The sequence below is a fragment of the Perna viridis genome, chromosome 2, assembly GCF_037379345.1.
Source record: "Perna viridis isolate PV_CMFRI_1.1 ecotype Kerala chromosome 2, ASM3737934v1, whole genome shotgun sequence".
Classification (NCBI taxonomy): Eukaryota; Metazoa; Mollusca; class Bivalvia; order Mytilida; family Mytilidae; genus Perna; species Perna viridis.
The window spans coordinates 50,158,037-50,279,932 of record NC_142446.1 but is presented as its reverse complement, the minus strand read 5'-3'; the positions used below and the strand labels follow the sequence as shown (position 1 = coordinate 50,279,932).

At 31.8% G+C, this 121,896-nt stretch overlaps 7 protein-coding genes across 7 annotated transcripts; 1 reads left to right on the top strand and 6 right to left on the bottom strand.

Annotated features, from left to right (window-relative positions):
* Positions 1 to 445: 445 nt before the first annotated feature.
* On the bottom strand, positions 446 to 35,971 carry LOC148625622 (uncharacterized). The gene is made up of 49 exons (XM_088569257.1): positions 35,861 to 35,971; positions 35,322 to 35,435; positions 34,472 to 34,585; positions 34,168 to 34,281; positions 33,549 to 33,662; positions 32,771 to 32,884; positions 32,221 to 32,334; positions 31,834 to 31,947; positions 31,084 to 31,197; positions 30,601 to 30,714; positions 30,093 to 30,206; positions 29,248 to 29,361; positions 28,882 to 28,995; positions 28,543 to 28,656; positions 28,066 to 28,179; positions 27,604 to 27,714; positions 27,225 to 27,338; positions 26,363 to 26,476; positions 26,064 to 26,177; positions 25,229 to 25,342; positions 24,885 to 24,998; positions 24,390 to 24,503; positions 23,226 to 23,339; positions 22,545 to 22,658; positions 21,862 to 21,975; positions 21,208 to 21,318; positions 20,800 to 20,913; positions 20,388 to 20,501; positions 19,997 to 20,110; positions 19,511 to 19,624; positions 18,902 to 19,012; positions 18,351 to 18,464; positions 17,732 to 17,845; positions 17,250 to 17,363; positions 15,571 to 15,684; positions 14,797 to 14,910; positions 14,472 to 14,581; positions 13,414 to 13,531; positions 12,820 to 12,933; positions 12,413 to 12,526; positions 12,022 to 12,135; positions 11,560 to 11,673; positions 11,192 to 11,305; positions 10,631 to 10,747; positions 4,403 to 4,516; positions 3,707 to 3,820; positions 3,214 to 3,327; positions 2,392 to 2,522; positions 446 to 871 (listed from the first exon to the last, which is right to left on the bottom strand). The coding sequence occupies exons 8-49, from the start codon at positions 31,865 to 31,867 to the stop codon at positions 506 to 508; spliced, it is 4,971 nt and encodes a 1,656-aa protein (XP_088425383.1). The 5' UTR covers positions 31,868 to 31,947; positions 32,221 to 32,334; positions 32,771 to 32,884; positions 33,549 to 33,662; positions 34,168 to 34,281; positions 34,472 to 34,585; positions 35,322 to 35,435; positions 35,861 to 35,971; the 3' UTR covers positions 446 to 505.
* On the top strand, positions 5,433 to 7,187 carry LOC148625624 (uncharacterized). The gene has a single exon (XM_088569253.1). The coding sequence runs from the start codon at positions 5,515 to 5,517 to the stop codon at positions 7,075 to 7,077; it is 1,563 nt and encodes a 520-aa protein (XP_088425379.1). The 5' UTR covers positions 5,433 to 5,514; the 3' UTR covers positions 7,078 to 7,187.
* On the bottom strand, positions 7,647 to 9,695 carry LOC148625623 (uncharacterized). Its single transcript, XM_088569254.1, has one exon. The coding sequence runs from the start codon at positions 9,583 to 9,585 to the stop codon at positions 8,038 to 8,040; it is 1,548 nt and encodes a 515-aa protein (XP_088425380.1). The 5' UTR covers positions 9,586 to 9,695; the 3' UTR covers positions 7,647 to 8,037.
* A 2,543-nt stretch (positions 35,972 to 38,514) lies between the features above and the next one.
* Positions 38,515 to 70,314, bottom strand: LOC148625621 (uncharacterized). The gene is made up of 34 exons (XM_088571063.1): positions 70,168 to 70,314; positions 69,474 to 69,727; positions 68,739 to 68,888; positions 68,081 to 68,216; positions 65,866 to 66,024; positions 65,247 to 65,401; positions 64,706 to 64,867; positions 64,304 to 64,344; positions 63,907 to 64,020; positions 62,393 to 62,506; positions 61,593 to 61,703; positions 60,871 to 61,299; positions 59,231 to 59,263; positions 58,525 to 58,659; positions 57,774 to 57,868; positions 52,345 to 52,583; positions 51,937 to 52,086; positions 51,525 to 51,660; positions 50,971 to 51,129; positions 50,674 to 50,828; positions 48,599 to 48,760; positions 48,133 to 48,266; positions 47,674 to 47,787; positions 47,296 to 47,409; positions 46,770 to 46,883; positions 45,794 to 45,907; positions 42,018 to 42,131; positions 41,322 to 41,435; positions 40,904 to 41,017; positions 40,429 to 40,542; positions 40,043 to 40,156; positions 39,573 to 39,686; positions 39,151 to 39,264; positions 38,515 to 38,645 (listed from the first exon to the last, which is right to left on the bottom strand). Exons 1-34 carry the CDS (start codon positions 70,279 to 70,281, stop codon positions 38,515 to 38,517), a joined length of 4,722 nt encoding a protein of 1,573 aa, XP_088427189.1. The 5' UTR covers positions 70,282 to 70,314.
* A 17,860-nt stretch (positions 70,315 to 88,174) lies between these two features.
* Positions 88,175 to 90,436, bottom strand: LOC148625620 (protein crumbs homolog 1-like). Its single transcript, XM_088569256.1, has 3 exons — positions 90,327 to 90,436; positions 89,554 to 89,664; positions 88,175 to 88,363 (listed from the first exon to the last, which is right to left on the bottom strand). Exons 1-3 carry the CDS (start codon positions 90,370 to 90,372, stop codon positions 88,251 to 88,253), a joined length of 270 nt encoding a protein of 89 aa, XP_088425382.1. The 5' UTR covers positions 90,373 to 90,436; the 3' UTR covers positions 88,175 to 88,250.
* A 237-nt stretch (positions 90,437 to 90,673) lies between these two features.
* On the bottom strand, positions 90,674 to 92,651 carry LOC148625619 (protein crumbs homolog 1-like). Its single transcript, XM_088571062.1, has 4 exons — positions 92,610 to 92,651; positions 92,221 to 92,338; positions 90,971 to 91,084; positions 90,674 to 90,801 (listed from the first exon to the last, which is right to left on the bottom strand). The coding sequence occupies exons 2-4, from the start codon at positions 92,303 to 92,305 to the stop codon at positions 90,674 to 90,676; spliced, it is 327 nt and encodes a 108-aa protein (XP_088427188.1). The 5' UTR covers positions 92,306 to 92,338; positions 92,610 to 92,651.
* A 20,524-nt stretch (positions 92,652 to 113,175) lies between these two features.
* On the bottom strand, positions 113,176 to 121,336 carry LOC148625618 (uncharacterized). The gene is made up of 11 exons (XM_088569255.1): positions 120,699 to 121,336; positions 119,599 to 119,852; positions 119,162 to 119,311; positions 118,562 to 118,697; positions 117,864 to 118,022; positions 117,437 to 117,591; positions 117,035 to 117,196; positions 116,598 to 116,638; positions 116,102 to 116,221; positions 113,696 to 113,809; positions 113,176 to 113,431 (listed from the first exon to the last, which is right to left on the bottom strand). Exons 1-9 carry the CDS (start codon positions 120,813 to 120,815, stop codon positions 116,118 to 116,120), a joined length of 1,278 nt encoding a protein of 425 aa, XP_088425381.1. The 5' UTR covers positions 120,816 to 121,336; the 3' UTR covers positions 113,176 to 113,431; positions 113,696 to 113,809; positions 116,102 to 116,117.
* Between the last annotated feature and the right edge of the window lie 560 nt (positions 121,337 to 121,896).

The window sequence follows — 121,896 nt, the reverse complement described above, 5'->3', positions numbered from 1 at the left end:
ATCAACGTTAAATAGCCTAACTACAATTGAAAGGTAATGAAAGAGTTGTAAATATTCTATCGATTACTAATCAATGCACGGTGATCAGGAGATTTGAATATTTATAAATTGCCTTTTTGAATTGGTATTTTAAACAAATACTTACAAAGAATTATTAGCCATCAAACAGGAACAAAACCTACTTTTGTGACATGCAATATCTGAGATTCTCTTTAGGCAGGAACTAAACCTACTTTTTTAAGTGCAATGTTTGAGATTCTCTTTAGAACGATAAAAATGAAAGTATTCTCCTGTCATTATATGGTGTTAGATCTTTGAAAGTTGTGTAATTTTTATTTTATGTCAAAAATGTATTTAACATTGTTGTAGAAAACAACCACGTACGGTGTAACGTTACATCTGACAACTATAAATTCCAGACATTATTCTAAAACAGCGACTCATCTATAATTGCTAAACTTTTATTTAGAGATGAACTACAGCACAATAAAGATAATCCAACGAACTACCAATCTCCTCTATTATGATAATCGTGCTTCTTGAACTGGAAACTTTCATTTGATGTCCTGTATATGTTGGTTGCTCCTGGACCAGATGCCATGTTACCTTCATACGGACGCGGCCATCTTGTCTGGTATTCAGATGGAATAATACGTTTCGGCCATTTGGATGGTGTCCACGATGAGGTAATGCCTGAACAATATTTCAAGAACATGTAGTACCCTCCTAGAGTTGAGAGCAGTCCAATTAATGTGCCAACTGTAGACGAAAGAATGCTTCTCTTGTTTATAATATTGGTCACAAACATTTTTCTGTTTGGGTCTCTTGACAACATACATGTGCAATCCGCATAGTCAGTCTCGAAACAGTTCTGGAAAAATAAATCACAGATAAAGTTCTTGCAAGTGCCTTTACTGGATGATGCTAAAAAGTGTAAAGAGTAGAACAATGCCTGTGCTAACCAAAACTGCATATATTTCCGGAACAAAATCTTCAAGCCGAAATAACGTTCAACTAGATAGTTAAGAATACAATGAAACATTTTTATTCCGAACCCTAAATATATAAAATAAATAATAAAAAAAACCTGTCTAAACCACGCTTTTATAAACCTTTTATATCAGTTCAATTTTTTTTCGAACATTTTTTTTAAACCGAACCAATTTTAAAGTCCAAAAATGTTCGGTTTAGACATGTTTCACTGTAGAATTAACGTACTCGTGGATTTGAATTTAATTTGTCTTACTACCATAGATAATGACGCCGATGGAAGTTTGATATATCCTGAACAGAAACATCGTAGTTTATCTACATACATCAGACAGAACCTTTTTTGCATGATTTAATACTGTTCATATCGGTTTGGTAAGCCACGAAGATTACCTACGAAAAAGAATTTGTTTTTCATTCATTGTCGAATCCACGAATTCAAGACCCTGAACTGACGTTTCTTACTTTAATCACGAAAATTGGTAAACACGAATATAATTACTTCTGCAATATAATTATTATATTTATTTATTCTAAGTCACAGGTCATGATCTTTAATGAGCTACTCAAATCAGGAACAGCAATCACCCGGAGAATGTGAGTTTATTTCTGATAATTATACGCAGGAAAATTGCAACATATGTTTTTCATGTGTTAAGGACCGCCAAGACAAACAAATGAAAAACAAATGTTCAGGACTAACAAATTAATTCATGAAAAACTGGTAAATAAAAAATCGTATGGTAATTATATGTCTTCCATATGACCGTGTATGAAAAAGGTATGGTTTTCATATAATTTAAGAAATCTGTTGTTTCCATGTGATTTTATTGGCACAATAATTCTATATTTCCATAGTGGTCCTCAACATATGTTTCCATATGTTTTAAAACATGAAAAAAAACACGTGTTGTACCTTAAAAGCAGTTTACGCTTCATAAACAATTGTAAACGGCCCCGAAGTTGGTTATGTAAGCACATATTTAGGCAAATTTGAATTGCGGACTGAGTGACCTTAATGACGTCACAATTTTTATTGTTTCAGAATAATTAGGTTGATGTTTTTTAAAATTCTTTTGGTGGTTGACTTTTAATAATTGTGTTAATTTGGTTCGATAAAAATTCGCTTTTGAGAGATATTTCATTTGCTTGAAGATTTACTGTAATGCATTTTGCGGAAATAAAAAAAATTGCTGACGGTTCAGTTTTGACGACATTTGATTTGTATTGGATAATCAATGCATTTGTTACGTATGACTCGATTTTCGTCTCTTCGTTTTAACCTAGGGTTTTTTCTTAATGTTTCATTTAATTTGACATTTTCTTATTTTGAATATGTTTGATTTACGGAGCGCAAAAACTCAAGTATTTGAAATGCTCTTGTACTTGGGATATACTGACCTCATCCTTTATGATTTTTGTCTCACACTTTGGACCAGTCCAATTATTCTGACACGAACACCTGTAACTATTCCCTACAGGTGTACAATGCCCATTGTTCTTACACGGCTGTAGAGTACAGAGATTTATGCCTGAAATGTACCATTCAATATGACATTTGACTCAAGTATACAACAAAGTGACAATATATCAAATATCTATTTGTATAAACATCTGTGTAATGTAAACAAAAACCCAAAAGAAAATAACTTTACGTACCATTTTGTGTAAGAATCAGACAATGAGTGGCACAATATTTTTCTCAGTTTGGTCTTTTTGTCTCAAACATATTCATATACAACTAGAAAACAAATGTTAAGCTATTTATTTTTATCCTGAAGCATTGGTGACATAGATATTTTTGGACTGCTTTTATAGTGCATTTTAACTAAATTTGACCTATCAATATCTTAAAAAGGCAAACTTTACAAACACTTTGACAGTAATTTCTTGAGTATAAATACTTGGATAATGCAATATTTTTTCTTCATAAACACATTTTGCCTGATTCTTAGACAGAGAAGTTCTTAAAACATTAAAGTCCTTTAACTGAAATCAGGAGGGTAAATTTGTAGACGGGATTTTATGTACTTAAAAATATTTTGGTATTAAATCATGTTTATAGCGTTACATACAGACCAAGGAGTAAAGACAGAGATAGAACAAGAAAATCAAATTTCAAAGAAAACGTAAAATAGAAGTATATGAGGAAGATAGACCACTCTTAAAATTGTGAGAAGGAACCAGGTGCACCGGTAGAGAAAACTTTACTGATCACAATACCTTTCTCACACATAACACCGCTGTAGCCCTGCTGACAATGACACGTGTAATTTTTTAACTGGTCAATACAGGTTCCACCGTGTTTACATGGCTGGTTCACACAGTCATCTATATCTGTGACGAATGAGAACGTTTGTTTCAAAATAACATAATAGCTAAATTGAACAGAATACTGAGACAATTATTTTTTCCCATGACTAGCATCGGAAAATGCATAACATTAAAAAAATCTTTTAATTTCTGTTGTATATTTTGTAATGCGAGTCTGAAATCATAGTTTTACAAATGACATTGAACCATAGAGAAGTAATTAACAATATGCACCCCTTTTCATGCCAGCAATATTTCAACAGTTTACAATACCAAGTTATATGTATAACTTGGTTTATAACACAACAATTATTTGGCATAACATATTTTACATCTGTGGATTTTCAGGTTTCTAGAAATTTATTCATTATCTATTGCTCTAATGTTTTTCTTTGATGCTTACCTTGGTCACATACATGCCCAGTCCATCCTGGAGGGCAGTGACATAAATAATGATTAACGCCATTTATACATGTACCTCCGTTTCTGCAAGGTTGACTCTGACACTCGTTGATATCTATCACACAAGAAAATACCAAATAAGAACATAAATTACCATCAATACTTTTCTCTCTTTTTAAGATGTCTATTTAGAGTTATACTACAGGAAAGCTCTATTTTTGTCCCGATTTATTAAGCAGTTTATGACAAGGTTTTATTTAAATTACGAGTTGGAGTTCTATACAATCGTTGGTACTATTTATTTAGATGCAACTAAAAGTAGCGTTTTTTTTCGTATTTAAAAAAGGCATGTTTGATAAATTTTGTTGTTTATATCAAAATAATAACAAAAACAAAAAAACAAGCATCTTTCGGAAGTGAAAAATTTTGATTATTTAACTTTTTTATATTGTTTTTAAATTAGACTTTTTAAGAACTGGTCTACCTATTTATTGTCATATAGTAAAAATATTCATAAAGGAAGCAAGAATATTTACGAAGTAAATGAAGTTATGGTTGATTTAATATTCTGAATTTACAAATAAAGGCGTGTCCAAAGAACGGCGAAATAACTCAACTAAGTTATATTTAATCAATTAGTGGTATGCATGTAGAGGTACAATGATATTGATATATTTCTAAATTTAAATATTGATACCTGTATCACATAACTTTCCTTTAAAACCTGGTCGACAATGACATTCAAAGTCATTCACTTTAGTGCTGCAGAACGTAGCATTCCTACACGGGGAAGACATACAGTTGTCAATCACTGAAATAACCAACCATTATCAGTATTTATCGGAGACTTAAAGGTAAAAACCTTCGTCTTATCGGTATACATAGGACAAGAATGTAAAAAGGAAGTGTGTGAAAAATGACTATAATATTCAGATCAAAACTGTACAATTCTGACTCAGGATCGATTTTACCATGTCACGCTGTCAAGCATGAGAAATTATCATGAACAGATCAGAAACTGTAAATTTAAAAAGAAGTCGGGGATGTTTGTCAAATTACTACAATTTGCAAAGTAAAATAAGGAATGCGTCTAAAAGGCATCTTTCAACCTAATATATTACGTAAAGTTAATAGACACATCACGGTTTCGATTTTGTTAAATTTATATATAATAAAGATAAACTATCTATTTTTTGTATACTAATGGGATTGAAGAGGAGATAAACCAAAGAGAGGATTTCATTAATTTGAAAAACTATTATCGAATCCATTTCATTTTTTAATGAATAACACAATATTTTGAAACTGAGAAGATTGAATTTACATTTATTGTATTTTTCAGTATCCATATAATGTGTGTACTAACATACAAATTTAAATATATGGCGTAATATCGTTTACAAATGTGAATTACTTCGACATACACCAATGATTCGATGTAAAAGTTGCACGCTGTTTTGCAGAAAGTGTCGAAACAGTAACAAAAGGTTTCTTCAAGTTGCGATACTTGACACTCATTATCGAAATAGTCACTATTTCGCGTTCTTTACATTGTGACAGTGGTGTGTTTGGTGTAAGTAGGAGTCAGAAGTATTGAACATTTTGGTAAGAAAGCTCATTTCAATAGTGTAACAACAAAACAAAAGAGATTGGTCAAACCCCATTTAAAATCAGTTGAATAGCTTTTATTCATCTGAAATAATATATCGCTTTAAATTCAATATAAATAAAGAAATAGTGTATTGATTACAACGTGCTTTCCTCTTCATTAAATCTTATTGTTTTAAACACAGCAAAAGAAATGTAAATATGATATTGTACGTATACAAGGTATGCTTAAATCAGTATGACTTTATACCTTATTCATGTTGGCAAATGGCGTCGACTCACGTAATTTGCAAAAATCATACCAATGATGATGTAATATTGTATTGTGATGATTGCGAAGTTCTTGTTTGCAGAGAGTGCGTGCGAAAAGAACATAAGTATCATAATTTCCTGAAGTTTAAAGAAAAGGTAGCTGAGTCTAGAGAATGTTTATCCAACAATTTAAATACCCTTGAAACCACAAGGTTGCCTAAACTGCGAGAAAACCTACAGGATGTGATATCACTAAAAGAAACAAAGGAACAAGACACAAAAGATATGCTTTCTGACATCATTCAAAGAGCAGACGTTATTATAGAAAAAGTATCAGCTATTAGAGAAACTTTGATTAATACATCTGAATTGCTACACCAGAAAAATCTGGACGTAATTGAAAAGAAAATATCTCAAATTGACACCAGGATCGACATGCTCGAACGCAGTGAAGCATTTGGAAAAGGTGCATTGGAGCACGGAGTTGACGCAGAGATAATACACGAGGATTTAGAACTAAGAATGCTACTGCATCATCTTCAACCGATTAATGTGTTCGAGGATATAGATCGACCCACCTACCTCGATGGTGATTTAAACGAAATAGAACTGAAGAAAATGTACGGCACCGTCGGGTCAGAAATTCGAGATTTGTCTATAAATGATGAAAAACGACCTTCACTTAAGGTCAAGCAAATTGGAAAGTTTGTTTGTGGAATAGATGATATTGTCTGCATAAATCCAATGAATACTGAAGTAGCATGGTTACATCCAAAGAAAGGAACCAGAAATAATTTTGTGAATATAAATGGTCATCAAATGTCTTCTTTTGACTTTGGCTTTGTTATGACAGCAATGGCGTCATCGAAAACTGGCAAACTTTTGATGAGTGACTATTCGTTGAATCGAATCATATCGATGAATTCCAAGAAAAAGTTCAATACTGAAATTACGTTGTCCCTTCACCCCATTGGAATCACAATTTGCAAGAACGGCGATATTTTGTTATGTCTTACGGATGAATGGATATATAGTACTACAACGAAAAGCCAGAGGAAGGTAATACGAATGACTCAAGATTTCAAGGAAGTTCAGTCTTTCGAACTCGATGACCAAGATGAAAATTTATTCAAATTGCCAATAGCTGTAGCTGAAAATAACAACGGGGACATATGTGTAATTGATAAAAGAGCCAGTGACCGTGGACGGCTATGCGTATTGCACGACAGTGGCAAACTTCGCTTCAATTATAACCACAGGGGTGATACAAAGCCGTTTGACCCTGCCGCAGTTTGTTGTTCCAGACATTCAGACATCATCGTTGCTGATCCTGGAAATAATGTCGTTGAAATTCTCAGCAGCGGAGGAGAGTTTCTGCACTTTTTGATTACAGAAAAAGCTGGTTGTATACACCCACTAGCTCTTGCGAAAGATTCTGACGACAAAATGTGGATTGGTTGCGGAGGAGGAAAGTGCATAGTTCTTAAATACGAGTATGGATTACCAAAATGACAATTTTCGTTATTCACTATGAATTATGAATACGAGTTTGGTTTACCCAAATGACAATATTAGCCATTAAATGTGAATTGTGTATATTATACTATAATAAATTATATATACAAGGACAATCTCCATTTTATAATATATTCTATACTGAAAAATTCACATGAAATTTACCAGAACTTGATTTTGTAATGTTAAAATCTTTCTATATTTCAGTTTATATTAGCAAGATTCTCGGAACTTACCATATTCTCTTGTAGAGGTGTTGCCGATTTTGTACATCTACACATTTAACTACATATGAGCAGATCAGTTTTGTTGTACATCTACACATTTAATTACATATGATCAGATCAGTTTTGTTGTACATCTACACATTTAACTACATATGAGCTGATCAGTTTTGTAGTACATCTACACATTTAACTACATATGAGCAGATCAGTTTTGTTCTATACTCTCTAGTACTTTGACTTGTTTGGACGATTAAATATAAGCAAGCTTTGAGTATGCATACACGCATAAATAAATAACATAAGTTTTATTGAATAATCATTTATTCATGTCTTTGATTATACTTAGAGGAACAAGCTCGAATAAAATAAATAATGATTATGAGAAAAGGAACGGGTGTGGTGAATCGCAATAAATACATCGGCGTATACAATAGTCACCATAAGGTCTTCAAATAGTGAAAACTCCTATTTTTGAGAAGAAACTAGTTGACTCTAAGATACACAATAAGCAAAGACGATATTGTTTGAATTGATATACTGATATCAAATATAATGTGAAATTTCTTATAATTTCTATTGAATACAATAAAATAAGATAGTTTTTGCAAAGATTTTTAAATCAAACAGGCGAAAACAATATGTAACTGTTATTGATTTTATATATTAATGAAAAAATTAACAAAAATCTTGTTTACATCTTTTAATGAAAGAGTAAAAGCTTATTACACGCTTAAGATTGAGCTTTTCGGTACATGATGACAAATGCTTTTCCGTTTAAACAACCAACCCATAATTTATTTTCTTTGTCAATGGCAAGAGCACAAGGTATTGTTGGACTAATCTCCATGGCTGCAAAATTTTGAATAAATTTACCATCAGAATTCAGAATGTAAACTGAATGTGATCCTGCATCTGCTACAATGATATTCGAATCGCTGTCACAGCAAAGCCCAGTTGGGTTAAAGTTAGCGGCCGTTGTTTTGAAATGTGTAAACTTCAACGCACCTACGTCATCAAAAACCATCACAAGCCCGGTCTTCATTTCAGTGCGATTGATAACACAAATATCCCGATTCTTGTTTTCTACAACAATTTGTGGTAAGATAAAGAGTCTTGTTCCGTCTTTGCCCCTGTCTATTTGAAGTTGTCTTTTGAATTTGTCAGATAAACGGAGTACCATGCGTCTACTTTTATCATTTACTTTGTAAGTAGATTCGTCAACCTGGCACATAAGTAAATCTCCATTCATGCATAGAAAAATGCCAACAGGGTATAGACGTGATGTTGCAGTGCTATAAACCATCTTTGGTTTCGCTTTCGGTTTAAGAAGTAGAAGGTTTTGGTTGGTATAGTCAGACAAGTATAGATCTCCGTTCGGACAAAGAGCAAAACTAGTGATGCTGAAACCAAAATCCATGTCCTTCTCTTGAGCTCCGAAGCGATTTATAAGGAAACATTTGTTTGACTTTCGAGGATGAAGCCAGGTTTTCTCGGTACTTATCGGACACAGTCCTTCTATATCAATAGATCCAAAATTGAACGGTATAACTGTGACCTCAAACTTAGAGTCATCTTTTTTGGGTTCCTTTTGCTTATCGGTAAAAACGTTCCCAATCATTTTCTTGATAACGATGTAATCGGAATCTCCAGTAACGTATTTCGGTGTTTCTACTGACTCATTAATATCCAACGGTTCCCTATCCTTAAGAAAATCTCTAACTTTGATTTCTTCATATATTATTTCAGCATCGCATCCTTTCTCTAAAGCTTTACGTCCAGTTACCTGGGATCTTTCAAACATATTGATATGTTCTTCTAAAGTAAATTGCTTATCAGTTAACACCTTATCATTTTCTAGCTGGACGTCATCGCTTTCTTGCAGAAGTTTAGCCCGGATATCGTTTATTTCCTTGATCATAGTGTCTGCTCTTTCATTTATCTGATCCTTTAATGTTTTAGTATTTGCCTGTTTGCTTTCCTTTAATTTCTTTAGCTCAGCAAGATTATCTCGCAAATTCGGAAGCCTGTTGTCTTTGGCATTTTCTAAATACTTCTTCAAAGATATTTTTGAAAGGGCTATTCTTTCACTGAATTTGACGAATTGTGAGTCCCCTCTGCTAGAATCACGACCGTGCTCATGCGTAAATTCTTTGATGCAGTCTCTACATATAAGATTTTCACAGATTTTGCAAAAGAAAATAACTTCCTCAGTTTTGTGTTCGAGACAAAATATTTTCCTCGGTCCCTTCTCATCAAAAGAGTGTCCGATTCCGGCCATGATTTAATTAAATCTGTGCTCTAATTAGATAGCATTTGCCGTAGCATGTAAATTATGATATATCTATACCAAAATCTATTGGTTTGTATACACTCGATGTTGTGCATAAACGTAATTGAAAAGGCGAAAGGTTTTTTTAATTTCAAAAGACGATTTGAGACGGAAATCAAACCTCAATTTAGACTTACGAGACAATAAAACTAACAGGGCAAACATGATTTTGTGTAATTTGATACAGAAAAATGCTGATTAAGTAATTTAAATAATAAACAAAGACAAATAAGTATTATTATTGAATATTGAATTGAGAATAAATAATCAAACGATATTGTTTAAATGCAGAATTTTAAAACACTTTGGCATTATTAAAACATAAAAGCATCACAAATTACTTTAAGGTACATGTAAGATATTGCAGTGATAAAAAGTCGAGTGGTATCCTTATCATAAAATGAACATGGTCAAGACATGTGGAACACATCAGGCATTACCAGACTTATTTTCAATGTTTACCCATGGCTCCTATTCTTAGTTATATTTCAATTCAAATATTACTTTGGTTAACTTTATGTACTTGGTATATTTCGTTGAGTCTTTGAATGAGTATTGAATATTTTCTAACCTAGGTTTCCCATGAGCTAACATTAATTAAGGTCCTTCTGAAGTAGAGATCTAGGACGCAAAACTCATTTATTTCAGTTCGAATGTATTTTCGTGTAAATCAAGATTTTGAGAACTAGGAAAGATATCAACGGAATAGCTACTACGTATACATATTTTGGAAAGAAATTTATCTTGCATGTGTATTTAAACAAAAAAAATCAAAATTAATATTAAATGTTTATGCAAATACAAAATAACATTTTTTACACATCTTTTAGAGAAAGACATGAAAGAAATTTTGAAGTTTGCATACATGAAAACTGTCTAGAATGGTTTAGTATATAATGTACTGAAACAATTAATACATTGAGGTATTTGTGTAGATGAGCGTCCTAGATCTATACTTGGGTAGCACCTTTAGGACTAAAATAGGAGTATATACCTGTATTACAGTACTTTCCTGTATACCCATCCTTACACAAACATGTATATCCGTTAACTTGATTTACACAATATCCACCTCTAGCTGAGCAAGGAGAGCTATAACATTCGTCAATGTCTGAAGAAAAAAGGGATTTGAATAGTGATTGAATGGTCAAGTAGTAGGCCTTAGTAATAATAAACATAAATAATTAATACTATATATAGATTAAAAGATAAAAAATTCTTTATCTTGATCCATTCCAGTATTTATTGTTATTTTTTTCTATTAAAGTTGGCATTTTAAGTCGGATACCGATACATTTTAGAGTACACTTTGGTCGTTGGTTTATGTTTTATTCTTTAAGTGCACTTTTTCATCAATTATGTAACTAAAATTAAAGTTTTATTGACCTTAATAATCTACACACTAAGGAAATGGAAGCTTATCAGCTATTATTGTTACAATGAACGACAATGGCCTAAAAGTTAAAGTTTCGAATACTTTAAATAAAGTTATAACAAGAGGAGTAACTCAGTTCAGTGTTTCTGCTCATAGTAATATTTACAAATTTGTAAATACCTGTTTCGCAATTGGTACCCGTATAGCCTGGTAAGCACTTGCATGAATAACTGTTGATATGATCGTTACATGTTCCATAGTTCTGACATGGGTTGCTGGAACATTCATCAGTGTCTGTAATTAAAGTGGTCTAAATGTAGAATGATATTGAAATTTACCTTACAGAACTTTATAATACTAATGATAATATATGATAATACTGACGATTGAATAATATATAATAGTGAATAAACGCATTAATGTTTAAAATAAATAAAATCCGCCAACTATATAAGGTGATCACCACAGTTTAAGTAAAATAAAATAAGAATTATAAAAAAGAAAAAAACATCGATAATCAACATATGAAAGTGTTAAAAAAAGCTTACCCATTTGACAATTTCTTCCCTGTATACCTGGGGGACATTTACAACTATAATCATTAACCAGATCGTTACATGTACCTCCATTAAAGCATGGCTTACTGAAACATTCGTTGATGTCTGAAAAAAAGAGACATCATTACTGAAGTTTTTATTACAGCAGTTAATTGATTGTGTTATAACAAAACATTATTATTTCCCACACTTTGTGAGATATTTCTTGATCATGGTAACTACTTATCAGAGCCGTTTAACATGGTATTGCACGCGTTTTCGTGCTAGGCAAACAGCAAATCGTTAAAGAAGTTAATATGGGACAACAACTTAAATCAATTCAATTTACTAACTAGTGATGACTGATAGTTTATTTGTCCAGACAATTTATTAACTAGTAATGACTGATAGTTTATTTGTAAAGACAATTTACTAACTAGTAATGACTGATAGTTTATTTGTCCAGAGACTTACCTCGTTCACAATTAAAACCAGTATATCCTGGGACACATGTACAGTTGTACATATTGATCAAGTCATTACAGGTGGCACCATGTTCACACGGCGAGCTAGCACATTCATTAACATCTTAAATACAATTTATAAAACAAACTGAATATCAAGTATAATAATTTAATTTGACGCGTAACAAGCTTTTTGATGGGTTGGTTTGGTTCTCTTTGAGCAAAGTAGGTTATTTTGTATAAACCTTTTTTGGTGCTTTAACCTTATTATAGTGAACAAATTTGGTATATTTAAACTAAATAACAACCTTTTTTTTCAACTACGACATCGCTGATTTGCTGGGCATAACACAAATCATGGAAAACCCAATAAGTTGGGTCGAAAAGTCTTGAAAACTGACCAGTTTGGCAGTTAGTTCCAGTATAGCCAGGTAAACAGTCACAGGTGTAACGATTCAATAGGTTCTGACAATATCCACCGTTCTTGCATGGTTTACTTTGACATTCGTCAATATCTGAAAAATGATACTTGTCATGAAGGTAATAGTAAGCAAAGCACAGCGAACAGAAATCATTAGCTAACACTAAATAGTTAGTCTGACAATGTTTATTCAAGAAATGATTTCTTTTCAAAGTAAGAGAGAAAGGAGAACACCAATGCAATTCAATTTTTATCATTCGGGGTGGTTTATAAATTAATTTAAATATTTTCTTTGCTTTACCAAAATTGCAATCTTAAGATAATTACATTGTATAAAATATCTTTATAAAACTTGATGAACTGTTTGTTATAAAAGCATTCTAGTACCTGTTTGACAATTATAATCTGTATATCCAGAAATACAGGTACAAGTGTAGTTATTCACATAGTCATTGCATGTTGCTCCATGCAAACAAGGCAATCTCGCACATTCATCTATATCTATATAAAGAGATTGATAGCATTTTTTTCTTTATTTTACTTTATTTGTAATCTTAAGTATATTAAAACAAAATCAACAAAAAATATGGCATAATTATATTGACATATTTTTTTTTTATCTAAAATTCAGTAATAGAAAATGATGACTTGGCATTATTTTACCACCTGATATGTGCATTTAATCTCGCCAGATGAAAACACATTTATTCTTAATATTTATTTCTGCCCTGGAGTATTGAGTTGTACCGTTAAAGAAACCCATTACCTACATGACGTATTCGTTTTCTGTCTATCGAACGCCAAAATGTTATTATACTCATGATTCACAGTTTAAGCATTCATACGCATACTTTGAAAAATGTGATGCAGCTTAAGTTTGGTAAATTGGTCTATCCACACACATTTCTATAGTAGAAGTGGAAGAATAGAAAAAGAAAAAGAACAAATATGCATCAAACTTTTACTCTTTATTTAAGTTACCTATTTGACAATTGTCACCTGTGTAACCAGGGAGACAGCTACATGTATATTTGTTTATTTCGTCATTACATGTAGCATTGTTTTTGCAGGGATTACTACTGCACTCATTGATATCTGAAATAAAAAAGTAAAAGTCCTTCTGTTTGAAATGATAAAAAAATTATCAAGAAATCCTAAAAAAAAGTTATACAGAAGACATGTATAAAATGAACCAGTTCAGAAACTGTATTCTTGATAGGTCAATACATATTTTATGTCTACGCTGCGAAGTTATTTAGGAGGACGGAAATTGAATTTCTGAACGGGTCCATTGATTGGTATATCTGTTTTATGCTTGATGTAGAAGTATCTGATAGACTTGTTGAATTTGAATGACCCTCAATCTTATCGTTAAAATAGCTAAATCTTATCGCTAAAATCGCTGCGAATTATTATAACATTATTATATAAACTTAGCACAAGCATTAGAGGCGTTCTATCTGCATTAATTATTCGCGAACATATGAAAATGCTAACCGTGCAAACCAACAAAGATGTCATGCATAAACACACAGAGAAGTATAGCTAGTCAACCGCATAAGCATCACACCACTAAAAGTTCTACTACTTATTACCTGTACCATTTGGAAAGATACAAGAAAATGCAAAACAAATATTTTAGCATCTAATACATACCATATTGCTTTCTGAATGAAGTATTTTAGTCTTAGTCAGTATATAAATATATACATATTTGTTCATTTAACTTATTTATGGTTAATTAAAAACGGAAAGAACACAAAGAAACAAAAAGAAAATCCTGACCATCTTACCATACAGTAAAACCTGTATCATCCGAACTTTATATAATTGGTAAATCAGTCTAAACCAGACACATTTCAAAGACTTTTTAAAGTGAATCAAAAAGTATTTTGAATCGCAGTAAACCGAACACATGTCTTAACTAGAACAATTCTACAGTTCAAAATGGGTTCGGTTTACACCGGTTTCACTGTATTTTATAAGTCATTTTTTAAATTCAAATCGCTTTTTGCTTTGCTACAGTAATACTTCCCTGTTTGACAGTTGTAGTCGGTATACCCATGTGGACATGTACAATTATATACACCAATGTAGTCGTTACACGTTCCTCCATGTTTACATGGGTTACTTGCACATTCATTTATATCTAAAATATATTTTATTGGTGTAAACTGTTGATGCAGTATAAAATTGAAAAAGTATGTCGTTCTAAATAGTTTTTGAAATGCTTATTTCAAAACATGTAAAAGGCAACTATAATATTAAAATAAAAAAAATTATAAAAAGATGCACTTAATCAAACTTAAGTCATAATGCAATAATTCTTCACACTGATTAATTTTACAAATACACTGTCATAACCTTTCTCGCAATTGATCCCTGTATATCCCACTGGACAGCTACAGTTATACGAGTTAATCAAATCTGTACATATGCTGCTGTGTTGACATGCATTAGAGGAACACTCGTCAATATCTATTACAAGAAACATTCATTTTAATGTCCATTTTATCATATTCATTTGGGTAGTGATGGTCAGGTTGATAATCTTACACAGTTATTTGAAAAGAAACATAACTGAGGTTTATATAATCTCTGTGCTGGACAAACCGACCCCAATGTATATATATATATATTGAACAAAATGAAACTTTAAAGACATTGTATAAATTTTCATTTTGTCCATTTAATGATTTAATGTTGTCTCTTTGCTTTGGCTAATATTTGTTAATAAATGTTGCATCGTTGGTTTATCATTTGTAGAAAATTAATTCAGGAATGACAAAAATCTCTTACAAGCCTATTTGGCTCATTAATGAGTTATTTTCATAAATTTCTTTCGAGAACATAATCTTAAGCAGCGTCAGACACAAATATTATGCGAAGACATTTCTATCTTTCAAATTAAAAAATATTTTGTATTCTTATAGCAGATTATCAAATTTTACCCGGATTTGAAGTGGGGTTCGTGTTCTTTGCATTGCATTGTTTCTTTTTGCCCCTTTTTGTAATACGTTTTACCCTCCAATTTGCCTTTTTTAAAATTGTTATTTTTATAAATCAGTACGAAGTATAAGGAGAACAACATAAAGCGATATGAATAAAGTATATCAACGCTACTATGAAATGTTTTACCTGTTGAACAATTTTTATCTTTATAACCTGGTAGACAGATACATTCATAATCATTTATATGATCTATACATCTTAACTTATTTACACATGGATCAGCAGAACACTCATTGATATCTGAAATTAAACATTATTTGTTTGTTCAATCTCTCTTGAGAAGTCTATATAGTAGTATTAAAATTCTAGACATACGAAAATGACATTTTCTGTTGGCGTGGTTTGGTCTTTTATACATCAGCCACAGGATAGAACTTAATACTATATTGTAAAATAGATGTAATATTATAAAATTGTTCAAAGGCATGTAATTGTATTAGCTTGTGTGTAAATAAAGGTTGAAATGGAAGAGTAACCAAGGAACCAAAATACTAGTGGAAATCAAAAGAATGTAATCCAGGGACAAAGACCAGACGGAAAACTATGGTATAACCCAATACACAAGTGCTGAAGTGATGTTGCCACCAATGACAGGAAAGTTTACAATACAGAATGAAAAGTCATCGCGTTTGTCGTATAGTTTGGTCAATAGTTTTCCTTTACCATCGATCTCTAAGATATGAGGCTGACTTCACAGTGTCTGTAGTATTCTTTATCTCAAGATCTCTGAGGTAGATGCGATGTATAAAATTCTAGAAATTAGGGTTGTTCAAGGAGATTAGGTCATGTATATAGCGGAACCTAATATTAAAGGAACAAGCTAAACGATGTTCCTTCTTTCGGAACGGATCAGCTATAAAGTCAGCCTCATAAGAGTGAAGGAATAGGTCAGCAATTTTTGCAAAGTACAATACACGTTTTTAGACTATATGTAATATGTAGCTATATTTGATCAATATCAAGAATATTAAGTACCAATCAATATAAAATTCAGGTACATATTGTACAGATGATTCATGTTGTAAAAAGACACCGAGCAAACAATAATTTTTAGGTATACATATGCTATAGTTTAATATAACATAACATCGTTTGTTTTCTTTTTAGGAAAACCACACATTTATGTTCCACGCAAATCAACCCAAATCTCCTGCCTTGTACCAATTTTACACCTTCTATATATTTTCTTATCGCAAAAGAGCAACAACCTATTGACAAAGTAAAACCGGTAAAGAAGTCGGTAAGTGTAAGTTTTTGGTAAGAATCAGGCAAATGGAAAATAATCAGAAACATGTATGTCGAAAACCAACCGATTTGACAATATAATTTCGAAAACCAACCGATCTGACAGTATAACTTCAGTCAATGATGCCTTCCTTATATCAAAAGACCATTATTTGATCTCTACATTACAAGATTTGCTAGGAAATTTGTCAATCTAATGTTAAAAAATGAGGTTTTTGATAGATTTATCTGCGCTTGAAAATGTTTATTTTCTGTGCATTTCAATATAGGTATAACTCAGTTTACTTAAATGATATGGAAAATCTTATCTTTATTCCTTGATTCTGATCGTGCAAATAGTCAACTTAATCTTTAAAAATAGTGGTTTATTCATACCAAGTTTCACCCACTGCCTGATTCTTACAGAGACTGAGACGTACCTGTTTCATAATTAGAAATTATAATGACTTTGGTTAGTTTCTTTTACATGCACGTATCATCTACTAATTGATTGTGATAAATACTGCTACATAAAACAGTGAACATGAAAGTTGCCATCAAATGTGTATAGAATTACTAACCTATATCACAAATGAAACCAGTGAATCCCGCATCGCATGTACAGTTGAAAGAATTGATCAAGTCATTACATGTCGCTCCATTCTTACATGGATGGCTTTTACATTCATTTATGTCTGTAATATGTATAGCACTCATAAGTTGTTTTATCATTTTGCTGGAAAAGACTTTTTAATAGTTTAATCAGGAAGACAAACTTAGATATTGTAAAATGTTTGACAAGATATAGACACTGATTTTAATCAAATATCCTTTTTTTCACTTAATTACATTTATTAAATACAGTTATTTGTAATAAAAATTTAAAATTTGTCGAATGAATGGTCTTCAAAGACTGATTCAATTTGTTCCAGTCAATTGTTTTAATATCACGACAAAAACTAAACTACAGATGAGAAGGTATTTTATCAGTAAAATCAAAATCAAAAGCACTTTGAACGAGTAGTGTATTACAGAAGAGTAAATAATGTTAAAATGACGGTACCTGTTTGACAGTAAATTCCCGTATAGCCAGGCATACAAATACATGTATAACCGTTAGTACTATCTACACATGTAGCTCCATTAGTACAGTTGTTAAATGTACATTCGTCTATATCTACAATAATATTCGTTCCATCACTACATTAGACATGCCAAAATAAATTAACATTTGCTATAAAGATATAGAAGAAATGAGTAAGGAAAAAGGAGATGACCACATCATGTCTAATTTAGTACTTAAATTATACGTAATACATAACGTACATTTCATCATCCTGTTTAAGTAAATATGGTATTAAAACCTCAATAAAGATTCAACAGAAATAATTACTGTGAAAGTACATTTACACGAGGTTCCAAATTTTCGTGATTCAGATCGATGAAAGTTATCAGTAAGTAGATTCTTGAATTTGTGTATAAGACAACTCTACCATGCAATAGAATGGGAAGCTTTTTTTAACTGGGAACCAAATTTTGTAGTTTACCAAAACCACGAAAACCACGAAAATTCGTAACCCACCAATAATAATACTTCTACAGCATTTTAAATTGCAGATGCAACAGAAACCACATGGTTTACTGCCCAAAAAAAGAGAAAAGGGAAACAAAGTTAGAAATACCCGTTTGACACTCCTTGTCGGTATATCCTGGGAGACAGGTGCAGCTATAATCGTTGATAAGATCGTTACACGATGCTCCATGTTGACATGGCCTACTGAAACACTCATTGTTGTCTGTAAATTGAATATACAAATCGGTTTATGAAAAATTATGTGTGATGTCCATTCAAGCAATTTCAGTTTCAGTTACGAGTTCACCAAATTTAGCTTTTGCACATCATGTAAGGTGAAATGCAGTTACTTAGAGCTATAAAATATGTTATTATTATTATTATTATTGTTGTTGTTATTAAAGTACCAATTTGTAAGAGGCGGTTATCTTTTTAAAATTTCAGGAAATTTAGCACGAACAAAAGATCAACGAAAATGATACCAATTTCATCCACATTGGAAACTTTTCGACATTTTCATCAATTTTTATTTATTTTACTGTAACGAATTAAAAACAACCGTTTTTACTCTAGGGAATGGTATTTTATTGAGGGTACTTACAGATAAAAATCATTAAGCAAATTGACATTTCAACTGTATTCAAATTCATTAATAATTACCTATATCGCAATTGAACCCGGAAAATCCGGGCAAACATGTACATATATAGTTGTTTACTAAATCCTTACAAGTCCCATTTACACACGGTGAACTGCTACATTCGTCAAAATCTAAAAAAAATACCATAATTCCTTTGTCTATGTTAGTTGTATCAGATATAACAAGCAACAATGTATCAGAATGCACACACATATTTTGTATTTGTTTTGGAACTTTCAAAGTTCTCTAAGAAAATATTTAGTGGGGTTCACACAGTTAAATTTTTCGTGTACTTTTAAATCCTGTTTTGCGACACATTCTGCATCTGTAGTACTCATAAAGTTCCTTAAATTGCTTTGTCCACAGTTTTCATCCCATTTGAATCTCGCGTTTATCTTCTTTTCTTATTTGTCACACAAGAAGTCAATGGTAACAAATATTTTTGGTACCAATTAGCCGGGGAATTAAATGCCAATTTATTATGTTTGAACAACGATGAAAAAGAAATTAATCAAAGGATATTCCCTGGCTTAGTTATTATGTGAAACTCTAACAACAAATAGAAATATTCTTTACTGACATAGGTGATTCATTTTGCAAACAATTTTGAGATTTTGAATTTTTTTCACCAGTTTGACAGTTGTATCCAACATAGCCTGGTCTACAGTCACATGTATAGTTGTTGATATGGTTTTGGCAATATCCACCATTCTGACAAGGTGATGAATGACATTCGTCTATCTCTACAACGTTATTGACTTATTAACATGATATACTTATTAGGGTAGTTACTAACAAGATAAAATACCATTTCATAGAATACAACAAAACAATGAAAAGTGAATTGATTCTTGAAAACCAGCAATTGTATTTACTTTTTTAAGATATGATGCATGATAATATTTAACATAAAGTGTACCTTTGATTCATTGGGAAAGAAACTGTTACTTAAATGTTTCGATATAAATATTCTATAAGTATTTTTTTTTAAATTTTAAAATGACTAATAGTATGCAGATAAAAAGTACAATTTATTTCCTTTATAATATTAAGAAAACAAATGGTAATGACACACAAGCTTCATCAAATTCACTTTTAAGGCAGGGAAACCTTACCATGTTGGCAATTATATCCATCATATCCAGAAACACAGTCACATGTATAGTTGTTGATTAAATCGTTACATGTTGCTCCATGTTCACAAGGATGCCGACTGCATTCATTTACATCTGATTTAAGAAATTGGGATTATACAGAATGATTTACATGTTCAGGTTTTATATAACATTGTTAAGTTAACACTTCTTTTAAAACGTTCGATGATTACATTTAATTAGTACTAATAAAAAAAGAATCAAATCATGTTAATCACTAGTAGATTTAATAATTGAAAGATTGCGTTTAACTTCATGCAAGTACTTGTTATATATATTTGTTATAAGCTTACACTAACATTAACACATAATACAATAATCTGACGTTTCGTTTTACAGTGATATATTTTACCTATTTCACAGAGCAGTCCAGCATAGCCAGAGACACATTCACAGGTATAGCTGTTTATTCTATCATGACATGTACCATTGTTCAGGCAAGGATGACTCGCACATTCGTCAATATCTAATTTTTTTAAGGAAATTTACCTTTGGAATTTTAGTATCTGAAGTTATCTTTTCTAATTGTTCTTCTAAAAAATACTAGTCAACTATATATTGACAAGAAACATTGACAATGTTTCTCGTGATACATATTAAGAGTGAGAGAGTTTTGTTTTGCTAGATATAAATAAAATCATTCTCCTCGCAAAGTCCGTCGATTCTACACCAAGCATAAATTTCAATTTTGGTAATACTATGTATTGTATTAAAGAAAGTTGTTGAATGCCAATCAGAATGCCGCATATACAAATAAGGATTACCTATCTGACATTCCATACCGGTATAACCCGGTAAACAGCTACAGTTATAGGCATTGATTAAGTCGTTACATGTAGCTCCGTGCTGGCATGGTCTGCTATAACACTCATTGTTATCTGAAATGTATACCAAATAAAAAATGTGCACTTAGTTGCGATGGTGAATTCTAATTAACACTAATATCGTTATATCTTTTAATATAAGTAAGTTACAATCAAAGCTGAAATTATTGGAATATTTATATTGTCATTTTTAGAATTCTACCAACTTTGTTTCCGTGCTCAAGCTTTCATTGAAGGTAATTAAAATCTTGGAATTGTATCTGTACAGGTTGCCATTTCAATGCATACACCTACTGCTTAGAAATTTAAACCCAAGAATGGAAGAAAAAAGATTATCAAAACGCTCACCAATTTCGCAATTTACACCAGAAAATCCAGGTATGCATGTACAGATATAGTTGTTCACTAAATCCTTGCATGTTCCGTTTACACAAGGGGAACTGTAACATTCGTCAAAATCTGCAATGGGGAAAATTCATAATATTTTTACCATGGCTTCGTTGTCTTCTTTCGCATTACTCGATTGCCAGAAATAGAATACTTTCAATGCGAATAACATAGTAATATATATATATTGATATTCTGATTGTAAGAGGTATTTAATGAAAGTGTACAATATTCACAAGGAACAAATACAGTGTTATCTGAGGAATAAAAAGTTATTTACAAAATTAATCGTAATCACAACTTTAGAACTCAATCATCAACCGTGAACAGTACAATGAAAATGTATCATAAATTTCGATATGCTGTGCACTTGTATCAATGAGTAACCTTTCACCAGCAGCATTTTAATTAAATATGTAGGAAGATATAAATCCCCAAATCAATTGTATACAAGAAGTACTCATAACCAAAACTATCGAAATAGGATATCCACATCAGAGAGGTTCAACCATATGAAATATAAGGAATGAAGCCTCATTGTTTTATGTATTTTGATATTTTTAATACTGGAAATTTGGATAAATATGTTAAAGAAAAACACAAAGTTCATTTTACCTTTCTCACAGTTATATCCAACATAACCTGGTCTACAGTCACATGTATAATTGTTTACATGATCCTGGCAATATCCACCATTTTGACAAGGCATAGACTGACATTCGTTAATTTCTGCAAAGGTAAGCACAGAACCTCAACTTTCATATGCATAAACGTAATGAAATTGAATTCTTAAGTAACGGTCCATATAACATTCAGACAGTACCAATATTAAAGTAATTCATGGTGAAGAAAAACACGTGGAACAAATTATGCTTTTTCAATCTACATATACTATATTTTTACGAAGCAATTGTTCGTCCCAAATTCAGATCTGTACTTTTCAGAAAATCAAACATTTATCTCACTAAAATCAACCAAATCAAACGATAACTCATGCAAAGTTATGTACAATCTGTATCTCAAAATCGCAACGTCCAAATGAAAAAACTAAGACTGGTTATGTGATCAGAAACTGTTTCTGAACAAGAAATAAAACTGAATTCTGTGAGTTTTGACATGCATGAATCACCTTCTGTCTGGTTTTTTAAAACACTGCTACTTAATACAAAAACAATGAAACCTGTTTAAATCAAACATTGAACACTGTGAAAGAATCATTTTTTGTACATCAGTACAGCAGTATACAGGTAGGCATGATTATAAAAAATACAAATTATTGTTGGAAGATGTTTATTTACCATGTTGACAGTTATATCCATCATATCCAGGAACACAGTCACATGTGTAGTTGTTAACTAAATCCTTACATGTGGCCCCATGTTCACAGGGATGCCGACTGCATTCATTTATATCTAAAAATAACTTTTTTGTAAAAATATTAATACACTACATCCAAAATATTGTTACAATATAAAGATAAAAAAATGTAAATTAAAATTTTATTTAAACCTTTTTGTGATATTTGACACTTTTTAATTGTGCGATTTAATGGTGAATGTTATTTTTAAACAACCGTTTGGTTACGTTACTGACCAATATAACTTTGATGTAGAAACGTTTTTGTACAACAAATATTTGATCTGTCAAATTATAGGACCTACAACCACGATTCGAACGAAGCGATATGAGGACTTAAACATTGTTCACTACCACACTCCAAAAAAGATCGGAAGCTTATTCATATAATTGCCTTCTTATCTAATTCAAATATTCAAACATTACAAGTAAATCATTAATGACGTTGCCGTCATGTGAAAAAGAAGATTTATGTAACGATAGATTAACATTTTCTTTCAGAAAGCACGTAATTTCATACTTCAATTTAAACAAATAAATAAATAAGCAAATAAGTTCCACCTTATTTTCCAGTCTGATAATTACTACTATTTACATACATTCTAATAAAACTGTAACGCTACCTATTTCACAGAAAACTCCAGTGTATCCAGGGAAACATTCACACGTGTAACCGTTAATCCCGTCATGGCAGGTTCCATTGTTCTGACAAGGAGAACTCACACATTCGTCTATATCTACACACATATTACCGTAAAAAGTACAGTTTTGAAAATGACCGTTTTCAGTTTTTGCAAAACCAAACAACAATTTAAAAAAACAGGAAGTGAAAATAGTTTATGTAGCTATTAAGCTTTAACTGGTCAAGGAATTGATACTATATTACTCGGAAACAAATCTTTCAGATTAAACTTTCCATAAAAATTTAAGAAGGAATGAAAGACAAACAATGTTTGTTTACAGTCATTCTGATTTTAAAAGTAAAACTGAAATAAAAGCAACATAAGTAACAAGAATTGGGTCTATTTAAAGAATGGTCTTCTGTCCAGCAGAATAAGTAAGTTGTTAATAGAATATATCTATTTTGATTACACAAATTGTCTTTTATGAAGAGAAATGCAGTACCATCTGTCTCATATTACAAAAGAAAAATCGTGGAATTCGCCAGAAGAAATTCATTTTATTTCCAAACACAATTATATAAAACATTTTAAATTCATAGAAAAGTCGAAAAAAGAAAATGTTGCGCACAAACGAACTAGATATTCGTTTTTATTAAGCTTTTCAATACCCAACAAACAGGGTTAAATGTTATGAAGTAGTTAGATTTGCTAGATTGAATTATTTTATAAGTTCACGATCATACATTTTTGGAATCTCTGGAACAATTGAAGTTTGGATTTTTTTTGTAACGTCTAAGACCGTCGATATACAGTTATGTCGTTAAATTGTTTTATTTTGTATCCGTTGACATTTTTTGATTTACAACTGACGAGGAAGAATATATAATGCATATTCGTAAATATAATTTTCATTAGATGTAACACAGGATCTGAATGGAGACTTGATAGGACTATATATGTTTATAACATAGTTTAACAACTGTAATATCAGCCTAGGTTTCAATGTTATCTACATCAAGCAAACAACAGATAAATAGGGGTTAACTCAATTGTATTTAATTATTGAAGCCCCTATACGCATTAAGCTTGTTTTTCGCCGTTTATGAAGGCAGCGTAATCAGAAGACAAAGCAGTTACACCAACTGAAAGTGTTATCATACAAACCAACAGTACAGTTATAGTCGGTGTAACCAGGGAGACACGTGCATGTATACATATCTATCAAGTCATTACAAGTAGCACCGTTTCTACATGGACTTCTGGCACATTCATTTACATCTGAAATAAGGAAAGAAATATAGAATAATTATATATACTAGCATTTTTTTGCCGGTTCATAGTCAGGAATTTCTTACCTATGTATGTCGTTTTCAATTTCAGTTAACTTTTATGTTCGCTGGAGTTTATAAAGACAACATTTTCACTGTTTCTGTGTATAATGTAGATTTTGGGACAGCTGCGTCATGCCCTGTGGTATGGGTGGCCTTAAGCTAACATTTTCTATCCCAGTGGGATTGTTGTTTCTTTGAAATATTCACTGCATCCATTCTCATTACAAAATGGTTTTGAAATACCTTGTATTTTTAATGATATCAGAAGCATACATTCTCACACTATTAGTGCTGTAACTAACACACACATATCTAACTAAAAACCCACCAATTTCACAGTTAATGCCTTTGTACCCTGGATTACACCTGCATATGTAGCCATTCACTTTGTCAACACAAGTAGCATTGTTGATGCAAGGATTACTTCCACATTCGTTAATATCTTCAAAACAAAGATACGATAGAACTGGTTAAATGCAATGCTTTCTTTGAAAGAACGAAATTCAAGATGAAAAATAAAATTATTGATTTTTTATTCCGTTTATATTTATGTTAACAACAATGTTGTATTTCATTTTTTTAGCATGGACTCAAATAATATTTTACCTGACTAAACTTGAATGACATTATTGCTAAATGTTTTACTGTTTATAAGTTATATATGTACTATACCGGTTGAACAATTCTTGTCAGTATATCCAGAGTGACATATACAGTCATAGTCGTTGATTTTATCAATGCACCGGCCGCCGTGTTGACAAGGGCTTGTTGAGCACTCATCAACATCTGTAATACAAGTTTTACATCACAAACTAAGAACTTATCTAATGGAAGACAAACAAAACAAAAACAAACAAAACAAAACAAAAAACAGAAAACAAAAAACAGAAAACAAAAAACAATAAACAAAAAACAATAAACAAACAAAACACAGAACAAAACAAACATACACACACAAAAAATACTCCCCACTTGCACCCCCCATACCTTGATATAGCGAAAGTACAAAATCTAATATTTAGATGTTACCAGAAAATCCAATAAATTTACAAAATTATATTTTCATAATTTCGTTTTATAACACATAGTTAATAATGCTTTAACAATGAGGTGTAGTTTCTTCATATATTTGCAGAGCATCTCAGTAGTTAATTAAATGTTTGTAAACTGAATAAAGTTCTGTTATACACAGGCAATGTTCCACACATAAGAATCATGTGGTTAAGATCATATGACTATCATTTAAATCGAGCACCATATGATAATCATATGTTTCGCTATACATATGATTATCACATATAATTGTCATATGTTTTTAAGCCAAAATTACCAAATGAGAATCACATGATTATCATATGACTATCATATGTTCAATACAATATGATTGTCATATGATTACCATATTATTATCATATGAATCGAGCACCATATGATTATCATATGAATCGAGCAACTTATGATTATCATATTTGGCACATCTGGCTGTTTATATGTCATATATGTTTACCTCCATCACAATTTTTCCCGCTAAAACCAGGTAGACATGCGCAGCTGTAATCGTTGATCAGATCAGAACAAGTACCACCATTCTTACACGGACGGCTTTGGCATTCATTTATATCTATAAAAAATATAGATCAAATGTTTCCGTCAAAGTGTCGTTTGAAGTTTGAAATATTACACAATAAGTTGCGAAATGTATTAAATAATGTATCGCTCAAACAAAGTTGTGCTTGCAACAATAAAATTGAATGTAATTTTTTTGTCATTTGTTTTCTTCACGTATACATTTATAATTGTTTTTACCTTTTTCACAGTGAATTCCAGTGTAGCCAGCCAAACAAGAGCAGATGTATTCATTCACTCTATCTCGGCAAGTGGCATTATTTTGACATGGGTTGCTAGAACACTCGTTGATATCTGTATGAAATGACGATATTCATTATATATTTTCAATACTGTCAACAGTTTATAGCTTCTTGTCTAAATCTGAATATTTGGATATCGGCAAAAATACTGAAGCGCCAAACATGAGAGTGAACTGATTTTAAAAGTTAAAAGAAAATCAAACTCGAGGGACGCCGAATTAGTATGTCTATATTAAAAAAAACATCTACTATCCATCAGATCGAGTACGTTTTGAACTGCAGCTTTAGTCGTGTAAATGAAGGGTATATTGAATATAGAAAGAACGTATCTATGATACTTAGTTTCTTCTAAAACAATGAATATTGATTGTTTTTTGTAAAATATTCTTTGTGCTGATGTGACCGCTGATTTACCGATTATGACCATAGCATACAAATGCTTTTTAATCATCTCTAGTATAGTCATGCCGCAATGGAAGAGGGATGTTCAGCGCCCTGTAAAACCTAGATTTAACCCACCATTTCGTCTGAAGTGCCTGTACCAAGTCCGGACCATTGCGGTACCAGCTGCTCCCGTGGTGTAATATCTGTTTTACCAGATTTATTTTGGACTCGACTTGATTATTAATCGGATTAGTGTTCGGTAATTTTGTTGTTACGCTTAACTGATATATAGTACAAAAAAGCTATTTTCATTAGCACTTCGGTATTTTTGATTTTGATTTTTCATCAACCTAACACGGCATTATTTGTTTTACTTCGGAACCAAATCCTTTCACTTTGTAGTAAACTCTACTAACCTGTTTGGCAATTGTACCCAGTAAACCCTGGCATACAGTCACATGTGTACATATTCACGTGGTCTCTACAAGTGCCACCATTTCTACATGGATTACTTAAACATTCATTCATATCTATAACAAGGAAAAAAATGAATGCTGAAAACTGAAAATAAAGACAGAAAATTGTAATAGAAATGTCATTTTATTTGTTTGAATAAAAAATGTATGCTATGAAAATCATTCACAAAGGTGCGGAAATATACTGCTGTGTCTCCTTATGACAGAATTTTGTCTTTTTAACTTACATTATATTGTGTATTTGTTTATATATATATATATATATATGACATTTACTACTTGATGATATTCCTTATAATTAAGAGACTAAATCCATTACCGATATCACAGTTAGTCCCACTGAATCCAGGATCACAGGAACAGTTGTAACCATTCACTAAGTCAGTGCAGTTTCCATGGAGACACGGTGAACTAGAACACTCGTTTATATCTCAACAGAAAATGAGTGATGTCATTTACAGTACATATACAAGTTGATTTATATTACACGTAAACTATTTTTGAAACTTTGTATGAATTTAAATGTTTTTTATCTTGAAATTTCTAATGATTGATCTTATGAAATACATCAAGCATAAAACAGAACTTGGTTCGTCAATTTAAGGCTTTTCAATAAACATTGATACTCACTTGATATCCGAACATTAATACTATATGTTAATAAAAAATATTTGTTTAAACAAACAAATTATACAAAATAAACAATGCCGTGACACACTGCACGTATAAATCTATAAGCATAGCATGATCAAATACAAGCCAAACACACGCATAAACATACCAATCTGGCAGTTATACCCTTTGTAGCCTGGCATACACAAGCACTTATATTTGTCTATCATATCAAGACAACTTGCACCATTCAAACATGGCCTCGATGTACATTCATCAATATCTAAAGAAAAATTGAGTACACAGCACAGAAACAATTAGAAGGTTAACCTGATCTATATTTTATATATGTTATATATGTATATGTTATAACATTAATTTATCTATGAAATAATTAATCTAAAAAGGAACATTTTTTATCAGAGTAAAGAGTTTGAAAATTGGGATAAAAATATTTATGGTCGTACGATAAGGAAATGTCCAATACAGATATACACTAAATCAGTAAATGCTGTTTTCAAGCGGTACAAAAATACAATGATTCAGTTGCAAAAACGGTAATGCTGCTTTAAGATAGTAATAAGCGTTACCCGTGTGTTCTTGGTTAATTACTCTGAAAATTTCAAACATAAATGAATAAACATACCTATCTCACAGTCATAACCTGCATAACCAGCTTTGCATGTACATGTATAATTGTTGATGAGGTTGGAACAAGAACCCCCATTTTGACACGGGGAGCTGAAACATTCATCGACATCTGAAGAAAGAAAAAAAAAAGATGCTCAATTTTGGATGTCATATAATTAAACAGGAATGCAATTATATTGCTAGTTCGTGAGCTTTATTCCTCTTTCATTAGCTGATTTAACTAAGATATTGTAAAAATATCAGGCAGACTGAAGAAATGAATAGACATACTTTATATCTCATTTTTGAAGCGTGTAAATTCTACTTTATTTAATGAGATAAATAGACTATTCACCAGTAGAACAAGTTTTGTCGGTATATCCAGGCACACAAGCACAGTTGAATCCATTTACTTGATCAGTACAAGTAGCCCCATTTTTACAAGGATTCGGCTGACAATCATCAATATCTGAAGAAAAGATGAATGGAAAAGTGGAGTGCTGTTTATTTTCAATATATACAACTGTATGACAAACAAATTTTGTATACTTTCATATAGCAGTTTCATGTGCATTTTGCACAAATTAGAATTTGTTATACACATTTTAAAAGTAAAAATGTAGTAAGCCGTTATCTCCTAAATTATGATTACTAAGGTTTTTCTATTTAAACTTTAATAAAGCATCAATGATATTGTTCTGCTGATAATTTTTTGACATACCAGTTGAACAGTTGAAGTCCGTGTAACCTGGTTGACACACACATACATATCTGTTTACTTTGTCAAAACAAGTACCTCCATTCTGGCAGGGCGAGTCAAAACATTCATCTACATCTATTGAAAACATTTCAAAAATGAAGTAAGTGGAAGCACTTGTTTTATTTATCATTTCTTCTTGTTGCACGATAAAACTGAATTCTAGATAATCTCATGAAAATTAGAAATTGACAGAAAATGCATTTTTTAAATTATTTGTTGTTCTATTATCTTTTTATACCTTTTTCGTCTTCATTTTAATAACTACATAACCTGACACTACCAGAGAAAGTTAGAAAAAATAACAACGCTGCAATCATGAACACGTGCTTGTAGACATCAATTAGACAGATAGTTAAATATGAGGCAAATACGCGTACTAAGTATTTGAAATTTCGATATGCTGTACACGTGTCTCAAGAAGTAACCGTTCACCAGCTGCATTATACTCTAATATGTAGGAAGACCCAAATCCAAAAGTCATTTATATACAAGAAGAACACAAAACCAATAATTATTGAAAAAGGAAGCCAGAGAGGTTATAACATGTGGAATGCAAGAGATGAAGCCTCGGTGTTTTTGAGTTTTGAGATTTCCAATACTGCAAACTTTGATAGATAAAAATCATTATATCAAAAATCAAAACTATGCAGTTGACTTCCTTGTTGCTTGCATACTTTCTGCAATATATTTAGTTCATTTGTTGAAAGTCTTTCATATTGTGTTTTAAATAACAATATCACTTGTTAAAAGTTTAAACGGAAGGTTACAAGTCGACCTTGTTTCTCCAACAGACTTAAAATGCTTACCTGTATGACAATGACGACCAGTATAACCGGGTGCGCACACACAGGAATAATCATTTACTTGGTCAACACATGTCGCTCCATGTTCACAGGGTCTACGTAAACACTCATTTATATCTAAAATTATGGAATCATATAAATTAAGTCATTTATAATTTATAAGTCAGAAATGAATGTTAATTATTTGGTTTTCTCTTTCTGTTCTCTGAAGCTTTGATCCATGATATCAAAGTTTTGAACAATGAATCATAAAAAAAAGCCTAACGGGTATCCCTTTGTATCGTAAGTATTAAAGACTTGTATATGGTCGATTATAGCCAGTTATACTTGTATAATGTTGCATAATCAAAGTACTGTAATTATTAGTTAAGAAATATAATAAAATTTTCTAAGTTTGTTCAACATAGAATAGAACGATGTTTATTGATGAAATTTATATTAAAGTTCTATATGGGTTTGGTTTAAAATGAAATTTAAACTGAGTTTATCTATATTCATAGTTAACATTTACCAGTTTCACATCTTTTTCCAGTGTAACCAGGTTGACAAGAACATATAAAGTCATTAATGAGATCTGAGCACGTCCCTCCATTTACACAAGGGGAACTACTACACTCATCAACATCTGAAAATAAAAGATTATAAAATAGTGAAAGACTTCGGGTGCTTTTCATTATTTAGTTCTTTACTCTTGTAACACAGGTTCGTAATCCATTTCGTTTATATCCAGTGGGTCTTCCCAGACGACGTAACGGGCCATAAGAAGAATTATTGACAGTTGGTTCATACAGGTTAATGGAAAACAAGCCTAGGGGTGCTAAAATACAACAAGGACATAACTGTAAATTAATCAAAAACTGAGCTTTTAGAAATTAAGGCTTCAGTAAAATTACATTCATATCATAACAACATGAATCAAATATAGACAATTCATTAGAAATATGTTTTAAAAATTGATTAAGATATGTGCCATTATGCTTCCTATATTACCTACCATTGTCGCAGCGTGCTCCTGAATAACCTTTAGGGCAAATACATGTATAACCATTAACTCTGTCTTGACAAATACCACTGTTCTTACATGGGTTTGGTGCACATTCATTTATATCTAAATACAAACAAGAAAAAACTACAAACAATCAAACAAGACACAAACGTATTTTTTTCTCGTATGTTGATGTGTTGTTACTGCCTGAAATAAAACTTTCATTTAAAATTCGATAATTTATTAATGTTTTGAAACATTGTTAGCGTTGTTCGTTTTTTACATTTCTGCATACATTTATTAGCGTTGGTTGTCTTCCGTATAACACGTTCTAGTACCCATTCACCGTATGATTTGAACTACTACTACTACAAATTCTGGTTTATTCTGAAAACGTTCCTATACCAACATGTCCCTGTTGTACGTAAAAAAACATCCAAAAATGTAACTGTCCGCCTCATTACCTCGGCCTTTTTCGCGCTATTAAGTATGGTTTAATACACCTTTCATGCGGGAAATGCCCCGTACGAAGTCAAGGACCAGGATCTTTGATATACGAACTTTCTTTTTGACTATTCCTTTTCACTACTGCCTAGATTATTTCAATTCGGTAATTTTTGTAATAACCAAGGGTTTTACAGACTAAAATGAACAGGTATACAAATATAGCACAGTTACATTCGACGTCTTATATTTGTATATAAGGAAGATGATTGCAGAATTAAACAGTTGTGACTTCGGTTCTTTGCTTTTACTTACTAATTACACAGTCCTTTCCTGTATACCCTGGCATACAGCTGCAAATATAACTGTTAATCTGATCATGGCAAGTACCATTGTGTAAGCAAGGTTGACTGGCACATTCATCTATATCTAAAATTCAGATTTCAATGGTAATAGATATTGTCCTTATTCACAAAACATAAGAGGACTACAGATGTAGTTTAAATAACATTTTCTTCTAATTTATTTTGTGTATTTGGCATTTTTTTGCTTTTTAGTTTGCAACTGAAATATTTCTCTGTATCAGCAGAGTAGTTTAGAAATGTTTCATTACTTTTTAGGCTTATGACAGAATAGCCTGCCCTTGAAATTACAATGAAATCATAACTTATTCGATTCTTACTGAGACTAATACTTAATTACCGATTTCGCAGTTTATTCCCTTGAATCCGGCATCACACTGGCATGTATACTTATTGATTAAATCTGTACAAGACCCGTTGTGTTGACATGGTGTGCTTAAACATTCGTCTGTATCTGAAATATAACTCAAGACTCACTTTTCGTTCTTGCTTCTTCAGTTTTCATCGCTAATAAATTTATTTAAAAATGTCTAAAATATTGTCACAGACTACTTTTTTTCTGCTAAGCCTTATTAAAACATAAGCAAATAATCATAATTAAGAAAGTTCCATAATTTTCGACAAGAACATAGGTCAATGAAAATAAACCGAATAAACACACATTTAATATACTAAAATGAGAGCTTGATATTTTAAAAATAGATAGATAGGAAATGCTTGACAAAAAACAAAAAAAAAGAAAGAAAATAAAAAGTTTACAAAACCAAACTTTTTTGTATGAAAAAAAATATTCCTTTTAGTTTATAAATGTGAATCTATGTTTGAATTTGTTTTTCTGACACTATAAAATATCAACAAATAGGACTTTATAAGTATTTTATATCTTATACCTATTTCGCAGTTAACTCCACTGTATCCAGGTTTACATGAACATGTATAACCGTTTACATGATCAGTACATGTCCCATCATGTTTACATGGTACACTGCTGCATTCGTTGATATCTTATGATAAATGACAATTATTGTTTTGTATAAACGTTTATCGAAATCACTTTAACTCAGATACAGTAATGTATAAAAATAAAATGCATAAGTATGTTGTATTAAAACGTATCTACAAACTGTAAATGTTAAAAAGATCTCTTTAAAACACCAAACCTTTCATGTTACCATTAGTGTAATTAAATTGTTAAATATGTATTTTTTTTAAATCACTGTGACATAAATATAACAATGTAAAACAATGAAATGCCTTTATAGCATTTCAAAGAGTAATCAAGGGAACCAAGGTTATAGCGGTAATCAAAAGAATGTAATCCAGGGACAAAGACCAGACATGGAAAACAGACATACACAACAAAGAACATGAAGTAACTAAAATCATACAAAGTAACAAAAGCAAATGAGCAACTCAGACTCCACTAAAAACTGAGAGCATGGACCAGGTGCACCGGTAGGGTTAGCGTCCTCTGCTTTTCTAGAAACACCCGTCGAGTTGCTCATAAAAAGTCAACGTACCAATAAAATGTGAATGTTCTTTTTTAATACTCTAAGTTATTAATTTTATCATCAGAGTGATCAAATTTATAAAAATTGATAAATTTTTAAGTTATTGTTCAATGATTCTCACAAAAAGCAAATTTTTAAGTCTGCATCTAAATACTACCTTGTTCACATTCGTTGCCTGTATATCCATCAGGACAATGACAAACATAGCCGTATATCTGATCCGTGCAATTACCACCATGCTTACAAGGAGTACTTAAGCATTCATCAATCTCTGAAATAAATGTCAATAAATGTTAAGGCCGCAGGTTACTTAGAATATCGAAACATTTTTTAAATAATAGACTTTTCGAAAATCTTAAACTGAAATTCCCAGTTCTATGATTCTATATGAAATGAAACAATTTTGCTTCTATGCTACGGTTTATGAAGTTTTAGTTCATTTTTGATATTTAAATTTGTACTGACAAAAATTTTTCATTTTAAGATATTCATTGTTAAAACATTCAAATTTGACAAAAAGATGCAAAGGCTGACATATCAAGAGAACCTCATTATGCGAGTATTTCTATCTTCTATATACTGTGAAAATACTTTTGTATGTTGGGTACCAATTTTCCCAATTGGGTAAGGTAAACTTCAAACAAAAAGGATTATTTATTTTAAATTATATGACAGAATTAAAAAAAATTCAAAAATCCACGATTTTGTGCTTTTCTCCTAAATCACCAAAATTGATACCCACGAATAAAGGTACTTTCATAGTAATAAATTCATACCTCTTCCACAATGTGTATTTGTATATCCAGGACTACATGTACAGCTATAACCGTTGATGTGGTCATTACATGTAGCTCCATTTTGACATGGTGAGCTGCCACATTCATCAATATCTACAGAGGAGGATATCAATTTTCAAACAAAAAGTGATTGCATTTAGTGGAATTTCTTTTAATTGTTCTGATAATGTTTTAAAATTGATAGCATTTCAAGCAAATACAAAAAAAGCTTTTGTTTCAAATTTTGCGGAGATTTAAAAGGAAATCCTGTTTTCGGTTATCATAAACTAAAGCATTCACTAACCATGTTGACATTCTGAACCTGAATATCCCGGCGAACAGGAACATACATAGCCATTCACCTGATCGGTACAAGTTGACCCATGCTGACAGGGATTGCTTTTACATTCATCTATGTCTACAAATGAATGGAAATGTAGAAAGGATTAGTTTTGGTAAAGTAATTCCGACGAAAACAAGAAATAATTTAATCAATATTCAGATAAGATTTTATATCAATAACTGTTGTCGAAAACAAATTTTGATGTTGCGTTATCCGAACATCTATTTCAATAGAAGTACAAAAAGAAGGTTTATCCGAAACAAAGTTACAATTTATAAAAAAAAATTGAAGCATTAAACATTACATTTAATAAGCGATCATATTTTTATTACAGATTATACAGCAGCCTAATTTCATGAATGGCAAAGAGCTTAAAAAAGGCCCTGAGTAAAGTTACAAGAAAATTTCAAAATTATAAACACACACATATACACCACGGACAGAAATTAATGCGTTATTGAGTGAATTTTATGACGTGTTTGTTGTTTCAGTTCATCTTTGACCTTACACTTAAGACCTTATAAAACTAGGTAAACCCCACCCAAGATTTCATGCGCCTGTCCACAGTCATTAATGTGTCTTTGTGTCGTTATATTACTTTTTAGCTTGATTTTGAAGAACTTTCATCGTTCAGTTACTGCTGAATGTATTATTTTTGTGGGTGGGGGGGGGGTACTCAAAGAGCTTACTCAAAAATGTGTTTACACTTGTCTGCAGGTATTTACTGTGTTGTGTTCAGGTTATACGCTAATGTATTTTTAACGTTTTACTATATCCACTTTTTCCTACCATTTATAACCCCTGTACTTACTTGTTTGACAATCATTCCCAGTAAAACCAGGTATACACGAACACTGATACTTATTGATTTGATCAGCACATGTTCCTCCATGCTGACAAGGATTCGAAGTACATTCATCAATATCTAAAATATGTATCTTGAATTTAATTGTAACAGCTGAAATGGACTGCATTTACATACATGTATTTATTGTCGTATTTTCCAATAACTCATATGCCTCTATATTTGTAAAATGTTGGTGTGGGAAGCCTTTCCTTAATATGACTAATTATTTGCCAGTATTTGATTCCTTTTTATCTTAAGATTTAGTATTGTTGTGTGAATATGAGTAGATTATTTCCCTTTTGCATTGCTAACCTCAGATATTTTTTCTATATTCATATGTCGTCCTCGTATAAAAGTGAAGCATCAAATTGACTGTGTTACTCCGTTCTACACCGTTCAAATTAAACCAAAACCATGCTAAGTGAGAAAGTGCATATAAATTGCTGGAACGTTTCATTACATTTGATTTTGAATCAGTTTAATATTATGATATTAGTTATTACCAATTTCACAATTATATCCACTGTATCCGGGAACACACGTGCAAGTATAATGGTCTATTAGATTGTGACAGGTTCCACCATGTTTACAGGGTAGTGAAAGACATTCATTTATATCTGCAAAAAATAATATTGCTGATAAAGTGGTTTTAATACTAGTTAGCCACGACCTTCATCCGGGCATTGCATCTATACAAACTGAGCACTAAACTGAAAAAATCAATACTGTGTTACCAATATATGCACTCGTCAGATGTCATTGAGTCCGCTTAATTTTAGAATTCATCAAATGAAGATTTTCTTCTTGCTTGGTTCGTGAACTTTGTTTTTAGATTTGCTATTCAAATCATTTGATAGCACGTTTAAAAATGGTTTTTCCGTTCATTATCTTCTTTTGAACTGATGTATTTACTATCATAAACATGATAAATCGCTAAAAACATTACTCTAATGCAATGGTGAAGAAAGCAATAATATATTTAATGCTTTACTTACCTGAACCACAATCATGATCTGTATACCCCGGCACACATGCACAACTATATCCATTGACAAGATCAGAGCATGTTCCATTATTTTTGCATGGATCAGGGTTACAGTCATCGATATCTAGTAATGTTAGATAGAAATAAAAATAAATTGAAATGTTAAAGTCGTTTGTAATTATTTTTTTTTAGTTTTCAATTAAAAGTTTGTAAGTACCATATTACAAATTTGCAAAAGTAACTATATATCAAGTGGATATTCGCATTTTTGGCCAAAAATAATTTTGTGTTTTTTTTGTTATTCAAACACTAGTACAACTCGAGCTAAGAGTCATGTAAAATATGATACACAGTTAAAAAGAGTAATCAATGTAATCCAGAGATAAAACAGACATTGAAAAATGGCAAAAACAACAGAAAAACTAAAATAACCAAAATAACACGTACAAAGCCACACAAGTAAATGAGCAGCTCGAACTCAACTGAAAACTAGGAGCATGAACCATGTGCACCGGTAGGGGAAGCTTACACAATTTTATTTTTGATATTTTGTTTAAAATACTTTACTAAACAGAAAATTGTGGTTTTTCGTATAACCCTTGTTCATAAGAGATAAAAAGTATAAAGAATGCACTGTAGAAATTAGAAATAAAAGAGATAACTCTGTAAATGACCCTAAAATACAATCGAAACTATTGGATTGTCAATGTGAACAAACTTCTAAGAGCAGACAGATTGGTGTGAATAATTAAACTTTTCATCATATGTAGCCAGTAGGCAACTTTACACCAAAAATAAAAAACAAATGTGTGGGATTTGTTTAGGTGTATCACATTTTACAGACTTTGCATGATTCTTACAAAGACTGCTACCTAAGATCCATAACCTACTATATCAATTACCTATTTGACAGTCGTTTCCAGTAAATCCTACTTTACAGAAGCACGTGTAGTTGTTGACTTTATCAATACACTGACCGCCATTCTGGCACGGGTTCGGGTTACATTCATTTACATCTGCATTGAACAAATAAGTAAAATATTCTAATACAAACTTAACGCTTACATTTGACGAATGAAGTAAATTATTACAATATTGATATTTGTTTCATTTCATTTGTATTCAATCTGAAATTATTTGAAATGTTGCATCTCTTAATAATTTTGAACTGAAATAATTACTGCAATGTTGATGAAAAATATTATTCTAGATTTCGTTCTATGATAATATGAAAAGTTTGCTTATTCAATTAAAACTTTAGAACAAAATTATCTACCATATATAACAACCTACCTGTTTGACAGTTCAGTCCAGTGTATCCTGGAGCACAAACACAAGAGTAACCGTTGACCATGTCTATGCATGTAGCATCGTGTAAACAAGGGCGTCTGAAGCAGTCATCTATGTCTGTTACAATAGTATAAAAGCATCATATAAAGTATACCAAGTTTAATGTCGAAATCAATACAAAATGCAGCAAATCCATTTTAATGTCTCATATTTAGAATGTTCGATTGGTATCAACACACTCAATGCGCACGTAAAGTATTCGGAATAATAAAAAATGTTGGTAATATTTCCCTGATGTAGATAATGACAATTTTGCTGACCATTCTCACGTAAAGATTGCACAATTTGTTTAAAAGTACAATCGTTTAACATTTTATGACATCAACATTAAATAATTAGTATTACATGAATTTTGATCATATTGTATGAGTTTTAACACACATTTAAAGCGACTGGTGTCTCTGTAAGCAGATGACTTTTTACTATAAGAAATCCACACAGTCAAAAAGGAGGAAGAAAAGGGGGAATGTGTTCAGGAAATGAAAGAGGTAAAATCAACACTCAAAACCTAATTCAAAATGATTAATAATTCTTACTGAAAACTGTTTGAAAATGGAAGAAAAATGGAAATTATATCCTATTATCAACATATTGAACAGCACTAATGTCAACAAAATACGATGTGATTATAGTGTTAATTAAATTCATAAACAGTAAGTAATTGATTGTAAAAATATGTTCATTTCAATTTTTATTCTTATAAAGAGTCCTTTTGGTATTTGTCTTAGTTATTACCTTTACTCAACAGTACAATTTACTTGATAAAATAAAACGATACAAGTGGTATAAAAAATAAATGATTTAGATTTGAGTTTTCCTTCCTCATTTATCGGTCTCACCATTTTCACATCGTTTTCCAGTAAAGCCAGGTACACAGGAGCACTTAAAGTCATTAATCTGATCTGTACAAGTTCCATTGTTCTCACAGGGATTACTACTACACTCGTCAACATCTATAGATAATAGCAAATGTAGATTTTACAATACTGCTTGCAATTTTTCATTAACATGATTTACTAATATTAGAAAGAAATAAAATCATTTTATAATATTATAATGTTTACGTGTTATGTTATGTTTTACTTTTGTCATTTAAAACCAGAAATAAAATTTTAAAAAGACCGCTCTGTCTTTCGATACAAATTGCAGGATGCCGACTTGGTCCTCAACAGGTATGGATGTGAATATTAGTCTTGCCGGGTAACATATCTCTTAACGTTTAATTTATGCACTTTAATTCATTTGACAAAGAGCACTACAATTTGTGATGTAGAGGTTTATACACAATAAGAGTTTGCTGCGAATAAGAACATGACCAACTATGTCCAAATGCTCCCTAATGTCAACCTTATCAAATAAAGTATTATGTAAATAAGATAAGACTTTTCTAGTACAATTTACATTTGTGCCGATTTGGAATCAAATGACAGAGGGACACACATTTTTAAAGCTATATACCATTGTCACAAATAGCACCCGAGTAGCCAGCAGGACACACACATTTGAATCCATTTACTCTGTCCTTGCAAACGCCTCCATTTTTACATGGATCGGGATTACATTCGTTTATATCTACATAAATCAGAGAACATGTATCATATACTTTATTCAAAATCCATACTCATTGTAATATCTACTTTTTGTCAGTTTAATTCCAGATGTAATAGTACTGAGGTTATTAATGTAAATAATGAGCACACCCAGAGTTGGCTTAGAAAGCTACTACGTTTGTTTGGTTTTAAACTACCTAGAGTCATAATTAACCCACGAAAGCAAAGATATGGTGTCATGGAATAATAATCAGATTATTCATAGTAAATAGTATATTGTGTTCAGCATAATGTTAGCTTTGATTTTTGCCTTATTTCAACATGTTTTACCAATAATACAAGTAGTCCCAGTATATCCCGGCATACAGCTACACGTATAAGCGTTAATCTCGTCATGACACGTTCCTCCGTTGGCACAAGGGTTACTGGCACATTCATCTATGTCTAAAGTAAGGTATGAAGTTAACATATGCAATTCTATTTTGAGTGATTTATTATATAGTCAGCAATCTATTGTCAAAGTATTTAAAAGCGTAATCAAGGGGACCAAGATTCTAGTGGAAATCAAAAGCATGTAACCGAGGGACAAAGAGCAGACATGGAAAACAGACACACACAACAAAGAACATAAAGTAACAAAAATAATACATACAAAGAAACAAAAGTAAATTAGCAACTCGGACTCCACTAAGAACTGGGAGCATGGACAAGTTCACCGGTAGGGTAAAATTATATTTACTACTGTGATATATATTATATTTTTCAGTTCGCTTATATTCACTTTTAATTAAAACACATACCATGTTCACAGTTGTTTCCCTGAAAACCAGCAACACATGTGCAGGTGTATCTATTAATGTAATTTGCGCATGTACCATTGTTTTGACAAGGAGTACTTGAGCATTCATCAACATCTACAAGTGAAGAAAAAGATAGTTACATTATTTTTCGATTTTTATTACTAAAGTGGCTGTTTATAGTCCCAAACAAGAAACGAAAAGTAATTTGGCAAAATAAGCAAGCTTGTATCATCAGTTTTGTGTATTCCAAGGTGAACCAAATGACATTTGACAAAGTAGACATAATTAATGTGTATACATTCAAAAATTATTCCTTGGTCAATCTTCTCTCATATGAAATAGGTAGAAACTTCTATGAAATTATATTCAATAGAAAAAATATATACCTGTTTCACAATTTACACCAGTATATCCAGGCTTGCACACACATGTGTACCCATTCACAAGATTAGTACAGGTTCCACCATTCTGGCAGGGAACACTTGAACATTCGTTTATGTCTGGATTTTAAAGAAAATACGTCTAATATGAACTTATGTATTGTTTTGTTTCTATAATAAGTATAGTTATGGGCAGTTTATCAGGCAATTTTCTTTCCGTTGACTCAGATACAAGTTTTAAAACAAATGAGCTGTCCGTGTTTAGCCATTTATTTGTGTGTCACAAAACGCCATATAATAAATTTAAGAAACCCGACATGTACAATGTTAATTTAAATTGAAACACACCTTGACAGACAAAAAAATTGCAGGAATGCATTCAATTTATTTGGTTGAAACATGCTTTGAAGAAATGAAAATGTAAAACAGATTTAGACTAAATAATCTCAATACAAGTTTGTTTTACATAATGTTAACCCACCATTTTCACAACTGTATCCTGTATAGCCAGGCTGACATTGGCATGTATAATGATTTACAAGATCTGTACAGGTTCCATTATGTTGACAAGGGGTACTCTGACATTCGTTGATATCTTAAATTATTTCATTCAATATTTTTTAAAAATTATTTTACAACTTTTAAATAGTTATATTTTTGTATTTTGATGACAAAATCTTTTGTATAAAAGCTAAATCTTCAAAAAGTTTTAAAACCTCGAGATATGCTTTAAATATGCAACATATTTCCAACCAAGAAATAAAAGTGTTTAATTATAAAGTTCTTATGAAGATTATGGTGTCTTTCTATTTCGTTATCTTGTATGCTCGTTAAAATAATAAGCTGTTTACTTAAACAAAATAAGGTATAAGAATTGACACAATCTTAATCAGACAAACCTTTCTCACAAAGGACTCCGGTAAACCCAGGAAGACAGTCACAAGTGTATGCATTGACTTGATCTAAACAGGTAGCTCCATTCTGACATGGTGTGCTCTGGCATTCGTTTATATCTAATGACAAAATCTGATCTTTTAATATCTAATCCATGCAGATACATGCATATGTAAACTTTTGATTGAATTAAACACTAATCCATATGAAATTCGAGCACTGTCTAGGTAATTCATCCTGTAGAAAAACTCACCAAACAAGTAATGCCTTTTATGTAATGATAGCTTATTCCGTATTCAGATCTGTATTCTGAGAAAATTTATCCATCTCCCACTAAAACCAACCACACCAAACCAAAAACAACTTTTGCAAATAGTCGATTTTATACACAATCTTGGAAATTTTTATCTCGAAAGTGCAATGATCATGGGGTAATCTAAGACTGGTATTGTGGTTTCTGAATAAGATAATTCGGTGTTTTTTTTATTGACATGCAAGAATCACCCTCGGTCTGATCAATTAAAGACTGCAAATGTAAACATATTAATGTTGTAAAGTAATGAAAAGCGTCAGAACATAATAAAATGTCGGACAAGAATTATTATATTATGTTTCCTCGCATAACTTTGTAAAAACAAGAATGTCTATGATTATAACTTTCAACATTTTTTACAGAGTTAAATATGATAATGGCAGCTTACTATTTTCACAGTTAATCCCTGTAAATCCAATAACACATGTACAGTTGTAACCGTTTACTAGATCTGTACATGTTCCACTATTTTCACAAGGTGTACTTTGACATTCGTCGATATCTGAAACAAAAAATAATGTTACATAATTCCACAGCGTTCAAAAGATATAAAAAAGTAGTTAATGAAACAAATACCATGTATTTCACTGAAGAAGAGCCATGCGCTTATTATTTCATCAGTCATCTGACAAACAGTGAATCCTTAAATGGCAAACAATTGTATAGCTGATTTGTTTTAAATTACACTCACAACTGCATATTAGAATTGTGTAAATAATTAAAAATATAAAATCATATAAAATAAAAAAAAGAAAGCGGCATACTTGCTATTGATTACTTTTATTTATTTACAATTTGTGGTGCTTGTACAATGTGCGAGTAGAGGGAAAGAAATGATACAATAAATCTGGAAATAGTTGCATTTAAATTTGAAACTTGAATTTATTATCCAAAGGAACAAACAAAAAGGGAAGCGTACAACCCAGTCCTTCAATTTCAGTTTCCGTTATATTGATGATGTATTATCTCTTATTATTCCTAGTTGATGTATTATCTCTTATTATTCATAGTATGTTGCATTTGTTCGTTTACTTTTGTTACTTTATATGTATTTTTTAGTTACTTTATTCTTTGTTGTGATTGTATGTTTTCCATGTCTGGTCTTTGTCCCTCGATTACATTCTTTTGATTTCCACTAGAATCTTGTTTCCCTTGATTACTCTTTCAATGATTATATACTTCTTATCAACCCAAGAGCAGTTTCGTCTCGTTCATACCTAGACCTAAGTTTGCAAATAGATAACAGAGCAGGACGATTGAAATCGAAACTTTATGGTGATTTACAGTGAATCCTTAAATGACAAACAATTGTATAGCTGATTTATTTTAAATTACACTCACAACTTCATATTAGAATTGTGTAAATAATTAAAAATATAAAATCATATAAAATAAAAAAAAAGAAAGCGGCATACTTGCTATTGATTACTTTTATTTATTTACAATTTGTGGTGCTTGTACAATGTGCGAGTAGAGGGAAAGAAATGATACAATAAATCTGGAAATAGTTGCATTTAAATTTGAAACTTGAATTTATTATCCAAAGGAACAAACAAAAAGGGAAGCGTACAACCCAGTCCTTCAATTTCAGTTTCCGTTATATTGATGATGTATTATCTCTTATTATTCCTAGTAAGTTGCATTTGTTCGTTTACTTTTGTTACTTTATATGTATTTTTTAGTTACTTTATTCTTTGTTGTGATTGTATGTTTTCCATGTCTGGTCTTTGTCCCTCGATTACATTCTTTTGATTTCCACTAGAATCTTGTTTCCCTTGATTACTCTTTCAATGATTATATACTTCTTATCAACCCAAGAGCAGTTTCGTCTCGTTCATACCTAGACCTAAGTTTGCAAATAGATAACAGAGCAGGACGATTGAAATCGAAACTTTATGGTGATTTACAGTGAATCCTTAAATGACAAACAATTGTATAGCTGATTTATTTTAAATTACACTCACAACTTCATATTAGAATTGTGTAAATAATTAAAAATATAAAATCATATAAAATAAAAAAAAAGAAAGCGGCATACTTGCTATTGATTACTTTTATTTATTTACAATTTGTGGTGCTTGTACAATGTGCGAGTAGAGGGAAAGAAATGATACAATAAATCTGGAAATAGTTGCATTTAAATTTGAAACTTGAATTTATTATCCAAAGGAACAAACAAAAAGGGAAGCGTACAACCCAGTCCTTCAATTTCAGTTTCCGTTATATTGATGATGTATTATCTCTTATTATTCCTAGTTGATGTATTATCTCTTATTATTCATAGTATGTTGCATTTGTTCGTTTACTTTTGTTACTTTATATGTATTTTTTAGTTACTTTATTCTTTGTTGTGATTGTATGTTTTCCATGTCTGGTCTTTGTCCCTCGATTACATTCTTTTGATTTCCACTAGAATCTTGTTTCCCTTGATTACTCTTTCAATGATTATATACTTCTTATCAACCCAAGAGCAGTTTCGTCTCGTTCATACCTAGACCTAAGTTTGCAAATAGATAACAGAGCAGGACGATTGAAATCGAAACTTTATGGTGATTTACAGTGAATCCTTAAATGACAAACAATTGTATAGCTGATTTATTTTAAATTACACTCACAACTTCATATTAGAATTGTGTAAATAATTAAAAATATAAAATCATATAAAATAAAAAAAAAGAAAGCGGCATACTTGCTATTGATTACTTTTATTTATTTACAATTTGTGGTGCTTGTACAATGTGCGAGTAGAGGGAAAGAAATGATACAATAAATCTGGAAATAGTTGCATTTAAATTTGAAACTTGAATTTATTATCCAAAGGAACAAACAAAAAGGGAAGCGTACAACCCAGTCCTTCAATTTCAGTTTCCGTTATATTGATGATGTATTATCTCTTATTATTCCTAGTAAGTTGCATTTGTTCGTTTACTTTTGTTACTTTATATGTATTTTTTAGTTACTTTATTCTTTGTTGTGATTGTATGTTTTCCATGTCTGGTCTTTGTCCCTCGATTACATTCTTTTGATTTCCACTAGAATCTTGTTTCCCTTGATTACTCTTTCAATGATTATATACTTCTTATCAACCCAAGAGCAGTTTCGTCTCTTTCATACCTAGACCTAAGTTAGCAAATAGATAACAGAGCAGGACGATTGAAATCGAAACTTTATGGTGATTTTGACTCCGATTAATAAACTTCCCCCTATTCAGTATTATTTGATAACATCGTCGGCCTTAGGTGTATACATTTCACAAATGATCCGTTACTGTCGAGCCTTTGATCTGTAAACGGACTTTCTCTGTAGAGCATGAATATTGACAAATAAGATTTTTCACAAGGGGTATGATAAGCTTTTGTTTATATCGTCACTACAGAAGTTTCAATGTCTACATCACAATTTGATGCACCGAAGTTTCTATCTCCCAGATAAAACGAGATATCTTAAAATAGATTTCATGCCTTACTGGATTGACAACCTACCGAATTTTATCCGTACTAGCTGCAGTTATGTAGACGACATAATTGTATCTGATCAAGTCTCAGTGATCAAGTCACAGGAGCTAGGTCATATGTTTCAATATAATATTGTGTTAGGGCGTCGAAATTATACAGAGGCATATTTGGTATTCTTTGATTTCTGGCCCGATCTTAATCTTTAACTTTGTTGTGTATGCGTTTACAAAAACATAGTAAGTAATGTGCCACATGGGATGTCTTACATCTTAATCTTATTCGTCTATTTCAGATATCTTGCACCATTTCCGCATTATTTACTTAATTACATCAATATACTTTGTTGAGGTGAAAGATATCGCCCAAGTGTGAATTTTATTTGACGGGACCCCTCTGTAACTCTTGTCGACAAATTGCATTATTGTTGCTAGAATATTACCGGATTATACTCACTTGCTATATGACGGGTGCCGTTGGCGAAGCAGGACATGCTTACCCTTCTGAATTTACTTTTTAATATTATTTATCTCATTCTATTTGTATATCGTTTTGTTTCCAGTTTTTGTGTTTAGCTATGCTTTTTGATATATTAAATTGTCCCAGTGCTGACGCTTCAGTATTTTTTGCGATAAGTCAAACTTTATAGGTAATGTGGTAATAGGGACTTTACAAAAATGTGTAACAACATTTATGTAAACAGTTTACTTACTTGTTTGACAATTTGAACCAGTAAAACCATCTTTACATGAACATGTGTACCCATTCATCTTATCTTTACATGTGCCGCCATGTTGACAAGGGTTACTGGAACATTCATCTATTTCTATAGTACAAAGTCTACACAGTTAACATTCAACAAAAAAGTTATAGTGTAGTATTTGAAATCCGCATAACTTCAATCTTACCTAATTTAACTAATACCCCTTGGAACATTAAAAGTGTCATTTCAGTTTTACAAGAAATGTAAGAAAGGCATTTTTCGCGCTATTTCAGGCGGTAATCCATATTCAATACCTACTACCTTGTACAGTTGCTATCGGATGGGGTAGTTAAAAACTAATTTCCAGAATCCAGGTTACCTGATGAATTGCCAAGTATTTGGTTTACAATTTAAGTTAATGAGTTGTGTTAAAATTTGATATACACATAAAAAACATCAACAATATTTTTTTTATTGTTTTCTATTCAAAAAGTGCCACAGCGTCTACTTTCTTGCTTATGACTTCGTCCTTTTCATAGCTATGTGTACTTTACAAAAATCGCAAACATACAGCAAAAGTGCACACCAAACAACTCCATAAAATATCCAAAACGTCAAGGTTTTCACATACCTCGATCACAGGTTGTTCCACCGTACCCAGCTATACAGTCACAACGATATCCATTCACAAGATCCTTACACTGGCCATAAACGCATGGACTGCTTCCACATTCATTGACATCTAATTTCGCAATAAATTTAATGTAAAAAATTTGACAGGATACTTACACTGAGGTTGTTCTAGATTCCATTTAAAAAGATATAATACAGGTTAATTTTAAAGTAAAGATAATGTGGATTTTTCCTGGCATAATAAAGATATCTACACTCAAATATTTGTGTAAAGCTAAGGTGACATTTTTTGGTCATGGATTGAATAAAAACAACATATCTTTCTATTTCCTTTATTGAAAATTTTACTAACCTATTTTACAATGTACTCCCGAGTATCCTGCCTCACATGTACACACATAACCATTTATCTGATCTGTACAGTTCCCTCCGTTTTGACATGGGGCGCTCGCACACTCGTCAATGTCTTAATACATATATGAATATAAAACAGTGGGACATGGCTTCAAGAAAAGCATTACGAAATTATAATATATTTTTGAAGATCATTTGACATAGTTTGGTAGAAACCATCGGTGGTGGATTTGGCTTCCTATTTCGATATTTTTGGTTTTTAGTATTTCTAGTATATGATTTATTTTTTTTTATATTTGAACTTCCTGAGTACTTGTTTTGTAATGAGACTGATGAGAGTCCAGTCATTGAAACACGTGTTCAGATTTTTTGGAATATATGTATGACAGGTATTTTTGTTTCTTCCCATTGAATACGTTTAAAATTTGAAATATCAATCAACATTCACTTATGATATACCGTTTAAATATTTAGCGATTAATGACTGCATTTCCCCAACAAAATGAAAAAAAAAATATATAAACCTGTTTGACATTCATGACCAGAGTACCCTGGAACACACTGACAGGTATAACTATTGACTCCATCAATACAGGTACCAGCATGTTCACATGGATTATTGCTACACTCATCTATATCTATAAAAGTAAAAAGTAGAAGTCTCACGTAGTCTGTCAGGTACTAAAAGGATGATTTTAAATATTTTTGTTCAATATTTGCAATTAGTTTTTGTCATACCGTCATATGAATGCGAAATCCAACATCAAACAAATACAATGAAATGGAGTTTTATAACTAAAATGTCGTGTACCAAGAGTTAAATTGAAATGTAAGGCATAAACAAATACCAATTCTCGAACGCCATTTTTTCCTAACATCATTTAAATGTGAAAATACAAAACCTATTTGACAGGAGTCTCCAGAATATCCTGGATCACAGGTACATTGGTAACTGTTAACCAAGTCAGTGCAGGTTCCACCATGAAGACAAGGGTTAGATTGACATTCGTCTATTTCTGTGAATAAGGTGTGACTAAGTAGCATTTATTAACAGATTAGACTGACTGTTTTTATAAAGTAAGTCAGATTTTGCAACACTTATCAAATATGTGGTAGTGAGTGTATAATATTCCAAAATAGAATTAGGTCAGAATTTTTATTGAGATAGAACTTTTATATTTGATTGCATCACTTTTGTCGATGTTTTTTCTTGTGTCAGGTGATGCTTGGTTCATATACAAACAAGAAATTGCTAAAATTTTACATTTTTAAGATACTTATCATTGTGTTCCATTGCACTCATGTGTAAAATTTTAAATAGTTGCACTCTCCAATTTATTATCTTATATTCAAATACAAACCAGTATCACAGAGCTTTCCAGTATACCCTGGACAAACGCAATCATAGTTCTGTGTAGACCCTCTTCTGTTACATGTCCCACCATGATGGCAAGGTCCACTGGCACATGGATCATGATCTAAAGTACACTTGTGTCTTAAAAATTTCAATTTCATATACTCGTCAACAACCAAATTAACACTTTTTAGGAACATTAAATGGATCAAAACGTTTAGAATATGAAATACAACAACAGTCTTAGCAAAAAAAGATATATACACCATCGTCTATAGTAACAAAAAGTGACTGAATGGGAAGCTCGTTGAAATTGTACTTACCCCAAGCTATGTATGTGAAGCAATATGTGTCACTCAGCTGGCTGAAATAATAATGCAATTACTACTTTAATCACAATCCTTTGTAAAATAGAAACAATTACATCGAATCACTAAACAGATACACAAAATGTAATTCTTATTTATAACTACCCTGAAGTGTCTTCAGCCATTCCACAAAGAATGTTGTCTCCTTTTTGTGAAACTTTCGGGCTCCATTGAAGTTTCCAATATACAACACCAGGTCTTGACTTGTCTGGAAATGGACCAGTATACGTCATACCAGGCGGACTCGTCAGAGATATTGCAGTAACACTAGACAAAATAAAATCATTCAACTATGTGTAAACAAGATTAAAAAAATCTAGCATTATAGTTAATTTGATTTATCATTTATCACAAAGTAGGGTCTATTATTTTTGCACGGTTTCTTAATATTAAGTCTCCAAACACAAAGTGTCGTTGACATATTTGTTCGTTTGTACGTATTTTTTACCAGAGAATTTGCCCGCGCGTTATCTCAGAAACAAATGGAGGAATTAGGGCAAAACTTCGTCAATAAACTGGCTTTGTCCCTATTAAACAATTTCTGAATGGAGTGGCGTTCAGTCCGTTATGGGGGCTAGGACATGATATTGGACAGTGGGAAATCTAGGTAGCAAGGAACTATTCAAAATAGTTTTACAGGAAAATTGGTTGTATGGTAAAGTTTGGAGAGCTCTATATTATCAAGCAAAACATATGAAACGATATGTACGGTGTTAGTATGGTAACAAAATGTACAAAAGAATAATCAAGGGAACCAAAGTTATAGCGGTAATCAAACGAATGTAATCCAGGGACAAAGACCTGACATGGAAAACAGACGTACACAACAAAGAACATATAGTAACTAAATCATAGATACAAAGTAAGAAAAGCAAATAAGCAACTCGAACTCCACTAGAAATTGGGAGAACGGACCAGGTGTACTGGTAGGATTTTCTAGATACACTCGCCGAGTTGTTCATAAAAGTCAAGTCCGGGTAGATGAAAGAGGAAAGGAAAACTATGACACGTTGAACAAATCAGTTTTCACAGCGCAGATGGATACACCCTAACAATTCACAAGTTCATGATGACGACCTTAAAACTTCTGTAGTGATGACTACAATCTTGTAGTAACGTAACTCTGTTCCAGAAGCCTATTTGTTAGAATTCTAGCGCGATACAAAAGGTCTGCATAGTTTTGGCAAGGTCTGGCATAACGAATGAGTTGTGAAGTGAACACTCCATACGCAGGTGATGAAGGGATGTTGCCACTGATGAAAGGAAAGTTGACGATGCTGAAAGAAAAGTCATTACGTTTGGTGAATAGCTTTCCTTTACCATCGATTTCTAAGTGTAGGCCAAGATATGATACAAAGTAGTAATCAATTTTGTGATTTTTCAGGTGTTTTCACTGAATTTACCAAATCTGAAAGATATAAAGACTACCAAAGAGCAAACTTACGCATGTTTATCGAAGATGACCACTATTTAAAAATGACCACCATTCAAATTATGGTGTCAAGAATGAAACAGTTAAATGAAAAATGCATCGGATCCTTGGTATACAGACTAAAAATCATATGAACTTAACCTTTTGGGTTCAGTGAAAATTGAGGACAAATGTGGGGGACTTATGTGACTGGCTTGCAAGCACACCTTAACACTGTTTACCATGTGTATTGCTTGTTACATTTTAATTTGTATGAGTAATAGAAGTGATAAAATATTGGTAAAGATCGCACTAACTATATATTAAAAAGACATCACAATCATACCAAACGATAAGCAAGCACATTCTTGCCATGGTGAATCATATAATCACATCGTTCTGGGTACGGTAAAATAAGTATTACACGATAGAAGTGATTTACCGAATGTTTCCAGTATAAAAGTATTGGAAAATTCACACTGTGAAATAAATTTGGTAATTTCACTCAAGGAATTTCTCTTGCCAAAACGTCAAAAACGTAGAGGAAATCTGTAAATTAAAAAGGACTTATCAATTAGTTATCGTGAATATCTCACTCGTGCAATTTAATTATAGGTGTTCCTCGGCACTCTTGACTATAGTTTGATTATTCACTCTTTCCAATTAATTATTCTATTGATAAACTTATATGTCATCTGAGAAAGGTATTGTTTAGTGAAAATGCAATATTAATTCCTTTATTATATACATACGTACTGAGGTTACTTACTTAGCATTTTTGTTTCGTACATTAGAAGCATATAGTTTTGTTGTAACGTTAGAGTGAGCAGCAATAGGTATATGACTCCCCTCAGCAGGTGAAGGTGGAACAAACATTGGCCGCCAATCGCAATCTAGAGGCTTCTTAACAATGTGTATCAAAAACTGCAAAAATGAAAAAAATTTTTTACGATACAACACAAGAAAAACATTTTTTTTAAACGTTTTCAACATTGCAGCCTGATAGCGTCTTAATAAAATCCTTAAAACTCCGAAAACGGTAAAACGTTTTGTAATTGTAATGTACCTGGAGCGGAACAGCTGAAATGGGAGTTGTTGTATTATAAGTTGTATTTCCGATGATAATTGGTGTCTGGGGAAAGTCTTCTATTGTCAGTGCAGCCGCGTACCATCCGTCGTCTTTAAAGTTCTTGTTATCAGCGTCAAATGATAGGGTGCAAGTATCCTTAAAAAAAAAGCAAAGAACAAATATCAACTTAACAATTGACATCATATAAATATATTACTGATAGATATCATCCTAAATGCTCCTCATGGTCAGTGGATAAAAGAAATTGTTTTGGTAAAGCAATATTTAGATCTGGTAGTAGTCTTAATATATTCGTATGCATGCCTTAATTTCTCTTTTTTAGATGCCATTCTTATAAAACAATGCATTTAGGATCAAGAATAACATTAATAAAAATCCTAGGGCTCTTAATATGGAAATATTACAAAAAGTTGAATAGAACCGGAACAAACTATGTATATACCATTTAACGCTAATCTCAAAAACGGTTATTTGGGTAAAACATATGGTGATTATATAAATGGATATTCATTAACTATATATTATTATACCTCATCAAGGGTAGCAACAGGAACATTATCACAAATCGCATGGCATTCTTCACCAATTGCCCATCGACACCTGACGTTGTCACCATCGGGGTCAACCATAGGGATTACTACTTTGTGCTGACATTCAAACTGTAATCTATATGAAATCATTTGAAACAAAAATATTACATCGTTGCAGTAAGTACAAAATCAATAATAATTAAGAAAATACAGAAAAAACATTAAAATATAAAGTTTGATGCTAACTAGGCTGCAAAGTTCGTTAATTCTTTTACTTATGCATTATTTGTAGACTCTTTTGTAAAATTATCTAAGATTACACGACTCTAAAATGTGGTTTTTATTGAAGATGAACAAGCATTTTATTATCTGTCTTAACATATGTTAAATTTCATTACTATATCAAACTTACGTATATAGAGGTTTACTAGCCGTAACTGGACTGTTATTTGGAGTACCTGTATCACTACGTTTATTAAGATCAACTATCGTTTGTAGATTCCAACCACCATCGTAATTACTGAAAGCGACTGCAAGTTTCATCCACATGGCACCAGTGTAGCTAGCAGTATGAAAGACGTTATTTGTTCAAAATTACACCTCTAGAAATTTTTTAAAAAAATGTACACTAGGATTATAAATATGCACAATAGTAGAACACGGTTTAGCCTGCATGTGTTTCTAAATTTTACAGCACATTTTACAATATAGGTTGTTTGGTTTTTGGTAAAAAAAATCACATTTACGTTTGCCAAAACATAAGAATATTGATTAACGCAATATTGATCTGAAATAGACATCGTCTTCTTTGTGGATTTACCTGATCGTGTAAGGTCCGTTCCCCTTAAAGGGGAAAATAAAAGTGTTCTCTCCTTGTTCCCAATTTTCAGCTTTATCTGCTGCTGTACATGTGTAGTAGACAGATCCAACAGCTTTCTTAAACCCACACCCATCAACACATTTCCAATCTTTATCACCTATAAAGCTGCCATTTACGTATTGTCCGATCTTTTTTTCATTACATCCAGGACCTGCTCCATATGACCATGCCATTTTGAACTTAAATTCAACCTTTTCAATGTACAAGTAAACCACTATAGTTCAACAAGTTTTCGAAATTATAATAAACAAATTACCAACCATTTTTCGCACTTTTCTGCATTATCTAAATAACACGACAATGGACATTATATACGTTGTTTGACAAGAAACATCGATTATGATATACACATTGCCGTTGCACTGAATCAGAAAATGTTAAAATAAATTATATTTGATTATTTTAAGTCCAAGCTAAGAAAGATTTTAAAAATAAAAAAAAAGAGAGAAGTTTTAGCTAAAGATTCATCTTTCTAACAAAGTCCAGTTCAGGTTTAATTTTTACAAAAATATAGAAAAAACATTGAAAAAAAATCACTTGGATTTATTTAACTATCATACAAGTATTACTGGGAGTTTATTTTAATTAATGTTTATTTTTCTCTATGCTTACATTATGACCACCGATGAATTTCCAGCTGATTGTACCGCCTCTAAAATGCCTGCTGTTAACAACAAGTAATAAACTCCCAAAAGCAATCAGTTTTATAGTAATAAGAATTCCAAAATGCATTTCACTTTTTTTGGCAAGAAAAAAACAAAAACCACATCTTCATTCCGTTACAAAATCTTTGCAAATAATCATGAAATAAATTTAAGATGTCAAAGGCTAATTCAATATGAAAAGATCGAAATGAAATATTTATGTAATCAAAACCAAAAATTTATCTGTTTAACTCTTTATGCTTTGGGCTTTATTCCGCTTTATCGTGGATACATAGATACACTGAAGTTGAACAAATATAATAAGGTTTAAAGATTTCGGCACTATCTTTTATCATATCATGATCACGTGTTTGTCACTTCTCCACATTTTTCCTTTATTGATATTAAATACCCCTGTAAACAACCACTTGCATATAAGCTCCAATTGTGTTTGTTATACTAAGCTTGAACATCAATTGAGGCCTAGAGTGAAGAGCCTGGGTTTTAGATCATAGTTTATCAATTGCAGAAATATAATTACTAGATTTATCCTATCAGAACATGGGTTTACTAGTAACAAAACTTAAGCATTGTAACAATTCGTTGGTTTTGAACACTTTTTTCATCGACAGCATTAGAATCAAATACATAGGAAGATTTGAATTCAAAAAATAATTTTATATGAAAAGTGTTCAAAATCGTATAAAAGTGTTCAAAATCGTATAAAGCATATCAAAATTTGTAATAGTAAATTAAGTACCAATCCATATACAATGCAGACACGGCCCAAGGTAGAAGTGATTTTTGATATACAAACTCATCGAACAAAAGATGCTTTTTCGGTCTACATAAGCCATATTTATGCATGAAGATATTTTTCTGTATATATACATCATATTTTTGAGAAACTATACATTCATCTACCATGCTCACTTCTTACTAAAAATTACATATCATTTTTAAGGTTCGGATTAGTATGTAGTGTATTTCTTATTCTCTTCAAAGCAAATTTTGATATATTTTATCTACAAGTCAAAACATGGGTTATTGCATTTGGATTTCCTTTGTATATATAGTTCTAGGTAGAGATTCCTCATACTTTGTAAGAAATAATTCCAAATCATCTTCCAAATGTACAGATGAAGATGTTTACAAAATGCTGGAATTTTTAATCGACAACATATTTGTCCAATGTAGTGGACGTGTTTTTCAACAAACGGTCGGCATTCCAATGGGAACAAATTGTGCTCCTTTACTTGCTGACCCATTCCTTCACTCTTATGAGGCTGACTTTATAGCTGATCTGATCCAAAACAAAGAATATCGTTTGTCTAGATCTTTTAGTGTCAGTTTCCGCTATATAGATGACGTATTATCTTTAAACAATCCTAATTTCGGGGATTTGATACATCGCATCTATCCGAAAAGAACTTGAGATAAAGGATACTACAGACACTGTGAAGTCAGCCGAATATCTTGACCTACACTTAGAAATCAATGGTAAAGGAAAACTATTTACCAAACTTTACGACAAACGTGATGACTTTTCATTCAGAATTGTCAACTTTCCTTTTATCTGTGGCAACATCCCTTCAGCACCTGCGTATGGAATGTTCATATCACAACTCATACGTTAAGCAAGAGCTTGCCGAAACTATGCAGACTTTTTGTATCGCGCTAAAACTCTAACAAATAGGCTTCTGGAACAGGGTTATGTTGCTACAAGATTGAAGTCATCATCACTACCGAAGTTTTATAGTCGTCAGCATGAACTCGTGGATCGTTATGGTGTATCCAGCTGCACCATGAAAACTGATTTATTCAACGGGTCATAGTTTTCCTTTCCTCGTTTGTCTCCCCCGGACTTGACTTTTTATAAGCAACTCGGCAGGTGTTTCTAGAAAAGCAGAGGACGCTTACCTTACCGGTGCACCTGGTCCATGCTCCCAGGTTTAAGTGGAGTCCGAGTTGCTCATTTGCTTTTGTTATTTTTTGTATGTATGATTTTAGTTACTTTTTGTTCTTTGTTGTGTATGTCTGTTTTCCATGTCTGGTCTTTGTCCCTGGACTACATTCTTTTGATTACCGCTATAACCTTGGTTCCCTTGATTACTCTTTACATACAATTAACATTTCATTTTATACAAAAGCAAACCATATGGATAATTATACCTTTCTATCATCGACAACCTCATAATATTGTACTAAAGCAAATTGAAATAAAGTGTCCCCGCGTTTTGTTGCTCTCTGCTAAATAGCATACATGTTTTATTTTCACTCATAAAACGATGTTTTTTGTTTGCATATATGTTTTGCTAAGAAATAAAAAAAATGAATTTTTAAGGACCTTTATTTCTGGTTTGTCAGTGCATGGTACAGTTTTATACATCCATTAATTCTGATAAAATATTTAGTCCTTATAATTAAATATCATTCATGTATTATTTGTTTTCTTTTTTTATAACTCTTATTATTTATTGAAACTGACACCCAGACTAGACATTGGAAATGGCGGCATGCAAACTAATATGGATAGGTAATGTTACTCTCAGTTCATTTGAGCAAATCTTCTTCTAAAAAAGTTGCAGTGTACTATATTCATTTATTTAATAGAATTGCTGGTTGTTGACATTAAAGGCTTCCTACTAACGATTGAATAATTTTTAACAAACAAGAGATTAAATCGTTATGATAAAAAGATATACAAATAAGTAAAGATATCTTTTTGGCGACTTATTCGCCGAATTTATGTCATATTATGTATAACAAAATAATGATGTAAGGATATGATGTTTTTACTAGCACATTATATATCAAAATTAAAACATAAATGATTTAAAGAAGTCAAACGTCAAAATTTTGTTAGTTTTTTCATGGCGTATCAACACGAATTAAACCAGGCAAAAGCTGCCATTAAACTTCAAAACATGAAAGAATTTGATTTCCTCGATTGAAATTGATTGTCCGTGTCCATTTTTATGAACGTTGGTAATTTTTACTGGAATAATGCATCACTAAATAGACAACAACATCCACAATATTTATTTTATTGAAACAGTTTTACTTGGCTAACATTTTTTTGTTTTTGTTTTTATTTGTCGAATCTTAAACGAAAATATCACTAGGATTGTTATCAGACAGAATAAAATGAACCACTGAATCAGTAATACTGATAACACGCCTCCAGATGAAAAAAAAACATTTGATTATGCCAGTCTGTTCCCTTTTCTCTGTATTACCTGAAATAACACACGTAAGTTAATTAGTCAGGTTTGAATTTGGAACTATACCTGATGTCTGTGTTTGAGTATGCTTGTTTTTGGATTTTGTTTTTTTTCTGCAATTATGTGAACAAATTGAAATAAATGTTTTGAAGATTGCAACTTAAGAAAGTTTTACCAGTGTGATATGTAATCCCTATTTGATAACAACTCTATATCTTTACTTCTCTTAAACAAGATTGAGATGGACAAGACTGCATATTCATCAATATCGATTCTGTTTCATATGCAGGAGTTGAAAATGTTTTTGGGAAGACCCGAGTCCTGGACTTTTTCATCTTTTGTACACTAAGCCCGACAATGTTATGTGATATTCTAATGTATATTTCTATGTTTGCAGGGAAGAAAACACTGTTTCAATTGATTCCGTCTCCCGGTCTGATGCCTTGTCATCAGCATTCTGTTTCTGCTTTTTTTAACCGTGAAATTATAATTGAGCAACGATTTTTTCCTCAAAAGTTTATCAACAAAATTTGAGTAAAAATTTGTAGTATGTCAAGAAATGCGTCTGATCAAGAGCAGGTGTGATTCAGACTTGAGAATGACTAATCAATAGATCTATTTAGTGAATGCCCATTCTAAAAAAAGTTAAAACTATTTATAGGTCAGGGAATAGATCGAGAAACATGGTTTAAATAATGATAACAAAAACTTTCAAAAAAGAGTTTTTAAAATTTTTTTTTTAGATTTGCCATGCCCAACGGACTAATTTCATTGAAAAACGGCAAGTCCGAGGTTCAATTTGTTTAGTCCCGGGCGTCGGGCTTTAGGAATTTTCAACCCTTGATATGGTATGAATGTTACCAAATTTTACTGTTTTGACATCCGTTCCCTGTAAATCCACCAGGACAAAAACATTTAAAATCATACCATCTATACATGTACCTCCAATCAAGCAAGGCTGAGAAACACATTTGTTAATATCTATAAATTCGATGATATCTACATATATTTAATGACATCAAAGTTGCCTGTCATGCAGATGTATATTTTTTAATAAGGACAATCTATTCATAGAACACTTTCCATAAACTTACTGACATGTGGCATTACTAAAATACTTTCTATTAAATTACTGGCATGTTGCAATATTAGAAATCCGTTTATTTGATTACCAGCATCTGGTATTAATTGAACATTCTATGACTGTTTTTAGATGACAGTTTTTCTTCTTTTGTTTGTGTTGTACGATCTGTTCTTTTAATAATAGCCGCATTGTTTTTCAATTAATCCCACTTTGGTACATTTGGTGTTACTACCTTCCTATAATACGAAGTCATTGTGACTTTATATCCATTTTTTATTTTGAATCAGTATAAAGAAGTTCTGGTTCGGTTTCATTTAATCATTAAATGTTTTCAGAAATTCAGCGTAGCATTATTGTAGGAAAATAATAAATATTAAGAAATGACTTTGATATAAAGACAAAGTTGTTATAACTTACTTGTTTGACATACACCTCCGGTAAAACCAGCATTTGATTTTTGTCTTTACAAGTACTTCCAATAAGACATGGGTACGATAAACATTCGTGCATATCTGGATAGAATATTTTAGATATTAACATAAATGTAAGAGTATTTCACTTTTTGTATGTTAAGATTTAAACATATATGAAACACAACATTCAGGTTTGATTTGTAGAAATAAATAATGTATTGGTAATGAATATTTACTCATCTTTTTCAAAGATACCAATATCGCAAATTTCAGTTGTAACCACTTGAACATAAGCAATTACAGTTTTGTGTTAACCTTTTTCTACTACAAGTACGCTTTTATGTTTATACAAGAATCGCTGAAAATAAAAAATGAATTAAAAAAAAATGAAGAAATAATTAGAACGTTTACTTTTTGGAATTAATTCCTGTTTTACGAACAATACTATAATGGTGACAAAGTGCTAAGTTGAAACAAATTGCAAGTTTTGTTTAAGAAAAATCCAACAAAAAATAAGATGTAGACACACATATATATCTTTATTTTGTCATGTTCACTTTCTGGTATTTGCCTTGTTATTGCCATGTTGGACTTTTGCATAGGCCTTATCAGTTCGGTGATTGTGTTAATACTATGAATTGTTTATACCAACTGCTGGTAATGTTGATAAATGATATGTTATGAAAATGTTATTGATGGAAAAATCCATGGAAGAGTAATCAAGGGAACCAAGGTTATAGCGGTAATGTACTTACGAGTAAAGTGGTTTGTTATTGGGCTGTTGTTTGACTGGTTAGTATCACTTCGAGTATTTATATCAATTATAATTGGAAGATTCCACGATCCATCATAAATACTGTAGGGAGCTAAGAGTTGCATCCACATGATTCCTGTGTAAAAAAATACCGTTGTCTTAAACGAAAATAATTTTCTATTGCACCTGTAATTCATGATATTCTGGGGATTCCTGTGGAATAGGTATTGTCTTTTTTACAATCATTCAGTCGTATTTTTTTTTTTGTTTTTAGTTTTTGTGTTGTTTTGTATTTTATTGACTAAATATGAAGTCGTTTCTTAAATTTGATTACCATTTCCGTGCCAAAAATATTACTGAAAAGTGACCAAAAAGTACAGATATTAACAAAATATCAAAATTTTGGTAAGATTCAAGCAATTCGTCAGTCCATTTAATGCAAGGATTTTGAAAGATTTTCTGTTATCTACTGCAGATGTTGTGTGGACACCATTGCCATGCCTGAAATATACATGGAAAGTGACCAAAATGTACAAAATGAGCAGAATATTTGAATTTTGGTAAATTTCAAGCAATTGTTTTGCCTTTTTGATGCAAGGATTTTCAAAGGTCTTATGTTTCATCAGTTTTTTGAGCTGTTAAAAATACAAAGATTCAAAGTCTTAAACGAATAACTTTCAGTTGTATTTTAGTTGCATTTTACCTACCTTCATCTCTCTTGCTTTTTTGAGATGCTAAATCTTTTAAATAAATATAATTAATTTATTTACCTCATTTTATTTGTCAATATAGGAACATGATATCAGCAGGTTTCGTTTATATTTGAAAGTTATGGTGACATGATGACAAAAGAATAATACAAACAAAGGCCAGAAATTCCTGACTTGGGTCAGCCGCAAAAATATAGCGTGCAAGTACTCTAGTGTGATCACAACCCCATCTTAATTCTGTATACCAAAGGTCGAAATTTTGTTATCCCCATCGACTGAAAAATGAATTACTGAAATAACATTTATTGCATATGATTTGCCGTTGGTATTCAATTGACACACATTAACTGTTGCTATTGTACTGAAATTTTTCAAAAAAGTGTATATTCGCGATCTTTAACACTCTATTAATTTACAATGATTGTCATATATATTATCAATCCATTAACGATCATTTCTGATGTGGGGTAATTTAAGGAACAGATTGGAAAAAAAATGCAATTACAATCATAAAAATAATTGAAGAGAAGAAAACAATAGAGCACACACGCAAACACAATTAACTCATGCAATACTTCTGCAAGTGATACCAGGTTTCCAGTCGCGTAGGCATGCACTGCTCCACTAATGAGTACAGTCTAGTATTCGTTAAGTTTGATGGGTTGTCTCTCCGGTCACGTGTAGTGTTAAACTGTAGATATTTTGTCACATTCTAGAGACTGAAACTTCCTATCGGTCAATCAAATTGTGATGACGATCATATATAGGTTGTGGATGAAGCCGACAGTTTCTCTTTCGTTCATTTTGGATAATCAATTGTTTACTGTCATTTAAGTTAAGAACGGGGCCACTCGCTTCTTTTTTCCATGTAGAAATAACGTAAAAACCTAAATTCATACGAATATAGAAACAAATCAGCCAAGAGTGGAGCACAACTTATTTTTATAGGTATTCAAATGATTTGTTGGAAAACATGCCCTCCAAGGCTGACAAAATAATGCGAAATAGAAATCTTTTTAACATCAGACTCAGAGTACTTGTTGGTTTTAAACGAAGCAAGCCTTTTCCATTATAATTCAAATTATACTCTATTCTAAACAGCTGTTGGTCCATTATTTGCAGAGAAACATTGGTGAATAAGATCACACTGAAAAAATTTAGCATGTTATGTTGTACTAAGTTTTGATACTGCAACAAAAGGTAGCGCTACCAATGGAGACGTTTTGTAGGTCTTTTGAAATGTTGAAAAAATGCATATGATTAACGTCAGAAATGCTTTCCATCTTTCTGAGGTAACGCCAGATGGTATTCGGAGGAGAGAAACTATCGTATGATTCAAATCGTGAATATTGTTGGCTCATCTTAGCTTACTGGTCAAATGCATTATGTTGGTTGTAGTAGATTATTTGATTTTATCACTTTAACCTTAACCCATCGGGAACAAACTGCAGGAAATAAAGGTGAGCGTTAATTATATCGGGTAACTATAACACCAATAGATATGCCTGCTTTTATTCTTAAAACATTTATAATAATTATTGGATCAAATAAAACACCAAGTTCAAACTAATTATTAGATAGAATCATGAAAAGTAAATGTCTCGTCTCAACATTTCTTTATGTTTCGTATTTTCAAAACAGAAGAACAGCTGAAAAAGAAGTCCATGGTCCGTCAATAATACCTGCCACCCCACTTCCATCAGTAAACCTAGCATGAACTTTGAACCAAAGTTTGTCACCGACTGACAGGCGGAGAACAGCCATATTTGTACCAGCCCCGTCATACACGTTTCCACTAGAATACGTTCTCAAGACAGGAGCACCGTTTTTAACAAGTTCGCCCTCTATTGGTTTGTGGCTTGCCAAATGCATATTTACGAAAAACATATAATGACCATTTACATTGCAGGTGAATATTCCTGTGGCCGGATTATACGAATTACCGACATTCGTTCGTACGTTTTTGAATTTGACAATTTCATTCTGTTGCAAGTCAATTGGAAATCTGTCTACAAAAGCGTACACAGCTACCCTTGTTCGGGAAACGTTGCTTGCATTAATGTATCCTGCAACGAAGTTATTTCCTTCATGATATTATGATTTTTATATTAAATTATTGTAATTGTCTAATATAGCACATTTCAAATACATAAACTATTACACTGTATAACAATTTATTGCTGAAACAGAAACATCTTTTCGAATTCATTTATAGATTTAAAACAAAAGGCTAATTTGATTATTTTCAATATTGCGTCTTGTTCCTGATACTTTTCGCAGAAATCACAGAAGATATTGTCTACTGTTTTTTTAAGTAAAAATCATTTCAGCAATTCCCTAATAAAAAGTGTCTACAAACCAGTTTGACAGTTCGTCCCACTATATCCAGAAATGCAGTCACATCGGTATCCATTCACCAGATCTTTACATTGTCCATGAATACAAGGGCTACTGGTACATCCGATTTCTTCTGAAATAAAAATGAATATAATTTAAGGTACTAAAATATTAAAAACGTTAATTTTGTATTAAAGCTATTCTTGTTTCACTCCTACCAGTCAGATTTGTTTTGTGTAATCTATATTTTATTCGGTTCGCTGCATTGTATATGTAGCACATGATCACCCAAAAAAAAAAAAAAAAAAAAAAAAAAAAAAAAAAAAAAAAAAACGGGAGAGACATCAAATGCCCAAAAAAGGGTAAAGATGTCTTGCTCATAAGTAAATGATACATGTAAGCACAGAAAATGTCATTATTGGTGATGTAATTGAATCTGATATCAGTTTTTTTTTTCAAAGAAACAATATTTTATATTTTAAACATTAATAGTGATGCGGTGTTCAGGTCATGGAGCAAACTTATCTACTACGACATTGAAAAAGCAGTCAAGGAAACCAAATTCGATCGAAAATTGAACAAAATATATTCCAAAGACTAGATAGGGAAATAGACACACACAACAAAGAAAATGAACAAACCTAAATATTACGTAGCAAGAAACAAAAGTAAACGGGCAACCCGGACTCCACTAAAACTGGGAGCACGTACCAGGTGTACAGGTAGGGTATGTGTCATCTGCTTTTAGAGACATCCACCAAGTTACTCATAAAATCTCAAAGCAATGTTACCTTGCAATGTGTGTTCATATTCATAACTTACTTGTCTGACAATTGATACCAGTAAAACCATCTTGGCATGAACATGTGTAGCCGTTTAACAGATCTTTACATATTCCGCCATGTTGACACGGGGTACTGGTACATTCGTCTATTTCTACAGAGCAAAATAGTCAAAGAGTTATTATTTACAAAAGAAAGAATGCAGTAAAGTAATTAAAATTAACAGAACTAAAAAAAACGATATAGACCTCAGGACGAATCAGGAGAAAAATAGCTAGGCGGAACCACGCGTTTTACCGCGATTATAAGCCACATTCGTATATTGTTTTTTCAAAGTCATTATACTGTTTCTATATAACGGTACTCTTAATGAACTAAAATAACCGAGAGTCTGATATCAGTTTGACAAGGAATGCAAAAATAACTTAATAACTTTACAGTACCTACGAAGGTTATACAAAATAACAACGTTTGTTCATAAATAAATCGGAAATCTTGTTACATTTTCTTATAAATGTTAAACGGATAAGATTATGCATTGCTTCAATGAATTAATGTTAGCTAATTTGAACTATACGTGTTTGCCATATAATATTCAACACCTATTTGACATTCGTATCATGAAGCACATTTACAAGTATAGCCGAGTTGCTCATAAAAAGTCAATTCCAAGGAAGACGAAAGAGGAACCGAAAACTATGACATTTTGAACAAATAAGATCTCATGGTGCATGTGGATACACCGTAAAGATCCACAAGTTCATGATGACGACCATAAAACATTTGTAGTGATGACTTTAATCTTGTAGCAACATAGCGTTGTTCCAGAAGCCTACTTGTAAGAAGTCTAGCGCAGTATACAAAGTCAGTGTAGTTACGGCAAGCTCTGGCATAACGTATGAGTTGTGATATGAACACTCCATGCGCAGATGCTGAAGGGGTGTTGCCACTGATGAAGGGAAAGTTGACAATACGGAATGAAAACTCATTGCGGTTGTCGTATATTTCGGTAAACAGTTTTCATTTAGCATCAATCTCAAAGTGTAGGTCATGATATGAAAACAATAACAAACAAGATAAAATATCGATTAATAAAGTATAAAAAATTTGTCTCAGACACATTTTGGTTCAATACGGACAGATCAAAATAGATATCATGAATTTCATTTTGCGGAAACAAATAGCGAGATTTTCGCATCTTCAGATGTCCAAACATTCTGTTGCCATGACTATCAGTTATTTTAGAGTAATATTTTCCGCTTTTTATGTGCAAGTGCACATGCGATAAGGATGAATCGTGATCTTAAGATGCCCTTCGGTGCCTTGGCCATCGACCATTGGGCGTCGGGCGAGTCACCAGTCTTGATATTGTTATTCTAACTACCTGAAAAATTATTTGCAACATAAGCGTGCGTCATCACACCTCAAACCATTTCTACTGTCTGTTCATTTTTATTTTGGAGTAACCGTGGCATCTTAATTTGGTGTTGTATCCCAGTTTTGTAAAATAGGTATTACCTGATACAGAAAAGAAAGAATATAACAGGCAAATACCTATATGACAGAAATCTCCGGAATATCCTGGGTTACAAGTGCATAGGTAACTATTAACCAAGTCTGTGCAGGTTCCACCATGAAGACAAGGGGTAGACTGACATTCGTCTATATCTATAAAAAAAATTTATAATAAAAAAAACAAAAACAAAAGTTAAAGTTAACAAATAAATATAAAATTAAAAGAAAAAAGCAACAGCACAGTAACAGCTTTATAAAATAAATGTTTGTGTGAACTTTTTTTTTTACGTCATTAACAGATGCCTTGAGAAACAACATGTATGATACAAACCAGTATCACACAGTCTTCCAATATAACCAGGACAGAAACATTCATAATTCTGTGAAGACCCTTTCTCTATAACAAGTTGGAACGAATAGTTCAGAATATGCTCACCCCAGGCAATATACGTGAAACAATGTGTGTCACTCAGCTGTCTGCAAGGAAAAGGTTTGGTTAGTACTGCGCGCAAATGTATAATATTAACTTTCCCTATTGAAACTAATGGTAGGTCTATATGTACCTTTGTATCTTACGTTCAACAAATTATTTTTGTAAAAGACATACTCAGCAGTTATAAGATTAAAGGTGGCTGTTTCACAAAACATGAATCAGTAAAATTTCAGAATAAAAAGACTTATTGGTGCTGTATTAATAAGATTATATTATATTTTATTTTATTTTCACATTATAAAACAAGAGAAAATGGCAAGTCTTCATCAGTTTTGTTTAAATTATTTTTGACAGAGTCGAAAATTGTTTTTTTTAGCAGGCACAGAAAAAATGCAAAATATCTACCCTGAACTGTCTTCTGCCGTTCCACAAAGTATGTTATCTCCCTTTTGAGATGCTTTTGGTGTCCATTGTAGATTCCAGTACACTTCTCCGGGATGGTTTTTGACAGGAAAAGGACCAGTGTGGGTCATACCGGGTGGACTTGTGAGTGATATTGACGTAACACTAAAAGCAATAGTAAACCTTGCATTTTTTAGAAGTTATTTTGAGGTAAAGGTTCGTATAGAAACTTTATTTATAATATTGTTAATTAGTTTTTTCTTCTTAATACGTGTAAATTCCGTGGAGACAAGATAAGGTGAGAACAGTAATATCAAGTTTCTTATATAATATACAACGCGAATGTTAAATATACGTACGGGGTTTGACATTGCATTTTTATTTTCTTTCTACAGTAGTATTAACAATTGTGCATGCTTATACTATGAGTATATGCTTAAAGTACTTTATAGTCAGCATTGACATAACAAAACCGACTTAAAGGCCATGCATTATAAACTCTTGAATTGTCGTTATCATTTTCACATGGATAGCTTTCACTTACTTGGCTTTTCTATTTCGAACATTTGAAGCGTAGAGTTTTGTTATTATACTGCCATTGGCAGCTATAGGAATATAGCTGCCTTCAGCTGGAGAAGGTGGAATGAACATTGGTCTCCAGTTACAATCCATAGGTTTCTTCACAATGTGTATCAAGAACTGAATTGAAGTAATTAATACATGAAACACAAATTAAGTGATTGAAATTTATATGATACACGCTATAAAACAAATAACACTCTTTGAAAAAGGATAATTGACACATCAACACATTGCAAACATACTCTTACAATATTCCTGTACCATTATTATATCAAGGGTAATGATTTTGCTAGCTCAAAGGGCAACAATATGTATCTTGGTGAGTCTTCATTGGTCATGTTAGAAAAACAAAACAAAGAAAACAATTGAAAATACCAAAAAAAAAAAAACAAACAAACCAAACAAACAAACAAAAACAAAACAAAACAAACAAACAAAAACCACACAAGCAAACAAACAAACAAAACAGAAACAAAATGAAATTAAAAATAAAGCAAAACAAAACCAACCAAACAAACATTCAAAATAATCCATCGTAACTAACTTTGTTTGAGAGAAGTAAAAAAGCAGCAGTATGATACCTGAAGTGGAACTGAGGTTATTGGAGTTGTTGTATTGTAGATTGTATTACCGATTACCATAGGTGTTTGAGAAAAGTCTTCAATTGTCAATGCTGCAGCATACCAACCATTGTCTCTAAAATTTGTGTTGTCAGCATCAAATGACAAGGTACACGTATCCTATAATATCAAATCTTTTTTTATTATTAATACAGGAATGTTACCTTAATGCCTACTTTAAGATTACTTTTTCAGAAAGTGGTATTTAGTATATCACTGTCTGTACATAATTCCACCAACATGTCTGACTTACAATCAAATACACTTCTAAGTAACATCTTTGGTACATCAACTGGTTTCATGGAAAGAAATGCCCTTTTTTTCACAGAGCCATTGATTTTAAAAACCCAGAAAAGGACGATATAGCAGAACGTGCTTTTACAAAAGTTATTTTGTTTTTTTATGCTTTTGTATTTTACACATGTGTACAGCATATTGAAATTTGCAATAGATATTATTGGCATTATTGTATATAATAACCACTAGGTCTATGCCACTGCTGGTGGACCAACGGTCCCCGAGGGTATTTACTAACCAAGTAGTCAGACTTGTCTGACCCCGATTTATATCAGGTTTATTTATCATATTTATCAAAAGTTGCAGTTTAAAAACTTCGGATACTTAAAACTTGGAGGCTTCATTTCTTGTATTGTAGATTGTAGAATTGTCAGTGATAATTTCGGTTTTGAGTACTTATTGTGAACAATCAATTAAGAAATAATTCGTGGAGGGGGTAAATTTGACATTGATATTCTTATTTAACACCGAGCGATATCGAATATGCCGTACCCATGTTAAAATGAGTACAAATCTATCCCCTCCACGAATTACTTGTTTCCTAATATGACAAATACGGTAATTATTGTGACAAAAAATTTCCTAGGCGTAGTCAAAATAACGACTGTTCCGTTTAATCTCCCCCGTATGGAAGTTGGATTAAATTTGTATCTTAATGTCATCGTATATGTTAAATGTGTGTATTTATATAATTGAATTCTATTAGATAACCTCTTAGCCGTTAAATCATCACGTAAACGTTTTTAAATGAGTGTTTGGTCTCGAAGCGACAGCGAAAGAAAAGAGACAGTGCGCAGGTGCTAAAATTGGGGTTGTACCGACATACACTGTTTGACGATATGAAGACGTCATATTAGAATTTTTGGATTTAGATCTTCCTATATACTTAATTCTTATACTGCTGATCAGAGATTACTCCTCTAAAATCATGTGCAAGATATAGAAATTTGCAATATATATATATGATTAGTATTTTTCTATTTAAATATGTTACTTACTTAAATGGAATTTTAAAAAAAAAGCGCAAGCACTTTTATTCATTTGTTTAAAAATTATAAGATCAAAAAGATGTCTTAAAGATAAATCGTTAGGTCTGAAAAAAAGTTTATCCATTTAATATGACCGTCTACAATTGTGTTGTTAATATTTAGTTAATTGTCTATTTACATGATTGAATTTCATGTTTTTGGTGCTTTTTTCAAGTTCCTTTCTTTAAAACAGTCCGATAAATAGATACATATGTACAATTTATTTATTTTGTCTTTGAGATTTTTCAACATCCCTTATAAGTTTTAATAGATAAACCATCGTCAATCCAAAAACAGACGCTCGGCATAGGTTCAATAGGAGTGCAGCTGAACGTTTACTTTAAAGTATAGCGCACTTTCCAAGTCGAGCGCGGGTAGGATGGCAAGAAGCCCAGTTGAGCAGAGGGTGTTGAAAGACTGAAGTATTCTAGATAAATATGACATTAATGATACATAAAAATGACATGTTAGGCAGAACGATAAGATATACGGAACAAAAGTTCTACGTTTATTGTTCAAAGTTATGTCAAAGTTGCGCAGAGAAGGATTTTTTTAAAACAAAATATAATCCTTGAACGTATAAATTACTGCGTGTTTTGATAAAAAGAAAAGTGATACTACGGGGTTATTTCTTAATTGGGTAAACAGTTTGGGGGGGGGGGGCTTCTTTTTCTTCTTCATTAACATTGACTGAGGAGGAACATAATTCCCCATCGTGATATTTCTGGATTATCATAGCACGCTTTATATTATTCAGTTTGTAAGTTAAATTAGTATGGCTAAAACTAAATCGATGAGTAAATACTTAGTAAGTCCTTGTAAATTGATGCATATCGCATATAGGTCAGTACCTCATCGAGAGTAGCAACAGGGACGCCATTACAAATAGAATGACACTCATCGCCGACTGCCCATCTACATCTAACATTGTCCCCGTCTGGGTCTACCATAGGTATAACTATCTTATGCTGACACTCAAACTGTAAACTGGAGAAGTTTTAAATATATCGACTAAGTGTATTGCGTTTCATAATTATTATGGTAGAAATAATGAAGTATTCAAAATAACCAACGAAGGTTGTACAAATGCATTTAAAGTTTAAAAGAAAGAAGAGAACGTTATGAGGTGAGAGCCATTAATGCCTTTTAGACATTTTGTAATTGTACTGTAATTGTATATGATCAACTCAAATAATGACTGTTGCTTTTCACCACCATTGGAGTGCAGTACTTTTAAACAAACTGCAATAGTTACATTTCGATGTGAATAAGCTGTAACAAAGTATACATGTATATGACAAAAGCTTCTACTATTGTTATAATTCTATATACTTCATAAACTACATGTTTTATTCTGCACTCTACGAAATGGACTATTTATATGTATCTAAATACTTATTAAGTATCTCCATTTTTATCCAATGCCCCCCTTTTTTCTTTGGTTAGTTTTAACAAATGACAGTAATGCATGAAATAAATATCTATTGGATACTTCCTTGTAGTACATACGTGTAAAGCGGTTTACTAGCTGTAACGGGACTGTTATTTGGTAAGCCAGTATCACTCCGCTTGTTCAAGTTTATGATAGTTTGCAGGTTCCATGCTCCATCACGGTTGCTAAATGGAACAGTTAAGGGCATCCACATCGCTCCTTTATAACTGAAATAAAAAACGTAGCTGGAATAATTATTTTAAAGTTCGTGTATTTTACAGACACATTGTTGTTTTAGAGGTGTCAGTCTATTTGACAAATCAGAACTTTTCGTATTAGTATATACTCCTTACAGTCCCTGAAACGATCCGAGCAACGATTTGACGGATCGATGACCGTTGACTCATTGATCGCTGACGGATCGATGACCTATGACCGGTGACCGATCTGATTGCAGTTTTGTTACATAAAATGACGTAATATCTGTTCAAAATAAAAGAAATGTAAAATAAAAGTATAACTTGACGCTTCAATCTATTACATTATGTAAATATGTGTAAAATTAAAAGAGAAAACAAGAAAAACCGTAAAATACGGTCTGTAGTCACGTGATGCGATCACCAGTTTAATGGACCGGTTTGACGGATCGATGACTGATCGGTGCTCGATGACCGATCGCAATTTTTGTTGCACGGATCGGTTCAGGTATTGTAACTCAACTCAAATTTCATTCAGTAAATCACCGCTATCTATATAATTAATATTATTATATAACTTCATTTTTACATTACGGCGTATTAACATGATATTACCTGGCAGTGAAAGGTCCGTTCCCTTCAAAAGTGTAGTTGAAAGTATTTTCGCCCTGTTCCCAGTTTTCAACTTTATCAGCACCTGTACATGTGTAGAAGGCCGGACCAACATTTGGCGTTAAGGATCCACAACCTTTTGCACATTTCCAAAATTTATCTCCTATGAAATTGTCATGTACGTATTGACCTATCTTTTGTTCTGTACAGCCTGGCCCTAAACCATGAGACCATGACATTTTGAACTTAAATTCAACCTATGCAAAATGACATGGATATAACAATAATGATATATCATTTATGTTAACGTCAACATTATTTTTTATGAAATACCTAATCTCTACAGCATTCTATGTTCACAAATGAAAAGAATGATTTGTTTTTATTTTTATCTAAATGTGCTCATGATCTTATTGTTTGTTTGTGTTTTCTAATTTCTGCTCAAATTGTCTTGATTTCTTATTTATGGTATTTTTCTTAATTGTAACTGCGTAGCTACGCTGCTGTTCTTTCAGTATTGTTTGCAAGGAGCATTTAAATAGACTCCTTTTTAGAAAGACCTGATCGCAAGACATGTTCAATACTTTGTTGCAAAGAATAAATTATCAATAACAATGTTTTTGTATTTTATGAATAATAATGAAAAAAAGCATATCAACTAACTAAACAGTGGTTTTTATATTATTCAGATGCTTACATTGTAACCACCTATAGATTTCCAACTAATTGTTCCTCCTCTAAAATGTGATCCACAAATTAGCTTGACCAAACCAACCAAAAATATGACCTTTAGAATTGTTTCCGAACGCATCCTACATTTTTGTGTAAAGCGAAACAGAACAACTTTCTATAAATTTTCAAGTTTGGCGAATTATCATAGATATCAATTTGAGATGTCAAAGGCTAATTCAATATAAAAAGATTGAAATGAAATATATGTAATCAAAATAGGAAATTTATCTGTTTAACTCTTTCTGCTTTGGTCTTTATTCCACTTTTATCTTGGATACATAGATACACTGAAGTTGAACAAATATAATAAGGTTTAAAGTTTTCGGTACTATATTTTATCATATAATGGTATGGTGTTTGTCACTTCTCCACATTTTTCTTTTATTGTAATTAAATGCCCCTGTAAACAACCATTTGCACATGAGTTACAATTGTGTTTGTTATACTAAGCTCGGACATCAATTGAGGCCTAGAGTGAATAGCTTGGGTTTTAGACCATAGTTTATCAATTGCAGAAATATAATCACTATATTTAGCATGACAGAACATGGGTTTACTAAAAACAAAACATAAGAATTGAAAACAATTTGTTGGGTTTGAATACTTTTCGTATAAAATTAATTTTTGAATTTAGATCTTCCTATGTAATTGATTCTAATTGAGAAGTTACTCCTTGAAAACGTGTAAAGCATCTCCAGATTTGTAATAGTAAAGTTAATACCAATCCATGTAAAATTCAGACACTGACTTAGGAAGAGGTGAATCCGTCGAACAAAAGATGTTTTTTTCGGTCTACATATCCTATATTTGTACATGAAGATATTCTTTTCTGTATATAAGAATCGTATTTTTGAGAAACTATACATTTACCTCCCACTATAATCAACCAAATCAGGAACAATAACACTTTCATGTTCAATCTATATATTTTTATATCAAAAGTGCAATAACCGAATGACTAACTAGGGCTGGTAATGTGGCCTGTAAGTGTCTCTAAATAGAAATAAAAGTTAATTTGGTGAGTATTTGACATGCATGAATCACGTCCTGTTTGATTTTTATAAGGACTCCTACTCAACATGATTATATTACAGATAGTATTAAGTCTTATTTAATTTTTGTCACAATTTAAATTACATGAAGAATATTTAATTTCCTTAAATTTCGCTGTGCTCACTTACATATCATTTTTAAGGTTCGGAATAGTATTTAGTATATTTCTTGTTAAGTAGCTGTCTTTGTAAAAATCATGCAAAATCTGAAAAATGTGATACACACCAAAAAAGGCTACATATTTTTGTTTTTGTAATTAGGTTGTTTTATGGGTCTATACTATGAAATGTGTAATTATTCATTCAAATCTTCCTGCTCTTAGGAGATAATCCACATTGAAAATCCAGTAGATTCTATTGTATTTGAGTGTCATTTACAGAGTTATCTCCCTTAATTTTGATTTCTACAGTGCATTCTATATATTTTTATCTCCTAAGAGCACGTGTTATATGAAAAACCACATGTTAATTTCTGTTTACTATGACATTTCAAACAAAATATCAAAAATAAAAATATGTAGGCTTTTTACCCATGAAGCACATTTTCCATGATCCTAAGCTGGAGTGCTACTTAAAAGTTAAAATAGGGGTTAGTGCATTTTGATTATCTTTTATTTGCATACAATCAACATTCCATTGTATAGAAAAGCAAACCATTTGGATAATTATGATTTTTATCATCAATATCTTCATATTTTGTACTAAAACAAAATGGAAAAAAATGTGTACTGGCGTTTTATTGCTCTCTGATAAATAGCATACATGTTTTTTCTCTTACAAAATGTTGTTTGTTGTTTGCATATATGTGTTGCTAAGAAATAAAAAAAACCCTCGTTTTTTAAAACTATAACAACATATTACCTAACTCATAATTATATACCGGACGGAAGTCATATACAAGAAAAATTGGTAAAATTAACTTCATTTTGAATTTCTAAGGACCTTTATGTCAGCTTTGTCAGTGCATGGTACAGTTTTATACATCCATCTGATAAAATGTTTAGTCCTTATAATTCCGATTCTTAAATAGCATACGTGTATTCTTTGTTTTCTTTATTTAGTAAAACTGACACGCGGACTAGACATTGCAAATGGCGGCATGCAACCGACATTGTGACATTGATGTCAATTTCAATATTGGTCGTAATGTGGGCTATATAATCATATTCATTCAAAACAGTTGATTTGATTATACGACATCGAGAAAGAATGGATTAAAGCAAACAATACCGTTTTACGACTTTTATCAGCTCTATCTTTTGTCAAAGCGTGGTAACCATGTTTCTTTACGATATTTACATGAAATTTACATAGTTGTAAAAACTGTCATCACATCATCATTAAGAGATGAGAAACCAATCATAAGGCACCAAAAACAAATGGTAATTAGATTGGAATAAAAACACAATGAAAGATACTTTGGTAACAGTAAATTTATGGACATCTTTTGTTTTGATAAGGTTGACTTTAAGTAAAACTAATATGGATAGGTAGTTACTTTTAGTTCATTTGAGCAAAACTCCTTCTTAAAAAGTTGCAGCGTACTACATTCATTTATATACAAAAAATGCTCATTGTTGACATCAAATGATTCCTACTAACGATTGATTTTTTCAGCCATGTCTGGTCTTTGTCCCTGGATTGCATTCTTTTGATGCATTATTACAAAGACAACAAATACCACAATAATATTAATTTTAGTGAAACAGTTTGACTTGGCTGACATTTGTTCTTGCTTAGCGACAATTTTATTTTTTATTTGGCGAATCTTAAACGATATTATCACTAGGATTGTTATCAGACAGAATAAATGAACAGCTGAATCATTAACACTGATAACACGCCTCCGGATGAAAAACAATTGTTTATGGCTGTTTGCTCCTTTTTCTCTGGATAATCTGAAATAGTAATCAAGGGAACCAAGGTTATAGCGGTAATCAAAAGAATGTAATCCAGGGACAAAGACCAGACATGGAAAACAGACATACACAACAAAGAACATAAAGTTACTAAAATTATACATACAAAGTAACAAAAGTAAATGAGCAACTCGGACTCCACTAAAGCTGTGAGCATGGACCAGGTGCACCGGTAGGGTAAGCTTTTCTAGAAACACCCGCCGAGTTGCTCATAACACACATAAGTTAATTAGTCAGGTTTGAATTTGGAACTATACCTGATGTTTGAGTTTGTGCATGCTTGTTTATTAGATTTTGTTTCTTTTCGGCAAATATATGAACAAGTTAAAATAAAAGGTTGGGATTTTAACTTAAGAAAATTTTACTAGTGTGATATGTAATCCCTATCTGATTACAACTCTATATCTTTACTTCTTTTAAAGAAGATTAAGATGGATTAGAATACACATTCATCAGTATCAATAAAGTTTTATATGGTATCAGTGTTACTAATTCTTACTGTTTTGACACTCGCTCCCTGTAAATCCACAAGCACAAAAACATTTAAAACTATTGATACCATCTCTACATGTACCTCCATTCAAGCAAGGCTGGGAAACACATTCGTTAATATCTATAAATTTGATGATATCTTCATATTAAATGGCATAAAAGTTGTCTGTCATGCAGATTAATATTTATTAAATAGGACAATCTTTTCCTAGAACAGTTCCTATTAATTTACTGACGTATTACATTACTAGAAACCTTTCTTAAAACTTATTGACATGTTGCGTCACTAAAACACTTTCTATAAACTTATTGACATGCGGCATTACTAAAATACTTTCCATAAACTTACTGGCATGCCGCCTTACTAGAAATTCATTTATTCAATTACTGGCATTTGATATCAAATGAACATTATATGACTATTTTAAATCACAATTTTTGAAACCTGTTTATACTTCTTAGTTCGATTGTTCGTGCTGTACGATCTGTTCTTTTGATAATAGTGGCATTGTTTTCCATTAATCCAAGTTTTGTACATTTGGTGTTACTACCTTTTCTATAATACAAAGCAATTGTGATTGATATATCATTTCTTAATCAGTAATAAGAATCTATAAAGTGAAGTTTTGGTTCGGTTTCAATTAATCATTAAATGTTTTCAGAACATTCAGCGTAGAATTTTGTAGGAATATAATATATATTAAGAAAAAACTTTGATATAAAGACAAAATTTTTATAACTTACTTGTTTCACATACACTTCCGGTAAAACCAGCGTCACACAAACAGAAAAACATTATTTTTGTCTTTACAAGTACCTCCATTAAGACATGGGTGCGATAAACATTCGTCTATATCTGGATAAAAAATATGTGAAATATTAACATAAATGTAAGAGTATTTCACTTTTTTTGTAAGGTAAGACTTAAACATATATGAAATACACAAGTAGAAGCAAATAATGAATATTTATTCAATTTTTTCGAACATACCAATATCGCACAAATTGCCAGTGTAACCACTTGAACATAAACAGTTATAGTTTTGTGTTGACCCTTTTCTACTACAAGTACTGTTGTTATGGCAGAAACTGTTTAAACAAGGATCGCTGTCTAAAATACATTAAAAGAATGAAATAATTAAAAACAAATGAAGTGATAATTAGTACATTTATTTATGTTAAAACAAATTACAAGTTTTGTTTAAAAAGACTCATCAAAAATAGTATGTAGACACAAATATATGTCTATATTTTGTCATGTTCAAGTATTTGATTATTTGTATAAAGTTTACATAAAGTCACATAATTGTATATTTACACATTAATCAGTGACCAATGACGGAAATTTCTTAGCCCACATGTAACTCACCCCATGCAATATACGTGAAGCAATACGACTCACTCATCTGTCTGAAAAAGCAATTGAAGGGAGAAAACTTTTATTCGCTATGTCAAATTAAACTCATATGTTACATGTCCTAATATTAAAGGAAACACCTTCAACTTGGAATAACTTCTAAACACAAAACATTTCTACCTCGAGACCTCTTGGTATTATTGGTAACTAGATAGTATTCTTATTAATGCATCGAGTGGTTGTTTTTGCGATTAGTATAAATCTTGCTTTAAATTAATTTAAAAAAGCAAACGAAAAAAAAAAAGACAAATCAATACAAAACAAACCGACAAACAGAAATACATAAACAAACAAAATAACAAAAATAACATAAACAACACACAAAACACGAACGTATGATTTTTAGGATAATTGATGAAAAATTATCTCGAGAAGATTCAACTCTAATTTTTTGTGGCTTTGATGAAGGCAAATGATGAATGTATAGATGTTCAAATTGTTATTTCACAAATGCAGAAAAAAATGTACATTACTCAATATATATGTGAAATTTATGCTTTTTGGTGCATGATGCCATTCAAGTGTAAGAGCTTCGGCTTATGTTAGATTTGCAAATTACTAATATTGTACAATTTATGTTAATTTATATTATTCACTATTATTTCTCTACCTTAAGATGACACGCAGAATAAATGGAAAATATGAAAACTATTGATGGTTGAATACAGTTTTTCTTAAAAGTCCATTTCAACTATCAATTTAAACTTACAGCTGTCAAATAAATGAAAATGGAAATGAAGCATGTTTTGCAATAGATAATTTCTATAGACATGAATCAATATTAGTCAAGGTAAAAAATGAACTGTCTGTTATATGTGTACCCCGCACTATCTTCAGTCATGCCACAGAGTATGTTATATCCCTTTTGTGTTGCGGTCGGTGTCCAATTTAGAGTCCAGTATACAACACCGGGTCTGGAAGGTGCTTGGAACGGCCCTGTGTATGTCATTCCAGGGGGGCTTGTCAGTGATAAAGATGTTACTCTAGATAATAAAGTTCGCAATTATGATAACTGACAATATTTCAAAGTGGAAATCTTGAAATTTAAGATACAGTATCAAATGAATATTCTTTAAAAAGTCCCATTCGAAATGTTTTTGCGAAATGTATGCCGATGAAAAACAAAAGCCGAAGAATTTAACTTTAGGTTTACAGGTTGTGCAATAAAAGCACTAATGTTAATATGCATTTAATAACTGATGAAAACAATTATTAACCATCTACTTACATAAGATATTTTTTTCATGTTTATCGTAGGGTCGGGGAAACTCACCTTACAATTTTTTCATTTTTATTTATAAGTTAATGGTTACTTAAAAGAAATCCTTTATAAATACAACTTACGTGGCGTTGAGATTCCGTTCATTTGATGCATAAAGTTTTGTATCGATGCTATCGTGGGTTGGTATGGTTATGTAGCTACCGTTAGATGGCGTGGGAGAAACAAATATAGGTCTTTGGTTGCATCCAAGCGGCTTTTTTTACCACATGTATTAGAAACTATAGATAAAATATCATCAATTTATTAAGACAATAAAACGTTTGTTATTGTCATTGTTTGATTTATGATTCGACAACTTACTGTAGATATAAAAGTAACACTTAAATGAATATTGCTAAATACGTAATGCCGTTAACGTGTTTGAAGGAGTAACCTCTCATTATCAGTATTACAATAAAAACATTGGAAGATTTCAATCCCAAAATCTTTTGTCAACAAGAAGAACTCAAACCAGATATATCGAAATAGAAAGCAAAATCCAGCACCGAGAATTTCTACAAAAAGCACTGAATAAAGCTTTAGTATTTCGGTAGTTTTGAATTATATAATACTGATAATTGCGGTGCAAAATCAATTGTTTAAATCGGGTCAGACAAGTCTGACTCTTTGGTTAGTGAGTACCTATAGTAACCAGCAGTGACATTGATCAATAGGTTGTTAAATGGCACAAATACTAATATTGCTTTAACCGGTACGCTGTACACGCTTTTCAATAATACAAAAATACCAGTTTCATATATTGTAAATTTCGACATGCTGTACACGTGTTTCAAGGAGTAACTTCTCATCAGCAGCATTAAAATCAAATATGTAGGAAGATCATATTCAAAATATTAGTGGTAAACATTTTGATATAGGCTTGTTTTGTTTCAGTATAAGGTTTCATATCATCAGCAGTATATCAAACTAATAGGTAAATTGATTATAAACGTCCTATTTGTCGAACAATACTCAGATAAAAGACGGTGAAGTACCTGTAGTGGAATAGATAATATTGGAGTTGTGTTATTGTAAGTGATATTTCCAGCAGACATTACTTTTTGTGGGTAGTCCTCTATTGTTAGTGCTGCAACATACCATCAATCATCCGTAAAGTTGGATTTATCGGCATTAAATGATAAAGTACATGTATCCTAAAACATTTATCAATTCCGTGTGACGGCGTGTATTTTTACTTAACATAATTTGAAGATTTCGGAGCATGATCACGAATCATTCTTATAAAAAAAATCGCAAAGTTATTCAATGATTGCAAATGTCAAGGATTGCGTTTCGACGAAATATTTGCAATGTAAATACTTATCCTATAGTCACTTTTTCTCATTTAATGGTCCACATAGTTACATCTCTCTCCAACGGCCGAATGAACATTATATGGGGCTAATAGGATAGTTTTGCATAGAGTTGTTCTCCCTAGTGAGTCATATGTTTGGCCCCGACAATTATTGCAGTGTTCATTAGGTCAATTATGCTTTCCTTTAAAAATCAGTTTTCATTTAATTAACAAATTATACAGGAAACAAAAATTTGGTCTAGTGATATAAGATATAAACATCGAATTATAAACAGATTTGAAATCATCATCAGTACCTCATCTAATGTAGCCTCGGGAACGTTATCACAGACTGAGTGACATTCGTCACCGTTGGCCCATCGACATCTCACGTCGTCACCATCTGGATCAGTCATAGGAATAATGATTTTGTGTTGACATTCAAACTGTAAACTATAATTACTTACAATGTAAATATTTGTTGTTTAAATTTATAAGTCAAGACAATTGTTGTATACAACATGTTTGTGGTGTACAAAATCAGCAATAAATATACTTGGGAATGCTTGTACCATGTCAAGTCTATTGCGGTGGTTTTTAACATTCCGGTTTTTGCCTTGTTATTGCCATTTTTGACTATTGCATAGGGTTTATTAGTTCGATGATTGCGGTTATACCCTTAATTGTTTATACAAAATGCTTGTATTTTTGATGATATGTTATAGAAGTGTATCATTGACGAATAAATACATGGACTTACGAGTAAAGTGGTTTGCTAACCGTTATTGGGCTGCTGTTTGACTGGTTAGTATCACTTCGAGTATTTATATCAACTATAGTCGAAAGGTTCCATGCTCCGTCAAACTTATAGGGAACTGACAGTCGCATCCTAATAGCTCCTGTATAACTAGAAATAAGCTCAAATTGGTAGCGATATAAAAAGAAGGACAATTGCAAAGACATATGAATCCTAATGTTAAAACCGGAAGCAGATTGACAGGCAATTTAGATAAACACAATGTAGACAATATAATAGAACACATTTACTGGTAAAGCCCTTGCAATGTGAACTTCCACAAACGCCTGAAAGTTTAAGAAGGGTTAGAGTGTCTTGAACTTATAGCAATATAGCAAGTAAGTAAACTCGGTAAGCATCAAGTTTTATGTTGGTTTTTAATCTGATAAGTAATAATTTTTGGTCTTGTCTGTGAGATAAAAAAATTCATATTGTCACTTGAAATAAGATAAAATCATACCACATTTGTAGAAATGGTAACAAGAAAGACTGAAATACCCCTCTTTAAGAAACTTCCTTGGCAGTACCCTCATATAAAATGATTTTCTATTTCAATCGACATTGTACCTTTTAAGATCTTTATTTGAATAAGTAAGAAGCACAATATTCGTTTGTTTTCGTTTTGATCAAATATTATATATTGCTTCACATTTTCTCAACTTCTCAATATATCAGGTAGTATTGTGATACCTGACCGTAAACGGTCCAGTGCTAATAAACTCATATGTAAATGTGTTTTCTCCTTGTTCCCAATTTTAGGTTTTAGCAGCAGCTGTGCACATGTAAAATACTGGACCAATAAATGGTGCGAACCACATCCATTTACGCATTTCCATTCTTTATCACCTATAAAGCTACCGTTAACGTATTGGCCTATCTTTTGTTCTGAACATCCTCATTGTCTGAAAAATGATACTTTTTTTCTTTTTTAGGGATACTATAGAAAACTGTAAGAAAACTTATTGTATTGCAAGCGAATGAAATATCTCTTAAAACGATGTTTAAAATTAGACACATGACGGCTTATATCAAAGAGTGGATGAAAATTTTACAGTGCGTAAGCATGATGTAGTGATATAGCCATAATAAAGGGTTTCCAGTAATTTCGATTTTTGTGTCCTGAAATACCGTGGTGAAAATAAAAAGAAATGAAATTCTTGAATTTTTCATTCATTAATCAGTCAATTTTAGAATCAAATTTCTTTTCTACATTGTCTTAAGATACATCACAAACGAAACACATACGATTGCACACTAAAACATAACGTGATTTTTATGTGTCGTATTAGAGATGTGTATTTGTGATTAAAATAATTCCATTATGAACACATATAAGATAAATAATCGTGGAGAGTAAATAACCCAAACATGACCATAGCCCTAATTTAATGATTGTGAGGAACTTGTTCGAGCAATAATTTAACCTTCAAGCGTTCTTGGCACGAATAACTATGTTTTTATTACTCGCAATAACCGATTGATTATCCTGTTTAATTATAATATATATTTTCTCCATAGTTGATTGATATCTTTTTTAAGATAAACTTTTAGTTTTGTGATCGGCGGATTTGATATTCGTATTGTGAAGTTTTTTTGCGGGAGAAAGTTCGCACGTGAAATTACCCGATTTATTTCACATTGTGGATTATCGAAATAGATTACGCAGGGGAACATTCGATAATTCACTGATATCTATATCATAAATCAGATTAATTACACCGAAAATCAATTTATGTTACTTTGAGCGATAAGACATAAGACCTAATAAATTCTCGCGATGATCAAAATAGTATTTATACGTTTTGACAAATGCCTTAGTGGATGTAGAACATTTTTTATGCATGTACCCCGACAGCTGTAATAATAACTGAAATCTTAAAAATGTGTTTAAATAACCTACTACCGACCAATCAGAATCCGGGATTTTCATGATTCTCATATAACATGTCATTATAATACACAATGTGGTCTTAGTCATGTTTGTGTCTTGCCCCTATGATAAAAACCTGTTAACTTTTCCGTGAAGTAATATATATCAAAATTTTTTTTTTACCTTTTTCTTCTTTCCCCAGTTTTTAGAATTTTCATATTTATTCATCAACTATGTATATACATATTAGTTAAAACAAATAAAAAATGTCTTCTATGAACCATAAACTCGCTTCCTTATCCTTTTTAAGCTTGATTGTTATTACATGCTCACATCATAACCTCCAATACTTTTCCAACTGATAGTTCCACCTCTGAAATGTGTTCCAATAACAGATAAAATTAAACAAATGTAGACTATGAATATACTTAACACTGTTTCTGTAAACATTTCACGCTTATTTCTTCAAAGTATGTAGATAGAACAAACTTGAACAAATAAATTCAAGCGAATGAAAATCGGCAAAATCATTAAATTATATCAAATCAAAAACAACACTTTAGAATAATATTGCTTCGAACTTACGTATAGTTATGTATGATATCTAAAACAGGTATTACACTGTAAGAAAAAATAACTATGATCACGTGATGCAAAGGATGTCCCACGTACATGAAGCCTTGTTTCTATTTTTAAATACATTGACGCTATCTTTCTATTTATACGTATATTCACGCTACACTTCTAAATTTAGTCGTGAAATAATACGACTTTACCGCCTGTTCATACTCAAACTCAAATATTAAAAAAAGATTCGTATGTTTCATTAAAAGAGTAATCAAGGGAACCAAGTATCTAGCGGAATCAAAACAATGTAATACAGGGACAACTCGGACTCCACTAAGAACTAGGAGCATGGACCAGGTGCACCGTTAGGGTAAGCGTTCTCTGCTTTTCTAGAAACATCCCCCGAGTTGTTCATAAAAAGTCAAGTCAAGGGTAGACGAAAGAGGAAAGGAAAACTATGACACATTGAATAATTCATTTTTCATTCATTCATGTTGCATATGGATATACTGTGTCCATCCATGACTTCATAATGACGACGTTAAAACTTCTGTAGTGATGACTTCAATCTTGTAGCAACATAACCCTATTCCAGAAACCTAATTGTATTAAGTCTAGCGCGATACAATAAGTCTGCGTTATTACGGCAAGCTCTGGCATAACGTATGAATTGTGATATGAAAAATGCATACACAGGTGCTGAAAGGATCTTGCCACAGATGAAATTAAAGTTGACAATGCGGAATGAAAAGTCATTGCGTTTGTCGTATAGTCTGGTCAATAGTTTTCCTTTACTATCGATCTCAAAGTGTAGGTCAAGAGATGAGGCTGACTTCACAGTGTCTAACGTATCTTTTATCTCAAGTTCTGTTGGGTAGATGCGATATATAAAGTCCCAAAGAACTAGGATTGTTTAATGATAATACCTCACCTTTACTTGCGGAAAGTGAGATTAAAGGATCTAGCTGATTGATTTTCCTCCTTTTAATCAAATCAGCTATACAGTCAGCCTCATAAGACTGAAAGAATAGGTCATCAAGTAAAGGAGCACAATTTGTTCCCTTTGGAATGCCGACCATTTGTTGAAAAAGGCGTTCACCATACTGGGCACATATGTTGTCGATCAAGAATTTCATTTTTTTTTTAAATTTCTTCTTTGTATTTGGAAGATACTGTTTTTATACAAAGTATGAGGAATCTCCACCAAAACTACATATTTCTAGGTGTACCGTCTTTTTTGAGTAAGAACGATGTATAATGTTTTTGAGCCGAAATTTTAACTCAGTATGGGGAATAGAAATATAAAGAGTTTATAAAAATCATAGATTTAATGCTATTGTATTCTGATAATAATCTTGAATTGAGAGTTTTCAGGAGATCTTTCGAATTTTTCATGATCCACCTTGAATTAATACCACTACAGGAGTAACAAGTGTCATGGTAGGACTGGAGACCCTCTTTGACAGTTGTGAGTATAGAAATTAAAAGTTTTGAAAGAGGTTTTGTGGTACAATTTGCAGATCCAGCTATGTTTGTATGAATTCTTGTGGAGTTTAGGAATCTAGTACATAGACGGTTGAGACAATTATCGTCTTTGGTAGAGAGATTAAAAGAGGATAGCACAGATTTATGGTTTCCACTATCTCCTTTGGAGAATGTGGTACCAGTATAGGTCTTATAACTGCTATTATTTTCTACGTCTACCTCTGATATTGGATGTAATACGTTATACAGACAATACAATGTTGTTTTGGGATTTCTCTGCTGGTATGACAACATATTTGTCATGTATAGTAAACAATGTTTGTGTTTACTTCATCTGGATCTTTGAAAATTGATGTAGCATTGACACACATTTTTCTACTTGAAACATTCACCCGTTTTAAAATTTAAGACCTCGCAGCCTTAATCCACTTTGACAGAGAATCAATGTCTTCTTTTATCCATATTATAGAAAGGAAGAAGACCATCTATGGAGACATCATGTATTTTAGGTGAGGTATAGTAGCAATGGCCATGATTTCTAATCCGTCTTCGATTTTTGTGAAATAAATTCATCACATTTATCCTATTGTTATATTGGCTTGAAAGGTTTCCTATACTTTTGATGTTGTCATTGCACCCGTAAGGTATTGCAGTACGTAGTCTGCGAATCCTCCCTTTCCCTGCGATAGCTTTTACTAAAGACATAACTGTTTGTTGGATGATATATTTTTTTCAAGAATGAGAACTTTCATAGAGAGGACTGAATGATCTATTGATTAAAATGCTGATTAACTGATGGAAATTTGGTTGTATTAAATCCCGAACGATGACCGCTTCCGTTTGTGTAATCGCTCTTGTGTTTCACCGACATATACTAGACTGATAAGTTGTAACCGTAGGTTAAGTTTGTCGATTTGCAACTTAAGTCATCATGACTTCTTTTCTTGTTTGAAAGGTTTTGTTCGTAAAGGTACTAGTGACGAAAGAGTCAGTTAAAAGAATTTTGCTTGTTTTGCAATTTTTAATTTCACATTTTGATAAAATACAATGTGGTTCGTCATCGTTGTAGTCAAATATATTATTTAAAGCGATAGAAAATGGTTTGATAAGTTAGAAATAGTTAGAATTTTTAAATAATCCACAGTTTAATATTCCGATTCTTTAAACCTATAAGTCCGACTAAATAAACTGAACAAACATATATAGATAAACCTCTGGTAACCGAAAATCAAGAAATGTACAATCACACTTACAGTGTTTGTTGAAATGCATGTTATGTACACATATTTCACTGACCTGGAAGCCCGGGTAAAATTTTCGTTCCACAGGTTTCTCTCATATATACCCCCGGGTCACCAGTGACAACCCTGGTCTTTTGGTTGGCTGAGCTTATATGACGTTATGTATTTACGTTTATATGTTCTTATATTCAAATTTGAGAAAATCTCTTTAGTATTTCTTTCTAATTACTTTCCCTGTCTTTGTACAAGAATGAATTTAATTAAGATAATTTCAATTCTTTATTTTAGTCCATTTCATTAGCGGCAATTTACTCATATATTGTGCATACCTGAGCCTATATTTTGAGCGATCCTACGGTCGTTTAAAATAATATTAACCATGGATTAAGATTGTCAATGCCATTGCGTGTTTGTATGTTTGATTAAGAGTGTCAAGTTGTTATTTTTTTTTATTAGTATCACAATTGAAACTTCTGAATCGTTGAATTTGTTGACTTTTATAGTCAAAATTCATTAAATAAGGACTTTTGAATTCTCTCAATACAAATATCGCACAAACGACTCAGTAACAGTAATCAATAACACCAAGATTCTAGCGAAATCAACCGTATGTAATCCAGGGACAAAGACCAGACATTGTAAACAGACACACACAACAAAGAACGTAAAGGTACCAAAATAATACGTATAAAGCAACAAAAGTAAATGAGCAACTCGTACTAAAAACTAAAAACTGAGACCATGAACCAGGTGCATCGGTAAGGTAAGCGTCTTCTGCTTTTCTAGAAACACCCATCGAACTACTTATAAAAAAGTCAAGTCCGATGTAGTCGAAAGAGGACAGGAAATCTATACTTCTGAGACGGTTCAATAAATACGGTTTTCAATTATAAATAGTTATGTTTTCTACGTTGCATTAAGAATCATTTGATTGTGCAGATTCTTTGAAATGAAAATAACTATCAAAGCATTGTATTATTAGGGATTGTTTTATATAAAATATAATTATGTTTCGTATCTTTATATATATTTTTTAAATCTTAAATTGTTTTATCGTATGTGTTTTGTTAATATTTTGGAAGTGCATGTTTATACTATTTCTGGTTGAAATATATAGAGAGATTATTCATGGTAAAATGAGAACCACCGAACAAACGATGTTTTTTTTTTTATTTTATACGCCATATTTTTAATTCAACCTTTATGCATACTGAGCTGTATTTAGGAGGCAATCGTAATTTACCACTACTAAAATCATGAAAAATCACGAACTATATCTTTTGCATTGTGTCAACTTCATGTACAATCTTTATAATCTTTAAAACAAAGGTGCAACAACCTAATAAAACTTAGACTGGTTATGTAGTCTGTAACTGTTCCTAAATTAGAAATAAAGTGAATTAGTTGGGGTTTTACTTACAGACAGGAAAAACCTTCTGTCTAATTTTTATAAAGATTTCTACGTAAACATTGGTCACATCAAACGTATGATTTAAAAAAAAAACAAAAAGCTTTTTTCCTAAATACCAAAAAAACGAACCAAAACTTGTATTTCCTTTTTATTATGGCCCCGTGCAAGTCCGGGTGTTAAAAGAATAGGCCTGCAGCAGCGCTAGGCTTGTCGTAAAAGGCGACTAAATAGTGCTCAAAACCCTAGCCGGGGGCTAGGGCGCTCTGCTCACAGAGCAACTGGGATGTGTTCCTCAGGAGGTGGAATGGGGTACCCCTGGCGTGTTACATGCTGGGGTTGTCAGGCTATAATACGGAAAACCTGACCCCAAACCATAGTGGTGCACCGTGTTGGGAAAGATGCCACGTTCCTCGCACGTTAAATAACCCTACTGTGGTATTTTCCCGGAGTAGGAACCATAGGGCTCCGCCACAGGAGGCTAAATTGCCCGACCCTACCCACCTCTCCCTATTTCCAGTGGCAATTAAAATTTGTCGATCCCATTGTCCTTTTGTCCCATCCCTTTTTCATTTCATCATTTCATGATCATTTTCTCATCAATTTCATGTTCATCGCCTGAATATAGCTGAAATATTGCTGCTCGGACGTTAAACCCCAACAAACAACAAAACTTTTTATTATGAGAATAATCAAATATGAAGTTTTTTTTTAAATATTTTGAATTCAGATTAACTCAAACACTCAGAAAATAATACAACATTTTAAACTTAGTAAAACAACATTGTAAGCAGTTTTTATACTACTTTTCGAACGTAATTTGTTCTTGTTTCATCGCAATTTTGTTCTTTGTCTTTCGAATCTTATCAAAAAGGACTACAAGAATTATTATCAGACTGAACAAAACTAATATTTGTACTGCGAGGACTGTTAGAACACTTTTAGACGAGAAACAGTTGTTGAACTTATCTTTTTTCGTCTTCCTCTGTTTGTTGAAAACCACTCCTGTCAAAAGCAAATAAACAATAAAAAAGAATCATTCAGTCAAACAATTCTTCGTCATCTATTTCTCTGGATTTATCATTTAAGTGTGGTTGTAACTTTAATAAGTTTCACCTTTCATTTTTATGTTTACTAAATAGGACTGGTCAGTAATGGGTACAGCACTGCGCACCTTAATTGCATCTATGTAGTGTTTTCTTTTGTGTTCTTTGTGTTGTATTGTCATGAACATAGCACAATGTAGCAACACATTTATATTTATGTTTCTATATCAAAATTTGTTCTACCTATTATACAATTTAATCCTGAGTATCCTGGCCTACATGTACACACATAACCATTGATTTGATCTATACAGTTTCCACCGTTTTGACACGGAATGCTTGCACACTCGTCAATATCTAAAATACATAAAACTATACTTTCTCCTTTTTCACTTTGGGGTTTATGGCTACACTTTTTAAATACACTCGTTTTAACTTTATTTGCATCACAGGTACTGTAATATCAATCCAATCAACAAAAAGTGTACAAAATAAAATATTTTTATAACTTGTGAATCTATTCAAAATTTGAAACATCAATTGCAAATACAATTCTAAGATACGGTTTAAATATGTAGAGAATAATCGCTGCCTTTTTCAGTAAAAAATACTATAAAAAACCTGTTTGACATTTATGACCAGAGTACCCTGGAACGCACTGACAGGTAAAACTGTTCACTCCATCTATGCAGGTACCAGCATGGTCACATGGTTTGTCGCTACAATCGTCTATATCTGTAATAAAGGTTAATACTTAACTTATCTGTCATAGTTATGAAGGGTAAATTGAAATATATATTTTTTTCTTTTCAAAAATTGCACACAGCTGTTGACCTTATATTTATACGAAATAAAACATTCCAACAGATACATTGAAATTTTATTTTTGTAAATATTAAACAATCGTGTTCCTGGTGTTAAATGGTTTCCATTGTACTAGAAAAGTGAAAAAAAAACCATCCAGTTTGGTCCGGATCGTTTTCCAAAAATCGTGTGTATAATGTATATAAAAAAATCAAACCTATCTGACAAGAATCGCCGGAATATCCTGGGTTACAGGTGCATCGGTAACTATTAACCAAGTCTGTGCAGGTTCCTCCATGAAAACAAGGGTTAGATTGACATTCGTTTATTTCTGAAAACAAGGTATGACGTTTTAACACTTTTTCAATTAAGAACTGGCAGTAATAAAAAGTTTGTCTATTGAAAAATAACAAATTTTCCATGTGCATATTGTTTATTGCGCGAAGTGCAAAATTTTTGTCATAGTCAATTCTTATACATAAATTTTAAAACATATTTTCATCTTTAAACATGAGAAAAATAGCTCGAAGTTTAACTGAATAGGAGCGTATCAATATTTTTTTATCCATTGAGATATAACAAAATTATTTTAACCAATCATATTACAGTATTTATTTCAAATAATCTATTAGAAAATGGTACTTATTCGGTTTTTTTTTTTTTTTTTATAAATTAACAGTTAATAAACACCTTCACTAAATGAGACAGCACACAGTGTCTACATTCGCGCCTTTCATTCTTTGTGCATGTAAGACGTTTCTAATTGGTATTATATATTCTTGTGCATATATAATTGTGCAAAAATTAGAAAGAAATTATCTATGAAAACAATTCAATTATCTGCTTCTAAAACGAAATTGAACTTAAAGGTATAACTAATGCACATTATTTGTTAATGTCTCGTATTTGTTGGAGGATTGTTAATATCAGGACAATAAATTTCTGTATTTTACCTTGTGTTAATAATGGTGGAAATACTTGTTATATAACAACGTTCTATGCACTCATGAGTACAATTATTGATACATGCGCTCACAAATTTATAATCTCATGAAAAACATATCGAAACTATGAGATGAAAGTATATCGAAACTAAAAAATCGTATTTTTTGCAACTTAAGTGACCAACAGTGTTATCGGCACTTGATATAACGATAGTTTATCTCTAACATGGTCTGGTTGGTTAATATTTTTTCGTTCTATTTCATAGGTGTAATTTTACCATGTGATTGTTTAGTAATTGACGTTGTTTATCGAGTATCTTGTTAAATTGAAATTTAACAAGGAGTGAGCAATTTTTTTGGCAAACCTAACGAGATATTTAGAGTGCACCATGCAATTGAGGCTTTTTCTTCATAAACAAAAAAAAATGACATTATTTTATTAAAATTCAACTTTAGATTTTACTATGTTTACAGGCTCTACTAGTACATATACAAGTAAATCCATTTATCCCATCTTTACAAGTACTTCCGTTCTGACAGGGCTGTGATGCACATTCGTCAACATCTAAACAAATAAACAAAAAAAACTATAGCGACGATTCCAACTACACATTATTTATCTTGTTAATAGTTTCAACGTTAATATTGTTTGGTACATACACTTGTTTCTGTATTAATATTAAATAAACATAGAGTCTAACATCCCGAAGTCACATCTAAATAGTTTCATTCTTTATAAATAGCAATGTTCTTCTTTTTAATATCGATGATTTAATATGTGTTCAATAAATCTTTCAAACAAGTTTCAACTTGAAATTTTTAATTACTACAGACTGGGTCTATGTTGTTTACGTAACAGTGCACCTCAATGGCATCTTTAAGTGCTTTCTTTGGTTTTACCGGTATTGTGTTGTCACAGAATTTGTTTTTATTTGTATCTTTAATATTACCACTAGATCTCATGCTTGGTAGTCAAAATGTCTTACTCAGTGCATTTCCAAGATATAACTTAAATGATGGTACAATATTCGTAGAACTGTATCACAAGACTAATCTGAATAAATTATACTGAATTTGTTCAATTTCGGTTATCTTCCTCCTACTTGTTGAATTGGTATAATACAATTCTATACATATTCAGTTTTTTGCATTTTACTTAATATTTAGTACATGAGTTTTCATATAATATACATTTTGGTCACGAAATATTTAAACAGATAGTAAACAATTATTCATTTTTTTAAATAACTGCGACAAGCTGTTTGGGAAATATACGTTATTCTTATACGGTCAGTATTGAGATGCGTAAGTATATGTCCAATTAGTTCAGTATATGTTACATGGCTAATAAATTTTAGAGGCATAAACAGCTTAGCAAAGATTAAACGGGCGTTAAAGCCATTAATTAATTTTATAACACTGACACATTTTTATGAAGAAGGATAAAATTAAGAGAGATAATGAAATAAAAAGGACGTTCGTAATATTTATTTCGATCTTCAAATCTTATCCGAACGTTAAAAGCGTTTACAGTTCATAGAACTTTGAAAGACACAAAGAAACACCGACAACACGTGTACAGCACATCGAATATTTCTTGTATACTATTAATATTTTGATTTCAATCTTCCAATATATTTGGTTATTATGCTGCTGATAAGAGGTTACTCCTTGAGCCACATGCACAGCCTATCGAAATTTGCAATAAATATGATTGAAATATGTTAATTTCATCTCAAAACGGTGTCTACAAACCAATGTTACAGTTTGTTCCACTATATCCAGCTTTACAGTCACATCGATATCCATTCACCAAATCTTTACACTGTCCATGAATACATGGGCTACTGACACATTCATTTTCATCTAAAAAAATAAAATAAAATAAAAAAAAACTTGTGTGGTATTATCGGTTTACTTTTTAGAGGTTAACACATCGCTGTTGTTTTTTTAGACATTCAATATTCTTTTGTTTTCACTTTAGTCGGCTTGATATACATATTTCTCTCAAATTGTCACTGAAAAAATTATGAAAATGAAAAAATATAAAAGGCTATTAACCATTTAAGCTGATACCCATCGTAATAATTTATCAGTAACATGATAAGAGTTTCTAAATATGTAGAGGAAACTTACCATTACCCTAACCGGTACATCCGGTCCATTTTCCCAGTTTTAGTTGAGTCTGGGTTGTTCATTTATAAAATTTACAAAATTGATTTAAATAAATTATACTGAATTGTTCAGTTTTACCTTTTTTGCCTTCTGACAGAATAAATGCAAATTACTCAAACCATTTTCACACACTTTATGTCTTTATACATATAGTATGTGTTCATAAGCATATTTTTACATGTACATATCTAGATATACTGGATGGATTTTTAATGGCCTGGCAAACATGTTTTACTTCAATACTTGTGTGAAGCTTTATATACATGTAAGTTTATGGTCGAGATGATTTAATTAATGTTTTAATTTGTAATGTGGAAATAGCAACACAGCTATATAGTTTTTCATATTCTAACCTATTTTACAATGTACTCCCGAATATCCCGGCTCACACTGACACATATAACCATTGATTTGATCTGTACAGTTTCCGCCATTTTTACAAGGGGTGCTTGCACACTCGTCAATATCTTAAAATATATGAAAAACATATTTTCAACTTTTACATTTCAACAATACACTAACATGTTATAACATTATTAATATAGATATGCTACCATATCGCTTTAATAAAAGCTTCACAAAATCAGAAGATCTTTCTACTGAATCTACTTAAAAATTTTAACATCAATTTCAACATGATATTCCGAGATATCCAATGAAATATAAAGTGGTTAGTCACTACTTGTCCCCAATAAAAACACTATGATAAAAAATCTGTTTGACATTCATGACCAGAGTATCCTGGAATACACTGGCAGGTATAACTGTTGACTCCATCAATACAAGTACCACCATGTTCACATGAATTTTTGCTACAATCATCTATATCTGTAAAAAATGTATACTCAATTCGTCAGAAATTTAAAGGATGAATTGAAATATTTTTTTTCTTTTCAATTATTGCAAATAGCATTTATACGAGTCAAACATTCTAACATATACATTTAATTTTTTTATTTAAAAAAATATATTTTACTATTGCATTCCTGGTGCATACCTATATGACAAGAATCTCCAGAATATCCTGGCTCACAGGTACATCGGTAACTATTAACCAGGTCTGTACATGTTCCACCATGAAGACAAGGGTTAGACTGACATTCGTCTATTTCTGTGAACAAGGTGTGAATAAACAACATTTAGTCAAGAGACTATGGTAGTAGTAAATATTTAATACTTCTAAAATAAATTGTTTTATAATCTTCACCGAATAATTAAGACTCATAATATTAACACTCGCTCTATGCTGTTCATTCTTCTTGCGTGTAAGACGTTTACAGTTGGTATTGCGTAAACATTATCTAAAGCTAAAACCGAAGAGTTTACATAACATGGAACAGTATTCAATAATTAATTTTGAGCCTTTTTGAGACATTGAATCTTTAAAGTGAGATAGTTCGGTCTCTTTAACTGACATAATTCAAAAGTCCCTTCCCACATTCCCGACTTTGATTTCTTTTTTTTTAAGCAAAGGGAAGTAACGTCTTAACCTACAGAAAGGATCACTGTCCAATTTGAGCAATGAACAGTAGTAGACTATTAGATTTATTTGGGCAGTGGTAAGTACTTGGAAACCATTCGATAAATCATTTTAAACTAGGTTGTCTTATGTTGGTTGGTTACGTCCCTTCGAAAAACTTGCTAAAATGGCTTGAATTCCGTAAATATGAAAAAAGGAGTATTGTCGACAGAGAAATTTGATATCAGCATGTCGTTTATACTTTATTTGAAAAAAAAAATCGCATCAAATATTCTATTTATCAAATTTTCGTTTCTTTCTTCCTACTGAGTGCAGTTTCTGAGGAACAAGAATAAGAAGTGATATAATCGTAAGTTAAAAAGAAATTATCTTTTATCATTTAAGAAGTAACCTTTGATGATTTTTTATGATTAAAAAATTGAACTAATAGTTATAACCGCTACACATTTGTTAACGTTTTTCTTGTATTAGTTCAAAGTTGGTTCATACAAGGACAATGCATTGCTATGTTTCACCTGCGTTGCTAATTGTCAAAATACTCACTCATTAAATCACTCCGTTCTTTGTCAATATTTTTAAATACTTGCGTTCACCAACAATTATATTAAATATATTTTGGGGAAAATATACGGTGTTAATATTTCAAAACTTAATTTTTTTTAAATCTTTGAAACCTGAGTGACCAATAATTCTCATCAAGTAGTGCTTACGTTTCTTATATACAAAAGTGAAAAAGGCAAGGTTAGACTAAGAAAACAAGAACGAACCTGTATTGCACATATTGCCAGTATACCCAGGACAGAATACACTCATAATTCTGTGTCGACCCTCTTCTGTTACAAGTCCCACCATGACGACAAGGTGTACTTGCACATGGATCAGTATCTAAATAAAACACGTCTTGAATTTTTCGCGTATTTGTCAATAACGAAATAAACATTGAAATTCAGAGCATGTTTTGAGACATTTTGGATAGACCGTCACCATAAAAACTAAAAAAAAAAAAAAAACAATAAGAAAAACAATTTCAACAAAAAATATATATGGATATGATGATATGAAGGAGTTTTTATTCGCAGAGTACAGCCACACACATTAAGCATATATACGATAGTAACTACGGCTTATAGAAATAGATCGTTTAACTTTCACTTACCCCAAGCCATGTAGGTGAAGCAATATGTATTACTTAGCTGGCTGAAATAAATCAAACAGAGTTTTGAATTGCATTGACCACTTTTACATGTAGAATTATTCATTATTCAAGCGAGACAAAGGTCATAGATTTTATTGATTTTAACAGATAATTCTAATTAATTAAAACTGTTTTTATTATTACCCTGATGTATCTTCAGCCATTCCACAAAGAATATTATCTCCTTTTTGTGAAGCTTTCGTGCTCCATTGAAGGCTCCAATAAACAACTTCAGGCCTGGATTTGTCTGGAAACGGACCAGTGTACGTCATACCAGGCAGGCTCGTCAGAGATATTGCCGTGACACTTGACAAAATAAAATAACTATACTTTGTAGAACATTTGCTAGAATTTTTTCATAAATAGCATACACTTTTTTTTAATTTTTGTTACAATTGATATTATTCAATCTTAGAAGAAGTGTTGCTATTAGATACTTCCGAATCGTTACAAAAACTAGCTCAAAAGTAGAAACAAACTAGCCCAATCCATGTCTGGACCTGCGTCGCACTGCAGCTGTGATTTATAGCTGCTTGCTGGTAAAAATACAACAGAGGAGGTGTGACGGACGGAGATACGGAAACACAGGACATGATTCCGATGAAAAATTAGCGAATCAAAATTTCCTGAAAATATGCACAACAACATATGGTGTTCTTGTGACATAACAAGTTTTATGATATTATGTTGGTTGGTTTAAGAGGAGTTACAATGTCAAGCTGATACATAGTGATTTTCAGAAAATATCTCTAAGTTCAAAGGGGAATAACTCCCATGAAAATTAGAGAATCAAAATTCTCTGATAGTATACACAACTGCATATAGTATTTTTGCTACATACCATTCATTTGAGAATTTTACAGATACATGATGAATTTCGGTTATTGTTTAAAGTTCAAAGGGCAATAAATTACTTAGTTCAAAGGAGCATAACTCCCATACAAATAGAGAACTCCCTGATAATTTACTACATATCGTGTTCTTGCTACATATCAAGTTTCAGGAATTTCTGTTGAGTAGTTTCAGATGAGTTGCGATGAAAGGCTGTAGTGTAAAGGACGGACGGACGGAGTGAGCCAACTCCTAGACCTGCTTTCGCCTTTGGCGACGCAGTTAATAATAAGAGGATACAAGACTGCGTTAAAGACAGAGACATTTTACTTTCACCCCTTTTTACTTATTTCTTTGTTTTTTAATTTTATTTTTCCTCATTTAAGTACACACCGAATCTACTTACTTAGCTTTTTTGTTTCGTACGTTTGAAGCATATAATTTTGTTGTAACGTTGGCGTGGGCAGCAATAGGTATACGGCTCCCCTCAGCAGGTGAAGGTGGAACAAACATTGGTCGCCAATTGCAAGCTAATGGTTTCTTAACAATATGTATTAAAAACTGTAAAGAAATAACAAAATGATTTAGATCGACTTTTTTGCTCTGTTCAAAATAAATAAATGATATTACTCTTAATAAAGATTTGTGTAAAACTTAAAACAAAACATTATAACATCCTTGTGTCTGAATAAAATCCAAATACGGCTTAATTTGTTTGTAATATACCTGCAGTGGAACAGCTGAAATGGGAGTTGTTGTGTTATAAGTTTTATTCCCGATTATCATTGGTGTTCGGGCAAAGTCTTCTATTGTCAGTGCAGCTGCGTACCATCCGTCATCCTTAAAGTTTATGTTGTCGGCGTCAAAAGACAAGGTACATGTATCCTTTAAAATAATAGGAAACAAAACAAGGAGAAAAAATAAATTGAACAACGTAAAATCAAATAAGTTTATTGCCAACTATTTTTTTATTCACATTAATGCCCTAAACATTTGTTAAGGAGTAATCAAGGGAACCAAGGTTATAGCGGTAATCAAAAGAATGTAATCCAGGGACAAAGACCAGACATGGAAAACAGACATACACAACAAAGAACATAAAGTAACTAAAATCATACATACGAAGTAACAAAAGTAAATGAGCAACTCGGACTCCACTAAAAACTGGTAGCATGGACCAGGTGCACCGGTAGGGTAAGCGTCCTCTGCTTTTCTAGAAACAACCGCCGAGTTGCTCATAAAAAGTCAAGTCCGGGGTAGGCAAACGAGGGAAGGAAAACTATGACCTATAAAACTATAAAACTAAGGGGTTAACACAAACTTTATCGGTTAAGCGACCTTTATTAGATTTAGCTATTTATTTTGATTTCATTTTTGTGATACATGTATTTATCATACCTTATTTTTAAACCCATTAAATCATCAACTCAAAAACGGTATGAAAATAAATTATTGAGGAATAAAAGCAACGAATGATATGTTTGTATTATCACACCTCATCAAGGGTAGCGACAGGAACATTATCACAAATCGCATGGCATTCATCATCGATGGCCCATCGACACCTAATGTTGTCACCATCGGGGTCAACCATAGGGATTACTACTTCGTGCCGACATTCAAACTGTAATCTGTACGAAATTATTTATTACAAAAAATAAATGTAGTTGCAATACACAAAACACGTAGAATCAACAGTAATACATAATGTACAGTAACCGGAATGAAATATAAAGTTTGAAACTGATTAATCTTGATGGTCTACCTAAAGTTTATGTTACGGTCGTTCATTCCTTTTCCCTAATATTAAGTAATTAAGTCTAATATTAAGTCCACATAAAATTCAGACACTACCAGTGGTTAAGTGATTCATGGTCAAGACAAACACACCAAACAAAGGATGCTTTTTGTTTACATATGCTATACTTTCACACAACAACCTTTTCTGCATTCAGATTTGGACGTTTTAGAAAATCATACATTTATCTCCCACTATAAGCAACCAAATGAAGCCAAATCAAGAACGATAACTCTATGTGCAAATTCAATGTACAATCTATATAATTTTTATCTCAAAAGCGCAACAACCTAAGACATGGTTACATGATCTGTTACTGTGTCTGAACAAGAAATAAAACTGAATTTGACGGGTTTTTGACATGCATGAATCACCTCCTGTCTGATTTTTAGAAAAAAATTACATTTAATTGTTTGAAGACTAATTTGTAAAGTTATCTTAGATTAAAGACTCTTTTCTATGGATGTCATTTTTTTTTACAGTGTATCAAACTTACGTATATAGAGGTTTACTAGCCGTAACTGGACTGTTATTTGGAGTGTCTGTATCACTACGGTTATTAAGGTTAACTATCGTTTGTAGATTCCAGGCGCCATCGTGATTACTGAACGGGACGGCAAGTGTCATCCACATGGCCCCAGTATAACTAACAGTAACAGGAAAGACGGCAATGTTAAAAAAATATATATTTTCAATGTAACATTCATTTATTATTTGTTCAGTTTTATTGTCCGTACATCTTAAAATTGATTTATAACTTACCGAGTAAAACAAACATTTAGCGCTATTGCTTGTCACGTCGATTTTGTGTTAACTTTGAAAAAAAAGATATTTGCACAAATTTACATCTTGATAAATACATAAAGAAAAGAAATGGAATTACATGTTTCTAAATTCATGTGCGTATTTATTCAATAGGTTATGTAGCTTTGGTACAATATCGTTACATTTACTTTACTTTACAAATTAGGTAAATAGCTCTATAAACGTAACACTTATTTAATATGAACAACATCCTTAAATCGTAATTACCTGACTGTGTAGGGTCCATTTCCGTTGAAGGGGTAGATAAAAGTATTTTCTCCCTGTTCCCAATTTTCAGCTATATCCGCGGCTGTACAAGTGTAGAAAACAGATCCAACAGGTTGCTTTATCCCACATCCATCAACACATTTCCAATCTTTATCGCCTATAAAGCTTCCATTCACGTATTGTCCGATCTTTTTTTCAGTACATCCAGGTCCTGCCCCGTATGACCATGCCATTTTAAACTTAAACTCTACCTGCATAAGTGAACAGTGAGTTTTCGAAATGTTAATAAAAAATTCATAAGATAATTAAGCATAAAGTAATTGTTTGTTGCATCCTCATTTTGTCCACAATTTGCACAAAATAAAAAGATATTCCCAGAAGGGGGTGGGGTGGGGTGGAGGTGGGGTGGGGGTATGCTGTGGAAAAGGGGTTTATCCACCGGACCAATTTTCTTGATATGCCTCGCACTTTTCTGTCAATTTCAAAAGGACAAGTTGCAATTAGATTACATTGTATTTCCTACAATAATATTGTATGGCAAGATATTGGCAAATGCGATATACACATGATAATTGCATTTTGAAATATGGGATGCTAATATGTCCAATGTCTTCATGTAATCATGAAAAATAGTATGTTTCCAAAAACGTATCGTATTAAAAGAATAAAATCAATAAAAACCAGTATATTATCATTGCATGATTTTTGTTATTTGATTCTTTTTTTGTATTTATTATTTTTTCACGATAATATCAGAGCCGAGAAAATATACTATACCTGTAACATCTTCACATAACTCTAGTTTTAAAATGATTTCTACAAAAATAACGAGAAGTACTCATCTCAAAATTCGATGGGAAAATATCACCTTGCTTCGCTAAACTATTTAGTATTACAGTCTTTAAAAAACAACATTTTTCTTTTTATCTATGCTTACATTATGACCTCCAAGAAATTTCCAGCTAATTGTGCCGCCTCTAAAATGTTTACAGTCAACAACAAGTAATAAACTCCCAAAAACAATAAGTTTTGTCATGAAAATGACTCCTGAATGCATTTCACTCTTTTGACCAAGCAAACCACAGAAAGCCCATCTTCTCATCGTAACAAGATCTTTGCGAATAACCATGCAATATATTCCAGATGTCAATGATAATTTAATAAGAAAAGACCGAAATGAACCTTATATATATATATATATATATATGTGTGTGTGTGTGTAATCAGAATTATCTATTCCACCTATTCCACTCTTTTGATTTAATCTTTATTCCACTTTTACCTTGGATACATAGATAAAATGAAGTTGAAAAGATATAAAATTAAAGGTATTGGCACTACCTTTTATTTTATCTATCATGTTCATATGTGTTTTTCACATGCATTTTCTCTTTTGTTATAAAGGGCCCTTTGTAAACAACTGAAATTACGTAAGCTGCATATGTGCAATCATGTTTCGAACACTAATACTAACATAAAGTGATAGCCTGGGTTTACAACCATCGATTGTAGAACTGTAAACTAAGAGGATATAGATTTGAACTTGAACTTACTAGAGACAAAAAAATGAGTTTATGTTGAACAACAAAATATGTTCTTATAGTAAGGGTTGCAATATTTGCACTAACTGTTAAAAAGATCTAAAGCTTTTTAAAAGCAAAGTTGTGCAATTTATATCAGAGTCCAGATAGTATATTATACCTGTAACATATTCACAGAACTCTGGTTTAAACTGATTTCTATTAAACAAAAATGACCGGAAGAACTCTTCTCAGAATTCGATTGGAAAAAATCGCCTTGTTTCGTTAAACTATTAAGATTGACAGTCTTTAAAAAATCTTCTCCTTTTTATTTTTGCTTACATTATGACCTCCAACTCGGCGGATGTTTCTAGAAGAGCAGAGGACGCATTACCCTACCGATGCTCCTGGTCCATGCTCCTAGTTCTAACACTACAGTTTTTTTTCCAAAGATGTGAGTTTTGTATCTTTTCAATTTAAAGTATTTGTTCATTTATTATTATTGCATGGTGAGAATACTGTATAGTGGGTAATTACCCAGGATGCTATTGTTTGGTTATTTTAGCGGTATGTCGAAAAGACAAAATAAATCTGCCGAATATTTACTCGTAAATACTTAGGGAACCAATTAGCATCCGCAAAAAAAATATTTGTATTCCTTTTTATCCCAAAATTAACCAACTTTACGTCTTTCAAAATAACCCGCCATTTGGTATTGAATTTCAAAAGACAGTATTTTTTTCAGATCATGTGCTATGTTAAGAACGAATAATCAAGGGAACCAAGGTTATAGCGGAAATCAAAAGAATTTAATCCAGGGACAAAGACCAGACGTGGAATACAGACATACACAACAAAGAACATGAAGTTACTAAAATCATACATACGAAGTAACAAAAGCAAATGTACAACTCGGACTCCACTAAAAACTGGGAGCATGGACCATGTGCACCGGTAAGGTAAGCGTCCTCTACTTTTCTAGAAAAAACCGCCGAGTTGCTCAGAAAAAGTCAAGTCCAGGGTAGACGAAAGAGGAAAAGAAAACTGTGACACGTTGAATAAATCAGTTTTCATGGCGCAGATGGATACACCATATCGATCCACAAGTTCATGATGACGGCCGTAAAACTTTTGTAGTGATGTCGGATATATATCAAAATTTTAAGAGATGTGGTTCTAAAATCTACATCAGCTTACTGCTTTAAGTGTAATGTAAAGCCGTTTCTATAAATGCAAGCAATATGAAATCCCGTGTATTTATATCTTTGATTTTTATAAATGATTTTAAAAGTCACTGCCATTTGTGTTTCCTGTTTGGGAAAACTATACCCGTATTGGTTTGTTAAGTAATGAATTGAAGTTGGTTGAAATTTTCCCAGGATGTTCGGATCTGATCCGAATTCATACTTTACAGTTTGATTTAATGTGTAGATGAAATGTGTTTTTTCTTTGTTCCCACACCTCTGTGTGAATACCACAGCCCTTGCTTTTATCATAACCTGAAGAATCCAGCTTATCGTTCTGTGACATGGTCATTTACAGGTCAAAATATTCAATGTGTCTTTCTAAAGATACTAATCCTCTCTTCTTTCATATTAAGATTCCCGTTATTGTCTTTATTGATATCATTTTAAAATGAAGTTTGTAAGAACCGACTTGGAGGCCAGTTAGAGGTTTAGTTCTAATACAAACCAGTTGTATAGAAATTTCCTTTTATTTTATACTATATGGATTATAAAAACATGTATATACTAGTATTCCCGTGACTATTAAAGATGTAAACTTACAATTAGTTTTAATATTACTTATACAATAATGTACCATGTGGCATATATCAAAAGCTTGTGTTAACGGGTGGAAGTCAATGCAAAACATTACATGCAATACACCCGTAAACACCTCAACTTCTCAGATGAGATTCGGTAGAGATGACTATGAATAAAAAAATACAATTCATATGAATATTGCAAATCAGTTCGGCATGCTTTACATGTGTTTCAAGGAGTAACATCTCATCAGCGGAACCAAAGACATGAAAAAATCAAAATCCGTTCAATAGATGACGTCCTCAAAAGAACAAATATCGAAATAGGAAGCCAATGTGTAATACAAGTAATGCAGCTTTTGAATTTTTGTAATACTGCATTTTTCGGCAAATAACCTGATATAAATCGGATCAGATAAGTCTGAAAACTTGTGAATACCCTCGGAAAATTGCGGTCCACCAGCAGTGGCATCGACCCTGTGGTAACTAAATATATAAATACCACTCATCATGATTAAAGTTGCGGTATACTGTACACATGTTTAAAGGAGTAATATAAGAACCTAATATATATGACTAAGGAAAAAGTTCTCCTCTCCAAAGCTCTCGTGAGAATTTCATGTTATTTGTCTATATATTTAAATGATTCTGAGGTAAGTGCATACAGGTAAAGTCATTTTGTGACATACAAGTATATGCATTAATTTAGATAAAATACAAAGTAACTTTGAATTAGAAATAGAAGGACTTTTTCAAATGTAGCAACATAATATGCGGTCCATTTGAGTTTTATAAATCTTCGGAAATAATTTCTTAAGACCTTATTTTTCAAATTAGATTTTTTTCTATTGCAAATCATTTTCTTTAGTATATAAGAATTCTGGAAACTATTTTCAAGTTTAATCTTAAGAGACGAGTATGCTTCTTTAAATGCATATTGTCGTTTCTATACATTAATAGAACAAACGTAAAAGAAATTAAAAAAATATTATCCGTATAATACTAAATGAAAATCAAGTAATTCATTTCTTTCTTCTTGTAAATAACTATTGAGTGCTAGTAAACATTTTTATTCTTATCAGGCACATTCTTATTTTAATAATCCTTTATTAGAAAGACAGTATCAACTTCGCGATGAGGAAGGGATTAGGAGTTAGTGTTAACCCAAATATGATGAAGCTCTGTTGGTTAAAATGTACGTACACATCATGAAGAGAATCTATATAAAATTAATTTATTTGACAAAATAAAGATAAATTACGCATTGAATTTATTGATTTCTAGACGAAGTCGATATTTCATAATTTTTCAAAGTTTATAATAAAAGGAAAAGCTTGAATAAGAGATGACGCTTGTTAGAACAAAGAGTGTCCTTGTTGACCTTACCGAATTTTTAATATTTACCGTGTTATATTTAATATTCTAATATAACGTGCTTCAGAGCTTAGACCACAGCCATGGTAAAAATAGTGATAACTATATGACGATCATCATGTGCAAAAATATGAACTAGTCCTATTAGAAGCGAAGTATATCATAGAAACTCCATTTTATCATTGCTCTACCTCGGGCTGTCCATTTATATCATTATTTAACCCTCGCTATATATTGAGAAAAAAATGCGACATAAATGGCCAGCTAGTGGTAAAACAATGACAGAATTCCGTGAATTATTTCGTACCCAAATGGTCATTAGACAACGTTTTTCTGATTACAGTATTGCATTGTAGGGCAGCAGTTAATCGTTCAAGAATTTTCTATAACAACAGCAAAATGTACATGTAAAATATCACAGAGATTAATTGAACAATAAACATTTTTTGGGGGTTTCAAGTAAATTAGATGTGTCACACTGTTCATTCTCTAAAATACATTTGCAAAATCACCAAAAAAAAAAAAAAACATACGTCAGTTTTGTGCTTCTGTTAAAGGTCATGTCAGTATTTTTTAGAAATAAATGTTGCGTTTTTTTTTTGCTTAATTACCCCCTTGCATGGCACCAAAATTTGTTATTGTAAGGTTTTTAATTGTTCATCTCGTTACGGTTAAAACTATATTCTAATATGACTTGCTTCAACGCATTTTAGACCACAGTTATGGTAAAAAAAAGGATAAACACATGAACAACATTTCGTGCAACACATAGGCTGCGTCTAATCAAAATGTAGAGAAAATAGTCCTATAAGAGTAATCAAGGGAACCAAGGTTATAGCGGTAATCAAAGAGTAATGAAGGGAACCAAGGTTATAGCGGTAATCAAAGAGTAATCAAGGGAACCAAGGTGATAGCGATAATCAAAAAAATGTAATCCAGGGACAAAGACCAGACATGGAAAACAGACATACACAACAAAGAACATAAAGTAACTAAAATCATACATACAAAGTAACAAGAGCAAATGAGCAACTCGGACTCCACTAAAAACTGGGAGCATGGACCAGGTGCACTGGTAGGGTATTAGAATCGAAATAAATCGCGGAAACTCCATTTTATAATTGTTTTACCATGGCCTGATCATTCCTGTCGTTATTTAACCCCTCGCTATTGCTCGGAGTAAAACAATGAGAATTAAATGACCAGCCCGTGTGAAATGATTCATTTCTCAACTATTACTAACGTTTTATTTATACAAGATGAATATAATTCATTAACGAATATTAGTTTAATCCCTATGTCTTGATGAATTGTCTACAGATAATATATAATTAAGCTAATGATTTGATGTATTACTTTATAGCATATGACAGTGTGTTCATCGTAAGAACTTAAATGTCAATGTGTAAAAGAATACAACCCATGCATCGTTTATATTATGTAATCTGAGATTTATTAGTAGTCACTTCAAACAAAGAAGACTTCCTTGAGTGAAATAAAATAAAAAGATCGGTGTTGTTGTTTACATGCTTGTTCAGATTGTTTCCAATTTCCCAGATCCTTATAAAGATATGTACTAAGAAGATATATTAACATACAATTGTACTCGAACAAAAATCGCATAACGAATTAGTGAACGCAAAGACCACCTACCAGATGAATCATACAAGATTAAAAACATAACTTTGGTGCGTTGGTTTTTATTTGTGTTTATTGTTCAGACGATCAAAAGAATCAAGTACTGTTCAAAGTTGCTTGACTACTCATTCATGGTATAACAATGTATTATGTTGTGAAGTGATGGGACTTTAATGTTGTCCTCTTGTTTTGACTTTTGGTTTTGATCAGATTTTTGTAAGGTATATCAGTACCCGAGTTATTACTGTCAGTAGGGGGTGAAGAGTATCACATAGATGATACACCAAGGGACCTGCGAAAAATCCTTGATTAGTACCTTTTAATGCGTGCATTTACAAACAAAAATATACTGTGTCAGTTACCCGAGTTGTTTTTGACATTGTATCGATTGCCCGAGTTCTTAATGTCATTGTATCAGTTACCTGAGTTTTTCTGCCAATGTATCAGCTACCCGAGTTTTTACTGCAGTTTTATCAGTTACCTGATTTTCTTATTTATTTGTATTCTAAACTCCTATGAATTCAGAACTAAAATCATAAAAGTGGGAATTCATCACTTTAAACAATACTATAACTGGGGTTAACACCTTTATATTATAGAAGCACATATCATACATGCACATGTATTTGTTTTGTAACTTTTTTATAAATGAATTTTGTTGCATCTTTTGTATTGTGGAAAGAATACATTAAACGTTTGGATTTAAAACTTTTATTAGTTGACAAGTAAAATATCTTCTGCCAATCTTTTATATCAACAATAATTTGTTTGTTAAGCAATTTTACATGTAGTACAATATAACAGAACTTTTTGGTTATTGTTAGTCTTGTTAAATTTTTTATTTTTGGTACCGATGACTGATACATCATATTAATATTTCTTGAAATAAGACTTTTTTAAAAAAAAAAAAAAGTATTACTATTTAATGTTGTTTTATTAGTCCAAGTGATGCTGCATTATTATTTTTATAACAATCGTAATTATATATTCTCAGCTAGGCCTTTATTAAGTAAAAAAGGAGGATAGTAGCAAATCCCTATAATACTTCTTTAAGCGTTGAAACGAGGAACCTCATGTGTTCATCAATAAAACAAGAAAAGTACATTTGTATGTATGATTTTAGTTACTATATGTTCTTTGTTGTGTATGTCTGTTTTCCATGTCTGGTCTTTGTCCCTGGAATACATTCTTTTGATTACCACTATAACCTTGGTTTTCCCTTACGATCTCTAAAATATAGACTCAGGTCACCAGCGACGAATATGCACAATATATGAGTAAATTGCTGCTTATCAAATAAAATGAAACAAGGATTAGATTATCTAAACTAACTGTATAATTGTGCATTTATATCAAAAAATGATATAAGTAATTTAAAAAAAAATATTTACATGTATTTTTCTTTCAATTTGAATATCAACACGTATAAAAGTAAATAAAGTAACGTCAAATTCGCTCAGCCAATCAAAAGACAGAAGACGTCTCTGATGACCCGGGGTTATATTTAGAGAAAGTCACTGTGGTGTAAGCTGTACGTTGGTAAAAGTTATTTCCAAGATGGCGTCGTCCGTAAAATCGAAAAGGTAAACACCTATTCATATACTTATTTGTCTGTCTTATTCTAAATATATCTTGATAATTTTGTGATCAGTAAAAAGCTGTTTAAAAAGGTTTTCTCGGTGATATCTGTGAACAATATAAATGTGAATATAGCGTTGCAATTAATTGATCAACTGGCCGAGGTGACAAAAATCATACTGGAAGTGGGAAAGCCTTCGCCAATTGTCCTTAACCGATAACATTTGTTCAATGATGTACACTTTTATCTAAGGGTATTTTTTATTCATTTTTTGAATGTGAACACATTTTTCGTGTAAATATCCAAAATATGCGCCAATTCAACATTGTTCAAAACCCGTCCTGTTCGGTTGCTTCCTTTTGTAAATAAGAACAATTACGAGTGAGTCACGAATGTTTTTGGGCGTTTGAGTAAAAAAGTCTGATACAGTGTACAGTTGAGTCTAAAGGTTTTATTTTCAATTTTCAGAGAAAAGACGTTTCCTCTGGAAAACATTGCATTCCATTTATTTATGGATGTTTGTAAATTTTATTCAGTTGGAAATAATACTCCAATGCGTTATAATGTGACAGTAAAGAATTTTAGGAGAATAGGATACTGCATGTTGCATGTTTTTAAGCAAATGGCTTATTTTTATGAGTGGACCAAAACATAAAAATTACTAATTATGCAATTAACTTTGCAGTACCTTTCAGGTCATCAATCGGGAGTAGTACTTCATTTGACCAAGAAAAGACCATACCAAGTCTTCTCCCTGCATTGATAGAGAAATTGGCTGAGCAAACAAATGATTTAAAGACAAACAAAATTTGTGTTGATGGCAAAAAGATAAATGCTGGGAGAAGCAGTAGAAATTGGGATATTGACTTATTTAGCTTTGAAAAAGAACCAACATTGAAGATGGGGAAAGACAAGTTCCTGATTGGAGAAAATCTAGGTTCGTTTACGTTATCGACTCTTTACAAACCGATTTGTATGATATATCAGCACGCATGAAGGATCTTCTTCCTATAGTGGATGATATAGGATACTTCGTGGCATATTTAAGAAATACGGCGACTTTATACGCAAGGGACAAACTCGTTTACTTAGGTTCCCAAAGTAATTACGTCTTTCAGAATTGATGACATGGATAGTTTAGAAACTTTTAAAACAGTGTAGTGAAAAATGGTTAGAAATACGTTAAACTGCAAAAGTAACTGGAAACTCAATAAATGACGCTATATGGCATGGCTCGATCAAGAAACAACAGGAACACTTTGATAGAGAGGTCTATAACAAAGAAGCAAAAGAACTATCAGATGATGTGAAGATGAGGATGTGGTATGGGACAAAAAACGATATTAATGCGATTGCATCTCTAGTATGCAAAGTACTACCTGTATTCGAGCCATCACTTATGTACGTAGAGAAAGGTTGCTACAGGGAAATTGTGGGGGAAATTATGTTCCAATCATTATTAGTTCAGACGGAAGTTTCAGAGATAATGTAGGAAAAGCTTAATATGGTGTCGAATGTAAATGTCCGTACCCAGGCAAAACATTTACACCAGTATATTACACAATACCGAAATAGTATGTGACTCACCGTTTGTCTTAGATGAATGCTTTACAGTGTTGTCATTTATTTTTCATTTGTTTTTTAAGAGAATCTTCCACAATATTTCGAGCCGATTTCCATGAAATTCTGTGGACCAACAATGTAGACGAAATATTGACAACTTATGGAGGTTCAAAACCGAAAAGACTAGAACGAAAGTCAGTTGAAACTACTTTTATAACAGAAAAAAATGACGTCTTGTTGTTCCAAAATTTTACTTTTTAAAACAGAAAAGATAAAGAGTGCACAAACACATCTACTGATTGTTTTGTTGTCACATGCAGCATGATACACGGTGTAAGAAAAAATAATTATTTTCTTTGAAACTTCTGCACAAAAGAAGACGTTGACTTCAGGTGAGCATTAAAAAGGCATATGATCTTAACAGAACAAGGGAAACAGAGTTTCTCGGGTTTGTGGTTTCAGATCTGGATAGGGAATATCACGCAGAAAGATGTCATGCATTTCCGGTTGCGTACGGTTTATAAGGATGCTCGTTACCAACTACAACATTTCGGAAAACAATAGAATTTGTGTTGATTGAATGCTGGCAAAAGGGACTTTATATTTCTGTATGTAGTTTCAATGGACAATGGTGGGATATGGCTATTCATGACTAAGACATTATTACAGCTGCAAAAATATGTTTTATTAATGGATAAAAAGACGTCGAAGGCACAGATTATTAAGTGTATATGCGATTGGAACGTTGTTAACTGCAGCACACTGAATGAATTGAAAAATACAATTCAAGTACATATGGAAAACAAACCTATGATAAACCCTGACGGCAAAGAATATATCGTCCATGAAATTTCCGTCTGTAATTGACACACATAATATAGTATATCTTTGACAAGAAATCTTTATAAGTTTTTGTACAATCCGAAAAAGAATGTTAAAGAGGAAAAGCACAGTGAAATCGAAAGCAATCTAACAGATCAGATTTTGAACTCCTTATCAGATGAGTATGTCAACGAAATGGGGGGAAGTATCAGTATCCTATTTTTCTGAAGAGCTGAATCTATAGTACAGAACAGAGAAAATGAGCAGGAGTCTGGCTTAAACCTTCGTATTCCATTAGTTGAAATATTTAAAGATAACATTCTTAAGAGGTGTACAATTCAGAAAATATGGAAATTGAAGTCGAAAATGGAACAGAATAAGGCATAAGAACACCACAGGAAAATCTTATTTTCGGAGGCACTTTCCATGTTAATCTTGACAGGAACAGTGGTATAAAAGACATTTTTGAAGAGTTCAGTCATAAAGACAGCAAAAAGAAAATTGGTATTGATGAATTTACAATGAATCTTGCTTCTGCTGAAAAGATAACAAAATCCTTCACAAAAGAAAAAGAAAAAAAAAAACTTCTTGTACTATTGCACCCGATTTCGGAAGTTTTGAAAAGCAAAGGAGTTAAATGTAACACCTCCCAGTCGAAATATGTACTTTTCAAACAATAGATATCACTCCATTCCCAATCTGACTAACTATTTAAGGCTCAGCCTCAACGAAAAAAATTCTTTAAAAACCGAACAGTCAAATTTTCTACCAGGTCACATACCACTATTTGATGCAATACTTTGTGTTTCGTCCATCCTGACTTGTTTGCCATTATTTATAAACCTCTGACAATGTCACATTCATCCAAAACCTTTTTGTTGTCAATGGATGATGATGTCACCACCTACTCATATATGAATAACGTTTATAAGAACTTCATGACTGTACAATGTCAAGTGTTTTACATATTTTTCATAGGTGTTAAAGATTTGTTGATTGGTAGTGCAGACCTCGGTATTGAGGCTCAAAATATTCAAGAAGTTGTAACAGTCACTGTGAGCGAAGAAGCGGTTGAAGAGGTAGAAGAGGATGGATGTGGTAGTGAACCATCAGTGAAGAATTCCAAATTAGCTGACAATGAAGTGAAGACATTTTATGATGGTTCCCTTAATTCATTTATAGATAAAAAGCCCTTTTCACAGGCAATAAGTCAGATACTTGTGAATACATTTCTTGCTGTGAAATACAGTCTGATTTTTTAGTGTGTCAGTATTCTATTTTTATCACTTTTTACAATGTAAAAAGTGATGTGAAACTGGTGCAATCTTATCCAATGAAATCATTTTTAGAGCATGGTGCTAATTATGATGCCCGCTTCTGTGAATGGATGGCACTGAACTTTGGTATTTTTTCATCTGAGTCTTGTGACTTAGCAGACTTCTTCTTTCCTGCAGATCAATCAGATTTTCAACACTGTCGACAGAAGAAAGATGTTCTTGAAAAGTATAAAACTAAGGTTCAAAGCAAATTGTCCTATTCTAAGGATAGACAATCTACCGGTAAATTGTATTTTATTTTAGATCCAGAGGTTCGGAATGATGTAGTAATAAGGTCTGATGGACTTATTAAGGGAGAAAACTAGTTTTCCAGGATCACATGAGTTATTACCATCATTTTGTGTATCCATCTTTGAAAGTTGATGTGAGTGTTCTTTATAATATTCTGCACTAAATTTCGGATTTTGTTTTTGATCTTTCAAATACAATGGCTGCCATTGTCACATGTATGATAACCCATAGGGCTCGTGTCTCCGATTTTTACATGTGTCCCAAAGGGATATTGGAAAATAAATAGAACTTTTCTTTTTTGGCTTGACCTTCAATATGAACAATGTGCAATAGTTCTCATTTTATATAGGTTTGTTAGCAACTTTTTATTAAATTTTGTATAGATGTGTTAACAAATCCTTATTAAAGTTTCCATTTTGTATAAATTTGTCAACAACTCCTTATTAAAGTTTCCATTTTGTATAGGTTGGTTAATGACTCCTTATTAAAGTCTCTATTTTGTATAGAATTGTTAACATCAGTTTGTTATTGTTTCAATTTTTGAAATGGCCCTTACGTTTTTTTTTATTATTTGTTGTATGAAAGAAATATTCCCATGGAGACATATCAAATAAACCATAAGCCAAAGACAAAAATATAAGAATGTTTAAGGTCACTTCAGATGAAATAATGGAGCAGGTAGGTAGATAGGTATTGTCATTTTATTTTTAAAAATATTTTATACAGACATTAATATGGAATAAAAATTGATAGTTAAGCGGCATTACCTTAAAAAGACAAGGTCTTTCAGACGCAGGCGGCATAGTTTCATTTTTTATCCTTTGTCCTTTAAGACGCTCTTCTTTGGAAACGCCAGTCACCTGATCCCAATTATGTTTCCTGATAAATACTGATAACTTAGTGGAGTTCGAAAAAAAAAACTGTATTGAAAATTGAAACTGCGTGTCATGTGTTATTTTCTTGAACAAAATGTAGAAAATTTTAAGTAAAAAGAGAAAAATGATTACTGCGTCGGTTTTCTTTTTTAAAGACAGTACTTGTTTTCTCTGGCCTAACCAAGGTTGTTGATTGACTACCTATCAGGTAAGATTTCTTAAGTACTTCTCTGTCTAAGAACCAGGCAAAATGTCTGTAAGGTGTGGCATATGAAAAAAGAAAAAAAACACAGAGATTTTATTGCATAATTTAAATATTTATGCCTCATTATCTCCAGAAATAACCATCAAAGTGTATGTAAAGTTTGCTTTTTTTAAGATATTGATAGGTCAAATTTAGTTGAAATACACTATGAAAAAATGGCAAGAAAATTTACCCACAATTTTTCCCTATATAAGCAGTAAAAAATATCTACGTCACCAATGCTTCACGATAAATTTAAATAGCTTTTCAGTTGTTCTCTAGATGTACTGAATATATTTGTGGCAAAACAGACTAAATTGAGGAAAATGATGTGCCATCCATTGCATAATTCTTTCACAGAATAGAAGTAGAGGAAGAAACTTTCGAGTTAAACATTTCGCAATTCATTAAACAAAAACAAAACATTACAAAACAAAACAAAACAAAAATAATCTAGTGTTTTTACATAAATTTAAATATAACAAAATTCAATTTTATGTGTTCATTAGGAATGTGAAAATGTATTTTAATTCATAGAATGACATTAATTTTCAAAGATTTGCATTTATCTCTTGATTTGTGTTTCTCATTACATACATGAATGCACGAAATGTATGTATGACAGTTATTATTATTTATGCGTTAAGTATTATATTGTTCCAGTAATTGGGTAAATTTTTGTAAGTATAAGAAAACGTAGTGCTAATGTCCATGCAAATTGTAATTTGATGATTAAATTAAGTGTCAACAAGTATTTACTTCTTTTATTTGTTTTCATTAGTCGCAAATGTTTTGTTAATAGTTATTTTTACCTTGTCAAAATATAACTCAATGACAAAGGTAGTTCATTTAAAGCTGTCCCTTGGTGTACTTTTGAGTTTTACTTCATTTTAACAACTCTCTTTTCATTCAAATTTAAAGATAATTATAAATATAGTTTAGAATTGATAGTATTTTAAATGGAGATCTTTAGTTGAATAGATGATCAAATTATGAAAACATTTCATAAACTTAAAATACATTCTGAATCAAGTAATACCTTATTTGTAGTATATTCTGGACACTTTCATCAATAGATTCATGACCATCATAGATATAATAATTGAACATCACGTAAACACTTATGTATCATTCAACACATATCTCCCAATTTCCAGAATAAGAAAAAAGTTAAAAGAACCATGGAAAAATTGTTTTTCCACCGGCAAATAAAGGGGCTAACAACGTGGTTATCATTTGACGTACATACTATACAGAAGCACTTTGTAACGAAATTACTAACTCAAGTACTTTGCAAAACACAAGTACCACTAAAGAACATCATAAATCACCTGACTGTGCTAACATCGATCATATTACCTTTCAAACTTTTTACTGGATGCGAAAATGCATCAGCAGTGGGATAACCCATGAACTCGTGGATCATTATGGTGTAACCATCTGCACCATAAAAACTGATTTATTCAACGGGTCATAGTTTTCCTTTCCTCGTTTGTCTACCCCGGACTTGACTTTTTATGAACAACTCGGCGGGTGTTGCTAGAAAAGCAGAGGACGCTTACCCTACTGGTGCACCTGGTCCATGCTCCCAGTTTTTAGTAGAGTCCGAGTTGCTCATTTGCTCTTGTTACTTTGTATGTATGATTTTAGTTACTTTATGTTCTTTGTTGTGTATATATGTTTTCCATGTCTTGTCTTTGTCCCTGGATTACATTCGTTTGATTACCGCTATAACCTTGGTTCCCTTGATTACTCTTTCAAATACAAGTAGGTCAAAATCCAAAAAAAGATGGCCTAAACTAAATTGAACTCTAACATCATATATTGAAGGTTTTAATATTTAAGATGTTAACATTCTTGAAACCAAAATTAATATAATACATGGACAATGACCAAACAGGGAAAACAGACACACTCAACAAGGAAGATAAAACAAACAAAACAATGCGTTTATAAACCAAAGTAAATGGGTAACCCCGGATTCCACTAGAAAATGAGAGCATTGACCAGATGTACCGATAGATTAGTAGTTTTCTAGAAACACCTGCGGAGTTGCTACTAAAATGTCAAAGACTGGGTAGGCAAAAGAGGAAAGGAAAACTGACATTATGAACAAACCGGTTCTCATGGTGCAGACGAATAAACCGTAACGATCATTGAGTCCACGATGACGACCTTTACACTTCTGTAGTGATCATGTAGTAACATAACTTTGTTCTAGAAGCCTTATTGTAGAAGTCTAGCGCGGTACAAAAAATCAGCGTAGTAACAGCAAGCTCTAGCATAGTGTACGAGTCGTTATGTGAAAATTCCATGTACAGGTGCTGAAAGGATGTTACCACAGATGAACGGAAAGTTGATGATATGAGTGGAAAATTCCTCGCATTTCTCGTATAGTCTTGTCAATTGATTACTAGTATTAACGATAAAATGTCGCCTGAGATGAAAGGATGTATTTTAACGATGGCCTTTCAGCTTTAAAGTCAGTCGTCTCATAAGATTGAAAAAAGAAAATAGATCAGCGAGTAGCGGAATATAATTTGTTCCCAATAAAATGTATTATTACTCATTCAAATCTGTTTGGTCTGAGAAGTTAATTCACAAAGGTAATACTATAGTTTCTATTGTATTTCAGTGTCGTTTACAGAATTATCCCCTTACTTTTAATTTTTATAGTATATTATATTTAATATTTTGCCCTACGACAAAAGGTTATATGAAAAGCCACGTGTTAATTTTAAAAAAAACAATATCTAAAATAGAAATATGTAGGTTTTCAAAACATGAATCACATTTTGCATAATTCTTTGGTGGAGTGCTACTTAACTAGTATTGTTTTCCTTCAATCTTTTTCTGATATTGAACAATACATTAACCTAAATACGGAACTGATAAAAATTTTCAACTATAAATTGTCAGAATTTTTTTTGTCATTAGCACTTCATGTAAAATATATTGTTGTTAAACATGCCATTATAAATTTGTTAACATGTAAGCTTAAGTTATTTGTTTGCAAATGTATGCTATGAATTATAAAAATGTCAAATCCATGTAAATAAATTATGTTTGCTTTCTGATAGTGATCATCGACTCCTATTACAAACGTAGATAAAACAGAATTAAGCAAACAATGAAAAATTGAACGTAAATAAAAGTCGCTCAAACTTTTTTCTTTGATCCCATCTATACAATATATAAAGTGTCATTTACAAATATCTTTGAGGCTTGATTCGTAATAAACCACTACTTTAAGTTTTAAGTGAATATAAATTTCGTACATACGAACCAAGTAATATTTATTCTGATCCCTGTTAAATGCGTTTCTCATCATTTGAAATAAAATCTATGGCACTATATGGAGATCTAGAGCTTCTTAAATGAGCTTCATTACAACAGATCGTTTCTGCTCAGTTTAAAATGACAATTACTTTGATTTTTTTTATAAAGCTAAGCGGCTTACGAAAGTAAACTTAAGAAAAATATTGTCCTTAGATTAAAGCCGTCACGCCAAAATCGTGACTTAACTGGCCAATAAGAATGTCTCAATTCGAGATTCCCAACGATTCCAACCTGTCAAACATATTCCTCTTTCAACGAATTTCACATTCAACTAGCTGGTGGTCTATCTTTTGCAAGAATTAAAAATTCATGATCCCTCCACCCACTTTACCGTGGATTTTAGTGATGTTTGTGCTATTTCTTTATCGTTGTGTATGTTTTTGTTAGACAGTGTTGTTCGATTCTTTTTATCTGGTTTACCTTTTTATTTGGTATTCACGACATTGTTTTGTCCGCGCAATTAGTTAAGTTTATGCCTTCGTTACTTCTATTTCTTCTAAAGGACAAATCACTCTTCATTTCATAATAAATACATTTTGTTGTAAGGACCCATTCTATACTAATCAACCAGTCGTTCATGTATTATGTGTCTATTTATAAGCAATCAAGTAGCATATGGTGTATTATATATTGTACATTATTACATTATGTACCATTTATTCTTCTTTTGCGGCAATTTTGTTCTTCATCTGTCGAATCTTACGTAAAAGGACCACAAGTATTATCATCAAACTTAACAAAATTAAAGATTGAATTGTCAACACAGATAGTACATTTTTGGATGAGAAACAGCTGTCATTCTGTTCCATTTGTCTAGGCTGATCAGCGTCCAGTTCTATATTAAAAAGTGAAGTAATAAAGTAAATATTTGCAAAGTAATCTTTTTTAACAAAGTATTAGATACATAACGACTGACGTTGAACAATGCCTTACTCTTTTACTCAATATTTCAAAAGTTACATCAATATTAAAACATTTTGTCTCTTTTATTTTTGATACTTTCTGTTATGTTTTATATATATTCGTTTGACATTACATTCGTTATGTGGTGGCGTTAAGACACATGATTATATTCTCGTCAAATGAAGAATTGTCATACTTTTTTGACATGTACTCCCTGTAAATCCTCCAGCACAGATACATGAAAAACTGTTTATCTTATCTTTACAAGTACTTCCATTCTTACAGGGCTGTGATAAACATTCGTCTATATCTAAAAAAGCATTATAAATATGTTTTAGACATTTAAAACGTTTAGCGTGCGAACTTAAAAAAAGACGTTATATAAAATTTCGTCACATCAAATCGTATTTAGTTTGACATACTGCTAGACAGCATATGAAAAAATAAAAAAAAGACTAAAAATCTACGTTCTTCTCGGGATCTTTCAAGAACTATTTTTCGTCTGATTTCGGATGAATTTGTCTCGATTTGAATTCAAGCAAGCACTATACAGAAATATCAGAAAGTAAACAAACCTAGTTTTTAGATTTATGTGCAGATTATTTCTATTCCATATCCAAAAATCTTTGTTTTCTTGAAAAGCTTCCAGTAATAGTCAGTGTATATTACCCTTCTAATACATAATTCAGGTACTCGGACTCCACTAAAAACTGGGAGCATGGACCAGGTGCACTGATAGGGTATTAGAATCGAAATAATAAATCACGGAAGCTCCATTTTATCGTTTTTTTACCCTGGACTGATCATTTATGTCGTCATTTAACCCCTCGCTATTGCTCATTGTCCATGTATTATATTAATTTGGGTTTCAAGAATGTTAACATCTTTAAATATTAAAACTTTCAATATATGATGTTAGAGTTCAATTTAGTTTAGGCCATCTTTTTTTGGATTTTGAACTACTTGTATTTGAAAGAGTAATCAAGGGAACCAAGGTTATAGCGGTAATCAAACGAATGTAATCCAGGGTCAAAGACAAGACATGGAAAACAGATATACACAACAAAGGACATGAAGTAACTAAAATCATACATACAAAATAACAAAAGTAAATGAGCAACTGAAACTCCACTAAAAACTGGGAGCATGGACCAGGTGCAATGGTATGGTAAGCGTCCTCTGCTTTTCTAGAAACACCCGCCGAGTTGCTCATAAAAAGTCAAGTCCGTGGTAGACAAACGACATACAATCGCGATTTCGTCCTAGAAGTATCGTTTTTCGATTTTTCAATGTTAGAGATACAAAAGTTTTAATTTCCAATCTAAGTATAAACAATTATTCAATGATGAACGATTTGTGAGAGCAAAATTTAAATCAATTGTCAAAAAGTTCAGAAAAGCAGGGTCACGGTACGACGTATGGTAAGGGTCAGACGAAGAAAAGTTTATACAACGCGACCGATAGGAACAGTGAAGCCTTTGTCTGGTTTAATGTCGACCAGGGCAATTTTGAATTCCTTATTCACAATTCCAAATTAGACAAACGTATCATCTTTATTGTATAAACATTGACACATATACCCCATTCTAATTGACAAGCTTCAATGAGAACTTTGCCTCCAATACTCCATTAAAAGTTTATTAATAAATGGCATGTGCTTGAAATTTATATTCTTCTATACACATTGAATGAAAGAGTAATCGGCGAACCACGGTTATAGCGGTAATCAAAAGAATGTAATCCAGGGACAAAGACCAGACATTGAAAACAGACATACAAAGAACATAAAGTAATTAAAATCATACAAAGTAGCAAAAGCAAATGAGCAACTCGAATTCCACTAAAAACTGGGAGCATGGACCAGGTGCACCGGTAGGGTAAGCGTCCTCTGCTTTTCTAGAAACACTCGCCGAGTTGATCATAAAAAGTCACATTGAACAAATCAGTTTTCATGGCGCAGACGGATACACCGTAACGAGTTCATGATGACGAACATAAAACCTCTGTAGTGATGACTTCAACCTTGTTTCAGAAGCCTATTTGTTAGAATTCTAGGGCGATACAAAAAGTCTACGTAGTTTCAGCAAGCTTTGGCATAACGATGAGTTGTGATATGAACACTCCATACGCAGGTGCCAAAGGGATGTTGCCACAGATGAAAGGAAAGTTTACAATTCAGAATGAAAAGTCATCACGTTTGAAATAGAGGATCCAAAAATCTAGAGTTGGATGGTAACAGTTTTTTTAAAACTTAATGATGGCTGTATAGTCCTAAAAAAAACTACGGTTAACATCATCTTTGTAACAATATACAAGACCCTAATGTGCGACAATTATTTGGTGCTCAGAAGATATTAAAAAAAATCCATGATATCCGATTAACCACAAAACAATATAAAAATGATATAAGAACTCATACAAATATATTTATCAGGAATATTGGCTGTTGTATGTTTTATAGTTGGAGACACTAAACGCTCCGACCTTGAGCCATACTTAACATTTTTAAAATCATTACAGTCCTTGAATTAAAGGCGTTACATTATTGGAAAACATTGATTGGGTTATTAACCCTGCCATACCGTTGTGTTTTCTCACTTACCAGTATCACATAATGTTCATGTGTAACCTACTGCACATAAACACTGATAGCTTTGTGAAGATCCTTTCCTTTCACATGTACTGCTGTGATGACATGGGTTGCTTCTACATGGATCATTGTCTAAAACAATTTGTACGGATTTACTATGATGCAAGTACTTACTCTGTTTTAGTCACTTATACATTTGAGTTCCTCTGTTTGCATTTTTTGTTCATGCATTATTTTGTTGTTCGTATTTTTCTTGTTATTTGTGTGTGTTTTTTTTTAACTTATTTATTTTTGAATTATTATGAATAATTTGTCACTTTGTATAACATACAGTGAATATTAAAACCATAAAATACCTTACTCCTTTAGTACTAAAAGCCGTTATAACATACATGTAACATGTAGCAATCAGCGTTGCACGTGATATCGTTAACGTGAGAATACTTTGTGGAAAGTATGTTAGGATAGGAATCGGTACCCTCTTTTAACGTAAAAGGATTTAACTCACCCCATGCAATATAAGTGAAACAATAGGAATCACTCATTTGTCTACAACGAGAAAAAAAACTGATAATTTTCTTATACATAACTAATTAATGTTTTTTTTAAATAAATAATTGTGTGTTTAATTTTAACCAAATCAAGTGAAATGAGGTAAATAAACGTTGAAGTTTTATACATTAGCAATTCGAATGTCAGATGACAGATATAAAGGAATATACAATAGACAGACACAAAACATAAATTCAGCCGGAAAGAAAGCATATCTTCAAATTAAGAACAATAGGCTACCTGGATACCAATAAAAAAAAAACAAACAACATGAAATAGTTGAAACAAAAGCTGTTTAGATTTAAACTTTGTTAAAGAATAAATGCTGAATGTACTATGAAATCTATGCAACGAAAATGTTCGTAGCGCTCTTTAAAAAATCTGCATTATTACCCTTCGCTATCTTCAGCCATTCCACAAAGAATATTGTCACCTTTCTGAGACGCTTCTGGTGTCCATTGAAGAGTCCAGTACACAACACCAGGCCTAGATTGATCAGGAAATGGCCCCGTGTACGTCATTCCAGGGGGACTTGTTAGTGATAAAGCTGTAACGCTATAAGTCAAATATAAACAATTCGATTACAACAAAAAATAAATAAGTGTTGTGCAAATTAATCATTATTTGGATGCATTTCATAAACCAATTCAGGAGCAACTAATGTATATGCTTCTAGTAAAACGTTCGGTTTCTCTTGGTAAACACTTTTGCTGTATCTTTCCAAATTACGATTTTTTTCCCATGACCTCCAAGTTTCTTTTTCCGTATTTCAAATGTAAGACATATTTGACTTACGTAGCGTTCTGATTCCTTTCATTCGATGCATATATTTTTGTATTGACTGTTCCAAAGGTTGGTATGATAATATAACTTCCATTCAATGGTGTTGGTGAAACAAATGTGGGTCTCTGGTCACAACCCAGTGGTTTCGTTACAATATGTATCAGAAACTGAAAACATGACAAAAAAAGTGAGCAACAGCAAATTAAGCCAAGCAGTAGTATACAGTATTAAAATGAAAAAAAAAAGATAAAAAAGGAATATATATTAAGTCTTCTGGCTTTTTAACAAAACATTTTCATGATAAATGCAGATGTTTCATTTTGCTCACTTAAAAAGATACTGCGTTTTATTACAATGCATTATTTAGATGCGAATGGCGCTTGAAATATATTTCGGATGTGCTCGTCTTGATTATCGTAAGTATTTTAATCGCTAATACCTGCAGTGGAATAGAAGACAAAGGAGAAGTACTATCGTATGCCTTGTTACCGACGGACATCTTTGATTTTGGAAAGTCTTCTATCGTCAAGGCTGCAGCATACCAACCATGATCAGTAAAGTTTGCTTTATCAGCATAAAATGATAATGTGCATGTATCCTGAATATATATAGTGCAAACTAATCGAATTGCTGCCTTAATGAATTAATGAATCGGTGTTTGTCTTGAAAGCTATTTATTAAGCAAAAGTATTGAATAATACTTTTACGATTGATCTTGCAAACAAAACGCGTGCCCAATACGTAAAAAGCATTTATTTCTATTCGCCTTTTTATATAATTTCAAATTTCCCTCGATATGAGTTCTGTTTCATAAAAAATCTGATTTGAGAATTTCCTCCAATATCGATTTTTTTTCCACAAATGTTCAATTTCAAGTTATCTGATTGGTCGAAATTTAAGTTGAGAAAGAATTCGAGGAAAATCTCAATTTAAGATTTTTTTGTGAAACTCGGGCACTGATATTTCTAATCCTAGTTTTGTCCATGTCACAAATATAATTTTGGGATAGGTTGTTTTAATTGATTTTTCCAGTAAATATTAAATGAATTCATTTAAATTTCTATGAATTTAAGATAAAATGACAAATATGATATGTTATGCCGTAGAAATAAAATTTTAAAACAAAATTGCCATTACCTCCTCAATCGAAGCAACAGGAACGTTATTACATATTGCACGACACTCTTCACCGACTGCCCAACGGCATCTGACATTGTCACCATCCGGATCAATCATAGGGATTATAATTTTATGCAGACATTCGAATTGTAAACTAATAAACAAAATGTTACAATACTGAAACTTGGTGTTTTTATTTGAAAATATCAAACTATTTGTCAACAGTTTATGAACGATAGTTTATAAAAATGTATGAGTAAATTGTTCCGATTGAAATGCTTGGTTGGTTGGCATGGTGTTCGTGAGAAGAGTTTTCATATAAAATGTTAATAAGTTTACGTGTAAAGTATTTTTGTCAGTTTCTGCCTTTATTTGCCTTTCCTTATATTTGTTACTTGATATTCGGGTTCTCACACAAGCTCTTATGAGTACGCAAACTATAACTTGGAATTAAGTTGAAATTTTCTTCAACATTTGACAAAAGACAAAATTGCATTCTTCGGAAGGTCATTTAATATCAGTTTTTCCCAAAAATAAAAGCAAAAAACACAAATAACAAAAAAAAAAAAAAAAAAAAAAATAGAAACACAAAAAAATGATGTTGATTTGAATACGTACGTATATAGGGGTTTACTTGCTGTTATCGGGCTATTATTAGGCGTTTTTGTATCACTACGTTGGCTTAAATCGACGATAGTTGATAAATTCCATCCTCCATCATATTGACTGAATGAAGCGGACAGTGTCATCCACATAGCCCCTGTATAGCTGGTATTTCAAAGAAATATTAAGCATTTAATGAAATAAATGAATTAATGAATATTTAGGGAAAGAAAATACCGAGTAGTACAAGATGTGATATTCAATAAGAAATACCGGTAAATAAAAAATATAAATAAAGATATAATGCAATGAAATCGAAGCTATATTATATACATAAAATAATTTATGAAAAAATTGAAAATGTATGAATCCTATTGTGTTCAGCTATTTGTTTGATAAATATTTGATGTAAGAAGTTAAAACGCTGAGCTTTAAATGTTTCATATCCTCACCTTACAGTAAACGGTCCAGTATCATTAAAGGTGTATATGAATGTATTTTCTCCTTGTTCCCAATTCTCTGTTTTATCAGCAGCTGTACACATGTAGTAGACGGGACCAATTACCGAATCAGAAGAATCACAACCATTCACACATTTCCAATGTTTATCACCTATAAAACTGCCATTTACATATTCTCCTATCTTTTTTTCTGTACATCCAGGTCCCAAACCATACCCCCATGCCATTTTGAATTTAAACTCAACCTATATAAGAGGCCACAGAAGGTCAAACCAGTGAAATGTGCAAAAAGACTTGCAATGGTACATGCATGTTGATATTAAGGATTACATTTTATTCTTAAATGAGTAATTTTGCATCAATTCTACTGCTTTGAAGTAATAAGAATCACTTCTTTCTGACGTTGCCAGAGACTGCCGACCTCATTCATTTTGGTCACGAATTTCACCTATACAAAAGTTGCGTTTTGTTTTTAATTTTAATTATAATTTATAGTGTTCATTTAAAACAAATGCGTTGTTAAGTTTTATGATAAATAGTCGCGAAGATTCACCTAGTAGCGCAAATCCAAATGGGTAGCAGAAAAACTTGTTTCAAAATATGAACAAGGAATAAGTAAAAAGAAGTCACTATAAATGGGTAGAAATTACAGATAAAAACAAATATTAAAAAAAAACAAATAAAACGTATTAAAATAGAAAAGATTAGCATATTTTCGACCTTATGATATTCGTTAGGGGCGATCGACACTGGATTGGTAGGGATAACTCTGTACACAAGAATAGTCAAAATTTAATTTCAAAGTGCATCATATTTTAAGACAATTTTACTTACCACACATGCCAGACAAAAATAAAACATCAACTCAATCAAATTATTTTATCTGAAAATATCTACATCTCTTAATAACAGACATTTGTATATTTAAAAATATGCAATCAACTTCATTATTATTTTCATAATTGTCTACAAATTACAACCAGTTGATCAATAGTAATTCAGTTTGTTGTTTTGTACCGTTTACAAATTTAGTAATGCGTCATTTTAAGTGACTGAAATATTACTGTACACAGTCATTTCATAATGCTTACATTAAAACCACTAAGAAATTTCCAACTTACTGTTCCACCTCTAAAATGGGATCCTGTGACGGTTATAATAAAACCGACAAACACTGTAACACTCTTCATAACTATCCCTGAAAGCATATTACGCCGTTTTCCCCTTTTCTAATATCCAATTAACTACGGGTAGACCTGGGTATACTTTTAAAAGGATATATGCATAAGATAAGGTATGTCAACTTCACTTTAAGTTCAGATTTGAAAAAATCATAAATCAAAGACACGTAGCACATATTTATTTTATTCCATATTCCTTTAATGCTATTTGCTTTACGAAGTACGCGTGGATACAATAAACGCGAAAAATACAATAGGACTAAGATATATACTATATTAACTAATTCGTCCTTTCTCTGTAAATTCCTATTAAGTATTTCTGTTATCTTCGTTATTCTTATCAATAATGCTATTTCGTTTTAAGGCAAAATAAAATGATATTTCATGGTCACAGGTTAACCAAATTATGTTAAAGATTACGTTTACGTATGTTTCATGAAAAAAAATCGATTGGAAAATTACGCACTCAAATCGCGTCTCCAATCTCAGAAAAATAACTATGCACAAGGTACAAAAAAAAAGGCATTTGAAAAAAATATGACCTTTATTATTTAACTTTATAATATAGTCTTTATTACAACCTGAAATGTCCATTAAATACAAAAACCGTTAACCCGACCAATATAAAAGAAAGCTTATGCCAATATAGAAAAAAACACCCAATATTGATTTTTTTCAATACTGGCCGGTTCCGATCCATGTTGTTCGACGTAATGCGAAATTGAATTTTATCTGAAGCGAATTATAGAAGTGTTGTAAGGTTTATGTGGACAAAAAATACGACAATTTTCTAGAATAATGATTGGAATGTCTAAAACATAAGCGCATACAATTTTGTTAAGACCAAATGAAATAAAAGAAAAGATCAACAAAATAAACATTTACATTCTAGCATGATATTACGACATTTGTTTGCAAATGATTTGCTTTTCATCTCACCCTTTATGAGCTGCAAATCTGTAGACCTCAAGAGTGACTTTGGAGGGTATAAAAATCTTTATCAGAACAAAGGAATTTTTATAATTACCCTTAGGTCAAACATAAGTATATGGTAGATCACATCGAGATCTTGTAAAATATATAAAATACTTTTTCAAAATGATTTGAA

What these genes read in the sequence shown, in the direction of transcription:
- LOC148625620 (XM_088569256.1), bottom strand. Translation starts at nt 90,372, where the DNA reads ATGTGTCAGTGTGAGCCGGGATATTCGGGAGTACATTGTAAAATAG. An exon ending in GGGAGTACATTGTAAAATAG is followed by an intron (nt 89,665 to 90,326) that starts GTTAGAATATGA and finishes TTATTTTTTTAG; the next exon opens with ATGAAAATGAATGTGTCAGT. An exon ending in TGGAACAAACTGTAACATTG is followed by an intron (nt 88,364 to 89,553) that starts GTTTGTAGACAC and finishes TTATTTGTTTAG; the next exon opens with ATGTTGACGAATGTGCATCA.
- LOC148625618 (XM_088569255.1), bottom strand. Translation starts at nt 120,815, where the DNA reads ATGCTTTCAGGGATAGTTATGAAGAGTGTTACAGTGTTTGTCGGTTTT. An exon ending in ACTGGACCGTTTACTGTAAG is followed by an intron (nt 119,312 to 119,598) that starts GTGAGGATATGA and finishes TTGAAATACCAG; the next exon opens with CTATACAGGGGCTATGTGGA. An exon ending in GCAAGTAAACCCCTATATAC is followed by an intron (nt 118,698 to 119,161) that starts GTACGTATTCAA and finishes TTTGTTTATTAG; the next exon opens with TTTACAATTCGAATGTCTGC.
- LOC148625622 (XM_088569257.1), bottom strand. Translation starts at nt 31,867, where the DNA reads ATGCCAGGGTATACAGGAAAGGACTGTGTAATTA. An exon ending in TGGACTGCTCTGTGAAATAG is followed by an intron (nt 20,111 to 20,387) that starts GTAAAATATATC and finishes TTCTTAAATCAG; the next exon opens with ATGTAAATGAATGCAGTCGG. An exon ending in AGGAAAGTACTGTAATACAG is followed by an intron (nt 4,517 to 10,630) that starts GTATATACTCCT and finishes TGGTTATTTCAG; the next exon opens with TGATTGACAACTGTATGTCT.
- LOC148625624 (XM_088569253.1), top strand. Translation starts at nt 5,515, where the DNA reads ATGATATTGTACGTATACAAGGTATGCTTAAATCAGTATGACTTTATA.
- LOC148625621 (XM_088571063.1), bottom strand. Translation starts at nt 70,281, where the DNA reads ATGCGTTCGGAAACAATTCTAAAGGTCATATTTTTGGTTGGTTTGGTC. An exon ending in TGGTATCAATTGTCAGACAA is followed by an intron (nt 61,704 to 62,392) that starts GTAAGTTATGAA and finishes TTTTTATTTCAG; the next exon opens with AAGAAATCGGATGTACCAGT. An exon ending in TGGGACGAACTGTCAAACTG is followed by an intron (nt 61,300 to 61,592) that starts GTTTGTAGACAC and finishes ACTTCGTTGCAG; the next exon opens with GATACATTAATGCAAGCAAC.
- LOC148625619 (XM_088571062.1), bottom strand. Translation starts at nt 92,305, where the DNA reads ATGGTGGGACTTGTAACAGAAGAGGGTCGACACAGAATTATGAGTGTA. An exon ending in TGGCAATATGTGCAATACAG is followed by an intron (nt 91,085 to 92,220) that starts GTTCGTTCTTGT and finishes CCTTGTTCACAG; the next exon opens with AAATAGACGAATGTCAGTCT. An exon ending in TGGAGATTCTTGTCATATAG is followed by an intron (nt 90,802 to 90,970) that starts GTATGCACCAGG and finishes CATTTTTTACAG; the next exon opens with ATATAGATGATTGTAGCAAA.
- LOC148625623 (XM_088569254.1), bottom strand. Translation starts at nt 9,585, where the DNA reads ATGGCCGGAATCGGACACTCTTTTGATGAGAAGGGACCGAGGAAAATA.